This window comes from Ursus maritimus, unplaced genomic scaffold (assembly GCF_017311325.1).
Source record: "Ursus maritimus isolate PB19 unplaced genomic scaffold, ASM1731132v1 scaffold_12, whole genome shotgun sequence".
Classification (NCBI taxonomy): domain Eukaryota; kingdom Metazoa; phylum Chordata; class Mammalia; order Carnivora; family Ursidae; genus Ursus; species Ursus maritimus.
Window position 1 is genome coordinate 61,801,373 of NW_024423564.1, and position 144,179 is coordinate 61,945,551.

Here is a 144,179-nt window from a genome sequence, read left to right on the forward strand (position 1 = left end):
CCCAAGCAGCTCACGCAGCCCTCACGCCGCTCCGTCCGGGCCCCAGGAGTTTTGAAACGCCCGGCGTGGCGACGCGCACGCGCCCGCCGCAGCCTCGCCCCCTCCCGCGGAGGCCGGACCGCCGCAGACCCCGCCCCTAGGATGGGCTCTCCCCCTGCCTATTCTCCCCTCCCCCCTCCAGCCGACCACTACCCCACCCTATCAGAGGCCAACCGTCCTCGTTCCGGCGGCTCATACCTGCTGTGCCACTCGCTCAACTCCTACTCACCCCTCTGAGTCCATCTTCCCTCAAACCCACACCTCAGAGATTGACACCGCATTCCTCTCGCCCCTGTAGAGCCTGCCCACAGACCACTTCGATGAAGTTGGGAAATAGAATATTTATATATTTTGTTTTAGTAATCTCTGTACGCATCGTGGGGCTCGAACTCACGACCCAAGATCAAGCGTCGCTTGCTGTACCCACTGAGCCAGCCAGACACCTGTAGAATATATATATATATACATATATATAATTAATATATAATACATATTTTTAATACTTAAAAATATATGTATTTTAAAGACCTTTCTCCTAAAACTCCGGCACAGGCACCTCTATTTTATCAGCCTTCTCTGTTTCAACTTCTACTGACATTGGTTGAATCAAATACCGAAGCCACTTCTGACCTAGTAAGTCCACAAAATGAATAGTCTGCTTTCTTCTAACCTACAACGTATCAAGAAGAGCCTTATAACCGGCTCCAAGAAAGAAACCCTCAAAGAGCAGTAAATTCATACATTTTAGCTAATTTAAGAAAAAATATGTCTTGAAAATGGTAGTTCTAAACGAGTATGAGCCTTGGATTTGAATCCTGGATTGAAATGCCTGCTCAGCCCTATCTACTAAATTGTAAACCTTGGGCAAGATTCTTAATTTCTCTGAAACTCAACATCCCCAAGGGTAAAGTAGGATAAGAATGTGTTAGCATACAGGGTTGATATAAAGGTTAAACAAGATAATTTACATGAAAAACATAATAATGCTTGATACATAGCAAGTCCTTGATAAGTACATTCAAAAGTTAAAGTTATTTTTCAAGTACAAATACTTTGCAAAATGCCTTCCCTTCACATTTATTCTTTTATTTAATCCTCATACTAAAAAAAAAAAATTCTTGTCAGTAGGTATCTCCATTTTACCCACAGAGAAACTGAACACCTGAGAGGTTGAATAGACAAATTAAATTGTACCCACCTGATGAGTGGAAAACCTGACCGTCAAAATCCAGTTTTCTAACTCCCAGTCCAATGTTTTGGGGTTTTTCCCAGTGGACTATTTCATAACTTCTCTTCTATGCTCAAACTTCCAACACCTCCTCCCCCAACCATATTCTTAGCTGCCTGTTTTACTGAAAAAAGAAAAGCAATTAAAGGAAAAAAAAAAAAAAAAAAAAAGAACGTCCCAAGTTCCAGCCATCACATCTACTCACCTATCTGTATTGGCTCTCTGTCTTTGCCTTACCATCTATCACTATCAACTATTTTTTTTTTAAAGATTTTATTTATTTATTCGACAGAGATAGAGACAGCCAGCGAGAGAGGGAACACAAGCAGGGGGAGTGGGAGAGGAAGAAGCAGGCTCATAGCAGAGGAGCCCGATGTGGGGCTCGATCCCACAGCGCCGGGATCACGCCCTGAGCCGAAGGCAGACGCTTAACCGCTGTGCCACCCAGGCGCCCCCACTATCAACTATTTTGCTCTTACCTAAAGCCAACTCCTGCACTTGGACTTGTCCACTAGATCTCATCCCCTCTTGCTTACTCAAAGATATCATCCAGCAACGTCCTTTCCTTCTCCTGCATTATCATTTCTTCCCTCTTTTATGGCTCATTGCCACTAGCGTACAAACAAGCTGAGGGGTGCCTGGCTGGCTCTTGATCTTGGTTGCAAGTGCCAGTCCCACGTTGAGTGCAGAGACTGCTTTAAAATAAAATTAAAAAAAAAAAAAAAATTGGGGGGGCGCCTGGGTGGCTCAGTCGTTAAGCATCTGCCTTTGGCTCAGGGCGTGATCTGGGATCGAGCCCCACATCAGGCTCCCTGCTCTGGTGGGAGCCTGCTTCTTCCTCTCCCACTCCCCCTGCTTGTGTCCCCTCTCTTGCTGGTTGTCTCTCTAATAAATAAATAAAAATCTTAAAAAAAAAAATACCCAAAAATTTTTTAAAAATTGGGGCTCCTGGGTTGCTCAGTCAGTGAAAGCATTTGCCTTGGGCTCAGGTCATGATCCCAGGTTCCTGGGATGGAGCCCGCGTTGGGCTTCCTGCTCAGTGGGGAGTCTGCTTCTCCCTCTGCCCCTCTCCCCACCCCTTCTTGTGCTCACTCCCTCTTTCTCTCTCAAATACATAAATATCTTTCAAAAATAAATAATAAGTCAAACTGATACTTTTCCTATAATTAAAACCAAAAAACACTTCTTTTGACCTAATTTCTCTATTCAGGTTGTTAAAATCAAAAACAAATGGAGACCAGCCTTGAAAATTCCCTGAACAGAAAAAAAAAGTTTAATTTAGCTTATTTTGCAAAGCTAACTTAACCTGGGTCATTTCTTGTCTATACCTCTGAAAATCATAAGCAAAACTTAAAGTTGGGGCTCCTGGGTGGCTCAGTTGGTTAAGCATCTGTCTTCACCTCAGGTCGTGATCTCAGGGTCCTGGAATCGAGCCCTACATCGGGCTCCTTGCTCAGCAGGGAGTCTGCTTCTCCCTCTCCCTCTGCCACTCCCCCTGCTTGTGATCTCTCTCTCTCAGTCAAATAAATAAATAAAATCTTAGAAAGAAAAAAAAAAAAACCGTTTCCCAAGTTTCCTATGTGGTAACCACTGACCCATTCCCTATCATTTAAGAAAACTCTAATATTGTAACCAACCACTGTGAAGAGTATATTAATCACTGCTTTCTCACTATATAAGCCACTTTATAACCCTTGAGACTCTATCCATATTTTGGTTTTGAGTGCTCTTGATTTGCAAAGTTTTGGTGTGCACAGTAAAATTTTACTAATCACTACTTTGGTGATTCATTAGTTTTACTTCTATTATGTCTGAACTTTGACAACGTATTACCCCCATATCTCTTCTATGCTTTACAGCAAAGCTTCTCCAAAGTATGGTCTTTATTCACTGTCTCCTACCATTTTCTTTCACCCTGGCCACTTCATTAAACAGTTCTTGTCAATTTCCAAGTTGCTAAATTCAGGGTCACTTTTCATTCTTTGTCTTGACTGTTCAGCAGCATTTGACCCAAGTGATTTCTTCTCCTTTAAAATTCTTGAATTTGGCTTCCAGAACACATCTCTTCCTCCTCCCCCACCCCTACCTCTTTCTTCTTTCTTTCTCTCTTCCTCCTACCTCATTGGCTGCTCCTTCTCATCCTCTTGATTCCAGAGTTCTACATCTTTATGTATGCCAGGACTTGGTACTTGTATTCCTCTCCTCTATCCATTCTCTTTCACTCTTGGGGATTTTATCTAGTTTCATAATTTTAAAAGCAATCTATATGCTGATGTATCCCTATTTTAGTATGTCTACCCTATGCCCACTTTTAAACTTCAGACTCATATTCAGCTATCTATTCAACATATCCACCTGGTTATGTAAACAGCCTTAATGTGTCCAAAAGTAAACTCTTGATATCCTTCCCTAACTTGCTTTTCTTGTCAGTCTTCCCTACTTCAGTAAAAGGCAACTTCTTCATTTCAGTTCCTTATAAAAACTTGGAAATCATTTTTAACCCCTCTTTCATTCTTTTTTTTCCTAATTTTTAAAAAGATTTTATTTATTTGTTTGAGAGAGAGACCACGAGCAGTGGGAAGGGGCAGAGAGGGAGGGAGAAGCAGACGCCGTGCTGAGCAGGAAGCCTGATGTGGGACTCAATCCCAGGACCCTGGGATCATGACCTGAGCTGAAAGCAGACACTTAACCAACTGAGCCACCCAGGTGCCCCCCCTTTTTTTTAAGTAGGTGCTACGCCCAACATGGGGCTTGAGCTCACAACCTCAAGATCAAGGGTCCCATGCTCTCCCAACTGAGCCAGCCGGGTACCCTGTCCTCTTTGATTCTTATATCCCCTATCCTATCTGTTAAGAAACTCTGTTGGTTCTACCTTCAAAATGTATCTAGAGACTGTCTATGTCTTCTCACCTCTTCCCTGGGCCAAATGCCTGTCATTGCCTACTTGGATTTTTACAATATCCTCCTATCTGGTTTCCCAGCTTCCACCGTTGTTCCATTGAAATCTACTCTCAGGGCGCCTGGGTGGCTCAGTTGACTGAGCAACTGTCTTTGGCTCAGGTCATGATCCCAGGGGCCTGGGGTTGAGCCCGGCATTGGGCTCCCTGCTTGGCGGGGAGCTTGCTTCTCCCTCTCCCTCTCCCACTCCCCCTTCTTGTGCTCTCCTGCTCTCTGTCAAATAAATAAAATCTAAAAAAAAAAGAAAGAAATCTATTCTCAACATAGCGGCAGGAGTGATTATTTATTTTTGAAAGGGAACGAGAGAGCACGTGTGTGCATGCATAAGGGAACGTGGGGCAGAGGCAAAGGGAGAGACAGAATCTCAAGCAGACTCTGAGCTGAGCTCAGAGCCCAACTGGCGCTCAGTCTCAAGATCCTGAGATCACGACCTGAGCCGAAACCAAGAGTCAGATTCTTAACCGACTGAGCCACCCAGGCGCTCCTAGAGTGATCATTTTAAATGGTCATGTCACCCTTCTGCACAAAACTCTCTAGTAACTTCTTATATCAGGAAGAATAAAAAAATTATTAGGGATGGTGTTCTATAAGATTCTACATAGTTTTGTTCTTTTCATACCCTTCTCTCCCTTCACCTTCCCACCATGCTCCCCTGTGCTTATTCCACCCCAGGACTGTTGGACGTCTTGCTGTTCTCATGGACGGCTCTCTTACCTCCAAGTTTTTGCTCAAATACTGCCTTATCAGTAAGGGCTTCCCTTGCTGCGATACATTAAATAGCAATCCTCACAACAATCACCACGCCATCCCCATACTGCTTATCCCTTTTGCTCTGCTTTCATACTTAACATTATTTGTTGGGGCACCTGGGTGTCTCAGATGGTTGCGTGTCTGCTTTCGGCTCAGGTCATGATCTCCAGGTCCTGAGATTGAGTCCCATGTCGGGCTCCCCGCTCAGCGGGGAGTCTGCTTCTCCCTCTCCTCTCTGCCTCTCCTCCATTTGTGCTCTCTCTCAGATGAATAAATAAAATCTTTAAAAAAAGATCTCCACTATTTGTCATGCTATTTATTTTATTTCTTATAATTTTCTGACTGCTCCTCTCTAAGGACCAGTCTAAAAATGTAAGCTACTTGAGGACAAAGACTTTGTTTTGTTGTATCCCCAGGCCTAAAACGGTGCCCAACTTTTAGAAGGTGGTCAGTAATGTTTGTTGAAAAAATACATGGCTTACACCTGGAAAAAATGAATTGTAGCTCTAGAGGAAATTTTCCCTCTGAGATCAGAGACAAGTTTGCATCTATTTAAGGAGGGATAAGTTTTGTGATAACCTGTTCCTCTATCCCTTCCTCCCCTAATCTCCTCTATGCCTATCCCCCACCTATTTGTCAGTTGTCAGTTTTTCAATTCAGTTTAACCCGTTTTCCAAGATTTAGTCCATGGTCCTAATTGATCTGTTACCAGACTCAGCCCTTCTAATTCTTCACCCACTTTCAGTGAGTGCTCTACCTAAAACATAAACCGATCACCTTTCTTCCCAGTTTAAAACACTTCCATGTCCCCTTTGTCCTCAGAATGAAGCCTTAACTTCTTAGGATAGTTTTCAATGGCCCTTCATGATCGGGCTCCTGGTTACCTCTCTGGTTTAAACCATGAGTACTCTCATTATAATCTTTCCTTTGGCCATTGTGTACTGAAATTTTTTCACTTCCAGAAATGTGCTTTTGCACACGCGTTGTTGTCCGCTCTACCTCCCCTACTAATTCCTATTGATCCTTTAGGTCTCACTTAGATGTCACTTCCTCTAGAAAGTCTTCACGGACACACCCCACCCTCTTCCTACCAACTCTGAAGGAAAGGTAGGGAAAGGATAGTGAAGATGCAGACAAACTGAGCAGTTTAAAGAAATTAAACTTCTGAAATGAAATTAGAAAATCCTAGTCAAGATCTCTTTAAATTATGGTCGAATTTCTTTAAGAACTTTATAAAATCTCTTGCTTTGTTGCCCTGAAGCATAGGGAAAAGATCACGAGCTTTGATGTCAAAAAAGCCTGAATTCAAATTCCACTTCACTTCTCCTTTGGGCAGTTACTTAACTTATGAACTCCGGTTTCCTTTTCTGGAAAATGAGATTAATAATAATACCAAACTTGCAGAATTTAAAAAACTGATAGAACGTCTACCCTATGCGTTATTTTTGGCTTCTCAAATAGAAAGGATGCTTTCTAAGGGCAAGGGTCATGCGATGCTCTGTAACTTTGAGCAAGTCTTTGTGTCTTTCTGGGCATCAAAGAAACACACAAAAATGAGCTTTGGTTTATTTCTCCCATTGTAGTAATCAGCAATAAAACCTTTATTATGGAAAAAGCATGCCTAGGAAATAAAGGAACGGGAACCACAGAGGAGTACAAAGTGTCAGCAGCCCTGAACAGGAAAGGTTTAAATTGGATTTGAGATTGGCTTTAAGGGTTAAATTAGATTTTCCCTCTTCATAGCACAGTGATTAAGAGCATAGATTTCAGAGCCTGACAGACCTGAGTCTTACCTGTGACTCTGACACCTAATAGCTTGTGACTTCAGCAAAATTATTTAATACCTCACAACTTCTGTATCTATAAAAGGGAAATAATTATCATCTTTACAAGGTTGTCCCAAGGCTTAGCTGAGAAAATAGACATTAAAAGCTTAGCATAATATTTACCTTGATATACTTTCTGGTCATATTGGAATTCCAGGTTAACCATTGGAATCTATCAAATAACTAATAGTATTTGAAATTATAGACCCCCTACAATAGTACTTGCCACATAGTGCTAATTGATTGACCCCCAAATCCTAAACTATGGTTGATTTATTCCCACAGATCTTTAAAGGGGAAAAGTCTTTAAATCCATTGCTAATATCCACAAACAATGTGATTTATTTCATGAACTGTTTCAGAGGGCTTTTGATTATAATTATACCTTTGCCTTCACATTGAAAGACATCAGTACTAATATTTTACAAAGTAGCCAAGGTTCTACCAATAATGGGGACACTAGTGTCAAAATGGTGTCTAGGTTTAATCTACAAGTTCCTCTACGTACTGTCTTATGATTTGAGGCAAGTCATCTGACCTCTTTAGGCTTCCCTTCATCTGTAAGATAGAGGATAATTATCTTCTCTTACATGATGTTTGAGGGTTAAACATAGTACTTGGCTCATTATTCATAATATCTGCAGTTTTGAAGTGTTTTGTTTAAGGCTGAATTGATGAGAGGGAGAATTCGGTAGAAAATGTGTTTGGTAACTCCTTAATTTCCATATTCAAATGTGACAATCACAATTTGTATGTAATTGAAAATGGTTCCTTTTATAATGTGTATTAATGGGAAGTGACAGGAGATCTAAGGTTTTTTTGTTTTAAATGATTTCTATGCCCAATGTAGGGCTCAAACTCTTTTATTATTTTTTTTAAAGATTTTTTTGTTTGTTTATTTGACAGAGAGAGATAGCCAGCGAGAGAGGGAACACAAGCAGGAGGAGTGGGAGAGGGAGAAGCAGTCTCCTAGCGGAGAAGCCTGATGTGGGGCTCGATCCCAGAATGCTGGAATCACGCCTTGAGCCGAAGGCAGACGCTTAACGACTGCGCCACCCAGGAGCCCCAAGTAGGGCTCAAACTCTTTTTTTTTTTTTTTAAGATTTTATTTATTTATTTATTTGACAGAGAGACAGCCAGCGAGAGAGGGAACACAAGCAGGGGGAGTGGGAGAGGAAGAAGCAGGCTCCCAGCGGAGGAGCCTGATGTGGGACTCGATCCCAGAACACCGGGATCACGCCCTGAGCCCAAGGCAGACACTTAACGACTGCGCTACCCAGGCGCCCCAGGGCTCAAACTCTTGATCAAGAGTCGCTTGCTCCGCTGTCTGAGCCAGCCAGGTGCCTGAGCAAAGGTTTTTTTCATTTTTGGCTCTTAGATTCACATCCCTGTCTAGGAGGGATATTCACTAGAGATGGTCTTTGAGTCAATACAAGATGATTTTAAACAGCTGTCCTACTGAATGCATGGGAATAAGCCATTCATTTGCAGCATCTGGCTACTACTGCCATTCCCCCAAACCCGTTCCAAAGGCTTACTTCTGAAAGCTAAGAGCTCACTGTGGGTACTCCTACCCTAGGATTTGCTCTTTCATAGGCTGGAGCCTGTGTAACGGCTGAATTTTGAGACTGCATTAGAATCTAAAGTTATGAGACAAAAATGATTAATGTAAATGCTCACAGTTTCTACCATTCACCCCCTCCTCTCAATTTGAGGAGTTAGGCAGTTAGATCAGTTCACTAGACTCCTAAAATACAGATTAAGAATGGAGAATGGGAGATGGAAGGGTAATGGGGAGGAAAGGAAGAATTTAGTCAAGAAAGATTGGGTCTATCTACATAATAAAAACTGTGACAAAGGGTGAGGGAGGAGGAAGAGTGGAGGACTTTTAAATTTTTCCTTTTTGGAGTGTTGGCTATACATCACAGCTCATCCACTTATTTGGTTAAATATTAGCCAAAAGTATTTCTTTTCCTCAATATGTATGGCCCATAGTGATACCATCTACTAATGAGTGAATTACTGGACAGATAACAAGTTGAAACTAGTAATTATTATAAAAATTATAGTAACACTTAAAAACAAACAAACCCTGTCACCCTGACACAGCTAACCTCATGTTTGTGTATTAGTGAAGCAATACTGTTTGTAGTGACCATTCATTAACAATTCTATAGCATTTAAACACTAATACTGCCTTAGAACACCTCAGGGGCAATCTCCACTTCTCTGACCATTTGGTGCACATTGTTTTCTGTACCATTCCTTTGATGCTTAATCACATAATGCCTAAGATCTAAGAAATCTCATGCTATTATGTAACAATACGGTAGGGAAGAGAGGCCCACAAGATTGGAAGTTGGAAATAAAAACTATAGGGCAGAGTCTGTCACTGACCTCCTGTGCGACAGACAAGATCATTTTATCTAAGACTACATTTCTTCAACTACAAAATGAGTTTCTGAAACTAAAATAACTAAGGATTCTTCCTGGCTATGTGGTTCTTATACTTTGTTGTTTGGTAAACTCCCTCATTAAATGTACTTAATATACATAATATCAGTTAATTATCTCAATAGTTGTGTGAATGGATGTCAACCCAGATATTATGCTCTCTAGGAAGCTCTCTAGGAAGGTTGTGTAATGGGTGCCCACTCTGGATTAAGTGTGATCTCCCTGCCTCTATAACAAGCACTTTGGACTGGTCTGTGATAAAATGTTAAATAATATTTATATGCTTAATATTTCTTCTCCAAAAAAACTATAAGTTCCCTGAGGGACTTATAAATTACATAAGTTCCAACACTTTAACAGTACCCACAATAGGTATTCAATAAAATGAATGAATGGAGTTCCAATCCTAGAAACTCCTGCAGTAAAACCACTGGTAAACAATTGTTACAAGTGAATAACCAAGGAATCTAAATCTTGCATTAAATTTAAGGCAAATGACTAGAAATAAAGTAGACAAGGCACACTTTACATAAAATTTATAACATTTATTTAGGCAAAAAAAAAAAAAATCCCAAAACAAAACTCTGTACACACACAACATTAATACCTAAGTGATGTCCTGATTTAAAATATAGCATGATTCATGTACAGAACACTCCCATTCATCTGGCCACAGTGAGAACAGTGCCTTCATTCCAGATAACTGAGAGCCTTTGAAATGAACACATTACACTTCCCAATGAATTTTTCATATCCTTTGAAAGGAGCTAAACTCTTCCAACAGAATTCAAGCAAAAGATAGCTTTTCTCTTACAAGTCCCCGGGAATCTGACAGTGGGAATTCTACAAAAGTCAAGGATTTAAAAATTTTATTCTTGCAGATTATCTGAGTATAAATCTTGACATTAACATCATCCCATTTTTAAAGAAAAAAATGCTCTCAAGAATTTCTTGCTTTTATGAAAGTGTATCTCAGCTTTCATTAGCTAAGTAGCTTGCTTCTAAACTAATTAAAATAATCTTAAAAGAACCCATCTGAACAGTTTTTCCAAAAGTAAGTTCAAAATTAAGCATATACTATTAATGAACTAGATTTATGATTTCCCAGAATAATTTTGATCAATGTGGATTTTCTAAATATTCTTAATAGCCATTCTATCTGGCTCTAAAGGTTGGTTGTGCCGTCCAAACAAACTTTGCTTCATCCAGAGAAATGAGAAACAGCATTGATTTTCCCATAATTTCCCCCCAAAAATTGGGTGATGGGAGAAACAGGCAGAGAAAGCTCTTTCTCAGACTACCAATCAGTTAACATAGAATGTCTTAGGTTAAGATTTGGAAACTAAAGAATGCGTAATGAGGACTGTACCGTGTCATGCAAAGTCTGTGAGATACTAAAAAAGATGAAGCAATTACTCATTTAAAGCACATTCAGCAAATTCCTATCCTACTGCTATTCTCATCACTGGATGAAGGCCGGATTTGCATTATTACTCAAATAGTGCATGAGTTAACACCAAAAATGAAAAACGTGTCAATACAAAGCACGACATCCACACAATCATTTGAAACTGCTACAATGGATTTGAGAGGGAAGCCAACTGCTCTGTAAACTGTCTTGGTACACTACTCTGAAGCCCTGTCCATATCAAGTTCCCAAACGAGTAACATACAGATAAAACTGCCCACACCAGCTGATATTATGATACTGCCTTTAACGTAGACTTTCAGTTTAATAATACTGTTTACTCCATAATAAAAGTTGCACAATGACCAAATAGTGTAAACATACCAGTAGAGGGCAGGAGAGGGGTGGGTTTCAACATAAACAAAACTAAGTTTGTTCCCCCCCCACCCCGACCTCTTTTCAACCTTGGGTAATGCTGCCGCACGTTGTTCTATGGGTGGTCATGCATTTTAAAACACTAAGCCAAAATCATCATTCATTAATCTAATCTATCATAACTTACCACATGAAATATGTTTTCATAAAGATGTGCTCCAAAGAGCTAGAAGATGGCCCAATGCTCTCTTGACACATAGCATAATTAAAACATACAGCTAAATAAAAGTGATGAGGGAGAAAAAGGGCCAACTCAAAAGGTCTCAATAGTAAGAACAACTTTCTAGGCTGGATAGACTGATGTTTTTAAACATGAATCTTTGATTCTTTGGAAGTTTGCAAACAAAAGCGATCATGAAATTAAAGCCCCGTAGCACCCTTCCATGGTGACTCACCTCCACTTTGGGTAATTAAGTTGACTATTGCTACCAAATGGCATTTCCGTCCAGGGCTAAAGAGCAGCAATATTTAAGGTCAATACCTGGAACTGTGGGTCTGATAATTTTAAAAAGCCTCAACTAAGATCAGTAGCCACTGAGTCCTTGGCCAGAGGGTAAATTAACCCCTTATTATTACTTGATTTATGTTTCTTTTCAACTGCCAACGGGAAAATGATTTTTTAGAATATAGAGACCACAAGCAAAACTTACTTGATGAAAAGAATGAGATATCTTATTTTTGCTTTAATTTCAGACCATTCTTGTTTTACTCAATGATACCAACATGCATCATTATACTCTAAAAAAGTCTAATTCCATTTCCTTTGGTAGACCTAAACCTTGCTGCTGCTTGTGGACTGTTGGGAGTGACATTTTGCAATATCTGAGTGCACCAATGATTTAAGCAATGAGTGGTTCAACCCTAGTCTAAATTGTGCTTGAAACAGCACCTCTAAGCCACTGAAGAGGTAACCCTTGAAGGCACCAAGTACTGTTACATTCCAGTATACACGTGTAAAAGGGAAGCCTACCAGATTCTAACTGTAGACACAGGCCAGTTATGCCTCATAATTTCAATATATACATCTACTATATTTTAGCCAGATTCAAGACCTTACAGACACTTCTGTGCCTTAGATACACAATTTTAAGAACCATCCCAACCACAAAGGCACTACAATTTTTATATATGGGATGTGATCAATTATTTTGCTTTTAAGACTCAGAAATATCCCACCATTACCAATGCTCAAAGTAGTGAGTTTAGAATTAATTTTAAATATTTTTGAGTCTTCATCTATCAAGTTATTCTGAATAATGAAGGGAGTTATTGTTTTCTGTACATTTTTAGCTATTTCTGAAAACAATTTATAAAGATAAAAACCTAAGATTAGTCTATAAGGAACATGCACTTTTGTCTTGAACAAGACATAAGAGAAACTTGAAGCCAAACTTCTCAAACAGGCTTTCCCTTAACTATGCAAGTTAAGAGACCTGGAGATAGTCAACATAGATAGCAACTTTCAAGCCAGTGTAGGCCATCCTATTTTCTACATTTTGCCTTAGACATTAAAATCTGGGAAAAAGGGGGAAAGTTAAAAGAATTTTCCACTTCCTCTGAAATAGACAATCTGTGAAAATTTTTCTTGAGCCTATAAAAATTCCTTAAACCAATTAAGTCAGAAGTAACCCAGAATATAATATGGTTCTTAATAGTTCTAAATACCTATTTTCTTTTATTTTAAGTTTTCATCCCTGCGAAGGAGTCACAAAATAATTCAAGTATGATTTTTGTGATAGTGGTTTGAAATACATATGTCAAAAATGTTATCAGCATACTAATAAGCCAGCTCCTTTCTAAATAAAAATGCTTCTAAATAAATCACCATAATTTAAACATACCATTTAAATCTCTACTGAAAACATTTTGGCCATCTACAAAAACACAGTGACCTGAAATTGTCATTAACCTTATTCACAAACTAAAATTTAAAATGGAAATTAAGTTTCTTGGTGACTTGCTGCCTCCCAACTTTCATTACTGACATAATGATAACTGATTCTTTACTATGCTGTAACAGTATCATAACGGAAAGGTAATTGTCTACAAAATAAACCATCAAAAATATTTCCTTTTATGCACCACAACTAGAATCACTACATTTAATAATAGCCTAGTGCTTCTCATTCATTTTTGGCAGTGAGATGTGGACATCTTTCTCCAACATGAAAACATTAAGATACACGTATTTTGAAACAAAAGAAAATTTAACTTATTGTGACAAAATTTACTGTTGCTAACTGTATTTTAACTGAGCAGGTAATACCATGTGTAGTCTCTATTTCACTGAACAAGATGACTTTGAAATAGAGGGAAAAGAATGGTCAGTTTTAACAAGAGACAATTTTATAAAAATTCACATTTTCACAACAGTATGACATATAGAGATTCAGAGAGTTAATGTTTAACACAGAATGCTGTAATGTATTTCAATGTGATGCCTGGGGAAATATTTCTAGAGAGTAACCAGCAGTCTGCGTAGGGAGCAGCAGCCCATGCTCCCAGGAATAAATATGAACAACAAGCTACTGCTCACTGCCTCAGGAGAGGTGGGTTCCAGAAGGATAGCTTGTTCCAGTTTAAAAACCATACTATAAGAGTAGACCTTTCTCCAGTTCCTAATCTCTTTTCTCCTTTACTAGTTTGCTAATATGTTTTTTCTGCCAACCACCCAGGCTCCAGTCAGTGAGTAGCTTTCCAAGAGGACTCGGATTTCCGTTCTTTCACACTAAGAAGGACATCTTATAAAAGGTACACAGACAGAGAATAAAGGCATTTTATACAGAAGCAGTATAAAACTTACAACTGAAGCAGTGCCAGAAATCAGGTTAACAGCTTATCTGAAGCTGCAAATTGATTGGGAGGGACTTTAAGATCAGAAAAGTCTGGCCTAAGGGTTCGTGCAAACTTTTCATAAAACTGTAGAATTTCAAGCACAGGTAAGTTCAAACACAGAAATATGTGGAAAATTTCCTAAAAGGCAATGATGAAGGAAGAGACCCTTCTTGCCTCAGAAGTTAAAAATCACAAGACAAATTAGAGACTGTTCACATGGGCAGTACTGTACACCATCAATCCGAAACTGATCTTATGACTCTCATCATAGAAACCCCTAAAACATCACAGAGGATAAGATATTCCAAATGAACCTATCACAAAAAGGATTCCTGTGATTCAATTATCCAATTACCTATGGCTATCAATTCAGTCTAGCCTGCGGCTGCTTTTTACAGGGAGGTGGTCTGCCATGGCGCACAATGTGTTTTTCTAAGCTGTCCAAAATGGCCACCGCGATCTGTTGGACATGGGGATCAGTCTGTTCATGTTCTTTGATGTTGTATAAATGCTGCAATCCTCCTTCCTCAATCAGCATGCTGCAATACCTTGAGGCTGAAAAAGAAGAGAGAGAGCTTTTCTTACAACACTTAAAAATTATCCCACACACAAAAAAATTCTTTTTTTCACTTAAATCTTAGCTATTTTGTTATTGACCACTAACATATGCTACACCTTGATAAATACCACCTTAATGATGTTATGTTTACACTGCAAGGCCCCACAAATAATAATGATTCTCTCATTCTCATATATATATGGTTCCCTTATATATGATCCACCCTCTATTTGGAAAGAAGGGACAGGAGAAAACTGCTTAGAGGGATGTTTTAACCAATCCTCTTCCTCCCTGTCCTCGTACAATAACTGGGATGGAAGAACAATGGAGGTATGTAGAAATTTTAAAAGTTATATGGAAAAGCATAGACAATTACTTTAGACATGGTAAAAGAAACATCTGTATGTTCTTAAACTCAAGGTTTGATAAAAGTACCCTTCCATGGGGCAGGTTGTATGCGCTTTATCAGACATGTGATTTGCAAATATTTTGATCCAGTATGTGTATTGGCTTTTTATTCTCTTTAACAGTGCCTTTCAAAGAACAGAAGTCCTTAAGTTTGATCAAGTGCAATTTAGCAATTTTTTCTTTTGTAGGTCATGCTTTTGTGCATATTTAAGAAATTTGTGGGGCACCTGGCTGGTTCAGTTGGTAGAGCATGCAACTCTTGAAATCAGGGTTGTAATTTGAGCCCCACGTTGGATGTAAAGATTACTTAAAAAATAAAATTTTAGGGAAACCTGGGTGGCTCAGTCGGTTAATTGTCCGCCTTCAGCTCAGGTCATGGTCCTGGGATCGAGTCCCACGTTGGGCTCCCTGCTCAGTGGGGAGCGTGCTTCTCCCTCTCCCTCTGCCCCACCCAGCCATCCCCCTGCTCATGCTCTCTCTCTCAAAACAATAAAATCTTTAAAAAGATTTAAAATTTAAAATCTTTAAAAAGAAATAAACATCTTTAAAAATTTTTGCCTAACGCAAGGTCTCAAAGATTTTCTCCTGTTTTCTTCTAGAATTTCTATTTATTTATTTATTTATTTATTTATTTATTTATTTATTTATATTAGACAGAGACAGACACAGCGAGAGAGGGAACACAAGCAGGGGGAGTGGGAGAGGGAGAAGCAGGCTTCCCGCTGAGCAGGGAGCCCCATGCGGGCTCGATCCCAGAACCCTGGGATCATGACCTAAGCCGAAGCCAGACACTTAACGACTGAGCCACCCAGGCGCCCCATCTTCTAGAATTTTTAAATCGTTTTTTGTTTTATATGTATGACCAATTAAGAGTTAATTTTTGGGGGTGCTTGGCTGGCTCCATTGGAAGAACATGCAACTCTTGATCTCAGAGTCATGAGTTCAAGTCCCATGTTGGATGTAGAGATCACAATCAGCCAATCAATCAATAAGTAAATAAGAGTTAATTTTTGTATGTTGTCCAAGGTCTGAAAAAGGTCACTTTTTTAAAGTAGGTTTTTCTTTTAATTTTTTTAGTAAGCTCTATACTCAATGTGGGACTTGGACTCATGACTCCAAGAACAAGAGTTGGTCTTCCGACTGAGCCAGCCAGGCACCCTGCGCTTTTTAGCATACAGAGATCCAGTTGCTGTGGCACCATTTGTTGAAAAGATTATCATTTCTTTATTGCATTTGCTTTGAACTTATGTCAAAAATTAATCAGCCACATATGTATAGGTCTATTTTTGTATTTTCTACCCTGGTCCATTGAACCATCTTTGTCTATTTCTATGCCTGGACTTGCAATTGATGTCTAAAGTGATGGCAGTCACTTTTTAAGGGACTGGCCCTTAACCTACGGGATCTGACACTCTCCAGGTAAATAATGTCAGAATTGAATTCAATTTGTAGAACACCCAGTCAGCGTCTGCCAAGAACTGGGGTGTGGAAAAAACACACATTAGAACCAGTGTCAGAAGTGGAATTTGTTATAATGGCCCTGGCTCATAAAAACATGTAGTTTGGGAAGAGAAAAGATGAAAGATGGGATGAAAAACCTCTGATTCCTGGGTGGCCAGGTATTCATCACAGTATAGAATAACAGCTGTGTGTTGCAATCAGTTACTAAAGGTGTAAGTTGCCAAGAGAATTTAGAAACGGATCTAAACCTGACCAGCAACTGCTTGTGGCAGTGGTTAGGCCAAATAATCAAGATAAAGATTCACAAAAGGGCCAGGGTTCTTTGGCATGATTCCTCACTGGGGACTCAAGTCTTGCAGGTAAGGCTGGGTAAATTGGCCAGGGAATGCAGAAGTTACCAAAACCAACTGTCGAAGCCCCGATACGGGCTATAATTAGACTGAGAGAAAATAAAAATGTAAGGGTTGATGGAATTATGAAAGTTGGAATGTTTAAACAGGCTTTACATAAAAAAAGTTGTGTTTCCTTTACCTGAATGTTTTATGGGAATGAGTCTGGCTAGGGAACAATTCACCTACCTAGTAATATAAAATCAAAATATGTGGATGAAGTCCTAATGGAGGCCACAGGTAAGAACAAAAGCATTAAAAAAGGGGGGACGGTTAAGCATTGATGGAATTAAACTACAAGTTTGTAGGAGAACTGGTATGGTTAAACAGGCTTTATGTAAAGTGGCTGCATTTCTTTTACCTGACTGTATTATAAGGCCGGACAGTTTATTTGAACAGGGAATGTTTCTCCTACCTAACACTGTACAACAGAAAGCATGCAAATCCACCATTTAAGCAATGTTAATCAGACATGCTTAATAGGTACCAGAAGATTGAGAAAAGCCTGTACAGTGTAGAATACAGGCTAAAGTGCTGGGAGGGACAATTTCTCTATGCCCTACATGAAGGACAGACTGGGACTTCTGGCAAAATCCTGTAAGTGCCTCCCAGAGATGACTACTGGGACTTTGGACTATAGAACTTCCATCTAAGGGGCATTTACTACCTTGCTATTATTAATTGAAACTACCCTTATGACTGAAGAACAAAAAATGATCTTAAAACCTGAAATATGCCTGGTGTTCTGGGTGATGTCAGAGAAACACTCTAATGGGGACGGCAGTGCTAGGAGAGTGCTATAGTGAAATGGAAATGTTTACATAGGATCATGCTACCTGGGGAATGTAAGGAGGATATTATCACGAGCCAGGAGCCTCTTTCTCCCTAGGACCAACTTTGAAACCGCACAAGGAGCTTCTGGATTCTATCATCATTTGGATAGTGCCCTATAGACATTTTCCACTAGCCAACAAAGAGCTGCTCAGTTTGTGGACAGTAGTTCCAAGGTGAACAGATAACATCTTGCCTGAAAGGCCAGCACTCTGACTGAAAAAGGGAAAAAACAAATCAGCGCTGTGGGCTGAATTGCATGCCGTTTCCCCAGCAGTGATTAAAAAATTGGAAAAGTGATAAAAAGGCTGTCTGGGTTTTTACTGACTCAAGGTCAGTGGCCAGGGGCCTGGACATACAGTTGGACACAAGGGCAACAGAAACGGGACTATTAAAGGGACGCTCATATGGGACATGGCCCTATGAGAATCACTGTGGGGATCTGAGAAGTATATTAAAATAGGACATTTCTATCCCCATCAGAAGAACTCCCTTCCAGGTTCAGAAGACAGTTGGAATAGACAAGCAGATATCCCTGCGAACTTGCTCGGGGTAGCCATGTGGGTCCATGAAATAAATGGATATGGAGATACGACAACAATGCAGATATGGGCTGAATTTAGAAATACTCCCCTTGCAATCTCTGAGGCACATATTGCCAGTAAGAACTATTCTATCTGCCAGCAAAAGAGACAGAGACTGCAGTTGGCTATGTGGTAAATTCCCGGCGGTGGAGTGGCAGCCGGGGGGGTGGGGGGGCTGATCATAGCTGGCAAGTCAGACCAATGCTGGTAGCCCGGGGGGGGGGGCAGGGAGCTATAAATGGGTCTTGACAGAAATAAATGTTGACTCTGGACTGGGCTTCGCTCAGCCAGTGATAGATGTTAACACTCAGAATGCTATAAAGGAACCAAAACATAAGATACTGCACCAATTTGGACAGCCAACTGTCATTTCTTCAGATCAAGGAACATGCTTTACAGTGTTTACTATTGATGACATTCAGGACACACTGCTCCAAAATATGGGCCCTTGGCATATTGACTATCTTAAGCTAAAACAGTTTGAGAAAACAGCAGAAGCAGGAGGGTCACTCTGACTTCCCTCCATCACCCTTCTTCCCTGAAACAGGTCATAAAACTACCACGTGCCTCCCTGGTGCCTGGGTGGTGTACTCGGCTGAGCGTCTAACTCTTCGTTTCAGCTCACGTTGTGATCTCAGGGTCGTGGGATCGAGCCCTGAGTCGGACTCTGAGCTCAGCGTGGAGTTTGCTTGAGATTCTCTCTCCCTCTCCCTCTGCCCCCCCCCCCGCTTGTGCTCTCCCTAAAATAAATAAATAAATCTTAAAAAAAAAAAAGAAAGAAAGAAAAGAAAAAGAAAAAGTACGCTTCCTGTACTAGAAAGAAGGAAGATATTCTTACCACCAGAGACCTTGAATTCAGGGGCTGAGGAATCTGTACAAACAAACCTTGTTTAACTAACCCTTCTTTAAGTCACTCTTCACCATTCACTACTCCTAGCCCAAACATCTGTCTTGTCATTTTTTCACAAATTCGTCTCTTTATCTAAAGGGTAAAAATCTTCCTGTTCTAGTCACTTCAGGGCTTCATTCTTTTTTGAAGATTCCCACATACATTTAAAGTTTTAATAAAATTGGGGCACCTGGGTGGCTCAGTCGGTTAAGCATCTCCCTTTGGCTGAGGTTGTGATCCCAGGGTCCTGAGATCGAGCCCTGAGTAGGACTCCCTGCTCAGCAGGGAGTCTGCTTCTCCCTCTGCCCTTCCCCCTACTTGTGCTCTCTTTCTCTCTCTCAAATAAATAAATAAAATCCTAAAAAAATAATAAAGTTTTAATAAAATGTGTATGCTAGGGGTGCCTGGGTGGCTCAGTCGGTTGAGCGTCCAACCCTTGATTTCAACTCAGGTCATGCTCTCAGGATCCTGGGATCCAGCCCCACCTGGGCTCCATGCTCAGTGGGGAGTCTGCTTGAGATTCTCTCTCCCTCTGCCCCTCCTCCTGCTCACATACTCTCTAAAATAAATAATCTTAAAAAAATTTTTTTTAATGTGTATGCTTTTCTTTGTAAATTTGTCTTTGTCAGCTTAATTTTCTTTCTTTCTTTTTTTTTAAGTGGGCCTTATTTGTTTATTTATTTATTTATTTATTTATTTATTTGACAGAGTGAGAGAGACAGTGAGAGAGGGAACACAAGCAGGGGGAGCTGGAGAGGGAGAAGCAGGCTCCCCATGAGGGGCTCAATCCCAGGATCCTGGGATCATGACCTGAGCCAAAGGCAGATGCTTAATGATTGAGCCACCCAGGTGTTCCTGTCAGTTTAATTTTCAGACCCATGTGCTTCCTTGAGGTAGACACCTGGGTCCATGAAATGAGTGGATCTGGGGTACTGCAGCAATGCAGAGATAGGCTGAATCTAGACATATTCTTCTTGTAACCTCTGAGCCACAAATTGCCAGAGAGTTGAATAAAACTTTTCCCACCTTCCAATGTCCAACAATGGGCAGAGAGAGATCTTCCTCAGGGTAACAGTTTCAAAGGACTGGAATGGGCAATTCATTATTGGTTGTTTTAAAAAGCAAGTGGGGGTAGAGGTGGGATATAGGCCTGAAGAGCTGGATTTCATGCCTTTGTGAGAGTATGCTCATGCTCAGTATGAGTAGGGCTAAAGGAGTGTCCCCACTAGATATTAGATATTTTTCTGTTTTTCTCAGAGATCTAGAGAAGAGGCAGTGGAAAGGATGCCGTAATGACTATGTAATTCTTGTTAAGGGAGGATACTGGTAAAATGACTATATAAAATAAATAAACAAACAAACAAACAAACAAATAAATATTTATATATATTCCCCTTCTTCTTCTTCTTCTTCCCATACCACTTAAACTTTTAAAAAATTCCCAACCTGATGCAGTGGTCATAGGACCAGGGCTGCAACTACAAATGGTGGAAGCAGGAATGATTTCTAAGCAAGAAACTGTAACTATGTTTTAAAATATTTTTGTCAGAATTCCCCAGGGTGTAGTGGGGATGGATGAGTTGTGCCTTCACTCCATCTGACAGAACTGGGATTAACAGTGAACGCAATTATACTGTCTGGAGGTAAAACCACCCACGAGTTCTGTACTTACATAACCTTACCTTCTCTGAATGAGAGCTGACTCAGTGGGAGACACGTGCTAGACTAGTATTACTGCCTGCAATCTAGCACAGTAGCCAAAACTTATGTCCCTTCCAAAGGTGGAAAAGTTTGGGTATAAATGAAGAGAAAGAGAAATAGTAGCTAAGGGCTGAAATGAACAAATGGGTCATGTCATGAGAAAAACCCAATATAACACTAACACTTTGAAAGAAGCTCAGAGCCAAGAGATATCTTAGCTCAATTTTAGCAGCTGCCTGATAACAATATATGGCTTCACCTTAAGACCGCTTCTGCCTTTGGAAACTAAAAGATCCAATGGAAGCCTGCAAACCTGACTGGCCTTGCCCTGGCAAAAATTTTCATATGATTTGAGTATTAATGACTGAATGGGACTCTCATAATGTACTAGTATCTGTTAACTGTTATGATCCTTTTGTTATAAAGGATCTGTGGTCAAAGATTGGGGTGGCCTGTGGTAGAATAAGAAATGTATTTGGTCTTTGTCTCAGGTTCGTGGCAGACCCCTCAAACCCTTGGAATTTCCCAATAGGAATATCTTGTCATTACCAGGAGTCCCTTTTGAGTACCTGCTAATAAGTGACAGAGTAGAGTCCCTAGACAGCCTCAGAACAGAACTGGTCACCAGAAAGACCAAATGATTAGAGGGTTGGACCTTTCAGCCCCACCCTTGGACCCTAGTAAGGGTAAGTGGGAAGGGCACAGGTTAAGCTCTATAAAAACTCTTGAACAAGAAGATATGATGAACTCTCATGTTGGTGAATACATCCACATGCCTGGAGGATGGTGCACCCCAGTTCTGCAGAGACAGAAGCTCCTGTGCTCAGGACACTCCTGGACCCCGCCCTATGTACTTTTTTTTTTTTTTAAAGATTTTATTTATGTGACAGAGAGACAGCCAGCGAGAGAGGGAACACAGCAGGGGAGTGGGAGAGGAAGAAGCGGGCTCCCAGCGGAGCAGCCCGATGTGGGACTCCATCCCGGAACGCCAGGATCATGCCCTGAGCCAAAGGCAGACGCTTAACGACTGCGCTACCCAGGTGCCCCTGCCCTATGTACTTAACCTGGCTGTTCATCTATATTCTTTATAATATCCTTTATAATAAACTGGTAAGTATAAGTATAAACTGGTAAGTATAAGTAAATGCTTCTCTGAGTTGTGAAATGTTCTAGCAAATTAATAAAACAGAAGAGGGGGTTGTGGGAACCTCCAATTTTTATAACCAGTCAGTCAGAAGCACAGATAAAAACCTACACTTGGTCTTGGCATCTTAAGTGGGGACAGCAGCCTTGTGGGACTGTGAGATCTGATGCCATCTCCAGGTAAATATTGTCCGAAATAAATTAAATTTGTAAGTCACCTAGTCAGTATTGCTGAGAATTGGAGAACTGCTTGGTAAGGTGCCATCCTGGGGCCATAAAACACTGTCTTGATTACTGTAGGTTACAGTATGCCTTGAAGTCAGGCAGTCTGAGTCCTCTAATTTTGTTCATTTTTCTAAGTTTGTTTATTTTATTTATTTATTTTTTTTTTTGAGAGAGCAAGCAAGTGAGTAGGGGAGGGGCAGAGGGAGAGGGAGAGAAAAAGAGAGAATCCTTTTTTTTTTTTTTTTTTTACAGATAAAGGAGGCTAAATTTCATTTCCAGTTTGCATGAAAGAGAAGTTGCATACATAAGTTGCAGTACAAAGGATTTGGTTTCAATTTAATGAAGGTCAGTTTCTTTTTTTTGACATATAGGAATAATACTGGTTTAATGAAGATGAGAAAACACCTCGTTTTCATGAGAGAGACAGAATCTTAAGCAGGCTCCATGCTCACCACAGCACCCGACATGTGGCTCGATCTCACAACACTGAGATCATGACCTGAGCTGAAATCAAGAGTTTGGTGGGGTGCCTGGGTGGCTCAGTCGTTAAGCATCCACCTTCGGCTCAGGTCATGATCCCAGGGTTCTGGGATCGAGCCCCATGTTGGACTCCCTGCTCAGCGGGAAGCCTGCTTCTCCCTCTCCCACTCCCCCTGCTTGTGTTCCCTCTCTCGCTGTGTCTCTCTCTGTCAAATAAATAAAATCTTAAAAAAAAAAGAAAAGAAAAAAGAAAAGAAATCAAGAGTTGGATGCTTAACAAACTGAGCCGCCCAGGTACCCCTAAGTTGTTTCAATAGTCTTTGCACTTCTGTATGAATTTTAGAATCAGTCTGTCAATTTCTCTTCAAAAACCTGCTGAGATTTTGACTTGGGCTGTATAAATCTATAATAAATTCAGGGAGAATTGACATTTTAACAATATTAACTCTTCCAATTCATGAATATGGTAGATCTCTCCTTTAGGTAGGCCTTTTTCAATGTCTCTCAGCAGTGCTTTGTTTTTCTGTGTACAGGTCTACACATTTTTGTCAGATATATTCCTAAATATTTCATAGTTTTTGATATAAATGTCATTTTTCCATTTTTTAAACAAATTTTATTTATTTTAAGTAATCTCTCCATGCAACATTGGGCTCAAATTCACAACCCCAAGATCGAGAACTGCATGTTTCTCAACTGAGCCAGCCAGGCACCCCACATTTTTGCATTTATTTTGGTGGTTGTTGTTGGTAAAAGAAATGCAAATGATTTGTATATATTGTGTATCCTGGAACCTTACTAAACTCAATTAGACCTAGTTGCCCTTTTGAAGATTTTATGGGATTTTTCCAATCTGGATGTCTTTTTGTTTCTTTCCTGATCACACTGGACAGAACCTCCATTACAGTATTCAATACGGTGATACTGGACACTCTTGCTTTGTTCCTGATCTTGGCAGGGAAACATTCACATTTAATACCTCACTATTTTTTTTTTTTTTAGATTTACCTATTTATCTGAGAGAGAGAGGGAGAAAAAGAGAAAGAGAGAAGTGGGGAGCGGCAGAGAGAAACCTTAGCAGACTCCATGCTGAGTGGAGAGCCTGATGCAGGGCTAGATACCACGACCTTGAGATCACGACCTGAGCTGAAACTAAGAGTTGATGCTTAACTGACTGTGCCACCCAGGCGCCCCAATATTTCACTATTAATCTTGATGTTAGCTATAAGATTTCTTTAGATGTTCTTTATCGGGACTGTGTGTTGGATTTTGTCAAATGCTTTTCCTACATCTATGGAAATGATCAGATTGCTTTTCTTTCCTCTTCTGATAATAGGATGGAACATACCGATTTTCAAATGTTAACCCAACCCTTGCATTCCTGGAATAACCTCCCTGGTCCTTTTAATACACTGTTAGGTTCCATTTGTTAGAAAATTGTTAAGAATTTCCTCATCTCTGTTCATGAGAGATATTCAGTAATTTTCTTTTCTTATAATGTCTTTGCCTGGTATTGATATCAGGGTAATTATGACATTCTTTTCCCCCTAACTTTATTTCTCTCTAAGCTTCAGTTTGGATAGTCTCTATTGTTATGTACTCAATTTCATTGACCTTTTCTTCCATTATCTACTGTTAAGCTCATCCAGACATTTTTCATGTCAAATATTAGAGTTTTAGCTCTAGTATCTCTATTTTATTTTTGTTTCATTTTTTCTTCTGTTATTAACAGAAGAATATATTCATGTTTTCTTTAAAATCTTCTTTTTTTAAAAGATTTTATTTATTTATTTGACACAGAGAGATAGCGAGAGAGGGACCACAAGTACAGGGGAGCTAGAGAGGGAGAAGAAGACTTCCCGCTGAGCCGAGAGCCTGATGCGGGGCTCAATCTCAGGACACCTGGATCATGACCTGAGCCAAAGGCAGATGCCTAATGACTGAGCCACACAGGTGCCCCTAAAAACTAGGATTGTATCTGTAAAAAAAAATTTTGAGGTTACTTTTCTTTCTTCCTCCCTCTCTTTCTTCCTTTCTTTCTTTCCTTTTCTTTTTCTTTCTTTTCTTTTTTCTTTCTTTCTTTTCTTTCTTTCTTTCTTTCTTTTCTTTTCTTTTCTTTTCTTTTCTTTTCTTTTCTTTTCTTTTTTCTTTTCTTTCTTTCCATACCACTTTATTCCAACCTGAGCACCTCAATACAAAACTAAACGGTAAACTGTTTTCCTTATTAATTCTGAAATACTGTAAATGTGCAAGTTCTACTAGCAGTTCAACACTCAAATAGATTAAATCATCTCTGACACATGACAGATTTCATATAATGAAAATACCTAAAGCAATTAGTGCAATATACTGAAATGATCAAAATAAACTGAACTTTGGAAAACAAGGGTGCAAGATTGTTATTTATACATTGTTTATTCTGGTTGTAGCCATGAAAAATATGGAACACTTCACAAATTTATGTGTCATCCTTGTGCATGGGCCATGCTTATCTCTTTATCTTCCCAATTTTAGTATATGTGCTGCCAAAGTGAGCCCTTCAGTTTCTTTCTAGTAATTCCATTATCACCATCACTTATGGGTCTGATTTTTCTCCTCGTTATGGGTCATATTTTCCTACTTCTTCCCTCATCTAGCAATTTTTTAAAAAAGGTTTTCTTCATTTAGCTGAGAGAGAGAGCATGTGCACATGAGCAGGGGGAAGGGCAGAGGGAGAGGGAGAGAGAATCCAAGCAGACTCCCCACTGAGCGTGGAGCCCAATGTGGGACTTGATCTCATGACCTTGAGATCATGACCTGAGCTGAAATCAAGAACCAGACACTCAACCGACTGAGCCACCCAGGTGCCCCCTCATCTAGCAGTTTTTATCAAATACCAAACATGTTGTTGAGTGTCTAAATTTTGTTGTCTTTTTTAAAGAGTGCTTAGTTTTCCTCTGGCAGAAAGTTAGTTCCCCACAACTATATGATCAATTAATCTTTGACAAAGCAGGAAGAATAGCCAATGGGAAAAAGTCTCTTCAACAAATGGTGTTGGGAAAACTGGACTCCTTTTTTACACCATACACAAAAATAAATTCAAAATGGATGAAAGACCTAAATGTGAGACAGGACACTATCAGAATCTTGGAGGGAACCCAGGCAGCAACCCAGGCTGTAGCAACTTCTCATTAGACGTGTCACTGGAGGCAAGGGAAACAAAAGCAAAAATGAACTACATCAAGATAAAAGCTTCCACACAACAAAGGAAACAGTCGACAAAACTAAAAGGCAGCCTACGGAATGGGAGAAGATATTTGCAAATGGTTATATTTGATAAAGGGTTAGTATACAAAATCTGTAAAGAACTTATCAAACTCAACACCCCAAAACCAAATAATCCAGTTAAGCAATGGACAGAAGACATGACTAGAAATCAGGGAAATACAAATCAAACCATGATGAGATAATACCTCACATCTGTCAGAATGGCTAAAATTAACAACACAGGAAGTAAGAGATGTTGGCGAGAATGAAGAGAAAGAGAAGCCCTCTTACGCTATTGGTGAGAATGTAAACTGGTGCAGCCACTCTAGAAAACAGTATCGAGGTTCCTCAAAAGGTTAAAAATAGAACTACCCTACTATGGAGCAATTGCACTGCTAGATATGTACCTGAGGGATACAAAAATACATTTTAAAGGGGTACATACACCCCAATGTTTACAGCAGCATTATTAACAATAGCCGAACTATGAAAAGAGCCCAAGCGTCCATCAACTCATGAATGGATAAAGAAGATGCGATATATACGTACAATGGAATATTACTCAGCCATCGACAGAATGAAATCTTGCCATTTGCAACGACGTGGATGGAGCTACAGTGTATTATACTAGGCAAACTAAGTAAGTCAGAGAAAGACAAATACTATAGGATTTCACTCATATGTGGAATTTAGAAAACAAAACAGATGAATGTATGGGAAGGGAAAAAAAAGAGAGGGAAGCAAACCATAAGAGACTCTTAATGATAGAGAACATATTGAGAGTTGATGGAAGGAGGTAGGTGGGGGTTGGGTTATACGGGTAATGGGTATTAAGGAGCGCACTTGTGATGAGCACGGGGTGTTATATGTAAGTGATGAATCACTAAATTCTACTCCTGAAACCAATAATACACTATATGTTAACTAATTAGAATTTAAATAAAAATTTGGGGAAAAATATGTTAATTTATTTTCAGAGCAACTTAACTATTTCAAGACTTGTTTTTAAGCTTTTTTAAAGATTGCCCCAGAGAAGTTTTTATTTCAAGGTTCATTTAATCTTTTCTAGCACCTGTATTGAATGCCCTGGGTATTAAGTTCTTTCTGCTCTTTAGAACTCTAGTTCCTGCGTGAGATCCAAGTGTTATTGGGTTAGCAGCAACTTGGTATTTGTTCTATCTCAGGCCCCAAGGAGTCCCTAGGCATTTACCACTTACTAATCAGCCAAAGGAATCCTTAGGAAGATTTCTGGAGTACTTTCTAGATGTAGCTGTCATCTCTGCATTACTCTGCCTCATAAATTCCATAAATTTTGTCCCATACCTCAATCTCTCTTTTTTTTAAAGATTTTATTTATTTATTTGACACAGAAAGAGAGAGAGCACAAGCAGGGGGAGCGGCAGGCAGAGGGATAGGGAGAAGCAGGCTCCCCACTGAGCAGCGAGCCTGGCGTGGGGTTCAATCCCAGGACCCTAGGATCATGACCTGAGCAGCCGCTTAACCAACTTAGCCACCCAGGTGCCCCTCCCATACCTCAATCTTACCAAAGTCTTGATTTCTGTCTCCTCGGTTCAATAAAATTGCTGTGCTGTACTTGGTTCTCTTTCAGGTATGGGAATCTTTGCTGCCTTCTGCTTAATGTCTAGAAAGACTTGTTTCAAATCTTCCCCACTCCACATTTTCTGTTATTAACAGCTAGAGGGCTAGTCTGTTATAAGTTATTATGTCATGGCCCCAGATTATAAGTTTCTACTTATATATATATAATTTTCTATCATGTCTTCACTTATAATAACATGCAAATATACCATCAGGGTATTTCAACATTTAACATTTGTTTATTGCTGGACCTCTAGGTTAGAGTTATTTGCTATTTTAAATAACGGTGTGATGAATATCTCTCACTTAAATAAGTGTTTGGATGTAATTTTAAAATTAAAACTTCTTAAATGTTCATCAATAGGGAAGTGGCTATATAAATTACTGCTAAGTTCATTTATTATTAAGTATAGAGGCATATGTTAAGGGTTGAACTATGTCCCCCAAAAAGACAGGTTAAAGCCCTAATCTCCAGTACTTCAGGATGTGACCCTTGCTCCTAATGTAGTTAAGATGAAGTTATTAGGGTGGACCTTCATCCAATATTACTGGTGTTCTTTGATGAAAAGTGGAGATTTAGACATAGAAATAGATACACACAGAAAACAATATGAAAACACCCAAGGAGAAGATGGTCATCTGACAGGAGTGATGCAACTACAAGCCAAGGAATGTCAAGGACTGGCAGCACATACCAGAAACTAGAAGCAAGGAAAAATTCTCCCCTAGAGCTGTCAGAGAAAAGATGGCCCTAATGACACCTTGATTTTAGATTTCTAGCCTCCAGAACTGAGAGACAAACATTCCTATTTTTTTTACGATTTTATTTATTTTATTTGAGAGAGAGAGAGAGCATGCACAAGCAGGGAGAGTGGGAGAGGGAGAAGCAGACTTCCTGTTGAGCAGGAAGCCCAATGTGGGGCTCAATCCCAAGACCCTGGGGTCATGACCTTACCCAAAGGCAGATGCTTAACCGACTGAGTCACCCAGGCACTCCAAACATTCCTGTTGTTTTAAGTCACCCACACGTGGAACTTTGTTATGAGTACTAGGAAACTAATATGCCATACAATAAAGATTATGTGATGATTAAAAATCATGTTGTTAAACTTTCTAAAATATGGGGAAATGCTCATTATAATGTGTGAAATATTATTCCCATTTAACAAATGTGGAAATTAAGATCCCAGGCTTAATAATTTGCTCAAGCTGGCATACACAGTAAGTGTGGAACATGATTTGAATCCAGGTAGATTCCTGTGTGCCCTTAATTACTACACCATACTATCTCTTAATTATTAAAAGCTGTAAGCAACATTAGAACTTTTATTGCAAACTGTGAAGTTAACTCCATTTAAACATAAACAAAATAAGCCTGGGAAGTAAGAATGCAGAAACCTGAACTACTGGAGTTGGAGATAAAATACCTAACATTCCCCAATTACAGTGCATTTTATTTATTGTCTTTTTTTTTTTTTTTTGAAGTAATCCGTATACCCATTGGGGGGCTCAAACTCACAATCCCCAGATCAAGAGTCTCATGCTTTACTGACTGAGCCAGCTAGGTGCCCCTATAGTGCATTTTATTTTTCATTTCATTTCAGATTTTATTTTTAAGTAATCTCCATACCCATTGTGGGGCTTGAACTTCAAACCCCAAGATCAAAAGTTGCATCCTCTACCAACTAAGACAGCAAGGCACCCTGCCCCCCCACCTACAGTGCATTTTCGAATAAATTTTTCAGGGTGGTCACTCCACAGAGTAAACTTAAAAGAACACCTACACCTAAAAGTAGTCATTAAAAAAAAAACACACTTACATGAAAATACACTATTCTTTGTTACGCTTTCTCTTATAAAACCATGAAAAGCCCATTCCTTGAGTAATGAGGAAAGAAGCCTAGAGATTAGAGGTTGGGTATAACATAGGATAGGCTGTTAAGAAACTATTATTGTAGGGGCGCCTGGGTGGCACAGTGGTTAAGCGTCTGCCTTCGGCTCAGGGCATGATCCTGGCCTTATGGGATCGAGCCCCACATCAGGCTTCTCCGCTAGGAGCCTGCTTCTTCCTCTCCCACTCCCCCTGCTGTGTTCCCTCTCTCGCTGGCTGTCTCTCTCTGTTAAATAAATAAATAAAATCTTTAAAAAAAAAAAAAAGAAACTATTATTGTAGGGACAATAAAAAGAGGAAATTTTTGGATCGGAGGCAGCTTATGGTTATGAATAAACTGGGAATTTAGTAGGAAGGGTCTGAAAAGTTTCCAGGTAGAAATTTAGTTGGGTACAAGTTTTGTCTGTCACATCCCATTCCTTAAACCCTCCTCCCCTGTCTATCTGACATAAAAGAGTTTTTGCCTTTTTGCAGTATGCACTGAGTTTTCATCAAAGAATAAGAAAGTACCTAATAAAATGTTACTGCTATCTCCTATAAGACTATTGTTAAAAACAACACTCACGTTTCCTATATGAGGCCAATTATAATATCACCCCTATCGAGGTCCTATAAAAGAAATTTAATTTGTAGTTAATTGCTCAGAAAAGCTTTCCCAATGAGGATATGGAACAGTTTTTCCTCCTTATACAGAAAAAGAATCATGTAGCTGATTATTTGCAGCCCAGTCACAAAAAGAACATGAATCACCATGTATAGTCTTTTATTTTCCCTATAGTCTTTAATTTCTTTTCAAATCATTTTTCCTTGATCCTGATTTCTAATTTCAAATATTCTCATTTATACTTAAAGTGTTTCTACTATTAAAGTGTTTCTTGTGTAATTTTTCAAATCATTTACAAAATGAGTTTTTATTAATAAATGAACAACAAAGAGTTATATCACAACCCTCAAAAAAGAGTAATACAGAATCTGATCTAAAGTCTTTGCTTCTCCTCCGGGGCGCCTGGGTGGCTCAGTCGTTAGGCGTCTGCCTTCGGCTCAGGGCGTGATCCCGGAGTCCTGGGATCGAGCCCCACATCAGGCTCTCTGCTGGGAGCCTGTTTCTTCCTCTCCCACTCCCCCTGCTGTGTTCCCTCTCTCGCTGGCTGTCTCTCTCTGTTAAATAAATAAATAAAATCTTTAAAAAAAAAAAAAAGAAACTATTATTGTAGGGACAATAAAAAGAGGAAATTTTTGGATCGGAGGCAGCTTATGGTTATGAATAAACTGGGAATTTAGTAGGAAGGGTCTGAAAAGTTTCCAGGTAGAAATTTAGTTGGGTACAAGTTTTGTCTGTCACATCCCATTCCTTAAACCCTCCTCCCCTGTCTATCTGACATAAAAGAGTTTTTGCCTTTTTGCAGTATGCACTGAGTTTTCATCAAAGAATAAGAAAGTACCTAATAAAATGTTACTGCTATCTCCTATAAGACTATTGTTAAAAACAACACTCACGTTTCCTATATGAGGCCAATTATAATATCACCCCTATCGAGGTCCTATAAAAGAAATTTAATTTGTAGTTAATTGCTCAGAAAAGCTTTCCCAATGAGGATATGGAACAGTTTTTCCTCCTTATACAGAAAAAGAATCATGTAGCTGATTATTTGCAGCCCAGTCACAAAAAGAACATGAATCACCATGTATAGTCTTTTATTTTCCCTATAGTCTTTAATTTCTTTTCAAATCATTTTTCCTTGATCCTGATTTCTAATTTCAAATATTCTCATTTATACTTAAAGTGTTTCTACTATTAAAGTGTTTCTTGTGTAATTTTTCAAATCATTTACAAAATGAGTTTTTATTAATAAATGAACAACAAAGAGTTATATCACAACCCTCAAAAAAGAGTAATACAGAATCTGATCTAAAGTCTTTGCTTCTCCTCCGGGGCGCCTGGGTGGCTCAGTCGTTAGGCGTCTGCCTTCGGCTCAGGGCGTGATCCCGGAGTCCTGGGATCGAGCCCCACATCAGGCTCTCTGCTGGGAGCCTGTTTCTTCCTCTCCCACTCCCCCTGCTGTGTTCCCTCTCTCGCTGGCTGTCTCTCTCTCCATCAAATAAATAAATAAATAAATAAATAAATAAATAAATAAAAATAAAAAAATAAAGTCTTGCTTCTCCAGAGACATGGGTGCTGAGAGCAACTTCTTATTAAACAATGGAATTTTGCGTGGATGAGGATTGGGCACTGGAATGAACCATAAACACTGGATTGCCTTAAAACTTTTGCTTTTTGCATATGGACTCACTGTAGGCTCCTAATCTTCATATTCCATGAGGTCAGAACTGTGCCTCCTTCACCACTATCATTCAGTATCTAGTATTAATATCATTAATACTAGTATTAATGTCATTAATATTTAGTATTACTAAGCTAATTCTGAAAGAATAAATTTGGTTTATAACCTAAGATTCTCTGTCACTCTCTCTCTCTCGTTTTTTTAACGATTTTATTTATTTGATAGAGATTGGGAGGGGCAGAGGGAGAGGGAGAAGCAGACTCCCCGCTAAGCGGGGAGCCTGATGCGGGCCTCAATCCCAGGACCCTGGGATCATAACCTGAGAGAAAGGCAGATGCTTAATGTACTGAGCCACCCAGGAGTCCCTCTCTCTCTCTTTTTTTAAGTAATCTCTCTGTCCAGCGTGGGGCTTGAACTCATGATCCCGAGATCAAGAGTCATATGCTTTACCAACTGAGCCAGCCAGGCACGCCTAAAGATTCTCTTATACTGTATCTTTTAAAATCTGTGTCCTTAAAAAAATCACTTCAATGTACCATGTAGAAATGGGTTTCCTATCTAAGGAGAATTTCACTGAAAAAAGAAAAACACAGTTCTTTTTGGTACGTACGATTCTTGCTGCAGACATGTTGCATGGCCCAGACTGCCCAGAGCTGGACTCCTGGTGTTGTAAAACAGCCAAGTAATGGGAAAAATGGATTAAAGGACCTAAAATTTCAAAAGAAAAGAGTAAAAGTTATATCCTATACTCAGTGTCACTTTCTAAAGCAATAGTTACTGAGCTTTTCATTCTAGAAATTTCATCTACTATTTTCAAACTAATCTAAGTGAACTATAGAACATCTTTTCTTTGTCTTAGCCATTTGAGAAAGGATTGTATTCAGATAAAAGTTTTGGTACAAAAGATAGAAGGTGACCAGAATGAGGTACTAACAGAGAGAAATATTTTTTTCAAAAGTACTCTTCTGGTGTTGAAGATAAACATTTGAAGAATAGCAGATTTTGGTTTGGAAACCTAGAAAAGGGGGAGTCAGTTGATAACTAACTGGTAGAACACCATGAAGGTCTAAAATTAGCCTTTCTATTTCTATTGGTCTTCTGCCCCAAAATAGGTAGAACATAAATTGGAGGAAATCAAAAATGTTGGCAGTATCAGCATTTATGAAGTAGAGAACAAAAGATGCGATATTATTATTTATGCAGCAATATGGAGTACTTCAGGTAATTAGTAAATTAGCTATCAAGTCACCTAATTGTCATAAACAGTTAGGCATCCAACATGCATTTAAGAAATTATTACAAACTGTTTCCCCGAACTAACCTGGTGCTACTTCTAGTTCTCCCAACGTGTCATCTTGTCTTGGATCTCTTTGCGTTAATACATTACTTCTTCTTCCTAAAATCTTCTGCCCCTACTTAGTTATCTCTCAAAATTCAGCTCATAATCTACTTCCTCTGGAAGCTTTTTACCACTTTCTAGTGCATTTAAGTACTGTCATCTTTAATTTCATAGTGCTCTATTCATATAACTAGCTAAACAGTGAATTATATCTGATTCACATTTTGTTGTCCCTCACTAGGTTGGTTGTAAGGTTTCTTTTTTTTTCTTCTTTTTTTTAAGGATTTATTTATTTTAGAGACAGAGAGAGAGCATGAATGGGAGGGGCAGAGGTAGAGTGAGGGAGAACCTCAAGCAGACTCCATGCTGGCTCCACATGGCTCAGACTCACAATCCCGAGATCACAACCTGAGCCAAAACCAAGAGTTGGACACCCAACTGACTGTGCCCTCCAGGAACCCCAGCTTTAAGGTTCTTGTGTGTAGGCAACATGTCTTACTCATCTTTGAATTTCAAGAGCACAGAACAAGTCCTTGGCATGTGTCTTCAATAAATGTGGAATGAAGGAAGAATTGATAAATGACAGGTAGCAGAAAAAAGTAAAAATAGTTTGATCCTTTTAAAAGCCAGTGAAAAGACAGATGCCTGAGGGAAAATACATTATACATCTAGTAGGAATAATCTCTAAGCAAGCAAAATGACTAGGTTAGTAGCTTAATATTAATTATCTTGCTAATTACCTGTATGCTACCATCTCACACTCTGGAGTTGGCCATTTCAAAATAGCTGAATGCTGCAAGACACAAGACACACAAGAAAGAACACAGTATTTATTTAGCACTGCATTATTGTATTACAAGACTCTGATAGTTTAACTACTATAAATGTTGTTTGTATGCTTCTAGAAAATACCAAATGACCCTACCAGATCATCCAGAAGAGAATTCCTCTGGCTACGGCTCAATGTCCAAGCTTGTTCACCTCTAGATATTAAATGGGCAATAATTCCAGCTGCGAAGTAACTGACTTCCACTTCAACACTATGTAGGAGGCTACTGATGTGGTCTATAAAATCCTTCCACATTAATTCAGAATGCAGTTCTTGTACTTCAGCTATATTATTCTGGAAAAAAAAAGATATAAAAATTAAAGTCTTATGAATAGTAAATGGCTAAATGACCCTTTGCATTCTAAGAAGTAACCTACTGTGCATAATAACAACAGGCTTCACCTTTTGTGCATATGCTAATACATGTTTAAATCATTGCAATCTCTGTTCCTTCTTAGAATGGCTTCCCTAGGCAGTACAAAAGAAGACCTCTGTTCACATGGGAAACGACTGAGGGGTTTCCAATTTAGACTGTGGTTGATCTTCCAAAGGATCTAAGATCCAACTTACTACTCCAAAGATTAATCCTCATTCTTAAAACTTCATTTGATCTATTATATAATAGTAATTCTCCCTAACATGTTGATTCAATTTCTTAGGAACCAAGACCCTGAACTTTTGATTGTTAAGAGACTATTCACTCCCTAACTTAAGTCATTCTATAATAAATGAAAGTGAAAGGCATCATGTCTAAACGTATACTTTGTAAGGACTAACAAGTTTTCTTCTTCAATATGAAAAAGAGCGAGGGTAGAAGAGACAAGTTTAACTATACACTTTAGAATGTGCATAATCTATTTTCCACCGGCATCAATGATTAATCATCACCCCTCTCTAATCTCACACATTTAAATAAGAAAAGGGATTTCAGGGGCACCCGGGTGGCTCAGTCAGTTAAGTGTCTGCCTTCAGGTCAGGTCATGATCCTGGGGTCCTGAGATCAGGCCCTTCATTGGGCTCCCTGCTCGGCAGGGAGTCGGTTTTTCCCTCTCCCTCTGCCCCTCACCACTGCTCATGCTTTCTCTGTCTCAAATGAATAAATAAAATCTTTAAAAAAGAAAAGAAAAGGCATTTCACATTCATTTTTCATATTCTTCCCTATTTATATTTTTTACATAGCATTTTTATAGTGACAAAAACAAGAAAAGAAAAGAAAGTAAAGAAACAATGACCCTCTGAGAAGGACAGACAGTATGCCAAAACAAAGTCCAAGACTCTTTAAAGAAAAACAATAAAATCCAGCAAAAATCAATATGAATTCCACAATTACCGGTAGCCAGCCAAAAATGACCAGGCATACAAAGAGTCAGGAAAATATGATGCAAAACTAAGAGAAAAATCAATCACTAAAGATGGGCTCAGAAATGACAGGGATAATAGAATTAGCATACAAAGACTTAAAACAGTTACTATAAATGTTAAAAATATGACTCAGGATGAAAGGAAAACATAAACCTGAGGACAGAAAATGAAGCTATAAAAAGATTTAAACATAACTTCTAGAAATAAAAAGTGTGTCTGTGTGTGTATGTGTGTATCTGAAATGAAAAATACACCAGATGAAATTAGCAGCAGGTGAGATGTTGCAGGAAAAAACCCCTAGCGAACTAAAAAAACACAGCAATAGGAAACATTCAAGTGAAAGCACAGAAAGAAAGAAAAAAACAAAAACAAAAACAACAAACCTTGGGAGAAAAGCCAATAGATTACTCTGTGACCTATAAGATAATAGTAAGCAATCTCACATATACTTATAGCTGGAGTCCCAGAAAGAGAGATGAGAGAGGGTACCAAAATATATAATAGTAATAATAATAATAATAATAATAATAATAATAATAATAATACACATATATATTTGAAGATATAATGGCCAAAATTTTTCCAAATTTGATGAAAATTATAAACCCAAAATCCAACAGAAAGAAAAAACTATCCATTTAAACTCAACACCCAGCAGAAATGTATCCTTTTTTGTTAGAAATGTATCTTTTGAAAGTAAAAGCAAGATTCTTTTTCATACAAACAAAACCTGAGTGAAAATTCATTGCCAGGATATCTACACTAAAAGATATGTAAAGAGTAGTATGAGAAATACGTGGGTAAATATAAAAGACACATTTCTCATTTTTAATTCTATTTGATGGAAGATTGATGAGGACACCTACTTCTGGCCAAGATGAAGCAAAAAGGGGCCAGAGTTACTCTCCTATCTGAAACAAATGAAACCATTTGAGGGTGGGAAATGATAAAAAATGATTAGAGAAAAGTTCCATAGCATTCACACAGGACCAGGAATAGTGCTTGTTTTCATCACCCAGTCTGGAAAAACTTCATTTTCAAGGCACTGGATAGAGTACTCAGGATGGTCTTCTCTCAGTAGTACAGAATAATTAGCCCTAACCCTAGCATTGCTCTGGACCTTCCTAATAAATCATAAAAGAAAGACCCAAAATAGTCAAATTGTTTAAAAGTAAGTTTATATCCCAGAACACAGTTCAAGAATATTTTATAGGAAAACAAAAAATATCCAGCACACAAGGTAAAAATCATAACGCCTGGCATTCAATCAAAAACTACCAGGCAGGCAAAGTAGCAGGAAAACACAACTCAAAATGAGGAGAATAATCAATCATTTGAAATTGACCCAGAAGTGACACATGTTATAATTAGCAGAGAAGGATAGTAAAAGAGTTATTACAAATATGTTTCATATGTTCAAAAGCTAAGTAGAAACATGGAAGATATAATAAAGACCAAAACTTCTAGAGAAGAAAACGATGATGTCTAAGATAAAAAATGCACTGGATGGGATTAACAGCAGATTAGACACTGCAGAAGAAATGATTACTGAATTCAAAGGCATAGCAATGGAAACTATCCAAATTGGAACATACATAGAAAAATGAACAAAGAAAATTAAAAGAGCACCAATGAGCTGTGGGACAATTTCAGGCAGTTTAATATATGAGAAACTGTAGTCTCCAAAGTCTCCAGTGGGTTGGGGGCAAGAAGAGCAGTACAAAAAAAAATTTTTTGAAGAAATAATGGCCAAAACTTTTTTAAACTTGATGAAAACTTTAAGCCTATAGATCAAGAAGCTCAATGAGTCCCAAATACAGGAACTATGATGTAAATTACATCAAGATACATCATCATCATACCACTCAAAATCATTGCTAATCTCTTAAAAGTAGCCAGAGGAAAAATCATGTACATAGAGAAGAATAAAGATAATGATGACATAACATTTTTCATTGGAAAATGCAAGGAAGAAAAAAGTTAGTCAACATCTTTAAAGTACTGTTAACCTAGAATCCTATATCTGGCAAAAACATCTTTCAAAAACAAAGGTTAAGTAAAGATATTTGCAAACATATAAAAGCTGGAGAATTAATCAACAGTAGATGTGCACTACAAGAAATGTTAAAGGATGTCTCTCAGGCAGAAGGAAAATGATACCAGATAGAAATCTGGACCTACACAAAGGAAAGAAGAGTATCAGAAATAGTAACTATTTGGGTAAACACATAAGTTTAATTATTTAAATATCCTTAAAAGATTGGGGCGCCTGGGTAGCGCAGCGGTTAAGCGTCTGCCTTCGGCTCAGGGCGTGATCCCGGCGTTATGGGATCGAGCCCCACATCAGGCTCCTCTGCTATGAGCCTGCTTCTTCCTCTCCCACTCCCCCTGCTTGTGTTCCCTCTCTCGCTGGCTGTCTCTCTCTGTCAAATAAATCAATAAATTCTTAAAAAAAAAAAAAAAAAGCTAGGTATATATATATATATCCTTAAAAGATAACTGACATTTTAAACAAAAATAACGTGTGTGGTTTATAACATATGTAAAAGTAAAATGCATGATAACAGCATCAAAGAAAGAAGAGTAAAAATGGAAGCCTACTATTATAAGATTCTTATAATATACATGAAATTGTATAAAATCACTTAAAGGAAGACTGTGATTAAGGATGTATACTACAAACCCAATGCAATCATTAAAGTAACAAAGAGTAATCACTAATAAATCAAGAGAAGAGATCAAATGGAATCATAAAAAATACTTAAACCAAAAGAAGGCAGAAAAAGAAGGGGAAAAAAAGAACGGATGGGACAAACAGAAAACAAATACCAAATTAATGAACTCAAATCTAACCATGTTAATAATCACATTAAATGTAAATGATCCAAATAGCCCAAATAAAAAGCAGATTTTCAGACTGGATAAAAAAGCAAGATGCAAAGTACATAGCTGTCTACAAGAAACACACCTCATTTCTTTTTTTGAGAGAGAAAGAGAGTGTGTGCACAGGTGCATGCCAAGTGGGGGATGAGATGTGGGAAGGGGCAGAGGGAGAGAGAGAAGAGAGAATTTACTTTGAAGTAGGGTCCAAGCCCAGCACAGAGCCCAACAATATGGGACTCAATCTCACAACCCTGAGATCATGACCTGAGCTGAAATCAAAAGTTGGACGCTTAACTCTGAGCTACCCAGGTGCCCCAAGAAATACACTTTAAAGACATATACATGTTAACAGTAAAAGGATGGAAAAAGGTAAACCACGTTAATATTAGTCAAAAGAAAGCTGGGATGACTATATTAAATGAGACAAAGGAGATTTCATAAATGAGACAAAGGAGATTTCAAAGTAAAGAATATTGCAGAGATACAGAAGGTCATTTTATAATGGTAAGGGGTCACTTAATCAGGAGGGCATAACAATTTTAATAGCTTATGAACCTAATAACAGAGCTTCAAAATACATGAAGCAAAAACTAATATAACTGTAAGAAGAAATAGATAAATCAACAATTATAGTTGAAGATTTCAAAACTCCTATCAATAATTGCTAGTACTAGTAGGCAGAAAATCAGTAAGGATACTTGAACAATAACAACCAATTAGACTGACTGACATTTATAGGACATTATACCAAGGACAGCAAAATACACATTCTTCTCAAATGCACATGGAACATTTACCAAGATAGATCATACACAGGTCTCAATAAATTCCAAGAACTCAAATCAAAGTATGTTCTCTGCCCACAAAACAACTGTTAGAATCAATATTTCAAAATAAATTACTGAAAAAAATTCAATCACAAAGTAATGGAGAAAGATATGGAAGTGTTGTATTAATATTAATATTGTGTTGTATTAATATTAATTACTTCATGGAAATCAAAATGATTGAAGGCTGGGGACAAAGTCTTAAGCTTTTTAAATACACTTTTGTATTGTTTGGTTAGTTATAATAAACGTGTTCTTTTTGAAATTAAAAAAAAAGCATTTTTAAAGCTCTACAAAAGCTCTCTAAATATGTAAAATAAGTTCCACTTTTCCTCTTATGGTGATGTGAACCAACTTCTATAGATAATAATCCTATGAACCCTGAATAAAACAATCAAATACTATGATCTGTTTAATACTTCCCTATTTCTGGGCATTTGGTCTTTTTAACCAACTGAGCCACCCAGGTGCCCCTGCATTCAGGTCTTTATACATTTTCCACTTTATATATAACTAAAGCTATAGTGAATAGATAGGTCTTTAAATGCTAGCCTTTAGCCTTCCCCAAAATCCATCTCTCATTGTTTAGTATCTCATACTCTTGCATCTGTAAAACAAACACTAATCTATATCTTTTTTTACTCACTCATCTATGTCTCCTATTATCTAACTTCTCAAGAGCAGAGGTCTGCTCTAAAATAGCTTTCACCACATAGGCACTTTTCCTGTTGTAGTGATTAAACATAATAAATATCTGCTCCTGGGGCGCCTGGGTGGCTCAGTCTTTAAGCATCTGCCTTCGGCTCAGAGCGTGATCCTGGAGTTCTGGGATCGAGCCCCACGTCGGGCTCTTCTGCTGGGAGCCTGCTTCTTCCTCTCCCACTCCCCCTGCTTGTGTTCCCTCTCTCGCTGGCTGTCTCTCTCTCTGTCAAATGAATAAATAAAATCTTTAAAGTAAATAAATAAATAAATAAATAGATAAATATCTGCTGCCTTACAAGCTTTGCTTCAAAATCCTAGAATGCTCACTTTAATCTATATCCAATATATTTATGGAATGTCTAATTTGTTAAGCAGTCTTTTAAGTACTGATTATTAATTACCAAACATAGCATGTAAGAACACTTACAGGCTAGTGACATTTTTTTGAAGATTTATTTACTTAACTTATTTATTTATTTATTTATTTATTTATTTAGAGAACAGGGTAAGGGCCAGAGGGAGAGGGAGAGAGAGAATCCTAAGCAGACTCCTTGCCAACTGTGGAGCCAGACACAGGACTCAATCCCAAGACCCTGAAATCATGACCTGAACCAAAATCAAGAGTCCAATGCCTAACGAACTGAGCCACTCAGGTGCCCCAGTTAGTGCAATTTTTTCACGAGATTTTTTTTCTGATTATAAAAGTAAACTTACAGTGAAGCTTTGTACTATACCAAACAATATATAATAAAGTATGTAATTTATGTTTTTCCTTTTAATGTAGTGAAAATCTTAATACGTATACATTGTTTATAGCCGGCTTTTCTCACTTATTATACTGCATATAAATTTTCTAATGTCACCGGTGTTTACAAATAGAGAAGCAACTTTTTTCCTTTTTTTTTTTTTTTTAAGATTTATTTATTTGAGAGAGAGGGAGAGTATGCTTAGGGGAGGGCCCATGAGGGGCAAAGGAAGAGGGAGAGAGAAATCCAAGCAGACTCTGTGCTGAGCATGGAGCCCCAGGTGAGGTTCAATCTCACAACCCTGAAATCCCAATCTGAGCTGAAACCATGAAACTAAGAGTCAGTCACTAACCAACTGCGTCACCCAGGCACCCTGAGAAGCAACTTTCAACATATTACCTCAGAAGGAAAATAATTAATTACAGCTTGGAATTTAGCAGGAAATGTTCATATCTTACCAAAAGTCCTAGGACTTTCTGTTGAATGGATGACTCAGTTGGGAAAGACTGTAAAAAGAAACAGAAACCTATAACTACCCGAAGAACCAAATATAATAAATGAATACATAAAAATCAATCAATGTCAAAACTATAGGCTAAATTCCCATTCTAACCTCTAGAACCCGCATGAAGAGTTCTAACCCTTGGTTTTCAATAAAATGTCTGCAAGTGGTTGGAGATTCATCTGTGAGGTTCCAAAGTGCACTCAGAGTAAACTTCAAAGTAGTGTCCACTGAATTTTGATTGGTTTTTTGCTTCACTATTTGAAGAAGTTGCTGAAAGAAGAAAAACAGAATGAATTTCTCATCACAAAATTGTTATTATAATTAGTGATGATAATCACAAGTCATAAAGGTTGGTCTCATGGCTTAAAACATTTCTTGTGAAGGTTTTTATAAGTACAACAAATATCTTCTTGGATCAGATTTTTCCTTCAACAAGAAAAAAAGTATAGGATCTTCAGAAATACTTTATTATTCTGAGGATACTAATACCCTGTAAATAAAATAAAAAGCAAAATGATTAAAGCTTAGGAAAACTACCGTGCCCAATCAGTCACAACATATATTCATTTCAGATCCTGGGTTTAAAAAAGTGGAGGGGGTAGGGGCGCCTGGGTGGCACAGCGGTTAAGCGCCTGCCTTCGGCTCAGGGCGTGATCCCAGCGTTATGGGATCGAGCCCCACATCAGGCTCCTCTGCTGGGAGCCTGCTTCTTCCTCTCCCACTCCCCCTGCTTGTGTTCCCTCTCTCGCTGGCTGTCTCTATCTCTGTCAAATAAATAAATAAAATCTTTAAAAAAAAAAAAAAGTGGAGGGGGAAAGGGGACAGGAAGCTAACATTTATTAAGTATCAACAAATTATATCCTATATTATAGTATTGTTATGTCCATTTTTCAGGAGAGGAAATTGAATCTGAGAAATATTAAGTAATTTGATCATAGTCAACTTAGTAAGAGAAAATAAGAATTGGAAGACCTAATTTCAAGTTTTCCTTAAGAAAAAAAGAATAAATTACATTCAATAGTAAAAGACTTAGAGTCTATATTGGATTTGAATAAGATAATGGCTTTGAAATTCCATTTGTAAATTATTTCTATCATAGCCTTAACCTAAGAAATTTAAGTCTGAAAGATAAATGTTTTGAGACCTAGATAAGGCACCCGTAATTCCAGTTTTAGATTATAATTATGGGGGAAATAGGCAGCTCTGCTCAAACAGATACAAGAAAACATTAATGAACGCTATTACGTAAAGTTACACACAATTCAGGAAAAAAAAATTTTAGGAATAAAAACATCTCAGTGCAATTATGTAACTTAATAGCATAGTGGCTAAGAGTGTGGCATTAGAATCTGGATCTGTGTAACCTTGTTTGCCGATTTAATCCTTTGTTTCCTCATCTGTAAATTGTGGGTGATAATCAAGAGATTAAAAAAAAGCTAGTGATCATCATCACTACTACTACTACTACTACTACTGCTACTAATTCCTGCTTAAACTAAGCTTAATTTCCCCCCAAAGCATATAAGTAGATTACTTCCTTAAAATCTTTGAATATATTTCCAACCAAAACTACTGGAACACATATATAACAATGAAAAGTCGTATTTAAAACTAAAATGTCATCCCTGAAAATAGTAAAAAATAAATAAAATCAGCATCCTTTTCTACTTATCTAACATATATTGTTTTGTGCTAAGCACTTAGCATATATTACTTCAAATAATTTTTTTTTAAGTAAGCTCTATGCCTAATGTGGGGCTTGAACTCACGACCCAGAGATCAAGAGTCGCATGCTCTACCGACTGAGCCAGCCACGTGCCTCCCCTTCAATTAATCTTATTTTCCTTTTCATTTAGTCTTCATAACAACTGTACAAAGTAGTTTATCACCCCTAAGTAAATCTATGTGCCTGCCCAAGCTAGTAACTCATAGAATTGGGAATAAACCCAGATAGGTCAACTCCAGAATTCCTACTCTTTGCATTATACCACCACAGCTTTCTCCTCTCTTTACATTACTCTTTTCATTCGTATTGCTATTATTATACGTACCAGACTGTATTACAACCATGTCTACATAGCTATCTTCTCTAGTACTTTTTACGGACAGAAATTATAGACATAATTCAATGTGAATCCCTAACATCAGGTAAGGTGCTAGGTACCTGATAAATACTCTACAGATATTTATCAAAGGAATGACTTTCTCATTACATACATAATATGTAAATCATAGAAAAAGAGAGTCTTTTGGGGTACCTGTCTGGCTCAATCGGTGGAGTGTGCAACTTTCGATCTCGGGGTTGTGGGTTCAAGCCCCGTGTTGGGTGTAGAGATTACTTAAAAATAAAATCTTAAAAAGAGAAAAAGAGGGAGAGTCTTTCATTTGACTTTTCCATCTATCATTATTGTTTAAACACCACATGTCAGGATTATAACAAGAAACTCTGAAGTGGACTTTTTCCTTTAGTCCTCCCTAGGACATTGTTTGTATTTATAAAAGCTCTTGAAAGCTTTTTAACTTTTCACTGTTCATTGTATCACCTCCTTAACTGAGTGTAAGCAAGCAAAATCATCTGTCAGTTATTTAAATTATCTTTTTCTCCAAAGCATCTAGCACAATTTTATGCCTACAACAGTCTCTACATTTTCTTCACAAATAACAAAATAACAGAATTTTAGGTCTAGATGGGATCTTAAGGCTTATTTAGGCTCCAATCATTCACATAATTTGCCTAAATTCACAAACTGAGTTTACAGTTAGATCCTAGGTCATCTGACTCCATCTGTTAAGGAATAAAGCTGCCTCTATGAAAATTAATGAATACATCCAAGTTAGAAGTAATGAAAATTACATTTTGAAATATAAAATGTCAGAAGATACACAACACTGCCTGAAAACGATGAAAATGAAAACTGTCTAGTGGTCTGCACAGAGGAGATAATAGACTTACCCTGACAATGAAGAGCTCAGCACCAAGCTGCGCAGTTTGCTCTGTAGAAAGCTGCAAGCAAGCAGAAGACAAAGTAAACGTCCAAGAACTCACTAGTGTGAGTTTAATATCATTCACTGCCAACAGACTCCAAACGTCAGACTAAAATCTCTGATCAACATGGAATTCTGCAATATTGAATGTAGCTTGAATAAACAGGCTGGCAAAGAGACTCACTAACTTTTCTGGCACAAAGATTTTGGGGAAAACAGTAACTGTAATGGGAAACAGCCAACTACAGAAAATTGTTCAATAATAGGAGTTCAGATACCTTGGCAGCCAGGATGGAAATGATAGCAACTGCCATCCTTTGCATGTTTTGATCCTCATGGTTGCAGAGCCACTGCATGACAAGCTTGGCTGCTTCAAACCTGAAAACACACAAAGGGTTTCCATGAATGAATCCTGGAGTCAGCAGGCAGTTTCAGAGCTCTAGCTTGGAACTGATGCTACAGTTTAGGTAGGTGAGAAAGAACAGGAAAATTCCTCTTAACTGATAACAGAATAACAATTACACTTGAGTGTTTTGGAGATAGTGTCTTGTTAATTCTGACAACACTTTGTAAAGAAACAAGAGTTTAGGAAATATGATCAAAACTATCTGGCATTTATCTTCTAGAATTATAACATATTTCTATCCTGTAGTAATTTCTATATTGTATTAGAGTATTTTCTGGGTCCTTATAGTACCTAGCACAACAGAAATATTCATTTATTCATTCACAAACATTTATTGAGCCCCTGATTTGTGCCAGATACTGTTCCTGGTGTTGGAGACAGAGTAGTGAACAAAATAGAAAAATCTCTCTACTCTCACAGAGCTTACACTGTAGTGTGGAAGACAGATAACAAATCAAAGAAGTAAGTAAAATATGTGGTATGTGCTATAGAGAAAAAAATTGAGCAGGTAAAGAGAGGATATGAAATGTTGAATTTTTAGGTAAGGTTACTAGGAAAGGCCTCACAGAAACTTTTGAGGAAAAAAGAGAGCTTGCTGTGTGGATATCTAGGGGAAAAGCATTCTAGGCAGAGGGTGGGAGACAGAACAACCCTGAATTGGGAGTATGCCAGGAGGTTTTGAGAAATAACATGGAAGCCAGTGAGACCCAGAGCAGAGAGAACAAGAGTAGCACTAAGAAATGAGGTCAGAGGAAACAGGGGAGCCAGATCCTAGGGTCTTTGTTAAAAATTAGCTTTTACTCGGAGATGTAAAGTCATAGAAAAATTCTGAGCAGAGATATAACATGAACTGACTTATATTTTTAATAGGGTTATTCTGTTAGCTGTGTTTAAAATAAACTTCAAGAAGGCAAAGAAAGAAACAAAGAGAGCAGTTCGAGGCTGCCACAATAATTCAGGAGAGAAATCACTTTTAGTCTAGTGCAAGTGGTAGAAATGGAAGTGAAGAGAAATGGTTGAATTCATGGTATATTTGGAAGATAGCTGGATTTGTCAAAGGACTGAATGTGGGGTGTGAGAAAAGAAGAGAAATCAGGACGACACCAAGGAATATATCCATAATTTCATCTTTTCAAGACTTGGCTCAAATATCACTTCCTCTGAGCTTTCCTTGACAAGTTCATCACTGCTTTCCCACTGCTCCTTAGCATTTGTTTGTAACTCTATCAGAGTGATTATCTGTAGCCACACCATTGGCCCTTGAGTTCTTGAGGTAAAGGACCGGATCCTATTCAGCCCTTTATACCAAGAACCCAATACAGAGCTTTACACATGGATAGTGTTTAATACATGTTGGCTGAACTACAGAGATATAAATTACTCTTCTGCAAATTCCCTCAAATTTACTGTTACCTCTATTCCCAAGGCCATCTCAGATTCTTTTACAGTAGATTTCTAATGAGCCATTGTGCCTCCATTGTTTTTCCTTCAATTTGTGTCTACACATTGGTAGTACATAAATCTGTCGGAGAATTTAGGTATGATGTCATTCCTGTACTCACAGTATTTTCAGACTCTAACAATGGGCCTGTACTTTCAAATCTTTTTTCCTGCCTACCCTATGCTTACTGCAAAGTGGACTGCTCATTAGTCCCCAAGCATGCCCACAATTATGATTAAGATAGCCTTATAGTTAAGAGCACAGATTCTGAAGCTCCTTGTATTTTGGGGTTTAAATTCTAGTTCTACCTAATGCTGCTGATAATAATCATAAAATACATTATTTTATCACATGAAGCAATGCAGGAAAGTCATTAAAACATCACACATTCTGGAGTCAGCCCGGTTTCAAGTATCACTTCTACCACTTACTAACTTTGGGAACCTGGGGCAATTTCCTTAATCTCTCTGAACTTCAATTTTCTCATCTGTAAAATAATAAGATCTATTCAATAGGATTGTTGTGAGGATTAAATAATATTACACATAAAACTTAAGACTTAGTACAGAACTTAGCACATACCCAGCTTTTAATAAAGGTTATTTTTTTCTAGTATTATTATTAACTTCCTCTGTACCTGTATTTGTGCAGTTCCCACAACATAAAACAATCAATTCAACCAGCTCTCATCTTCAATGGAATACAGCATGGATGTAAAAAGAAGAGGTTCTGGAGTCATTCTGGATTTAAATCTAAATTCTGCTACTTGCTATCTTACCACCTTGAGAAAGTTACTAAACCTTTCTGTGCCTTTGTTTCGAACATCTACAAAATGAAAATTATAAGAATAACAATTCCACAGGACTCTTGTATGGACTGAATAAGCATATGTAAAACACTTAGCACAGTGCTTGGCGATAGGAAGTGCTTTATACAGGTTAGTTGTTATCTTTATTATCTCAAATGCCATCACTAACATGAAATCTTTAATGATCACCAATCAGATGAAATCTTTCCCTCCTCGTTTGGGGGCCCAATGCATTCTGTCATCCTCTTCTATGAAAAATTCTGTCTTCTGTCATACTCATTTTTCATTCATTCATCCATCAAACATCCACTTAAGCACTAGAGACAAAGAGATTAACCAATAACAGTCTCTGACCACAAAGAAGCTCAAGTCTAGCAGAGTGTATTGGCTAGATCAGAGGTAAGTAAACTATAGCCTACATACAGTGATTTTATAGCTGTGGGTCCAGCTGCCTGTTTCCTAAAGTTTTACTGGAACGTAGTAAAACCATTTGTTTATATACCATCTTCAACTGCTTTGGAGGTACAATGGCAGAGTTAAGTAGTTGCAACAGAGACCCTGTGGCTAGTAAGCCCCAAATATTATTAGCTAGCCCTTTAAAAGAAGTTTGTCAACCCCTGGGTGTTGACAATTTTCTTTAGGAAAGTGACTATGTCTTTCCTACATATGACTTCATGTAATCAGTACAGATGCTCAGTATTTACAAAATAAAATGAGTAATCTACATGAGATATATGTACTTATATTTTTATCCAAACTGTTTATTTGAAATAGTAAATGGAACATCTCGTTCCTCAGCTATGCCAGATAACAGTGTACTGTTACCCAAATAAATCACAGTAAAACTGCTGCTTAAGAAATATACTTTTCATTAAATCGTAAGTATATTTTCTTTTTCAATACCATCATTAAAAAATATATTTAAAATAGTAAGATGACAAAAAATCCTTTTTAGCTCTCAAATCACATCTTAGAAAACAAGGGAAGAACACTTTATAGTTACTTGAATCCAGCTACATAACCTCCCTTAACCTCTATTTAAAAAGTTTCTTCCATAATTCAGTATTAAATAACAATAATAAGAGGTATGATACAGAGAAAAGAACACTGGACCTAGAACTAGAAGACTTGAGACTTTCTAATTTTGCAGTTACTAGACACAAAACCATGAGCAAGACACTGAATCTATATGCCTCAGTTTCTTCGGCCTACAATATCGTATGGATATTCTAAAAACCATAATATAAATTTTTAAAAAGATTTTATTTATTTATTTGACACAGAGAGAGTACAAGCAGGGGGAGCTGCAGAGAGAGGGAGAAGCAGGCTCCCACCAAGCAGACAGCTCAACGTGAGGCTCGATCCCAGAACCCTGGAATCATGACCTGAGCCAAACGCTCAACCCACTGAGCCACCCAGGCATCCCCATAATATAAATTTTTAAGCAAAGGGCTATGAAAACAGGGGCCAATCTGTTAACACGAATGTCAAAGCACTAAATTAAAGAAAGTAGAGTTAGCATTCTATAAGGTAGTGCAGAATCCCATCCGCTAGATTAACTATACTCCAAGGATATGCCAACCGGTAAGAAATGGCCCAAGACAGAATTCTAAAATTCCATTTTGGCCCATTTTAAGTTCTAGGACTAACACTTGCCTGTTGAATGGAACATCTTGAAGTATCCGGTCACTGCAAAGTGAAAGGAGGCAATTCTTCTGTAACTAAAGAACCAAAGGGAGAAAAAAATTCCTGAATAAAATATTGCTTTGTTAAACTAGGTGTAGCCTCTATAAAAAAAGGAAGATCTCTGATGAAACACCAATGATTTCTTACAACTTTTGTTCTACCTCCCTATTGTTGAAAGACTGACTTCCACTGGACCCATGTGAGTTTACTTGTGCATATTCTTTGTCTTTTCCGTTAGATAAGATAGGATAATAAATACAATTAATATCAGCTAATCGCCCTCCCTTCTGGGTGGGTTCGGCTTTGTTCTCTATCCACCTGGCTTCCAGAGGCCATAAAAACCAAAGCCTAGGGGCCCGTAGGTGGCTCAGCAGGTTAAGTGGCCAGCTCTTGATTTCAGCTCAGGTCAAGATCTCAGGGTCCTGGGATTGAGCCCCGCAACAGGCTCTACTCTCGGCGGTTGTCTGCTTGAGGATTCTCTCCCTCTCCCCACACTTGTATGCACACATGCTCGCTCTCTCTTTCTAAAACAAATAAATCTTAAAAAAACAAACAAACACAAAAAAACAAAGGTCAAAGCTCATCCAATTTGGCAGCTACCCTTAATGAGGGAAGCTTGCTTTAATGTTCCAATCACCGATCTGGATTGCCATTTTTTTAAAAGATTTTATTTATTTGAGAGAGAGAGAGAGAGAGAGAGACAGCAAGCACCAACAGGGGGAGGGGTAGAGGGAGAGTGAGAAGTAGACTCCCCGCCAAGCAGAGAGCCCGACGTGGGGCTCCATCCCTGGACTCCGGGATCATGACCTGAGCCAAAGGCAGATTCTTAACCGACTGAGCCATCCAGGCACCCCTGTATTGCCATTTTTACTTGGTTTTTGGCTTTTGAGTATTTTTTATTAGCTTGCCAACTGGCTGCTAAGTTTTAAGAATTAAAAATATAATTTTTATATTTTCAGTTTTCATCCTGAGGATAGGACAGGTTATGTAGCCTACCATATGGCTAGAAGTAGAAAACCCACGTCTTATTCATTTCTGTACGCCAGTACTTGATAGTGCCTGGCCCAGAACAGATGTGCTATGGCTATTTGCTGAAATCATCACAAAGTCAAGACTGAGGTGGAAAATGAGTTTTTTATGGTTTGCACGATTTCCCTCAACATTTGGATTTAAATACTTTTATGCAGGGAATGTACTCTTTAGTTTTCTACTTCTCTGTTTTCCTACACTCAATCATACCATAAATTTATTACTTTACAGCCTGCAAAGGCATTTGAATTTCCAGCCTTGGTCTACTAAACTGAACTCTATGGAGGTAAGAGATGGATAGGGGACACTAAAAGGGCTATTTGAATAGGAATTCCCGCATGCTTACCTGCTGGTGATTAGGAAAATGTTCCATGGCTTTGAGCAGCAAATGGGTCACATCGGCCAGGAGTCGGACAGGCATTCCTGCAGCAAGATCCTGTTTAGTTAAGTTAAACACACAGGCGCTTGCAGCAAGTTGTACTGGCAAATTCATAGGGTGGTTTCTCATCCCAGTAACCACAAGCTGGAAAAAAATTAATTCTCTTTACTCACATTATTAATACAAGTCCTCTTAACATAGCAACATTACTTTGTTGATCTATAACAACTTCCAAGATGTCTTAGGTTTCTTTTTTATCCTCATGTGCAAAGAGCTTAGGGCATAGCAGTCACTTATCAACACGTAGTTCCTGCCCACCTGGCCCAAGAAGGTATCAAGTTGTTCATGTCCAGGGATTTTTCTACAGGGCTAATGAATCTTTTCTATTCAGATAACTCATCTTTGTATTTCCCAGACCTAGTACAGTGCCTGTTACATGCTAAGCACTAAATAAACTCTTACTGACTTTAGAGTAAACCAGTGGCAAACTTTTCACTTTCAAATACCAACATTCAGTTTCTTGAGAACACTACTAAGGTTATAGTACAATGAAATCCATTTGCTTCCCTCTGGCCTAGATAACTATTTCTCATTTTTTCCTCTCACCTCAAATCCCAACAAATCCTCCCAATCCTCACTATCAGCTAAAGAACCTTGCTTCTAATTACATGAGAAAATTGAAACATTCAGAAAAGAACTTAAGATTCGCACTACCACATGTATCCCCCTTACCAGTACATAAACATGCATATGCTGCTTTCCTATTACCATAAATGATCTTTTTGGGTTCCTCTCGGAAGGTAATCCCTCCACTTACATGCTACATCTTTTGCTTCTTGTCTACTCAAGGACATTGCTTCAGCTGTTCTTCTATATCAACTTTTTATTCTACACTGGATCATTCATATCAGCATACAAAAAAGCTATTTTTTCCTCTCATCTTAAAAAAGAAAAAAAAAAAACACCCAGTTCCTCAGCCAACTACCATCTTTTTCCTTTGTTCTCCTTTGCAACTAAATCCCTCAAAAGAATTTTCTATATACTTTCATGTTTCTCTGTACCATTCTCTGAATGAATAAATGAGTAAATATTTCAGATCAGGACTAGAGGTCCTTTGTTGCTCAGGTTCATAGTAACCAAACCCAAAACAAGATAATTCATATACCAAGTGCCAATATCCTCTGGTATATATGGAGGGGTGACTGGTATTGGGGATAACATCAGAGTGATTGAAATGTTATTGGTTCCTATCAAAGCACCGCATCCTCAAAATTTAAGATAACAGGGTGGTTAAGTCATTTCTGGCTCTGCCACTAACTTATTGCTACTTAACCTCACAGACCTTGAGTTACACAATCTGTAAAATAAAAGATAAAACTTATTTATTGGGATTGCTGTGCCCACTAAATGAGGCATCAAATATAATATAGTCCTACACTCATTGGTTTCAAATGTGTATTAGGATTATCTTGGGGGATTATTAAAATGCAGATTCTTGTACCTCATCCAGCCCTACTGAATCTAAATTTCCTAGAGCGGGGTTCACAAATGTGCTTTAAAAATAAATAATATTCCAGACTTCTGGTGGACAAAGGACCACAATCTGATAAATACGGCCCTAAGCAATCAACAAAAATTAAGAATCTTCCTTTCTTGCCCTTCAAAAGCTGTCTTGGTTAAAAGATTTTAATTGGGAAATACCATAAATTAATTATGAAAGCATAGATGGTTTAAAAGTGGCACAGGAAGGTGCCTTATGGAATTCCAATATTATATTTCTTTAAAAAGTGTATATGGAAGCAATACAATGCAGCGTTGTGACTCCAGTCACATACTTTCATTTTCTACTGTAGATGGTGAAAAAAATATCACTCTGGTCACTGGTTTTAGGTAGTTAAATATGAAGTGGGAGGCATTTATACTGCTTACTGAGACCACTAGAAAACTTCAATAACACTATGCAACTATCTTCTCTCTTTTTCATTTATGGCTAACAACTGAAATCGTACATCATCAATCCCATTACCACCGGCACCAACAACAAAAATCAAAGACTAAATGCAAATTTTTACCAATTTTCTTCACAAAGCCATCAGCTGTATCCAGGGAGATAATTTGAAAATTTCCATATCCAGTTTCTTATTCTTACCTTTAAAATTTCTGGCTTTGTTTTTTCCATCACATGAGTCAGGCTAAAAAGGTGAAATAGAGCTTCCCGGACAAAGAATGCCCGTTCACTGTACCGCTTCAATGCTTCTGCAATCTGAGTTTCATTGGCTTCTCCGGACACCTTTGAACATAGCCATAAGATTAGCTTTTAGGATTTCTTCAACCCTCTAGCTTTCTCTAGCCAAAGATCACTTGTAGAGATGGCATCTAGGATATCCATGTCAGTTTTGAAACAAATGCGAATGATTGCTTTCCAACCCCCCCAGAATAGTCATCCTATGAAGGTGTATATATGCTGAAGAGATGTATGTGGGATAGGCTTACCCTACTATAAGCCTATGGGTAACATTTTCTATACTGCACCTAAAGTAAATCTCAAGATATTTAACACTATTTATAAAGTCTTACCACGTGATTAGTCTCTTATCCGTCTTTTAAGGTAACTCCAAATTCCCTTTAATTCATGTTAAAGCTACTTTTTTCCCTGATCTTTCAATAAGCCAAGCTCTTTCCCAGCAAAAGGCCATTATATATAATATCCTCTCTGACTGAAATCTTGCTCTCTTTGACTAATTTTTACTCATCCTTCCCAATTCAAGTTAAATGACACTTCTTTGGAGAGGCCTTCCCTGACCCACTTATCTAAAACAGGTCCCTCTGAAACATCCCCTTCATAACCATTATCATAATCCTCCCACTCAACTGACCCATTCATCACTGTACCCCAATAATTAGCATTATGTGTGGCTCAGAATAAGTGCTCAATATGGGGCGCCGGGGTGGCACAGCGGTTAAGCGTCTGCCTTCAGCTCAGGGCGTGATCCCAGCGTTCTGGGATCAAGTCCCACATCAGGCTCCTCCGTTATGAGCCTGCTTCTTCCTCTCCCACTCCCCCTGCTTGTGTTCCCTCTCTCGCTGGCTGTCTCTCTCTCTGTCAAATAAATAAATAAAATCTTAAAAAAAAAAAAAAAAGAATAAGTGCTCAATAAGTATTCATCAAATAACTGTGTTAATTAATTCTCCCAGATTTATCTAGCTCCCATTCAGCATCAAGAAATTCTGTTCAGGGGCGCCTGGCTGGCTCAGTTGGTTATGAGTTTAAGCCCCACATTGGGTGTAGTGTTTACTTTTTTTTTTTTAATTTTATTTATTTATTTGAGAGAGAGAGCATGCACATGAGGGGGGTGGAGAGGTAGAGGGCGGGGGAGAAGCAGATTCCCTGTTGAGCCCGAAGCCCCATGCGAGGCTTAATCCCAGGACTCTGGGACAAGGCAGACGCTTAACAATTGATCCACCCAGGCGCCCCTGGGTGTAGTATTTACTTAAAAACTAACTAACTAACTAACTAAATAAATAAATAAATAAAGAGATTCTACTCAAAATTAGGTCTAAGGAATGTCCCATTTATATAGATTCACACATTTATCTTTAACTGTGGTTCACACAGTATTGAGTAACCAAATGTTTATAATGGGAAGTGACTTTTTATAAAAGTAATCCAACTAAAAAAGTGAAAAATAAATTATTAGAATATTACTACTGATCCCCAGTGAATTAATGAAACGAGTGTCAACAACCACTAACATCACAGAAAAAAACAACCATATATTATGCACTTCCTTAGTGAAAGAGCACAATACCCAAGAGTCCTGCCAAAGGGATCAAACATGAGTCTGATTAATCCTCCACATCTAGCTACTAATTTGCAGAGAATACAGACACAGATATATGCACAATGAAATACAATCAGGAATATCCAGGGGCCCCTGGCTGGCTCAGTTGGTAGAGCATGTGACTCTTGATCTTGGGGTTGTAAGTTCAAGCTCCACAATGGGTGTAGAGATTTCTTAAAAAAATAAAGAAGAATAATAAAAAAGAATATCCAGACTGAGACAAAGTCTACAAGTCAAAGAGGCTGGATCCTTTACTGGACAAATTTTAAGGAAAAGAAAGGAACGAAGAGGGAATCTGTAAAAAGACATATAATTTTTTTTTTGTTTTTTTAATTTTTTTTTTTAAGATTTTATTTGTCAGGGTGGGAGAGAGAGAGGGAGGAAGGGAGAGAGAGGGAAAGAGCGAGCACAAGCAGGGGGAGTGGCAGGCAGAGGGAGAAGCAGGCTCCCTGCTGAGCAAGGAGCCTAATGCGGGACTTGATCCCAGGACCCTGGGATCACGATCTGAGCTGAAGGCAGACGCTTAACCGACTAAGCCACCCAGGCATTCCTCAAAAGACACACAATTTTGAAAAATGAGCAAGATTAACTAAATGCCTAGAGATAAAGAGATGGGTCATAAAACTATTTAAAAAATAAGGACATTATTATTATTAAAGACAGAACAGAGGTTACTTTTGTGGAGAAGGAGAGAGCAGTGATCTAGATGGGGCACATGGAAGAATTTCGGGGTAGCTGAAAGTTCCGTCTACTAACCTGAGCAATGGCCTCAAGTGTGTTTGCTTTATTTGCATTTCTTTTTTCAAGGGGTGGGGGAACAGAGGGAGAGGAAGAGACAGTCTTAAGCAGGCTCCACACCCGCACAGAGCGTGACAAGGGACTCATCTCACAACCCTGAGATCATAACCTGAGCAGAAATCAAGTCAGGTATTTAACCAACTAGGCCATCCAGGCACTCCCTTATCTCCCTATTTGCACTTCTTTTTTTCTTTCTTCCTTTCTCTTTCTTTCTTTCTTTCTTTCTTTCTTTCTTTCTTTCTTTCTCTATCTATCTATCTATCTATCTATCTATCTATCTATCTATCTACAGGGGAGAGAGAGAGAATGCATGAGTCTATCTATCTATCTATCTATCTATCTATCTATCTATCTACAGGGGAGAGAGAGAGAATGCATGAGCCCAAGCAGGGGCAGCAGCAGAGAGAGAGGGAGAAGCAGGCTCCTTGCTGAGCAGGGAGACTGATCCAGGGGTCGATCCTAGGACCCTGGGACCACGACCCGAGCGAAAGGAAGAAGCCCAACTGACTGAGCCACCCAGGTACCCCTGAATTTCTTAAGCTACACATTTGTTGTTTATGATCTTGGCATCTATCTTATTTATAAGAAGGTTAAAAAAAAAAAAAAAGCCAAAAAAAAACCCCAACCTGACATTCAGAGAGATATAGTCTCTTTAAATAGCCTCTTTAAATCGGAAGACTCAGACTCAGTACAGATGTGTGCCAACAGACACAAGAGCACGTATTAAGTAAGCATTTGTAAGACTGTAGAAATAACAATGGAAGTTTCTTTTTTAAAAATAAATATGTATTTTTAAACAACCTGTGACCATTCTTGTGTTTCTCCTCACTCAAACAGCAAACACACGCCACACTTGTAACAGCTCCAGGAGCTGAGTGGGGCAAAGGTAGTGCTGGCTGTATGGCTGTCCAAGGACCAGGTCTGTCCATCTACTATGAAGACAACTCTGTGCTCAGGGAAGCCAACCCTGAAATGCTGTGCCCTCAGGCAGACACCCCACAACCGAGACTAGATGACAGTTACTCTTATGTTCACACATCACATTAAGTGGGTGCTGCCTGTTGTGAGAAAAACAATAGCTGTCACTTGGACTGCAAAGCACCTTTTCTCCCTGAGGGCAGAACAATGGAAGTTTATTTACAAATGCTTTTTAAACTATGTGAAGTAGGGGTGCCTGGGTGGCTCAGTCAGTCAAGCATCTGACTCTTGGTTTCAGCTCAGGTCATGATCTCAGGGTTGTGAGACTGAGTCCCATGGGGGGCTCCTTGCTCAGCACAGAGTCTTGAGAGTCTTTCCCCTTCCCTCCCCCTCTGCTCCTCCACCTGCTCTCACTCTAATACAAATAAATAAAATCTTAAAAAAAAAACTACATGAAATATACATACATACATATTGGTCTTGATTATGTATTCACATATATAAGTGGTTATTGAATAATAAAAATTTTCCAAGTGTTCAGTTCTTTTTTAATTATCCTGAACTTTTTCTTAGATTTTCTTACATTTGTAAAGACATTGAAATACTATGTGAAGTAAGAAAGATTGTAAGAGGGAAAATGTTTAACAATGATCTCAGTTAAGGGGCGCCTGGGTGGCTCAGTCGTTAAGCATCTGCCTTCGGCTCAGGGCGTGATCCCGGTGCTATGGGATCGAGCCCCACATCAGGCTCCTCCGGTAGGAGCCTGCTTCTTCCTCTCCCACTCCCCCTGCTTGTGTTCCCTCTCTCGCTGGCTGTCTCTATCTCTGTCAAATAAATAAATAAAATCTTAAAAACAAAACAAAACAAAACAAAACCCAATGATCTCAGTTAAGACTTCATTTACCCATATTTGGTTGATTCAACTGTTTTATAATATCTATATGAAATATAGCCTCATGTTATCTTTGAATGTAAAATTAAAGAACTTTTGTTACTAGAATGTTAAATATTCTTAACGAATTTCATTGCATGTATGTTTTATTCAGTGATCAATAGCCAGTGATAAATCCTCGAGTCAAGTAGTCTGACTCCTCAAGCTACTGGCATCTTCAATTCAACCAATTTCATACGCTAGATGATAAAGAAAACAAGTACCTGTATGTACCAGTTTCTGCAAACAATTTAAAACAGAGATGGGGCGCCTGGGTGGCCCAGTCAGTTAAGAGTCCAACTCATGGTTTCTGTTTACGTCATGATCTCAGGGTCATGAGATCAAGCCCTGTGTCAGGCTTCATGTTGAGTGCGGAGTCTGCTTAAGACTCTCTCTCCCTCTCCTTCTGTCCCTTCCCCCTATTCTTTCTCTCTTTCTCTCAAATAAATAAAATCTTTAAAAAATTAAAAAAATAAAACAGAGGGGCACCTGGGTAGCTCAGTCAGTTAAGTGTCTACCTTCAGCTCAGGTCATGATCCCAGGGTCCTGGGATGCAGCCCTGCATCGGGCTCCCTGCTTAGTGGGGAGCCTGCTTCTCCCTCTTCCTCTGCCTGCTGCTCTGCCTGCTCGTGCCTGCGCTCTCTCTCTGCCAAATAAATAAATAAAATCTTCTAAAAAATAAATAAAACAGAAAATGTCCATAACCACTAAATTAAGCCTTGTTAATATTTAATACACTGAATAAAACTAAAATTTATATTCTAAGGAAAAATTTTCTTATAGCATTCTGTATATAACTCTATTAAAGCACCTCTCACACTACATTAAATCGATTTTTATTTTTTTATTTTTTTTTAAAGATTTTATTTATTTATTTGACAGAGATAGAGACAGCCAGCGAGAGAGGGAACACAAGCAGGGGGAGTGGGAGAGGAAGAAGCAGGCTCATAGCGGAGGAGCCTGATGTGGGACTCGATCCCGTAATGTCGGGAACACGCCCTGAGCCGAAGGCAGACGCTTAACCGCTGTGCCACCCAGGCGCCCCTAAATCAATTTTTAAATTTATCTGTCTCCTCTCTACTAGACCAGAATTCCTTGAGAGCAGGGGCACTAACTCAGATGTCTTTAAAAAGTACTTAGTAAATGTTTTTTGAAATGGATCAACTCTTCTGCCTAAAATCTTACATGGATCTTCACTGGGTATTGATTACTGCAGTTCAGTATAGGAGTCTTAGTTCAAGGGAGAAGTCTAGCATATAGATCTAAGGACCAAGAAATGGAAACCTCCAATATTTAGAGACCTGGGAAATGAGGAAGAACCAATAAAGGAAATTAAGCATGGCAGTCAGAAAAGTTTGAAAAAAAGACAAGGGTGATAGCTAGGAAGCTAAGTAAAAATGAGAACTAATATTTCTAGCACATTTCTAGTGATTCTAGGAACTGGGAACCACAGCTTAGTAGATAACCCCCCAGTCTGGGAATGAGATAGCCAACGAACCCTAGTTGTGGGAAAATGGAAGGTTCAGAAAATTGATGGTGACAGAAGAGCAAATTGGATGGGGAAACAATGACAGAAATTCTATGGTAAGAAAACCTTCTGAAATTAAGGGGAAAGTAAAGAACTAAGTAAAGAACTAAGATTCTCAAACAAAGACAATGAGATGTAGTGGAAAGGACACATGCTTTGGAATCAAATAGTCCACGATACAAAGGCAGACTCCAATATCGGCTGGTTGTCACCCTTAAAGTCATTCCCTCTCACTGAGGACAATAATACCTCTCTCATAGAGTCAAGAGATTGAACTAAGTAATACACATGAAAGTGCAAAAAACAAACCGCTTGTCCTTATAACCACCCATTCAGAGTATCATATTATGCCTTATAAGGAATACTGAGTGGGTAGTCACAGTGTCTCTACTTCTTGCATTCCTTTGTGTGGCTTAAAAAAACCAAGGCATGTAAAGCCAAAAAGCCAACCTCAACTAATTTATTGTTTTTAAAGAGTTATTTATTTATTTATTTGGATTTTGGGGTGGGGTGCACAGAGGGAGAGGGAAAGAGAAACCTAAGCAGCCTCTGTACTGACCGCAGAACCCGACATGGAGGTTGGGGGGGGCGGTGATCTCACAACCCTGAGATCACGACCTGAGCCAAAACCAAGAGTCAGATGCTTAACTGTGCCACCCATGTGCCCCCTCAACTAACTCAAAGCATCACAATACGAAGACAATCATTTCAGACAAGTTTTTCAACAACTGTGCTAAACTGGACAATTTTTAAAAAGGAGATGTGGCAATCTCAGCTCTCCTCCCTTAACATGACTTATTATTTTTCAGTTCTCAAATCAGTGGTTAAATAATTTAAAAGGAACATCAATTTTTGTATATAGCTGAACAAAGGGGAAAGTTCCAATGATCTCTTTTTAAGTTTGTGTTTTGAGTAATCTCTATACCTTACATGGGGCTTGACCTCACACCCCAAGATCAAGAGTAGCATGGTCTTCCAACTGAGCCAGTAAGGTACCCCACAATGATCTCTTTTTTTAAAAAAAAAATTACTTTAAAACAATGATTCTCAACTTTGGCTGAATATTGCAATCAGTGCTAAGGAGCTTTATAAAATACTTATGTCTGCCTGAGTCCTACCTCCCTGTGGTTCTGATTTAATTGTTCAAGCTCCACAAGTGGTTTCTTTTAATTAAAAAAAATTTTTACGGGGGTGTGTGGCTGGCTCAGTTGGTAGAGCATGTGACTCTTTTTTGGGGGGGAGGGACAGAAGGGGGGAGGGGTAGAGAGAGAATCCCAAGCAGGCTTCACGCCCAGTGGAGAGCCCCACGTAAGGCTCGATCCCACAATCCAGAGATCATGACCTGAGCTGAAATCAAGAGTCGGAGGCTTAACCTACTAAGCCACCCAGGTGCCCCTAGAGCATGTGACTCTTGATCTTGGGGTCATGAGTTTGAGCCCCACGTTGAATATATAGATTACCTAAAAATAAAATATTTTAAAAATAAATAAATAGTTCCCCCAGCTTTATCAAGATATAATTGACATATGTCATTGTGTAAGTTAAAGGTGTACACATGATGATCTGAAACATGTATATATTGGGAAAAGATTACCATGATAAAGTTGGTTAACATATCCATCATTTCACATAACTACACTCCAGGTGATTTTAATTGAAGTTCAGGTTGAGAATCACTACTTTAATGTTTACAGAGTAGGAAACTAGAAAATGATACCAAGTAAAGTAGGTGTTTCATATGGTCAAGATTTCAAAGTAATAACGGCTCCATTTGTGAAATCAAACTTATTTCACAGAGGTACTGTGGAATACAGATGTCCTACTAGCCTCAATTTTATAACTTAGGCTAATTCACTGGAGGGTCTGTTGGTTATAAGAAGAAATCAGCAAAAACTGTACTGCTCTGGGATCATACCTATTATAGTATCTTTGCCTTGAGAATATTATTTGGCTTAATACACCAGGGACACATTCCTTTCATCCTTTAGGATGAAGGTCTAGCTCACCTCTTCTGGGAAATTCTCCCTCAACTCCCAGCACCCAGGGATTTCTTCCCCTTTTAATTTTTAGAACTCTTTACTATCAGACCAATTTGTTAGGCAGTTAAGTAACATTACAATAGTAATTTACATTTTTATATTTCCTTCATCAACAAGCCCTGTGCTAAAAATCTGTCTTGTTCCATAACAAGTTGTTAAGTAAGATCCTCACATTTCTTGTTGCTCTGCACCCGGCTTATGTGACCTTTCCAAGTCTGGCCCTGGTGCCTACTTTTCCAGCCTCATCTCATTGCTCTGTGACTTTCTACTGTTGAGCTCTAGCCACAGTGGCCTTTCTTTCAGTTCCTTGGATGTACCACACTCCTTCTTTCCACACATATTTTGCATATATTTTTCTCTCTGCCTGCAATGTTCTCTACCAAGCTACTCACCCTTAAGATCTCCACTCATTCATTAATTCTTTAGAGAAGATTTAAATTAAGTCAAGTCTCTCTGTGAGGGGTGCCTGGGTGGCTCAGTCTGCCTTCGGGTCAGGTCATGATGCCAGGGTCCTGGGATCAAGCCCCACACTGGACTCCCTGCTCAGCGGGAAGCCTGCTTCTCCCTCTCCCACTCCCCTTGCTTGTGTTCCCTCTCTTACTGTCTCTGTCAAATAAATAAAATCTTAAAAAAAAAAAAAGTCTCTCTGTTAAACATTCTCATATATAATATTGCATATCTTCTAGATTTTAGCACAATATAGTTTAAAACATGTATACCAGTATGTCTATATAATATACATAAATATATATGTATGTGATATATATATTTAAATGTATGTGTGTGTGTATATTTAAAGTACACACACACTGTTGACATACAGTATTTGATTGCTTGACTCCCTCACTAAATTACAAGCTCCATGAGGGCACAATCATGCCTGTTTGGCCTCACCATCAAATCCCCATGCCCAGCATAGTGCCCAGTGCATACATGCACTTGATAAAATACTGAATGAATAAAAAAGAGTAACTGAAAATCACTTTCTACATTCTATTTTTTAAGGTCTAAATTTACAAATAACCTAAGAATTGAGATGTTTTTAAGATACTTACAACTAACCTTTTCTTCTCCTTTTTCAAGTCTGTCATGATTACTCAAAAAAGATACCTTGCCTTTTGGGTAACAATATCCACTTCCAAGCCATTCCTGACTCTGCTCCAGGTAGGATCAAAGGGTGCTTCTGCTTAAGTAGTGTAGGTAGTAGGGGGAAAAAATGGGGCTCTGGAATTAGATGTAAATCCAAATGTTGGTTCTAACTAACTGTAAATCATATAATTTCTGAGTCTATGTTTCTCATCTTTAAAATGGGGTTAATACTTATCAATATAAGGCATCTAGAGGATACAGTGTATATTAGGAAAATATTGGTTTTCCTTAAACTTGTCACAATTCTATTCTTCAAGGTCTGACTCAGAGACCATCTTTTCTACCAAGCCCCAAATTCTCCAGCTGGGAGAAATTTCTTCTACTCTCCTATAGTGATGACACTGATCTTTGGCTTTATCGTTATTTATGATTGTATCATCACCAAGACTAAGCTCCTTGGAGACAGATCTGATATCTTTTTCATCTTTGAATCCCAAGTACCAAGCAGATTAATTTAAACCATTAGGCATGAAAAACCTTAAGAAAAGCAAAATTACACCATTTCTACAGTAAACATCTCCTTGGAGAACTTGACTTCCCAATGGATATCAATTCAACAAGGAGTATCCTCAGTTTTTTAAAATGACCAATTAGAAATGGTATGTTACAGTGGTTCAAAATATCTAAATATTACCATCATGAGAACTATCATTTATCCAAGGCCCACTATGTGACTTGCACTTTACATATACAATTATTAACTTTAGAAGAACTCTGTTAGAGAGAATATCTGTTTTATAAATAAAGAAGTGGAAACCCAAAGAGTTACATCATATCTTGGGTCTGAAGCATGCAAGCTAGGATTTTAATTGGGACTCTGACTCTAAAGCAAGGCCTTTCCGTTATACAATGCCGTCTTTCACAGACATGTTCCATATATTGTTAGACATTCATCTTAATGGAGCCTTACACAGCTAAGACAAAATAATACATGATAATTGTCAGCCTGACAAAATAATACATTTTTAAAGTCTAACCTTCAAATGTCCTTCACCGGTGAGGAATTCAGAGTAACCTGCATCAGTGGCCAGCAAACCTACAAACTGCATGCTGGGCCGTTGCTGTATAAAGGCTTCAACAGCTTTATCTGTCACATGCTTTCTCCCAGAAACATCTAGGGAGACAAGGTTGGGTAGAATGTCCTTTTGTTCTAGTAAGCGAAGAGCTATGTCTGATGTAAACTGTTTATCATCTGAAATATCAAGATGATTCAGATATTTTAGTTCCCGAACAACATCCAGTATCTGCGTAGTTGTCATTTTTAAACATTTTAAGTGGTGCATGGTTAGAGACTTGAGTCGGTCTTTGCAGGCCAGCAAAGCTGTGATGTCTGTGATTGAGGTGTTAGAAATATCCAGGCTCTCTAATCTTGGCAATGAAGCAACTTCAGCCAGGTCTTCATTGTAAAAGAGAACATTGGTGATGCTTAATGCTCGAAGGCCGGAAAGCCGGCTGAAGCACCGCTCATAAGGATCTTCGAGGGAGAGAGTTAATGAGTTCAGCACTAAGCACTGGAGATTCTGCTGGATCCATTTGTTACTGCCAAGCCCACTGATGATGTCTGTAATCGTGATGTCTGCATTCACACCTGTAGCATCAAGTTCCACTAACTTGTGATGGCAGAAGGCTTTCCGGAAAGCAACAGCAGAGATCTTGGCTTTGCGAATGCAAGCACGCTTTAAGCGCATCTGGTTGCCCCTGAAGATACCTACAGTTCCATCATTCAGTAGACCTGGAAAAAAACAAGCAGCACTTTAATTTCAAAAAATAATTAAAGAATAGCTAAAATTTCCAGCATACTTTACATTTCCAAAGCACACCCATGTAACAATATTTCATTTAATATACGTAACAATTCCATGAGGTAAGAATATTATTATTACAACTTATAGATGAGTAAACTAGGGCTGAGAAAAGTCGCTTTCCAAGATCACAGAGCTAGCAAGTGACTGTGGTAGATATTACAGATATTCACTAACATCTGGTTCTACTTGCCTTCCTGGACATGCAGACAGCTGCATTTCCCAACCCATCCTTGGAGTTAGATGGGGCCATGTGCTTAGTTCTAACCAATGGCCTATAGACTGAAGCACCTGAGAGCCAGTGTATGATTTCCTATGCTATCTTTTCCTGTTATGACAAATGAGGAGTCTTCCAAGTTCCAGACAGTATGGATTTCCGAGAGTGGAGCCTCTATCAGCTTGGATCCAAGAGTGACCATGGAACAGAAACCTCCATGGACTTGCAGCATTTATGTAGCATGAGTGAGGTATAAACAAACTTTATGTTAAGCTATTGAATCTGGGGAATTAATTTGTTTCCAATACATTACTAGTCTATCCTTTAATTTCACTATATACGTTATTATACACACAAACACATATATACACACATATATTTAGCACATGCTTATCTACAATTCATTAAACCACTGGCTAGATCTGAAATCTTATTAAAAGGATCTAAATGTTATAGTCCCTTTCTGTCAGATAAATCCAAATAAAGTAGATACAGTAACCTCTTAAAGTCCCTTAGAGATCTACCTGACTAGCAATTAATAGTGCCAGAAGTATATGATGCTTTGGAACCACATCAATCTCAACCATATCACCTATCAATTAAACATTTCCTGTGAAAGTAACAGCCATGCCAATAAAAGATAGCTAAGAACAGTCTAGGGTGAGTCGACAGTTGGGACCAGGTAAATAAATAACCTGGAGTCAAGGGGAGAACTCTAAGTGGCACTCAGTAGACTCATACTAAAGATACAGCCTGGGCTGCCAGCCGGTCACCCTAATATTACAACTAAAGTTTTTTTTTTGTTTGTTTTTTTTAAGGGAACACCGCTTTCTAGTGGATTTTGCAGACTTACTCATGGGTAAAGAGTCAAAATCAAGAAAAACTGTCACAGTGGACAAAAATGAGTATATATTAAGAGCTCCATTATTCTGGAGCTATACGGTCCAAGCCAGTAGCCACTAGCCCACACAGCTATTGAGCACTCGAAATGCAGATAGTCCAAACTGAGGTATGCTGTAAGTATAAAATATACATCAGATTTTGAAGATTTAGTACAAAAAAAATGTAAAATATCTCATTAATAACTTTCATATTGACTACACGTTAAAATGGTATTTTGGATATATTGGGTTGAATAAAATTATGAATTAGTTTCACCTGTTTCTACTTTTATTTATTTTTAATTTTTTTATTTTTTTTTAAGATTTTACTTATTTATTTGACAGACAGAGAGATAGCCAATGAGAGAGGGAACACAAGCAGGGGGAGTGGGAGAGGAAGAAGCAGGCTCCTAGAGGAGGAGCCCTACTTGGGGCTCGATCCCAGAACGCTGGGATCACGCCCTGAGCTGAAGGCAGACGCTTAACGACTGAGCCACCCAGGCGCCCCTCACCTGTTCCTACTTTTAAACTGTGGCCACTAGTAAGTTAAAAATTATATATGTGGGGGTGCCTGGGTGGCTCAGTCAGTTAAGCATCTGCCTTCAGCTCAGGTCATGATCCCAGGGTTCTGGGATCGAGCCCTACACCCAGCTCCCTGCTCAGTGTGGGGCCTGCTTCTCCCTCTCCTGCTCCCCCTGCTTGTGCTGTCTCTCTCCCTCTGTCAAATAAATAAATAAAATCTTTAAAAAATATAAAATAAAATTACATATGTGCCTCACATTTGTGGCTTATGTTATATTTCTATTGGGCAGTGCGGTTCTAGAGATAGTCCTTTAAACTACCTGAATTCTATTTCAGGGGAGTAAGTTTTGTGGTATGTTTCCAGCCACTGAACAGTTACTAAACAATTACTATATGTCAAACACTACCAAATGTGTATACAAAGAAAATTAAGATATGCTCCCATACTCAAAGAATTCAAACTTCCATGGAGTAAAAGTCTCAACAATGTACCAAAATGAGAACTATGGTATAGCAGAGTTAAGTACAAAGTACCATGGAAACAAAGAAAAAGAAGCAACCCATCATTCCTGAAGGTCTAGAAAGACTCAACAAAAGAGGTGATCTTTAAGTAAGTCCTTCAAAGATGAAGGAAAAATTCAAGGATGGAGAAAGGTGAGGGGTATTAAAGCAAGAATAAATAGCATAAACAAAGCCTTAGCATACATACATCAAATCATGTACACCCTGAAACTAATATGTTATATGTCAATTTTATCTCAATTTAAAAATATCCCCCCTCCAAAAGGCCTCAGAGATATAAAAGCACAACACACGGTTAGAAAATGGCAAGTAGTTCTACATTGCTTGAACATAAGAACTCGTAGAGCTATAAGATGTTTCCCTGATAAAGAGGGGAAGAACATTATTAGTAAAGACCCAGATATGACTGAGAACATGGTGCTATCCCAGAGATTTAAGCATGCAAGTGGGGAGAGGCAAGAAATGAGGCGGGAAGTTAAGTTGGGGTTAGATAAAGCTGAAAGATAAAGAGAAGAAAAGCAGATCAGGTAGGGACCCAAAAAATGATGTGGTGAGGTTCCTGAGTTTTTTTTCTTGCTCCATATATCCCAGACTTAAAGTTAGAGAAGTTGGTAACCCAGAAATGCTGACAAGCAGAGACAAAAAAAAAAAAAAAGAAAAAAAAAGCTCCCCCAAAATATGCTCATTCTAGCTAAAGAACCAGGAAGAAAGCAGTTTAGCAAGACAGAAAACTTTGAGACAAGAACTACTTCACTTCAGCTGAACACCACAGAAAAGACTGTGGTCCCACCCTCCCCCGCACCAGTAAATCCCAAGAAGGGAGCCTGGACTTTTACCCCTGCTAGCAAAGTAGTTGCTCCAATCTCCCACAGGGAGGTATTAGAGAAGGCTGAGTAGGGAGTCAGGACTTTCATCCCCATTGGGTGGTAAGAACCACTGTTTCCCCTGTGATGGCAATGGATACCATGTGGGGAGCCTGGACTTCACATTCATCTGGCAGTAATGAGGTGCTCCTCCTCCTCACTACGGTGGTCTCGAACAAAGCCCAATGAAGAGTCAAGACTTTCACTACAGCCCAAGAGTAATGAGGCCACCTCACCCCAACATGATGTCAGTAGAGACCAACTGGGGAAAAAAATGAGATACTCACACCCTTCTCAGCTAGGGAAATATCAGTAGAATCCTAGTGGGGAACCAGAATGCCATCCCCTGCATAACAGTAATGAGAAACCCCATGTCTTGGGTGTCATCAGAAGTCAAGTGGAAACCAGAACATTTACCCCAATCTGGCAATAACAAGGCAGTGCCTCTACCTTCCCCCTGCTGGAGTGGTGTCAGAGACACAAACTAAAACAGGAAAGTTTCGTAATACCCTAAATGTCCAGATTTCAATAAAAAATTATTTGTCGTGGGGCGCCTGGGTAGCGCAGTCGTTAGGCGGCTGCCTTTGGCTCAGGGCGTGATCCTGGCGTTCCCGGATCGAGTCCCACATCGGGCTCCTCCGCTGGGAGCCTGCTTCTTCCTCTCCCACTCCCCCTGCTTGTGTTCCCTCTCTCACTGGCTGACTCTCTCTGTCAAAATAAATAAATAAAATCTTTAAAAAAAAAAAATTATTTGTCGTACCAAGGACCAGTAAGATCTCAAAATGAAAAAAAGACAATCTATAGATGTCAACACTGAGATAACAGAAATGTTAAAATGATCTGACAGATTTTAAAGAAGCCATCATAAAAAATGCATGTGAGCAATTACAAACATGCTCAAAAGAAATGAAAAATAGAAAGCCTCGGCAAAGAAATAGAAAATATAAAGAACCGAATGGGGCTTCTGGGTGGCTCAGTCGGTTAAGTGTATGCTTTCAGTTCAGGTCATGGTCTTGGGGTCCTGGGATTGAGCCCTGCATCGGGCTCCCTGCTCAGCAGTAAGTCTGCCTGTCCCATTCCCTCTGCCCCTTCCCCACCCCCACTCATGCTCTCTCTCTCTCTCAAGTAAATAAATAAAATTAAAAAAAAAAAAAAAAAAGAACCAAATGGAAATCTTAGAACTGAAAAACAAAATAATGGTTGGGCTCAACAACAGAATGGAAGGAACAACAGAATCAGTGAACTAAAAGATAAAACAAAAGAAATTACCCAAATCTACATAACAGGAAAGAAAAATAGACCCAAAAAACCCAAAAAACAAAACAAACCCCCCCCCCACAAAACCTGAACAGAGCTATTTGTGTCACTGAAGTCCCAGAAGAAGAGAAAGAGGGCAAGACTGAAAAAATACTTGAAGAAATAATAGCTACCTATCAGAATGACTCAAAAAACAGTAATAACAGCAAATGCTGGCAAGTTTGTGGAGAAACTGGATCAGTCATATACTGCTGATAGAGATATAAAATGGGACTGTGACTGTGGAAAACAGTTTGGCAATTTCTTAAAACCTAAACATGCAACTACCATACAACCCTGCAATAGCATTCCTGGGAATTTATCCCAGAGAAACGAAGACATATGTTCACACAAAACCTGCAAATGTGTGATTACAGCAATATAATATTCATAATATATTACATTCATAATAGCTAAAAACTGGAAATGCAGATGTCCTTCAGTGGATGAATGTTTATATAAACTGATGTACTCTGAAACATGGACTACGCAGCAATAAAAAAGACTGGACTGATAAACACAACAATCTGGATGAATCTCCTCAGAATTATATGGAGTCAAAAAGGCCAATCTCAAAAGGTTACATACTGAATGATTCCATTTATGTAATATTCTTCAAATGGCAAAATTACAAAAATGTTTACCAGGGATTATGGAGGGGGAAGGGGCAGGAGAGAAGTGAATGTGGCTATAAAAAGACAACACAAAGGATCTTTGTGGAGATGGAAATCTTGACCATATCAATGTCAACATCCTGGCTGTACTGTGGTTTTTGTTTTTTTTTTAAGATTTTATTTATATATTTGACGGAGAGAGAGATAGCCAGTGAGATAGGGAACACAAGCAGGGGGAGTGGGAGAGGAAGAAGCAGGCCTCCCAGCGGAGCCAGGAGCCTGATGCGGGGCTCGATCCCAGAACGCCGGGCATGCCCTGAGCCAAAGGCAGACACTTAACAACTGAGCCACCCAGGCTCCCCTGTACTGTGGTTTTATAAGACACTATCACTGGAGAAAGAGGACCTCACCTAAATTATTTATTACAACTCCATGTGAATCAACAATTATCTAAAAATACAAAGTTTAGTAGGACACCTGCCTGACTCAGTTGGTAGGCATGTGACTTCTGATCATGAGGTCATGAGTTTGAGCCCCATGTTGGGCACAGAGATTACTTGAAACAAACAAAAAACCTTTGGAGGCACCTGGCGACTCTTCATCTCGGGGTTGTAAGTTCCAGTCCCACGCTGGGTATGGAGATTACTTAAAATTAAAATCTTGGGGTGCATGGCTGGTTCAGAGAGTGGAGCATGCAGCTCTTGATCTCTGGTTCATGAGTTCAGGCCCCAGGTTGGGTTTGGAGATTGCTTAAAAAAAAAGATCTTGGGGCGCCTGGGTGGCTCAGTTGGTTAAGGGTCTGCCTTCAGCTCAGGTCATGATCCCAGGGTCCTGGGATGCAGCCCTGTGTCAGGCTCCCTGCTCATTGGGAAGCCTGCTTCTCCCTCTTCTCCCCACTCTTGCTCTCTCTATCTCTCTCTCTCTCTCTCACACATGGATGGATAAAATCTTAACCAGTGGCTCACTGGTTAAGAGTCCAACTCTGATCTCAGCTCGGGTCTTGATCTCAGGGTCGTGAGTTCAAGCCCCGCACTGGGCTTCATGCTGGGCATGGAGCCTACTTTAAAAAAAAAAAAAAAAAACCTTTAAAAACAAACGAACAGATACATAAAACCAAGTTTAATTTAAAAAAAAAAAAAGATCACTCTGAGGAAAACTGAAGGCGTGCTGACATGGAGTTAAGGGAATTCCATCTGATGACTTCAATTTTCTTGCTTAGAGTAAATGGTAGAAAGTATGAGAAGAGCAAAGAACATCTGAAACAATTGTTGAGCACTGAGTAGCTGATCAGGAAAATACCCAACTTCTGGGCAGTGCTGAGAGGCCCCATTTTTCATACTGACTTGCCTCTTCACAATGCAGATCTCAGCCTAGTTACTGCCTCCCCAGAGAAGCTGTCTCTGACCATGCGATCTAAACTAGATGCCTTCTCTTTCTATTCTCCATGAGAGAACTGTGTTCTTTTTCCCTCAGAGAACTGATCACGTTATAATTCTATATATGTTTGTTTGCTCCTTAACTACAGTTAAGAAAGTCCCACTGAATTATATGATCCATGAGAGCAAGATTTCTGTGTTCAATATTGTACACTCAGTACCTAACATAGTGCCTGACACACAACAGGTGTTTAATAATTTTCTTCTCTGGATCTTCCTTCCCACACATTTTACTTCTATTGAGCCTCTTCTGAACCCAGTAGTAACGCCTTTCACACATACATTAAGGATCTTCTGCTAAGGACCCTTATACAAACCAAAAATGGAAACAGATCCTGAGTTAGGATCAATGTTTTCCTGTTTACACCACAAAATATATTTACGAATTTTTTAAAAAGATTTTATTTATTTATTTGACAAAGAGAGAGAGAGAGAGCGCACAAGCAGGGGGAGCAGCAGGGAGAGGGAGAAGCAGACTCACTGCTGAACAGGGAGCCTGACGTGGGACTGGATCCCAGGACCCTGGGATCATGACCTGAGCCAAAGGCAGACACCCCGTCACCCTTATTTACACATATTTTTTAATGTTAGTTTTGTCTTTTACAGATGAAACTTTAGACTCTTCAGTTAATTAAGACTGATTTTAACCTTATAGTGACTATCATAGTGCATTACAAAATTTGCTCTCAAATTTTGATATCATACAAATACATGTAGTAAAATAGGTCACTCCTGGCCTCTCTGGGTCAATCTACATTAAGTAAAATTTTCTAGTAACTAAGTTTAAGTTTCTACATTTAAGAGTGATAGAATTAAAAGGGCAAAGAATTTTAAAAGGAGCATGAGATCTAGAAATCAGTCCTATGTTTAAATCCTGGTTCCAACATTTTTTTGCTATTTGACACTATACAAATTATTACACAAGTCTAAGATTCCTTATCTGTAAAAGGAAGGCTCCTTATCTGTAAAAGATAAGATTCTTTATCTGTTGTGTGACAGGCACTATGTTAGGTAGTGAATAATTACATTTCCCTCACAGGGACTTCTGTAAAGATTAAATAAGGCAATATATATAAAAATCATTTTGCAAACTAAAAGCACTACACAAATGTCATTACTATATCTGAAGGAAATCTTTCTAGATTATCTTCCCCTTCTTTCAAAAATAAACATACTGAGGAATCACCTATCTTTTTTCCATGACCAGTAATTGTCCTTGCTACAATGTATTTAAGCTAAATCTTCCTTTACTGTCATACTATCCACTTGGGTTGTTAGTCAGCAGCCTGTCCCCTTCAGATTATTAATTCTTAATTTGTTATGGTTAAAGAACCAAGGTAATTAGAAGCATGTACATTTAAGAATATGCTGTAGGTTATCTACACTGATGTGGGTGTTATCTAGATGTATCTGTGGGACAAGGTGAGCTTAGGATCCTCCTACCCTGTCTCAGTACTCCCATTTAAGAATATGCTCTAAATGAGGGTTCCTCAAGGGCTGCTGCAGCTTCTTTTTTTTAATTAACTTGAGAGAGAGAGAGCAAGACAGAGATAAAGCATGAGCAGGGAGCATAGGGAGAGGGAGAAGCAGACTCCCTGCTGAGCAGGGAGCCAGATGTGGGGATTGATCCCAGGACCCCGAGATCATGACCTGAGCCGAAGGCAGACCCTTAACCGACTGAGTCACCCCGGCACCCCAAAGGGCTTCTTTCAAGGACTGAAGTATAGAAGTCTAAATGCAAGGATTTTGTCCCAAAGCATTTTTTGTTTCTTTCTGGTTTAGGCTACAGACAGCTGAGATTACCAGCAATGTGACCTCCAGAGAAGCGGGGTACTACTCAGAGAATATAAGCTCTCAGTCACCTAGAAAGTCTAGCTGACTGTTCAAGGATGCAATCCACAATGTTTCAAAAGGTATTACTTTTTTTTTTCCCCAAAAGGCATTACTCTTTTCAATTTAATCCCAAAACAGAAGGCTGAACATGTCAAGGTATATCAATTTAGATAAGGTACACAATATAACACAGAGGCATTATCATTAGATGGCAAAAATCTTATTCTGATTCCTAGCTCTTTTTTTTTTTCTTTTTAAGATTTTATTTATTTATTTGACAGAGAGACAGCCAGCGAGAGAGGGAACACAAGCAGGGGGAGTGGGAGAGGAAGAAGCAGGCTCCCAGCAGAGGAGCCTGATGTGGGGCTCGATCCCACAACACCGGGATCATGCCCTGAGCCAAAGGCAGACGCCTAATGACTGAGCCACCCAGGCACCCCCACAGATTGCTTTTTTAATTTTCATTTTTACTACTGAAGTATAGCTGACATACAATGTTATATTAGTTTCAGGTAAGTACTATCTATTCTTGTCTCTTTTGCAAAGAGATTAATTCAGAACACTTTTTGGTGAATGAGGCAGGAAGAGTGGGGTAATACAAATGGGGACAGCAAGTTACTTCTCTGACTCTCAGTTTCTTCATCTGAAGGCAGCTTGAAAAGAAGAGGTAGAAAACACATTCTGATGACACTACTCTGGAGGATAATTATTTAGTTACACTTACTTAAAAACTACTTCCATTATTTTACCCATATAAACCATTTGCCACAATGCTTGTATATAATAACAAGTATTCAATAAATGTCAGCTGCTGTTATTAGCTATCAGTAGTTACATTTCAAAAAGAATCTGGCAAAGTTAAGACTTTAGTTAACATTTATTCTTTTGGTTTACAAGATTAGTTATAGGTATATATATTTAAATTGAATATGTTAAGCATAATCATTAGATTGAGACCAGAAAGAAATGAAAGCACGAGCATAATCTCTTAAATTGTTGTGCAGCTTTGGAAGGGACCTTTAACTTTATCATATATAGTACCTATTGATATAACCCAGTTCTTTTGGCAGGCTGAATTCAAAGAGGCTACAGACTTGAGCAACTTAGTGAAAACCAAGGCGTACGAATGTCTTCTTTCCAAAATTATTCTAAAATCCCTCAATTATATCCTTATATCTTCCACCCTTCCTTGGAATGCATTATCTGGATTCATACTTTATATATATATATGTATAAAGGCACAGCAAAAGTGTACAGCATGATCCGGCATCTAGGAACAGGGATATCTCTAATGTGGATGCGGGAAGATTGTGTGGCAGTGAAAACAGCACAGATTTGAAATCAGACATTCATTTGAATTAGGAGTCTACCATTTACTAGCATTATGACCTTGTGACAAGTTACTTCTCTGAATCAGTTTCCTTATCTGTATATATACAGATGGGATAATAATGGTTATTTTATAGGGTTTTTGAGAAAATTCAAGGAAAACATAAAATGCCTGGCACATAACAGACAATCAGTAAATGATAGTTACTATTATTGCCACATTTTCATTCTATTTTATAGTTGTGGACAAATTATATTTCCTACTTCAAAGAGTTTATAAACCAGAAATAAAAAAGGCATTATCTATTTCAACTTAAAACTTAAGCAGAAAAATAAAAAATCCTCTACATAAACAGAATTTGTTTTTGAAAACAGAAGTACTAAATTAGCTGTGCTTTCCCAATTCAAAGGTCAAAAACAAAAACTTGCTTTTCCATAATAATATTTATTTATTTTTCCCACTGCCAAATGACGATGTAAGGTATATTATTCCAGCAAACTTCTAAATGGGTATTTTGAAAGATAAGTTATTTTTGCCATGAGAAAAGAAAAAAAAAAAAAAGAAGAAGAAGAAAAAGAAAGAAAAAAAGCAATTTTCCTAAATTAGAAAAGAAAAATGCTTATTCCAAATTACATAGTAAGTAGCAGGATAGGCAAAAATTAATGAATTCCTTTTCCTGGAATCAGACTCATCTGGCCTTTTCTAAGAAAATAATTAAATGGCCACAGCAGCATTTCAAAATCCAATGCCAATTAACAGCACATAATTCTTATTTCCTCTGCTTATTTTTTTTTACCATGAAAAGCCATGGTCTGAAGCAGTCGATCAGCCACCTCCTGTGGGAATACTCCAGGTTCCTGCAGACACAATGTTCCATCTTGTCTTGCTGAACAGAACTTCTCAAGGTGAGTAGTCAGGAAATTCAAGCAGATATCAAGTAAGGAATAGGGAGATGCTTCCTCCTTGGAGCCCAGGAAAAAACATAAAAGGAACACAAAAGCCAACAAGTTAGTTTCCAGAAAAGCAGAAAACAAAGTATTCAACAAGTATTTTTACTCAGTGTCTACCATATGTTAGATACTGTGTTAGGCAATGGGAATACAATAGGTGACCCATGTTCTCAAGAAGAGAAATGTTCAAACAAGTATTTACATAAAGTACATTACATACTATATTAGAGGACATACTGGGTAGTACGTAAGTATAACAGGGTGCCCTAATCAGTCAGGGAAGACCTCAGAGGTATAGCAGATTAATTTTCCTAAATTACTACCCATGACCCTCCCCTGCTCAAACCTTCCATGGACTTTCATGGACCTGAAGACAAAAAATAAAATTCTTAGATTGTTAGACTGATCCCTGACTCCTCCCAAAATCTAAACCAAATTTACTCTCAAATTTGATCTTCCACAAAATCCCCATCCCAATCTGATAATTTCAATATGATGAATTTATCTGGGTAAAAGATTTTGCTATAAGCATTAACATCCTCAAAATAGAAAAAGGTTAACCCAGTTATTCCAGTCTGAGGAATAAAGAACTAATCAAATAAGCACAAAGATTTAAGTGTAAGGGTTTTAACTATAGAAATTAACACTGTAAATGTCCCCAATAATAATAATATAATTAAAATATAATTATAGTAGCTATCAACCATTAGGTGCTTTCTTTATGACTGTGCTGAGTATCTTACATGAATTATCCATTATTTTATTTATTCCTTCGCCCCTATTTTTAAAAAGTGGTCAAGCATTATCTTCATGTTTAAATGTTTTTTTTTTTTTTAAGATTTTACTTATTTATTTGACAGAGAAAGAGCACAAGCAGGGGAACTGGGAGAGGGAGAAGCAGGCTTGCCACCAAGAAGGGAGCCCAATGCGGGGCTTGATCCCAGGACTCTGGGACCATGACCTGAGCTGAAGGCAGACAGCCAACCAATTGTGCCACCCAGGCACTCCCATTTTTAAAGTTTTAATTGAAAACTGGCTCAGAAAAGTAACATCTTTCTCAACATTCTGCACATAGTCAGTGATAAAGTGCAGCTTCAAATTAAAAACTGACTCAGGAGCACAACTCTTAACCACATTATATTATACATGTGACATTTTTAATGGCAGCCATTAAAAATTATATTTCAAAGATATAGGAGTGCCTGGGTGGCTCAGTCGGTTTAGCATGTGACTTCAGCTCAGGTCCTGCGATGGAGCCCCAGATCGTATTCCCTGCTCAGTGGGGAGCCTGCTTCTCCCTCTCCCTCTGCCCCACCACTCCTGCAATCTCTCTCACTCACACTCCTTCACTCTCTCTCAAAAAAAATCTTAAAAAAAAAAAGAAAGAAAGAAAATGCCAAGGAACTGACAAAAAAAAACCCTATCAGAACTAAAAAACAAAAAAAAAGTTCAGCAAGGTTGTAGGATATAAGATCTACTTTATTTATAATATACAATATCAATTATATCTATACACTTATACTGAACAATCTAAAAGTGAAATTAAGAAAACAATTCCATTTACAATAGCATCAAAGAGAATAAAAAATTTAGAAATAAATTTAACAAAAGAAGAGTAAAATTAAAAAATTAAAGAAAACTTTTATAGAAAGACATCCATTTTCATAGATCAGAAGACTTAATATTGTTAATTGATCTACAGTTTCTTTCTTTTTTTTTAAAAGATTTTATTTATTTATTTGACAGAGATAGAGACAGCCAGCGAGAGAGGGAACACAAGCAGGGGGAGTGGGAGAGGAAGAAGCAGGCTCATAGCGGAAGAGCCTGATGTGGGGCTCGATCCCACAACGCCGGGATCACGCCCTGAGCCGAAGGCAGACGCTTAACCGCTGTGCCACCCAGGCGCCCCCTGTGCCACCCAGGCGCCCCTGATCTACAGTTTCAATACAGGGAGTCGGCTTCTCCCTCTGCCCCTCCCCCAGCTGAAGCGTTGCAGGCGCGCTCTCTCTCTCTAATAAAATCTTTAAAAAAGGGAAACTTTTGTACTTCAAAGATCATCATCAAGACAATGAAAAGAAAGTCCACAGAATGGGAGAAACTATTTGCAAATCATGTATCTACTAAGAGATTTGAATCTAGAATATATAAATAACTCTGGGTGGGGAATGGGCTAATTGGGTGATGTGATGAGCACTGGATGTTATACGCAACTGATAATTTATTGAACACTACAACTGAAACTAACAATGTACTATATGTTGGCTAATTGAATTTAAATTAAAAAAGAAAACTTGTATTTAAAAAAAACAAAAAAATAGAATATATAAATAACTCTTATGACTCAATAAAAAGCCAACTGAATTAAAAACAGGCAAAGGTCTGAATGGACATTTCTCCAAAGAAGTATAAATGACCAATAATCAAATGAAAAAGAAAAAAAAAAAGGAAAAAAATCAAATAAAAAATGCTCAAAATCATTAATGATCAGGGAAATGCAAATCAAAATCATAACTAACACCTCATACCCATTAGGGTGGTTAAAATCAGGGAGTCAGATAATAAGTGTTGGTAAAGATGTAGAGAAACTGGAACTCTCATACATTGCTGGTAGGAATATAAAATGATGCAGACACTTCGGAAAACAGTCTACCAATTACCATATGACCTAGTAATTCTACCCCTGGGTATCTACCTAAGAGAAATGAAAAACTTGTACATGAATGTTTATAGAAGCATTATTCATAATAGCTAAAAAGTAGAAACACCACAAATAACCATCAACTGATGAATGGATAAACAAAATATAGCTTATCTACAAAATGGAATACTAGTTAGCAAAAAAAGGAATCCTGATATACCACACAACATGGATGGACCTTGAAAATAGTATGCTAAGTGGGGCACCTGGCTGGCTCAGTTGGAGGAGCATGCTACTCTTAATCAAGGGTCGTGAGTTCAAGCCCCATGTTGGGTACAGAGACTACTTAAAATAAATAAATAAATAACTTTTAATAAAAAGATTTTATTTATTTATTTTGAGAGAGAGAGAGAAAGCGAGAGCAAGTGAGCAGGAGCGAGGGGGAGGAGCAGAGGCAGAAGGAGAAGCAGGCGGGAGGCCGATAAGGAGCTCCATCCCAGGACCCTGGGATTATGACCCCAGCCAAAGGCTCAACCAACTGAGCCACTCAGGTGCCCCAATAAATAAATAACTTAAAAAAAATAGTATGCTAAGTGAAAAAAGCCAGTCACAAAAGATCACATATTGTATGATTCTATTTATATAAAATGTCCAAAATAGGCAAATCTATAGAGACAGAAAGTAGATTACTGGATGCTAGGACTGGGTGGAGGAGGAGTTGAAAGAAAATGGGAATAGAATGCTAATGGCTACAGGGCTTCTTCTTGGGATGATGAAAATGTTCTAAAATTCATTGTGGTTATAGCTGTACAACTCTATGAACATATTAAAACCCACTAAATTGGGATACACTTTAAATGGGTGAACTGCATGGTATGTGAATTACATCTCAAAAAAGTTATCGAAAAAAATATTTATAGGGGCGCCTGACCAGCTCAGTCAGTAGAGCATGTGACTCTTGATCTCAGGGTTGTGAGTCCAAGTCACATGTTGGGCATGGAGCTTACTTTTAAAAAAAGCAATTTATAAAACTGTAAGTAAATATAAGACTAGAAATAAATACATCAAAATGTTAACCAGCAGTTAACCAGTAGTTAACTTTTGGTGATATGCTATCAGTTCCTTCTCCGAAAAAAAAAAAAAATCAAACTTTCTATATAGAATAGATTTCTATAATCAAAAAACATTAAAATATTTATATACTATTTTACAGTTTACAGAGTGCTTTCACATTCACAAATTTGATACTGTAATAACTGAGTAAAGTGGGTAACAAAGACATTATTTTACAAATGAAGAAACAGACTTCATAAAAGCTAAATGGTTGGCCCAGTGTGATATAGACTATGGCTGCCCAACCCTATTATCTGTTCTCTTTTTCTCTTTTTTTTAAAGATTTTATTTATTTATTTAACAGAGAGAGAGACAGCCAGCGAGAGAGGGAACACAAGCAGGGGGAGTGGGAGAGGAAGAAGCAGGCTCCCAGCGGAGGAGCCTGATGTGGGGCTCAATCCCAGAACACTGGGATCACGCCCTGAGCCGAACGCAGATGCTTAAGGACTGCGCTACCCAGGCGCCCCTGTTCTTTTTCCACATTAATAAAATATTTTATTTTTATCTGAACACACAACCATCTGTAATAAAGACTACATATCTCAGGTTCCTCTGCAGCTACATGTGTAAGGAGACATTAGAAAAATTTCAAAGGAAATAATTAATCAAATTCAACTTCTGCCACACATAACTTCGCTTATTCTATCTTATTTCCTGAGTTGTAACAATGAATTCTTCCTGCTTTTTCTATTCTTTATTGTACCATCTTCCTAAATGCTTAAAATTCATCAGCCAGATGAAACAAGCTACACTTTCACCTCATTTGGTAAATTTCAACATAATCTATTTATTTTGCAGAAGAGAAAAGAAATGAAAGTTGTGTAATTGTCAGAGGGAAGATATAGAAACCTTTTGAGAATATACTTTTTGCAAGACACTTAGCAGAACAAACCCAGGAAGTAATATATGAACACTTAAGATACTTAAGTACTCATTCTTTTTTTTTAGATTTTTATTTATTTATTTCACACACACACACACACACACACACACACAGCACACAAACAGGGGGAGCAGCAGAGGGAGAGAGAGAAGCTCTGCAGGGAGCCCGATGTGGGACTCGATCCCAGGACCCTGGGATCATGACCTGAGCCAAAGGCAGATGCTCAACCAACTGAGCCACCCAGGGGTCCCTAAGTAATCATTCTTTACCAATTAGTAAAATATGTTCAACAAGGAGGTTTTGGACCCCACACATTTTCCGTTTTCAAGGAAACTCCATTTTATCTTAATTCCTATTGATAAGCCAAAGAATTTTCTATCTGCTCTTCTGTTGGGAAGTGCATCTGCCTAACAGTAAACAGTTAATAAGCCGGGCTTTGGAGCTAGAGTGCACATTCCAACTTTTCACTTGCTAACTGTGGCATTATACACAATACCTAACCTTTTGTTCCTCAAATTTCTTTTTTTTTTTTTTAAGATTTTATTTATTTATTTGACAGAGATAGAGACAGCCAGCGAGAGAGGGAACACAAGCAGGGGGAGTGGGAGAGGAAGAAGCAGGCTCCCAGCAGAGGAGCCTGATGTGGGGCTCGATCCCAGAACGCCGGGATCACGCCCTGAGCCGAAGGCAGACGCTTAACGACTGAGCCACCCAGGCGCCCGTTCCTCAAATTTCTCACTTATAACAGGGATAAGCATAATATCTATATCGCATGAAGTTGTTGTGAGGATCAGATGAGATAAAGCAGGAACCAGAGAACTTAGAATAATGGCAGTGTGTCTGGAAACACACAGCGTGTAAGGAGCAGAGCCAGAATTGAAACCCAGGAAATGTGGCTCCAGAGACTTTGCCCTTATCTACCGCAATATTCTACCTTTTCAACTTTACATACCAGTTTTGAATATAGTATCTCACCTGATACTCAAAGCAGGCCTGTGATGTGAACAAGGATAATCACCCCCATTTAAAAAGGAAGAACAGAAAGGTTATGTATCAAGCCAGTGACATAATTAGAACTGTACTTAGGTTATCTAAGATCTACTCCAAAACCTAAACTGCCATGATTCCCCAAATCCTAGTAATTTAAGCTAACACAAAAGTATTGAGAGATCCGTGCTCCTACTTTATTTTTAAACAAATAGCAGCAGCACAGGAAGACTAAAAAAAGAAACGATTAAGCAGAAGCTGGAACTCAGTGTCTAAACAATTCATCTCTTGGAAATTCCTGCTCAGAGAGATTTTCCCCTTTACCAATTAGGCACACTGTAGTCAGAGTATGAACACAGCTCCCACTAAAATAGCAGGAGAGAGAGGAAGGAGGTCAAGTCTGACTTCATTTGGATCATAAAGTAATCTACACAGTTCAAAGATTAAACAATTTCTAGGAAGAACAAACAGGGAAGTTCTTTTTAATTAACTGAAATGGATATTACTCAATCTGGCCTAACCAAGGTCTTCAATACACAGCTCTTACTGGTACACTAAACTGTGTTACTTAATGCAACCTACTACTTAACACGGTTCCTTAAACAATGTAACAGGCACTTTGACACCTCTGAGCCTTTTTTTAGATTAGTACTTCTATGTGGCAAAATCTCACACGTCCTTCAAAATTCAGTCAAACATCACTAGTTCTGTGATGCCTTTGTTAATTTCCAAGGCAGAATTTTACTCTTAGCGCCTGACAAATTAAATTGCACATAACAACAGCTATTAGGTATCGAATGACAGCTATGTGGTACTAGGCACTAATCTAGCTTCTTTATATATGCTTGCAATCTTCAAAAGTTTGTTTGAACAAGGGCGCCTGGGTGGCTCAGTCAGTTAAGCGACTGCCTTCAGCTCGGGTCATCATCCCAGGGTCCTGGGATGGAGCCCCACATTGGGATTCCTGCTCATCGGGGAGCCTGCTTCTGCTTCTCCCTCTCCCTCCGCCACTCACACTGCTTGTGCTCGTTCGCTCTGTCAAATAAATAAATAAAATCTGGTGTACCTGGGTGGCTCAGTTGGTTGAGCATCTGCTTTCGGCTCAGGTCATGATCTGGGGTCCTGGGATCAAGCCCCACATGGGGCTCCCTGCTTGGGGGGGGGGGGGTGCATCTCCCTCTCCCTCTGCCAGCTGTGCTCTCTCCCTCTCCCAGCTGTGCTCTCTCTTTCTTTCAAATAAATAAATAAAATCTTTTAAAAAATAAATAAACAAAATCTTAAAAACAAAACAAAACTGAGGCTCAGAAAAATTAATTTACATGTCAAAGATAAAACAGCCAGCAGATGGCAGAGCAAGAATAAAAATTAAAACAGCTACTTTTCATGAAACACTAATCCTCAGGTCCTGGTTCAGAGTTCTTTAGATATAGGAGTTCTTTCAATTTCTACCTCTTATGAATCAAGCACCATTACAATACGCATTTTTAAAATGAGGAAACTGAGGTTTACGTTAAATATCTTCCTTATATTTACATGGCCAACATGTTGCTAAACTGGGACTCCCAAAACAAGAATGAGGCCACAGCCTGTATTTTTAAGCTTTAAACCACTACGCTATCATAATATTATAACCATAATTGATGAGCTCATACTACTTGTTAATATATGCTATATGCTATAAACTATGTTAAACACTTTACATACATAATTTCATTTACTTCTCATAAAAATTCTATAAATTAAACTCTTTCAGTATCCCCATTCTACAAAGATGAGGATACTGAGGTTTTGGGGGGTTAAGTAATTTACCTATGATGATACAGCTAAGAAGTGGCAGAGCCAAAATTAGACCCCCAGGCAATCTGACTGTAGAGTTCAGTTTGTGCTTTAATAAATCACTACTACATAAGCTGCCACTGATATCTGCCTCCAAATCTATGTTTCTTTTACAATCCCATGTTAACCACAGTTTACGACTGTATGTCTCCCCAACTAGACCATGATGTTCTTCAAGTTCAAGGAACCAATTAACATTTCCTTTATATCCTAGTACCCAGCACAGTCCCTGACATTTGCCAGTTAAAAAAAAAAAAAGGAGTTCAAATTAGAAGACAGTAGGACTTGCTCTATGTGTCACAATATTTCTAAGAAGTGGGGCCAAGGGGCGCCTGGGTGGCTCAGTCAGTTAAGCGTCTGCCTTCAGCTCATGGCGTGATCTTGAGGTACTAGGATCGAGCCACGCGTCAGGCTTCCTGCTCACCAGGGAGTCTGCTTCTCCCTCCCCCCCATCCCTGCTCGTGTTCTCTCTCTAATAAATAAAATCTTTAAAATTTTTTTTTAGGATTTTACTTATTTATTTGACAGAGAGAGAGCACAAGCAGGGGGAGCAGCATGCAGAGGGAGAAGCAGGCTCCCCACTGAACAGGGACCCTGATGTAGGACTCCATCCCAGGGTCCTAAGATCATGACCTGAGCCAAAGGCAGATGCTTAACCGACTGAACAACCCAGGTGTCCCAATAAATAAAATCTTAAAAGAAAAAAAAAAAGTGGGGCCGAGACACAACCCAGATCTGTTGATAATGAAGTCCATACCTTTTCCACTATACCATACCATCTCTCACAACAATTATCAGTTAGATACTGATATAAATTCCAAAAAACAATTTGGGGACCAGTTGGTTGTTACAATGGCTCAGACATGAGGTGATGATGCTATGGATTAGAGTAGAGGCAAGGAAAATGGAAAAAAAAATCAAAAGTAAAAAATAATTTGAGGGAAGAATTAACAACATGAAGTAAGCATTTCTGAATCCCCAGTACCTAGCACAATGCCTGCCACTCTACTAAACAGGCAAATGTTATTTGAAGGGTTAACCAACATTCATACAGCATGCTTTTGACATATATTATCTCACTTAGCCCTCACAACAGTCTTGTGGAGCTGGTACGGTAGACACCATTTTGTATAGGAGAATACCGGAGCTCAGAAAGAATAACAGACCCAAATTCATCCAGTTAGAATGCGGCAGAATTGAGCCAAGGTATCAAGGTACTTAATTCCAAACATCACACCCTTTTCCTCATTCCATATAGTACCCTCTGGTGAGAGAGAAAGGGAGATGGAGGAAGGGAAGCTGAGATTAAAAAATAAATAAATAAATAACTTCAAGATTTAAAGTAGGAGTTAACCAGGGTAACCAGGGAGGGAAAAAAAAGTGTGTGTGTGTGTGTGTGTGTGTGTGTGTGTGTGTGTGTAGCAAGAGAGGAGCATGATAAAGCACATGGGATAAAATGCTAAACGTTTAGGCAATTTTGGTGACCGCTATGTGAGAATTCTTTGTACTATTTTTGCAACTTTTTATAAGTCTGAAATTGTCAAAATAAAAAGTTAGAAAATAAAAATAAAAAACAAAATAGTGGATATGGAATACTTCCATAATCTCACTGACAAAACTGATAAGAAAACTAGGCAGGGCACCTGGGTGGCTCAGTCAGTTAAGCGTCTGCCTTTGGCTCAGGTCATGATTTTGGTGTCCTAGGATTGAGCCCCACATCCTGCTCCCTGCTCAGTGGGGAGTCTGCTCCTCCCTCTCCCTCTGCTGCTTGTGCTTTCTCACTCTCTCTCTGTCAAATAAATGCATTTAAAAAAAGAAGACGACTAGGCAAAGGATTATTTCTTCAGAGAAATTTGTTGTAGTCATGGACTCGGTCTGCTCAGGCAAGGACAGAAAAGGAACTAAGGCTCTGGTAAAGAACTGAGCTGAATATGCAGATTTAAATAGCATCCCCTCGTGGTGAGAGCTGAATGGTAAGAATAGATAAATTCTCAGAGGAAGTAATCAGGAGAGATAACTAAGCCCTGTAATTAACTATCACGAGTACAGCGGGTAGAATGACGTGGTCCCTGAACAATGGCTGAAAAAAATACCCTGCGGCAAATAGGAAAAACAACAACTCCAGTAGAAAGAACAGTGCAGCTCTTTTTAAATTGTTTTTAGTTAATGTGGTATTTTCTGGAACAGGATATAATCCTGACATAGTGAATTATTCAAATAAAGTTTGCCCAGATTGGTCCTCTCAAAATACTAATGGTCAGAGTGTAAAGTGGCACAATTTTTCTGGATATGAAAAATTTAATAATAATAAAAACACCCACACTCTTGACCCAGTACCTCTTCATTTGGTAGAATTTACCTAAAAAATGGTAAATAATCAGAGATACTAACGAAGGTATTAACATAAAGGGACTGATCACAGTTTTTCTGACAAAAAAACATCCACACATACAAATGTCTAAAATAGGAGGGAATGGTAAGCAAATCACGGTATATCAATTCTATATAATATTACACAACAATATTTATGTTTCTGAATAACTTTTAATGGCAAAATGCTAAGTAAAAGATTATTAAGCTAAATAAAAACTGTATGTACCAGGATTTCAATTGAACATCCATACAGCCATAGGAAATTATTTCAGAAGATTAGAAAGCTACCTCTAAACTAAATATGTTGTGGTGTATCTATAGAGAAGAACAAGGAAAAGAGATGAAATAAAAAAGGATAGAGGGTGATATATACTATCAAGGGTAGGGGGATGTGCCATAGAGGAACACACAGGGGAAAAAATGGCAGTGGTCATGTTCTATTTCTTAAGTTGGGATGTCAGGTTTTCAGGTATTTGTTTATTGTTTCATGACTTACATAAATGTTTCATATGGCTTTCTGAATATATCAAATTATTAAAAATGGAAAAAAGACAAAAATGCAAATTAGTGGAAATGAAAAAAAGCTGTTTCTGCCTTTTTTTTTTAAAGATTTTATTTATGTATTTATTTGATATGAGGGGGAGGAGCAAGCACAAGCAGAGGGAGCAGCAGGCAGAGGGAGAAGCAGGCCACCCGCTGAGCAAGGAGTCTGATGTGGGGCTTGATCTCAGGACCCTGGGATCATGACCAGAGCCAAAGGCAGCCAGCCGCTTAACCGACTGAGCCACCCATGTGCCCATTTCTGCTTTTCAAATATTATAAGATAACCAAGAAACTGTCATTTTATCAAAGATGATATTTTTCAATATGTATATTCAAACTAAAATAGACATTTTTATTAGACTGAGTAACATTTTAATTTTGAATGAAAACATTTACATATATACACACACATACATATGCACACTTATTATTCCTAAATTGGCCATAATGTAACTTTTCACCACTGCTCTCACCCTTCCCCTACATAGTCTTACATTCCCCAGAGGTTTTAGCATCTGATAATGATGGACTGGGTTGCAAAGGAGTCTTGGGAGGATTTTCTGAGGAAAGGCAGAGGAGCAGCTATGATGTATAAGGGAAGCAGACAAGAAATAAAAAGATACTTTTGAGAAGCATATCTGTGAACTCTGTTCTACTTTACAATGTTCCAAAATTTGCAAATAGAGACTTAAAAGAGTTATTTCGAAATGACTTTTTGGCTGCGGAGGATTATGTTCCATGGATTATGACACTGCTGAGACTAGATATATAGGTCACAACTTAAACAGTTATATATATATAAGCAATTAAAGAATTTCTCCTACTAGTAAAGGTAGGTGTATACACATCTCTTCTCTTCTGCTCCTGCCTTTAGATATCACAGAGCAAGGCCTTGAAGGAACAAAACAGAGGAAAAGGATGACTAAAATGAAAGGTCAGAAGAGGTCTTGATATGACATTACCTAGGGGAGACACAGAAGGCTCCCAGATGTTGAAAAAAAGAAAGAGAGAGAGAAAATAGTAGGAATTTTCATCAATATACATCTGTCTGGCACTTCAGTTTATAAAGCCTTTTCAAAACAATCATGACGACTCTGTGAGTTATGGAGAATAGAAATTATTTCTGTTAGGAACCTGAGGTTTAGAGAAATGTTTACCAGTGGTACCCATGCTCCCTTTCTTTATATATGCCGTTCCCTCTTCCTAGGATGCCCTTCTGCATTTGTCCATGTATCAAATTCCTATTCATACTACAAGAGCCAGTATCTATGTCCACTCCTCTATGATGTCCCTCATAAACCAAAACACAGGCAGATATAATCACACTACACTTTGTATAGAGTTCTATTACAGTTAATCTACTTTTGCTTACATGGCTGACTCCCCCTCTAGATATGAGTCAAGAAAAGTAGTTCTCAAAATTTTTTTTTTCCTGTGGCCCACTTAGGTGAGGCAAAAAACTTCATAGCCTACCCATCCCTCTGGTTCCCAAGTTCCAGCTGGAAAGAGTGTTAACAATGAAGTATCATTACAAAGAAATTTTATAAATATCTGGTTTAACAACAAGAAAATGAATATTTCCTATTTCATTAACAACACTGTCAAAGTCTATATTTGGAAAGATTTTTGTCAAAAATATTACTAATGCAAATATACATCATCACCATACACTAGATTAACAAAATAAAACAAATGATATCAATAATAAAGCTAAATTAATGACAATTCATAATTAAGATACAAAACTAGCAACCATAAAAAAAAACTACCAACTCAAGACAACACTGCTGATGCACTGATTACAAAGCTCTCTTCCAAGAAATTACAGGAATTCCAAAAAGCTACATTTGTACACATGTAGTAGGAGCTTTGTAATACGTTCAAATGTCAGACTTCTTCATAAAAGACTAGAGCCTTCAATAAACTCGTAATCTGCTAACTTTAGCTTTCTGATTACTAAATTGTAGTAATTCTTAGTAACTAAGTAGTTCTCTAGTATGGAGCCTTTAGTTTACAAAAATTAACGCCTGGGGAACTACATCATTTACCAGCCCCTAGGAGTTAGGAAAGGAGTTTTAGAACAGTTCATCATCTATCAGAAGGAATTCAATGTCTCAAATACTGAAAATGACTGGGGTTGAGACCCACGCCCTATCCATTTTTGTGTCCCCTACTCTGGTACAGAGCAAATGAGTGGTGTCTACTGAGTATGTGACTACATGAACTACCTATAAGCAGATTCCCTGCTTTTACACTCGGAACTGAAGCCCCATAAAATGTACCCAATAAATTATTTCTTGAATGAGTTAGTAAATTACTAGATTGTAACTTGTCTCAAAATTCATTTTATTTCTCCTATTGACACTACTTCAGGAAATAGCTGATATAAAAAGTATTAAAATTGCTTTAATTCCTCAAGACAGACCTTGTGGGTTTCAGGATCACTGAATACTGAGGTCTCTCTTTTGGTTAATTATAAGGAAAAATATACTTCATGGATGATGCTGGTAACAATGTCTTACAGTAAACAAAGCAAGCTCATATCCTTTATTTCATTTGATACAATAATCTTATGAAATGAAAGGAGAAATATTACAAATTTCATTTTACAGATAAGGAAGCTGAGCCACAAAAATAAAGTGCTTTTCCCAGAGGCACTGTGGTTAATAGGAAGAATACTGGACCTAGATTTGAATTCTAGGTGTTACTACACTACAAAGTATCTAGCTTTTCTGACCTTTAGTTCTGTCCTCAGTAGAATAGGGATAATACTGCTACTTACTTCATGATGCTATTGTCAGGATGAAGTGAGAAAGTATGTTTAAAACCTGATCAGCACAATGCCTGATAGGGTAATTACTCAGTAAATATTCCCTTCCTACTAGCAATGACCTCACACAAGTAATATAAACTTAAGTTTCAGACACATAAGACAGCAGGTTCATGGTTGTAAATTCTCAAGGGAGACTATTCCCATCCAGAGTCCATATCAGGACAATTAAGCTTGTCTCCCTACACCTCCAGGGTGTAGGCATTTTAGGATCCTGGCTTTTTGTAATTGGCTCAGTTCTAACTCATGTGAATCAGGCTCAAAATCTCATTTCCTACCTGAAATATTCCTAAACCTGACAAACCCTCCAAAAGAAGACAAATGGCTCTGATAGTGCCCCCCCCCCCTTTTTTTGGTATACCCGGATGATTTTTTTTCTTAAGACTGGGCCAGAAACCAGTGACTACAAAGATTACAAACTTGATAATTTTATGATTAAAAATAGTTTATTGACATCTCTCTGGAGGATTGTGTAATACTGTTCTGAAAAGTGGTGGTTTGGGAGGCACCTGGGTGGCTCAGTCGTTAAGCGTCTGCCTTCAGCTCAGGTCATGATCCCAGCGTCCTGGGATCGAGCCTGTGGGGAAACTGCTTCTCCCTCTCACACTCCCCCTGCTTGTGTTCCCTCTCTTGCTGTCTCTCTCTGTCCAATAAATAAATAAAATGTTAAAAAAAAAAAAAAGAAGAAGAAGAAAAGTGGTGGTTTGGGAGTCAGCCTGCCTAAAGTGCCAGCTCTACGACTTACAAAATGATATAATCTTAGGCAGAGTACCTAATCTCCCTGCACCTCAGTTTTATGATCTATAAAATGCAGACAATAACAGTATTTACATCATAAGATTATTGTCAGAATTAAATAAATTCTAAGTGTAAACCACTTAGAACAGTGACTGATGTAACAGCCCAGTAGATACTACCTCTTATTATAGAATATAAACTCTACAGAACAAAACTGTGTTTTGTTCACTGATATATTCCCAGAGCCTAAAATAATACGTACTACATAGTGGGCACTAAATGTTTATTGAACGAACAGAAGAACATTCAAGCACAAATTTATTGTTAGGTGTATTTAAAATACTTTTGCGCCTAGATAAAAAGACTATCTATCCATAAAGAAATATCAAGTCCTAAGGCTAGCCCTGAAATTAAAGCGTGGAAATGAAAGGCAGACAAGTATCATGAGTTCATGAGTATAAGAAACTTCAGATATTGGACAATCTTTGACTCCTCATTTTAGTAGTACTCCATGGGAAACCTCTTCTAAGTTCATTAGTTTTGGGTTTTTTGGTTTTTGTATTTTCTACTACTGATTCAACCAAGTCAGATTTCTAGCAATAAACATCTAAGATAACCTTAGATATGATCTAAACCCTTCATCTTCTCCTTCCCCAAACATTATCATTTTACAAATGAAGAAGAAGGTCAAGAAGGTAATACCAAGGGCACAGATATACTGTGTTCGAGGGTACAGATATATCAAACTATTTGGAATGGACTAGGGGGACTTACTTTTCTTTTTTAAAAACCATCAACTACTCCTTAAAGATCCCTAGATGCCAGATAAAAACGCAGATAAGGCAAGCTTCTTGCATGTATCACTGCAAGGCCTGGCCAGTGTGGCAAACAGCTATATGCTAAAGGGCAAGGAGCCAGAGTTCTATCTAAAAAAGATCAAGGTAAATAAATCCCCTTCTTTCCACCTTAACTCATGTAATAAAACAACCTAAGAAACAAAACAAAAACTCAGGTCAGTAATCACTGTACATATGATCATAGGAATCGTGAACTCAAAGAGATACTTCAGCATTATTTTTCTCTTAACTGCTAGCATGAGTTTTGAAATATAATATGGTAAACAGAGAAGCCAGGTTAATAATGGAAAGAACACTGGGCTTGCAGTCAGTGCTGGCTCTACTACTTACTAGCTGTGTGATCTTAGGAAAATAAATTAACTTCTCAGTTTTCTTATCTGTAAAATTGTTGCTAAACTTCTATGTTGACTACTTTACAAAATGGTGATGAAGAATAAATGAGATGTGTATATGAAAATGCCTTTAAAATACTAAAGTACTATGCAAGTATTACCATAACCAAAATTTTTTGGTGTGAAAAGCTGGGTAATATATTCACGGACGTAATAGTTCATGTGCCCTGATCCCACAGTACCATAGCTAATAGAATATATCTACTATAATAATTTACCTTTAACTTCCTAGAATCTTAAGAGGTGGAAGGGATCACAGAGAAGATTCAATACAACATTTTCATTTTAGGGATTTTTAAACGGAGGCATAGAGAGGTAAAACGATTTGCCAAAGGTTACAAGTTCTACAAAAAGAAAAAAACTGATATTATATAACCAAGAACATTCAAACTTTAAAAATGTCCTTAGAAAAGGAGAATATGACATTGCACAGGCATTAAGATGCTGGAGAGCTAAGAAAAATGTTTGTACAAGGGAGAACTAGAGATAGGAAAAAAGAAAAAACAGAAGATCTTTATACAGAGCTAACAAAATGTTTAAATAATTAACCACTCCTGGGGCGCCTGGGTGGCACAGCGGTTAAGCGTCTGCCTTCGGCTCAGGGCGTGATCCTGGCGTTCTGGGATCGAGTCCCACATCAGGCTCCTCCACTATGAGCCTGCTTCTTCCTCTCCCACTCCCCCTGCTTGTGTTCCCTCTCTCGCTGGCTGTCTCTATCTCTGTCAAATAAATAAATAAAATCTTTAAAAAAAAAAAAATTAACCACTCCTCTAGATTTACAAGTAACTCATTCTTTACTATCTGTGTTTAAATATTCTATTCTCTGGAAGGACATCTCCACAAATTATAGACAAATAATTTGAAAGTGTTTATACAAAAAGACATTGCTTAGCAATCCATCGTGAAATCATTTGGCTTCCTCCCCAATTCTTNTGCTGAACTGTTCTAGACAAAAACATACATATATTCCAGGTCAAAAGTATCACTTGGGCTAGTAAGAGAAAAACTATCTGATCCAACACTTCTTGCCCACCAAACCTCTTTTTCCCCTCAGGGCACCTACACAGAGTATTCATCTTTTTTCCCATCTTTCATAACTCACATCTCAGTTAACACTACCTTATCATGTTCTCTACAAAGTGCACAGACTCTTTTACTGAACAAATATTTATCTACTTACTATGTCTCACGCATTATGCTAAGTGCTCAAAACATGAAGTTGAAAAAACACAGTACTGTCCTTGTCCTCAGAGAGCTCGCAATATGGAGAGACAGCCACCTTCCTTAACCAACAATGTCAAGTACAGGAGAGAGAGAAAAGAGTAAGCCAAGGCTGCCTGGAGGTAAGTGAAGGCTTCACAAAGGAAATAGGCCTTAAGGGGATGCTGAAGGCTTAAAAGTCAAGAAGGACAGCATTCTAGACAAAAGGATCAGTGTAAGCAAAACTTAGAGCCACAAAAAACTCATAATGTGTGCTCAGTATTACTGAGCATAAAATGCAAAGACTTTTCTCATAAAATAATCAGATCATTGGATTAAAAAGGTCCTAGTATACTATGCAAAACACATTCATTTAGCAACTATTTGCTGAGCCCCTACTATGTGCTAGACACTGCCAACTACATACGATATAGATCTTTGTAGACCCATTGTTGTCCACATATATGGTTACCACCTCAGTTGTGCAGTACAACCTGTGTGGCCCTAGCAACCCTATAAGACCGCTATAAACTAGTGGGACCCTAACTGCAGATTCCTTAAGTACGGTAGAGTCCACAAATTCACACAAGTATGCTCTGTATACAATAAAATTTTGAAATATACACTATTTTCAATGCTGTTAAAATTAAAAGTGCAGTATCATTTTAAAAGTTAAAAATAGAACTACCCTGTGATCCGGCTATCACACTACTGAGTATTTACCCAAAGAACACAAAAACACTAATTCAAAGGGATACATGCACCCCACACTTATAGCAGCATTATTTACAATAGCCAAGACATGGAAGCAGCCCAAGTGTCCATCAATTGATGAATGGATAAGGTAAGATGTGATATGTATACATGCACGCATGCGTGCGCACACACACGCGCATACACACACCAGAATACTACTCATCCATAAAAAAGGAACAAAATCTCACCATTTACAACGACATGGAGAGAGCTAGAGAGTATAATGCTAAGTGAAATAAGTGAGACAGAGAAAGATGAGTATCAAATGATTTCACTCATGTGAAATTTAAGAAGCAAAACAAAAAAGCAAAGGAAAAAAACAAGAGAAAGAGAGAGTCAAAGCAAGAAACAGACTTTTAATTACAGAGAACAATCTGATGATTACCAGAGGGGAGGGGATGGGAGTATGGGTTAAATAGGTGATGGAAATTAAGGAGTGCACTTGGTGTGATGAGCATCAGGTGATACACGGGAATTGTTGAATTACTATATTGTACACCTAAAATTAACCTAACACTGTCTATTAACTAACTGGAATTAAAATGAAAACCTAAAAACAAAACAAAAAAACTACAAAGAAATGCAGTGATAGTTATATCCAATTTGACTTTTCATTTATTGGAAATGAACTATTTATACTTCCAGTATTTTATTTGTGGAGACAGGCTTACAAGTAGCAGCATGCAATCATTCCTTTTGTCACTTAAAAATAAAACAGAACAATTAAAAAACTTTTTGATTTTTCAGGTACAAAAATGCAAGAGTTCCAAATTTAAGGTTAAAAAGTCAGTTCTTACCTATTTTGATGCCGTAAACATGATTTCAATCTACGCTGTAATATATACTCATTTGAAAATATGACAAATAATGCTTTATCTTATGTTAATGTGTCATTTGTTAAACAGGAAAAGGCTGAAATTTGTTTTAATATATTTTGTTCAATATATTATTAAGTAATTTAAAAATAAAGTACATTTTACTTAAAATTATTCCCTAGGGGCGTCTGGGTGGCACAGCGGTTAAGCGTCTGCCTTCGGCTCAGGGCGTGATCCCAGTGTTCTGGGATCGAGCCCCACATCAGGCTCCTCCGCTATGAGCCTGCTTCTTCCTCTCCCACTCCCCCTGCTTGTGTTCCCTCTCTCGCTGGCTGTCTCTATCTCTGTCAAATAAATAAATAAAATCTTTAAAAAAATAATAATAATAAAATAAAATAAAATTATTCCCTATACCACACAAAATTATTTTAAAAAAATGAGATTGGGAAGTGCTGATTCTTTTTACATGACCTAATATATGGCCTTTGGGAGACCTACTATTTGTAAATAAAGGACTTTGGTACGTAAATTTACTTTTATATTCTCACAAATCCCTAACAGCAACATATATGAAAACTGAGTCCCAGTGAGCAAAATTGCAAAGCTATTAGTGATTCTGTGCTTCTTTTACAACTCCATAGTAATGCCTCTATAGAAAATTCACTTAGCCAAAAAGTGGTGTACTCTGGCACCACTCTAACTTTGTATTTTATTTCCTTATATTCTCCTTCCTCCAGTTTAAATCACCACCACCATAACAAGCTTAGGGTGAAAATTCACACACTTATTTTCACCTAGACTAGTGCAATAGCTCTTTCCACACCAAAACATGTTTCATACTGATTTAGAGTGATAATCTTCAAAATCTCTTAATTATGATATTCCTTCACACAAGAAAACCTTTCAAGGTACTCTGGGTCTTTACAGTGAGGCCAAAACTCCTAAGCGTATAACTCAAGGTCCTCCACAATCTGACCCTAGGCTCACCTAGTCTCATCCTCTCCTGCATCCTCAATACTAGAGCCACCCATTTCCCAGAATACATCATGCCTGCTTAGGTCCCACTTTTTATGCTCAAGCTGGTCCCTTTGCCAAGAATGGCCTTCCTTCCCAAACTCTTATCCAATAAAACCCCACTTGTTAAAACCCCCAATTCAAATGTCCCTTTTTCAACAATGCCTCCCTGAATTTCTGAGCATCCCCAAAGTCATTTATTCATTTAACAAATATTTATTGAGCACTTACAATGCACCAGGAGGCTGTATGTAGTGTTAAAGATACAACGGTGAGCCAAACAAACGTGGTTTCTACCTTCACAGAGCTAGTATATTTCTCATTGCGTTGCTATGAGGATTAAATGAGATAAAATATATAAAGCACTTAAAACGGCACTTAAAATTCACAGTCATGTTCAATAAATATTAGCCTAACATACTATTTAAAATAGTTGCCACACAGTCATATACCTTTGACTCTTAAACAACACAGGTCTGAATTGTGTGGGTCTAATTATACACAGATTTTTACAGTATGGTACTGTAAATGTATTTTCTCTTCCTTATGATTTTCTTAGCAACATTTCTTCTCTATCTTATTATATGAATACAGTTCATAACGCATACAACATACAAAGTATGCATTAATTATTTATGTTTTTGGTAAGGCTTCAGGTCAACCGTAGGCTATTAGTAGTTAAGTTTTTGGGGAGATAAGTTATACTGGGATTTTTTTTTTTTTTTTTAGATTTTTTTTTATTTATTTGACGGAGAGAGAGACAGGCAGCGAGAGAGGGAACACAGGCAGGGGGAGCGGGAGAGGAAGAAGCACGCTCCCAGCGGAGAAGCGCGATGTGGGGCTCGATCCTAGGACTCCGCGATCACACCCCGAGACGAAGGCAGACGCTCAACGACTGAGCCACCCTGGCGCCCCTATACTGGGATTTTTGACTGCACAGAGGTTGATGCCCTTAACCCTGGCAATGTTCAAGGGTTAATTATACAATGTCACTTTATACTTTACTTGATTTCTTTCTTTTTAGCATTTATAACTGCTTCTCATTATAATTACAATTGATATGTATTCTATGAAAGAGGGTTACATAATAGAGGGGGTGTGACTTAGGGGTTTTTTTAAGGGGTAAGCAAGGCAGATGAGGTTTCCCTGAGTTCCTTTAGCTGAGACCTTCAGGATATGCAGTGTTAAGCAGGCAAGAGAGAAGTACCACCATGGGTCATTCACTGTGCCAGTCTTCCTATCTGGTTTTCCACAATACAATTCCTATAATTTAATCTTTCAGTTTTCTTCCTAAAAGTAAAATTCTGAGAAGCCAGCCCTGACTATCCCATACCATGATCCCACAACTTTTCCTTTCTTAGCACGCTTTGCATTTAAAATTACTCTTTTTGCTGGATGTCTAGATTGTCCACACACACAATATACAAAAAGTCAGGGACCATTATCTGTATTATTTGTAATATCCCCAGTGCCAACACAGTCAGTGGCACTCAAAAAAAATTAAGAATAAAAAGTAAGAACTAGGGGCGCCTGGGTGGCTCAGTCGGTTGAGCATCAGACTCGCTTTAGGCTCAGGTCATGATGTCGTGGTCGTGGGATTGAGCTCCGCGTAGGGCTCTGAGCTCAGCGTGGAGCCTGCTACAGTTTCTCCCTCTCTCTCTCTCTCTCCTTCCCGTTCACTCTCTCTCTCTCTCAAATAAATAAATAAAATTTTTAAAAAAGTAAAAATTACATCTTAAACCTGTGGTTCTCAAAGTACTGGTCATAGAACAGGAAGATAAGAATGACATGAGTACTTGTTAGAAATGCAAACTATGAGGCCCTACTCCAACGTAATAAACTCAGGAAGTGGTGGCACAAATCCTCCAGCTGATTCTGATTTATGGTAAAGTCTGAGAACCCTTGTTTTAGACATCTTAACTATTCACAACACAACAATGAAAATTTTGAAAAATATAAAATACAAAGCTTTATAATAATGTTTAACTCTATTTGCTGAGTGCCTACTACATATATTGTACGAGGAAATAGACTAGCCTCTACCGGTAATTCTTAGCTCATAATAAGTAATATTTTGCATTCTCTTCACTTCTCGCAGACATACACTCTTACTCTGCATGTATGTGTTTTACCAAGTAAAGAAAATCAAGTTAGCTGCAGGCAAAGTCAAAATTATACTCATGCCTAATATATCTTTCTAGTCACATTTCTTACTATACATTCTCATTTCCTCATCTCTCCATGCTAAATAAAGGTAATCTACCTACAATACATCCTAATTACTTTCTACTCACATTCACAACAAAGCATTCTTTGCCTTCCCAAAATGATCTATATAAATCATATTCATCTTTCAGTACCAGCTCAAATGACACCTTTAGGTCCTAAATGCTCAGAAAGAGCTTAAATCTTCTCCCTTTGTACTCATAATTTCATTCTCAGTGAGAGGGCCAATGCTTCCAAAAACCTAGAAATCTGGTGTCTTAGGCAGGACAACTTACTTTATTCTAAAGAGATCATTGCATCTTACTAAATTTATTTTTTGCACCAAAAAAAAAAAATTCTCCTGAACTCACTCTTTCTATGTAGTCCTCTAGTTGTCTCAAATCTCAGTTTAAGATCATACTTGTCTGATAGGAAAATGAGACCACAAAGTGAATCATTCAAGCACGCATATGGCCTGGCACTGGGAATAATAGGAATAAGTAGGCACAGCTTCTGCTGCCTAGAACACATTTCAGGGGGAGAAACAGGTTACCACACAAAGGTGGTGTGATGGTTTGGGTATGTGAAGGGTTGTTGTCGAGGTAGACACAGAAGAACCACCGAAAGATGCAGTGAGTTAGGGAAAGTTCACAAATTAAATGATTTTATAATAAGCCACTTTCCTAAAAAATGAATGGGGTAAAAACAAAAACTGACTAACCTCCTAGAGCATGATTACCAGGACTTAGTATTGACTAGAGTATTTTATTCCCCCCAGAGACCAAAATTTAGATTGCTGATATGATCAGCAATGTGTTTATTAAATGTACTGCAAACCATGTGTAACCCAACTCAATGAAAAACCAACTGAAGCCTCAACTTATTTTGAAACAGGAAGGAGAAAATTTGCAAATATTAAGGGTCTCTCAACTAAAGGCAGAGAGGACAAAACAAACGATGGTATTAGAAGGTACTAAAGAGACTGGCATAATCTGATGGCCAACCCTATTTTCAGTCTTCAGATGCCCTGGTCTCTGCCTCCAAACAAAAACAAGTCGTTTGTTCTGAGTAATAGTTAAGCCTGCAAACAAATATTTTTAAATTTCCCAAGCTATATGTACCTCCACATTAAAAGACACTCAAAATAAAAATACGTTTCAAAACATGTGTAATTATTTGTAAAAGGCTAGGTATCTCAAAAGGTCATAGGACGGATGCGGGCTGTTACCCCATGCTTCACTCCAAAACACACTATCACCCAGGTTTTGCAATAACACTAGGCAATAAGGCGTCCAGGCTCTCGCCAATACTCCCCATCTCCCCCTTCCCCTCTACAAAATAGAAAAAGAAGAAAGCCTACAAATCCCTATCTGCCCGCCCCACTATTCCTGGGAAGCAATCGCCCTCAAATTGTTCCTGCATAGACCCCTGAAGCCTTAGAAGGAAATGGGGACAGCTGTGAGAGCGGGGGAGAAAGGACATCCGATTAAGGGGGAGAGGAAATGTGACTGGTAGAGGACGAAGGGGAGAAAGGATACGGAGAGGAAGGGGCAGTGGAGATAAAATGATGAAAGGGTGTAAGAAGCGAGAGCAAAGAGCAGGAGCGAAAAATAGGGAGGAAGAAGCGAGGAACAAAAATCCCCAAAGAGAAAAAAGCAAAATGGTAGAAGAGAAAAGGAAGGTCGGGTTAAAGGACGAGGAGGGGGCGGCAAAGGGGAACGCGAAAGAAGCTGTCACTGGGGGTGATAAAAAAGGGTGTCACCGGGAAGGAGAGCTGGGGGGGAGGGATGTCACACCAGCAGGTGGACGGGGAACGGGGAAAAGGAGAAGCCAGGCGTCGAGAGGGAGTAACAAGGGGGTGAGATAAAGGCAGGGGGCAGAGGGGGCACCGAGCTAGGGAGGGGCAGGCCGCGGGGGCTAGGGTGGCGGGTGGCTGCGGCTGAGGCAGGCCTCGTTCCCTCACCATGGCTGCGCCGGCCTGGTCCTCGGGCATGCAGCCTCTGTCCTGGGTTCGGCGGCGGGCCGGGCCTGAGCCCGCCCCCAGGCTGAGCCGGCGCGGGGGCTCCAGGAGGCTCCGGGAAGCGGCGGCTCCGGGCTTGGCCCAGGCCTCGGCCTCCTTCCCTCAGAAGCTGGAAGTGCAGCAGCCGCAGCCGCAGCCGCAGCCCGATCCGGAGCGCAGACTCCGCCCCCGCGAGGCCCCGCCCCTCACTGGCGAGCGGCGTTTGGACCCGCCTCCGCCCTCACTGCGCAGACTCAGTCGAGGTGTTGCGACCGCGCGCCTGACCTCTGGGTTCTGCCCCTTGCCAGGCCCTTAAAGGAGCCACACCCCCTCAAATCCTAGTTTCCCTCTAAAAATAAAAGCTTTGGATATTACATCATAACAAGAGATTGGAGCACTCACTCCTTTCAGTAATTTATAGGCCCTTGCGTTTCCGGTTCATTGTCATTCCGTTACCATTGTCATAATTCTTGGTGATTTCCATTCTCTTAATTTCTTTCAATGCCCTCAAATCTCAGGTTCCTCTCCACTAGGGATCACCCTTGCCTCAGCCTCTCATTTCCATGCTCTTATCTTAGATCGCATTACCAGTAATTGTAACCCCTGTATAATCTCAATTTTAATCATCCAACTCTCCTATCACAACCCCTTTCATTTCTAGCTGTCTTTCTCTAATACCCTAATTCAAAACTTCTTCAACTCCTCCAAGACTCAAAATCCACTGATCCTACTAACTTTTCACTGTTTCTTACATGGCCTTTATATCCTCACCTCCGAACGTGACTGTCCTTGAGTTTAGATTCTGTTGTCCATCATGAAAACCATTCCTAGGTATTAGCTTTCATTTCTCCAATCCTGCTCTCCTTTCCTTGTGCTCACTTGATGAAACTAATCCTAAACCTGCAGCAAAACCGAGGAGAGTGGAGAAAAATCCAGAATCATACTGATGGGCTCTCTTTAAATCTGATAATCTATTATCCTCAAATAGGCCCCTAATGCTTACCTACATTTCTCCAGTTCCACACCACTGTACCACTGTACTAAATGACTATTTCATATTTTTCCTTTTTTTTATATATCTTTTCAAACTTTCCTCCCTTGTCCTCACTTTACTGATGATTTTGCCACTAATGCACTGAGAAAATGAAGCCAAAAAAAAAAGAGAGAGAAAGAGAGAGAACATTCACAAGTTCCTCACCAGCCACGATGACTTCCAGCCTGCCTCTAACTGCTCTGCCTGTAATTCTGCTCCTATACTCTGCCTTCCTTTTCTTAGTAGACATGAACCATTTGGTTTTTTCTTTTTTTAAGGATTTTATTTATTTGAGAGAGAGAGACAGGGAGAGGGAGGGGGGGAAGCAGGCTCCTCGCTTAGCAGCAAGCCCGATGTGGGGCTTGATCCCAGGACCCTGGGATCGTGACCTGAGCTGAAGGCAGATGCTTGACCAACTGAGCCATCCAGGCGCCCTGAACTATTTGACTTTTAACTGAGGTCAAACTCTCCTTAGTTCTTCTCAAACTACCTGTGCTAAAAGACTTCTTTTTTTCTCTGATCTCAAACCTAATTTTTGTAAAATGCAATAAAAATTAATTACTAAAACAAATTAAATTTTAAAACAAACAAACAAAATGCAAGCCCAGGTCATTTTTTACCATCTTCACCATTTTTAAGTATGCAGTTCAATTACATTAAGTACGTTCACATTGTTGTGCTACCACCAACCACCATTCAGCTCCTGAACTATTTCCTCGCAAAACTGGAACTCTGTACCCATTAAACAATCACCCCTTATTCTCTCCTCCTCCAGCCCCTCACACCACCATTCTACTTTCTGTATCTATGAATTTGACAACTCTAGGTCAGACTTTTTGTTATTAAATTCCACAGACAAAATTTTTCTGTTAAATTGCTATAAAAACTTCTAGGGGGGCACCTGGGTGGCACAGTGGTTAAGCGTCTGCCTTCGTCTCAGGGCGTGATCCCAGCGTTCTGGGATGGAGCCCCACATCAGGCTCCTCTGCTATGAGCCTGCTTCTTCCTCTCCCACTCCCCCTGCTTGTGTTCCTTCTCTCGCTGGCTGTCTCTATCTCTGTCAAATAAATAAATAAAATCTTTAAAAAAAAAAAAGAAAGAATGGAGCCATAGTTGATCTGTAATCATTGACACAGAATAGAAAGTCTGAAAATATATCCAAATATTCATGGGAATTTAGTGTGATAAAGGTAAAATTTTAGGCCAGTAAAAAATAAATAAAAAATTTAGGCCAGTAAAAAATAAATAATATATTAGTATTTTTCGTGTTAGAATAACTGCATAGCCATCTAGGAAAAATTGACTTGGATCTACACCTCACACTACTTACCAAGATAAATTTCAAATACATCAAAGATTTAAATGTAAAAAAATGAAACTAAAAAATACTTGATGGGGCACCTGGGTGGCTCAGTCAGTAAAGCGTCTGCCTTAGCTCAGGTGATGATCCCAAGGTCCTGGGATCAAGTGCCACATCAGGCTCCCTACTCAGCGGAGAATCTGCTTCTCCCTCTCCTTCTGCCTCTGCCTTCCCCTCCCCCCCACCACCACCACCCGTGTTCTTTCTCTCTCTCTCTCAAAATAAATAAATAAAATCTTTTTAAAAAAATACATGCTGGAACCATTGGAAAAATTTTTATAATCTTGAAATAAGGAAGGTCTTTTAAAATAAAATACAAATTAGGGGCGCCTGGGTAGCGCAGCGGTTAAGCGTCTGCCTTCGGCTCAGGGTGTGATCCCAGCGTTCTGGGTTCGAGCCCCACATCAGGCTTCTCCACTGGGGGCCTGCTTCTTCCTCTCCCACTCCCCCTGCTTGTGTTCCCTCTTTCTCTGGCTGTCTCTCTCTGTCAAATAAATAAATAAAATCTTTTTAAAAAAATAAAATAAAATACAAATTAAGGGATGCCTGGGTGGCTCAGCTTGTTAAGTGGCTGCCTTGGGTTCCGGTCATGATCCCAGTGTTGTGGGATCAAGTCCCACCTTGGGCTCCTGGCTTATTGGGGAGTCTGCTTTTCCCTCTGTCTGCAGCTCCCCCTGCTTGTGCTCTCTCTCTCTGACAAATAAATAAATAAATAAAATATTTTTAAAAATATATAAAAATTAAATAGAGGGGCACCTGGGTAGCGCAGTGGTTAAGCATCGGCCTTCGGCTCAGGGCGTGATCCCAGCGTTCTGGGTTCGAGCCCCACATCAGGCTCCTCCGCTAAGAGCCTGCTTCTTCCTCTCCCACTCCCCCTCCTTGTGTTCCCCCTCTCTCGCTGGCTGTCTCTCTCTGTCAAATAAATAAATAAAATCTTTAAAAAAAAAATTAAATAGAATATTTTTTAAAAATGTGGTTGTTATAAAAGATCAACAAATTTAACTATGCAGAAATAAAAAAATGTTTGTAGGGCAAAAGCCACCTTAAGAAGAGTAAGATGACAAATGACTATAAGCATGTTTGCATTTCATATCATAGGAAATCAATAATTTTCATATTTATATACAGAGTGGAAATCATGAGGTGGAAATCAGAGTAAAAATACAAGGGAAGGCAGGTGGAGGATGGGCTAAATGGGTGATAGGTATCACTTGTTGTGATGAGCACTGGGTGTTGTATGTAAGTGATGAACCACTGAATTCTACTCCAGAAACCAATATTGCACTAAATGTTAACTAACAAAATAAAAAAAAAAAAAATCCAAGGGGAAAAATATGCAAAAGACATACTGATAGTTCATAGAAAAAGAAATAGAAATGGCTCTTAGATGCTTACTGTTATTTGTAATAAGAGAAATGTAAATTAGAATTTGTTTGAAATGCTAGTTTTCGTCTATCAGATTGACCAATATCTACAAGACTGACAAGATGCAGGGGTGGCGGGGGCAGTTTGACATGTACTCTTCTCTTTTGTTTGTGGGAGTTTAAATTGGAATGACTATGGAAGACACTTTGAGGGTGGTATTTATCAAATTTTTATTTTATTTTTTTAAGATTTATTTGAGAGAGAAAGAGCAAGAGAGTGTGTGCTGGAGTGGGGGGAGGGGCAGAGAGAAACTTCAAGCTGATTCCCTACTGAGCCCTACAAAAGGCTCCAACCCAAGACCCTGAGATAGTGATCCCAGCTGAAACCAAGAGTCAGGTGCTCAACCAACTGAGCCACCTAGGTGCCCCTGTCAAATTTTTATTTTATTTTATTATTATTTTTAAAGATTTTTTAAATTTATTTGTCAGAGAGAGAGAGAAAGAGAGAGCACAAGCAGGGGGAGCAACTGGCAGAGCAGTAGAAAAAGAAGCAGGTTCCCCGCTGAGCATGGGGGGGGTGGGACTTGTTTCCAGGATCCTAGGATCCTGACCTGAGCTGAAGGCTGATGCTTAACTGACTGAGCCACCCAGGCGTCCTCCCATCAAATTTGACTCAGAAATTCCACTTCTAACAAGTTTTGTTTATATTAACAAAAAATTGGGAAAAACCTTAATTGTTTATTAATAAACTGGTTAAATAACAGTGTATTCCTACAATACATACTCTGCCATCACAAAGCAAGCTCTTTATGTAGTGATATAGAGCGATTTTCAAGATCTATTAAGTGAAAAAGTAAGGTCAAGATCTTAATGTATATTGCACACTGTCATTCCTGTAAGAAGTGATAGTAGTAATATTTTTACATCATTGCTTATACATGCAGAAAATATCCTTGGAAGAATTTAAAAGAAACTGATAGTATCAACCGTCCTATAGCGGCTGGAAAGGACAACTGGATGGCAGGAGACAGGTAGGAAGGAGACTTTTCATAATATAACCTATTGTATGTTTTGATTTTTTTTAGGCTTTTTTTTTTTGAAGATTTTATTTATTTATTTGACAGAGAGAGAGACAGCCAGCGAGAGAGGGAGCACAAGCAGGGGGAGTGGGAGAGGAAGAAGCAGGCTACCAGCAGAGCAGGGAGCCTGATGCGGGCGATCCCAGGATGCTGGGATCATGCCCTGAGCTGAAGGCAGACACTTAATGACTGAACCACCCAGGTGCCCCTCAGCTTTTTTTTTTTTTAAGTTTATTTATTTGTTTGTTTGTTTGTTTATGTAGTCTGTACACCCAACATGGGACTCGAACTCACAACCCTGAGACCAAGAGTAGCACACTCTGCCAACTGAGCCAGCCAGGTACCCCCTGTATCTTTTGATGTTTTTAATCATGAGGCTGTATTATTTATTCTAAAAGTAAATAAAATTTGAAAGATAATCATTTGGAGACACTTATTTATTTTGTAAGTAAAAATAATTTTTTTACAGTAAGGAATGACTTTATTGATGTTCCCAATTTTAAGAGCCCGACTGTCTTTTATTCTTGTTAAGTTAATGAGAACTAGATCAGTAGTTACTCATCATAAGTTTGGTGAATATCATAAGTTTGGTGAATCAACCTCCTTTGGCAAACAGCGTATAACTTTAAATGAACAAATACCATTTTCTACAACAAACATTCTAACAAACGTAGTTTCCTATAGCAATTCATAATCTCAAGGTCACAAATTGAGATTCTTTGAAACTATTAAAGTAAACCTTTTGATATTATTGGGAAGCTCTGTTCCTTTTGATAAACAAGGAAACTCAACTTTATGAGGAAAGATTAAATATAGCTTTAACTTAAATTCAAAGACAAATGGTACATAATTGTACACTATTCTTTCGTCTTATCTGTGTAAACAGAAGTTAATGGTTAATTCACTGTTTTACCCCTCAAAAACACTTGTACCCTTTCAAAATTCCTGCTTTGAGCTCGTGGCCTTTGGTCTTAATCTAAGTATAATCAAGGCCTTGTGGTTATTTCTTTATCCAGAAAGTAATTGTTTACAGAATAGGGACGATTCCTTCATATTCTTGAATGATAGCTACTCTTATTGTTACAAAGAGAATATCAATTTGTTCCATTTTGCTTTAGAAGATAGAGCTAGAGGCAAAGGGGATGGGAAGCTATAGGAAGGTAGATTTCAGTTCAACAATGGGAAGAACATTCTAAGATCGAGAACTGTCCCTCATGGAATGGGCCACTTGTGAGGTAATAAACTCCTAGTCACCAGAGATGTGAAAAAGAGGGCCGACTGACAGAATGTTCGGGATGGATAGACAGGAGTTCCATGGTTAGTTTAAAAATGAACTTGATGATTGTTCAGATTCCTTCTAATTCTAAAAGTGATTCAAAAAGTTAAATGGGAAAAGGCAAAAGCAAAGGATTCGTAATTTCAATACAACTCACTGATTTCAGAGGCAAGATTTCTTGTCACTTTTAATAGTCAGTGCCCTCAATCTTTAAGGGAGGGGACCATTCTAAAGGTCTTCTGTCTTTTGTGTTACCCTGTTGGATAATGAAAAAGACTCCCTGTTAAAAATAAACAAGTTTCTCCTTAATAAGGGAGAAAATAAACACTGAATATGATGAAATTTCAATGGGCTACTTCTGAGTATGAGGTGCTGAACTGCATTCCAACCACTCCGAACCCAAGATTCAGGGCAGAAGTTCCCAATAAGCATCATCTGTTAGGAAAAGTCCACCCTGGTTGGTGGATGGCTACTCTCTGTGTAGAATTAGGCAGTATCAAAGAGATGTTTTCAGGGCTGAACGTCGCAATCCAGATACTGATTCTAGCAATCCCTCACAAAGTCATAGCGGACAGTTTTTAGAAAGCAGTTTATCAGCCAGCCTCACATTTAATCCTCATAACAATCCCCTGGAGCTGATAGAAAAGGTTCATAACCTCATTTAATAGATGGGAAAACACAGGCTCAGAGATAGGAAACCCCACGAGTCAGCCATGAAAGAGCTAAATCTGAGCCCAGAACTCATTCCACCACCTCACAGCCCTTGGAGAGGATTGGAATTTCACTCTAGGATAGAAAGGACCATGGGAACAAGAGGTCTTTCTAGTGAGGAATTAATTTGTTGCTATAAGGTTTCTTAAACTTTAGTGTCTATTATAATCATCTACAGCACTTGTTAAAGCAGTTTGCTAGGTCCCTCCCCCAGAGTTTTTGATCCATAATGTCTGGGTTGGGGCTCAAGATTTTGCATTACTAGCACATTCCCAGGGGATGCCGATGACGCTGGTCCAGGGAGACACTGAGAGAACCACTCTTACTCTATCCTTCCTTTCTACTGTCTTCTGTCAAACGCCAGAAGGCAAATGAGGAAGATTTGAGCAGAAAAACAGAAGGGTTTTATACCTCTCCTGGCTGCCGCTAAGAGACAAGTGTGCTATCTCAGGATGAGACTGAGGAGCTGCCAGGAGTCAGAAGAGTTGAATGCTAGGCCCTGGCTAGGCCCTGACATTGGGGAGGTGGGATTTAATACCTTTAAGACCACTTGGATGGGGCACCTTGGTGGCTCAGTTGGTTAAGTGTCCGACTCTTGGTTTAGGCTTAGGTCTTGTTCTCACGGTTGTGGGATCAGGCCCTGCATTGGGCCCTGTACTCAGTGTGGAGTCTGCTTCAGATTCTCTCTCCCTCTCCCTCTCTCTCTCCCTCTCTCACAAATATATAAGTAAAATTTTAAAAAATTTAAACAAAGACCGCTTGGAACCCTGGGATGCTGAGGCCTTGGGCAAATCTTTCTTCTCTCTTGGGAGTCAGTTGATCTTCTGTAATATGCCCTATGGGGATGAGTGGTCAGGAGGGGTAACCTCCAAGGTCTCTGCCAGTTCGAAAATTCTGGTCTAGCTAGAATCTTGATTTCTCTAGGTGCCTATGCCTCCAGGGTGGACAGAGAGTAGCTAATATTTAACATAGGCCACAGGAACTCTGAGAAATCCGAGTGTGCATGGGAAATCCTCTTCATATGATGGCTCTGAGACCTCATGGGGGAGCTGGTGAGAACTCTGGACTACGAAATCAGAAATTCTGTCTCCAGAGAAGAGGACTGTGGGTTAAAAATCAATTAATTAAATATCTTCTTGTTCTGTCTTAATTAAAAAGGAACAATGAACAGAGGGTTTTGTACAGAAAGGAAACAAACTCCTCAGACCTATAAGTATAGTGATGTAAAACGAGCCTTCCCATATAACTAATCAGGCTAAGGCAGAGGTCTCCAGTAAGATTACATTTTACCATGCTCTCACTTTTAATGTAAGTTACAAGTCTTTCCTGTATTTTCCTGACCTTTTTTTTTTTCTAAAGATTTATTTATTTATTTGAGATAGAGAGCGGGGGGGGGGTGGCGGGCAGAAGGAGGGGGGTTTATTTGACAGAGATAGAGACAGCCAGCGAGAGAGGGAACACAAGCAGGGGGAGTGGGAGAGGAAGAAGCAGGCTCATAGCAGAGGAGCCTGATGTGGGGCTCGATCCCATAACGCCAGGATCATGCCCTGAGCCGAAGGCAGACGCCTAACCGCTATGCCACCCAGGCGCCCCAGGGAGAGAAATTCTTAAGCAGATTCCACACCGAGCACAGAGCCCCATCTGGGGCACAATGTCAGGACCCTGAGAGCAGGACCTGAGCAGAAGCCAAGAGTCTGACACTTAACCAACTGCACCGCCCAGGCGCCCCTGTATTTTCCTGACTTTTAATGTAAATAGGTAAGGTTAACTCCTAAAGCTTGTAAAATATAAAGGCATCAAACATGTTTATTGTGAGAAAGAGCATTAGTCTGAGAAATATGCTTACTATTCACTTAATCTATAAATGACCTCTCTAGTGGTTTCTTTTTCCTTTCCTTTTGTTCATTCCCCAACACATAGTGAAACCTCTAGGAACAGAAAGCAGTTTGGCAGTTCAGTCTTCTTTTCCCCCCACCAAAGTTGCTGGTTTTAGAATAAAGATTATCTTTAGCTATTTCTAATTCAGACATCAGGGTGAATTGTATTCCATAGAACAAGCAATCAAAGCCCTAGAATGCAGAGCTTAAGGAGGGGAGATGAAAGCTGCAAAAATTTCTGCTACAGAGGGTAGGGAGAAGTATGTGCCCAAGGTAGACAAAGAAGTGACCATCAGATGAAGTGTCCAAGTGCCAGGGCCACACTCCAAATCAACTGTTCAGAGTTGGTATCTCTCCTCCATTGTTCTCATCAGCTAAACACATTCACAGAAGAGCTTCGCATCTGATGCAGTCTTCACTCTATTGTAGTAATCGTCAAAGTGTAGTCACCAAACCACTAGTATCAGCATCACCCGGGGAACTTGATAGAAATGCAAATTCTCAGGCCACCAAGACCAACAAAATCAGAAACTCTGGGTGTGGGGCCCAGAAATATGAATTTTAACAATGGATTCTGATCCACACTAAAGTTTGAGAGCCCTGAGGCTATGCCAATCCTATAATAACGTGGGTGACTTCGATATTCAGCTCAATGACCATCCAGCTATCTGGCCTCTTGCTCCTTGACCTCCTCAATTCTAATGACTCTCCCTTCCACTTCAGCCACCCACTCCCATGGCTGCAACCTGGACCCTGTCAGACTCAAAATTCCTTCATGTCTGAAGTCTGAAAACATCCTACACACACATCACAATCCCTTTATCTTTGTACATTTCCTTGAATGGTAAAAAATTCCCTGATGGCTTCATGTAGACAGGAAGAGATCAGCCCTATATTCTTCTTCTCCTGGATCTTTCTCCCAAGCTTCAGACCTCCACACCCAATGCCCAATGCAGACTTCACCTGGATGTCCCACTGGTGTCTCATAGCAACAGGTCCAAAAATTAACTCTTCTCTCCCCTAAACTTGTCCCCCCTCTTATGCTCCCTATCTCAGGAGCAGATGCCCACAGATGAGTTTTGAAGGGTGACCCAGGAGTCATCCTTGACATCTTCCTCTCCTTCACCCCTTACAGCCAAAAAGTCACCCAAATCCCACCAATTTTACCTCTTGGGGGTCACAAGTTATTCATCTGTTCTTCAACAAATACTGAGGCTTGCAAAGCCCTTTCCAGACCAGAAATCCTATGGGTGATTTCCTCAAATCTGTTCTTCCCTTCTCCTCCATATCCCTAGCACCAGTGCCTATGCTTTAGTCGCAATATTCCTTCTCTGGCCAGTGGTTCTCAATCCTGACTTCACATTAGAATAACCTGATAAGCTTTCAAAACTATAAGGCCTTGGCCCAGTATCCAAATAATCTAATTTAATGGGACTGGGCTGGGCTCCAGAAACAGAATTTGTTTGTTTGTTTGCTTGCTTGCCTTAAGGGAAGTTTTAGATTTATAGCAAAATTGAGTGGGAAGTACAGAGATTTCTAGAATACTCCTTACCTCCACACATGCACAGCTTCCCCCGTTATCAAAATTGCACACCAGATGTACCAGAGTGGTACATCTGTCACAGCTGATGAACCTACATTGACACATTATAATCACCTAAAGTCCATAGTTTATGTTAGAGTTCTCTCTTGGTGTTATTCATTGTATGGGTTTGGACAAATTTATAATGACATGTATGCACCATTATATTATCATACAGAGTAGTTTCACTGCCCTAAAAATCCTCTGTGCTTCATCTATTCATCACTCCCTCCCCTGAAGCCCCTGACAAACACTGATCTTTTTACTGTCCCCATAGTTTTGCCTTTTCCAGAATGTTGTACAGTTGGAATTCTATAGTATGTAGCATTTTCAGGTTGGCTTCTTTCACTTGGTAGAAGTTTATATGCATTTAAGATTTCTCCATGTCTGGGGCACCTGGGTGGCTCGGTCGTTAAGCGTCTGCCTTCGGCTCGGGTCATGATTCCAGGGTCCTGGGATCGAGCCCCATGTTGGGCTTCCTGCTCAGTGGGGAGTCTGCTTCTCCCACTCCATCTGCCCCTGCTGTGTTCCCTCTCTCGCTGTGTCTCTCTCTGTCAAATAAATTAAATCTTAAAAAAAAAAAAGATTTCTCCATGTCTTTTCATGGTTTGACAGATCATTTCTTTTTAGTGCTGAATAATATTCCATTGTCTGGATTTATCACAAAACCTGGAGGGTTTTTTTTTTTTTTAAGATTTTATTTATTTATTTTAGACAGAGAGACAGAGAGAAAGTATGGGGAGGAGGGGCAGAGGGAGAAGAAAATCTCAAGTAGACTCCGCGCTGAGCACAGAGCCCAATGCAGGGCTTAATCCCAGGACCCTGAGATTACGACCTGAGCCAAAACCGAGAGTCCTACGCTTGACTGACTGAGGCACCGAGGCGCCCCCTTCTAGAAGATCTTTGAGAAACTATGGTTCTCTTTACACATTTTAAATTTGACATCTATATTTTTATTATCAGTTTAACAATTCCCTGCTGAACACTCTGGATTTGCTCTCCTGGGACTCTCCCTCAGAAGCCCTGAATATTCAAATCAATGAGTTTTTAAGGGTGACCTAGGAGTCATCCTTGACACCTTCCTCTTCTTCACCCCTTACAGCCAAGAAATCATCCAAATCACACCAATTTTACCTCTTAGGGGATCATAAGTTAGCCCTCTAGACATTTTTATCCCCAGGGCAATACTCTTATAGTAATATTCAGGATAGGTGAGAGGTGTATCTTCCCTTTAAAGTGAGAGAAACATTGTGAAAGAGAAGAAATAAAAGGCACATTATCAGGCGGATTAATTTTAGGGAAGAGTGCACACATAAAAGTTGGGGGATGTAGAAATTGCTCATGCTTTGTATCCCCTTGGAAAGTCTTCAAGACAGGAGTGTGGGTTCCCCCATTTGAAGGTTGCTGCTTAAAACATTTCAGTAGCCTTGGTGGTCACTCTTTCACCTGTCTTTTCTCTTTTCTTTTTTTTTTCTTTCTATTTTTGAATATATAATTCGCACACCACAAAACTCACCCTTTAACATGTACAATTCAGGGGCACCTGGCTGGCTTAGTCAGAAAAGCATGCAACTCTTGATCTCGGGGTCATGGCTTTGAGCCCTGTGTTGGGTGTAGAGATCACTAAAAACAATAAATAAATTTAAATAAATCAACAAAGTGTACAATTCAGTGGTTTTTTAATAAATTCACAAAATTGTGCAACCATCACCACTAATTCCAGAGACCTGTACTCATGGCAGTCATTCCCCATTTCTTCTTTCCCCCAGACCTCCAAAACCACTCATCTCTTTTCTATCTCTATGGATTTGGCTGTTCTGGGCATTTCATATAAATGGTGTCATACTATATGGCCTTCTGTATCTGGCTTCTTCCACTTAACATTATATCTCAAGGCTCATGTATGTTGTAGCATGTATCAAGAGCTCATTCCTTTTCATGGCTGAATAATATTCCATGCTATGGATGAAGCATAATTTGCTTTTCCATTCATGAGCTGATGGAAGCTTGAGTTATTTTCATTTTTTTTTTTTTTTTGGCTATAATGACTAATGATGCTATGAACATGCATGTAAATGATTTTATGTGAATGCATGTCCTCGTTTCCCTTGGGTATATACCTAGGAGTAGAGTTGCTGGCTCATATGGTACCTCTATGTATAACTTTGATGAACGGCCAAATTGTTTTCCAAAGCAGCTGCACCATTTTACATGCCCACCAGGAACATTTGAGAGTTCCAATTTCTCCACATTCTCACCAACACTTGTTAGTGTTCAGCTTTTTTATTATAGGCATCCTCGTAGGGGTGAAATAATATCTCATTGTGATATGAATTTGCATTTCCCTAATGATTAATGAGGTTGAACATCTTTTCATCCGCTTAAGGGCTGTCTTCAGTCTTAAATCTCTAATTCGACCCCCTTTTGCTACCAAATTATTTCTAAACCATATTGCTCCTGTTTGGAGCTTTTTAATGGGTCTGCATCTCCTACAGGGTGAGAGCGACACCTCTTAACTTGACAACTGAGGCACTTTCCTACCTGGCCTCTGTCCATGCCTTAGGCAACAACACTTCCATTCTGCATCTCCTAGCTCTGTTCTAGTCATATTGAACTGCTCATGATTCTTGGAATATATATAGTGCTATTTTTTCAAGCCCCTGTGCATTTACTCATAGCATTTGCTCTGCCAAGAAACCCTTCCCTGGGGCACCTGGGTGGCGCAGTCGTTAAGCGTCTGCCTTCGGCTCAGGGCGTGATCCCGGCGTTCTGGGTTCGAGCCCCACATCAGGCTCCTCCGGTAGGAGCCTGCTTCTTCCTCTCCCACTCCCCCTGCTTGTGTTCCCTCTCTCGCTGGCTGTCTCTCTATGTCGAATTAATAAATTTTAAAAAATCTTTAAAAAAAAAAAGAAACCCTTCCCTGGTTTCTTCAAATATGTCTCCCACTTGTTCTTTGATACTAGACTTACGTGTCTCTTCCTTTGGAAGGCCTTTCCTGATCAATCCCTCCATAATTAAGTTAGCTGTTCCTTATGGGTTTCCTTCTATAGCAGTACTATATCAGAGTTGTCTCCTTTGCTTGTATGCTCCACTGGGCTGTGAGCTCCTTGGGAGTGTTGACTGGATTCAATTTACCTCTGTTTTCAGGACCCAGAACATGGCATGATTGGAGGAATTAATCTCATGGGCTCCGCATGTCCCTCAAATGCCCTCTGGCTGGAGTGCTAAGAACTTGTTCCAGCTCCTCAGGGGAAGGCGAAGCCAGCTTACCTTTAGGGCAACTTAAAATAGCCCTGACGACTCAGACACAAAACCTTCTTCCAGTTGCAAGAGTATGTACTAGTTGAAAGATGAATAATATTTTTTTAAAGATTTTATTTATTTATTTGACAGAGAAAGAGAGAAGAGCAGGCAGAGGGAGAGGGAGAAGCAGACTCCATGCTGAACAAGGAGGCAAACGTGGGGCTTGATCACAGGACCCTGGGATCATCACCTGAGGTGAAGGCAGACGCTTAACTGACTGAGCCACCCATGTACCACTAAAATGAGTAATATTAATAATGGATTAATATTAATCTATTTGGGGTCATCTCATCAACTACAGATATTAGATTCTTTTTTGTATTGTCAATATTTGCCATACACTGCTAGGAGCCAGACACCTTCACGCTCACACAATTATCTTATTAAAGAGACAACATAGAACATAGAACTTGTTAAGAGCAGAGACTCTGGAGCAAGCCAGTCTGCCTGGGTTTCACTCTTAGCTCCATAATTGCTAGCTGTATGATCCTGGAAAAGTTGTGTGACATTTCTGTGTCTTTGTTTCTTTAACTATAAATTTGTACTTACCTGATAGAATTCTAGTGAGGATTAATTGAGTTACTCTCTCTCTCTAGTCCTGTCTTAGAACAGGATTTGGCAGGATATAAGTGTCATGTATGTAGTAACTATTGTTATAAAATCCTCCTGACAATCCTAAGAGCTAGATATTATTATCCCTATTTTACAGATGAGGAAATTGAAGTTTAGAGAGAGGTTATAGAATTAACTTGATTCCCAGGCCTGGTAACTGACCAAGATCTCATATTCTGTGTGTACATTTTCTTGTCTTTAACCCTTCTGCCACTCTCTCTCAGGGTGGTGGAGAAAGGAAGAAGTGGCAGCTAGTTTGGAACAATCACCCCAATCAGACTATTGGGGCCTTGTCTCCAGGGTACCTTTCTGTAAAGGGTCATTTGCCTATTTCCTCCAAATCATGCATACGCCATGGACTGGGCAGGGGGTGGTGTGTGTGTGTGTGTGTGTGTGTGTGTGTGAAATTCCACTTCCCTAGGCGTCCTTGCTTGTCATCTACTATTCAGTGCCCTAGCTCTTTTCTAGGAGGTCATATGCATGTAAATAATTTATTCTTCGATAAATATTAAATGAAGCTTTGCAAAGCCCTTCTTAAACCTGGAATTCTATGGATGGCAAATTCCCTGACTAATGATAATTCTTTTACTATACATTCTTTCCACTGGCTCATGTGCCCAATAAATAACCCCTCCTTTGTGTCATACCCTATGCTGGACACTGAGGACACAAAAATGAATAAGACTCAGTCCCTGCCGTCAAGGTGCTCAAGTCTTGTGGGGGAAAAGATAGACAACAGCAAAATATGATCAGCATTCAGAAAAGGAGGATGCCTCCCAGAGCATAGAGGAGGCATCCAGCCCAGTTGACCTGGGCTTTGAAAGGCAAATATGAATTACCTAAATTAAGAGGGGAAGAAAGGGAACCACGTGTGTGAAGGCACTGGAGGATGAAACCACAATGACGTGTTTAGGCTCTACAAATAGTTTTGGATGAGGCACAAAGAGTGTATATATGGCAAGGGAAGAGACAAAGCTGGAGAGGCAGGCTGGGGCAGATTAGTGCAGGACTTGTATGCAAAGGTAAGGAGCTTGTAATTCAACTTGAACGTTATGTGACATTTAGTTACGGCCCTCTTCCTGCACAACTGCTTTTTTTTCTGGCGGTCAGCATTCAGTTAATTTAGAAGCCCAGATTAATTTACCCATTTATTCATTTATTTGATCATCAACATGTACTGAGGGCCTGTCAATTTTTATATAGGGACAGAAAGCCTCAGGAATAGACTTTTGGGATCACAGCTTGAAATCTTGTGAGCTTTTATAGAAGACACTAAATCTCAGCTCAGGCTTGAGATGATTTACCCTGAAACCCTATCCCTTCCCTGCTCTTGGTGTTGGGTCGTTTGGACTTTTCTGAGCATGCTGCGGTGAACCAGGTCCGGGACACATTATGGGAACGGCTACAGTCACAACAGCTGAACCAGTCAGTCTGGGGGGTGAATCGGTGCCTGCTGTACTCAGGCATAGGGCACCTCATAAGTGAGACGGAGAAAGAAGAGAATATCAAGTCCTTGCTCTCTGGGAATTCATAGTATCAATATGAAAAAAGTTAGACCCAGAAGACACATTACAAATCATTAGTCACAGGGGATAAACAGGCTCTTACAAAGTGCCTGACGCTGTGTGGGGACCCGAGACCCAGTTCCTATCCTTAAGGACCTCACAGTCTGGTAAAACAGGTAATGTAAAAACAGGTTATGACCATAGTGCTTCAGGAGGTGGAGGAGATAACTGGCTAACCACAGCCCATTGTCAACCAGTAAAGCTTAGGAAGGTGTCCTAAACAAAGATGGGGGTGGGTATATTTAGTCTGAGCTGTGGCTGGAAAGAAGTGGGAAGAGCGGCCCACAGAGAGAAAACAGCCTGAGGACAGAGAAGAGTAGTAGGTGAGAGTGATTGGCTTGTCTAGAATAGGTGGGGAAGTATCAAGTAGAGGGTGAGAAGGGGCCAGATGACAGGGCCTTGAATGCTGAGCTAGGCACATGGTGAGTCATTGGTTTCCAACATGGAGGTGACATGGTTGGATCTGCCTTTTAGAAAGACAAGTCCCTTTCATTGCTGGGCTCCAGGGTACTCATCTGTAAAATGAGGGAGTCAAAGAGATCTTCAAAATCTCTTCAGGGTATGTGCCTATGAGGCTGATTTAAAGCAGTGCTTCTCAAATTTTATTGTGTATACAAATGACCCGGGGATCTTGTTAAAATGCAGATTCTGGTTTAGCAGATCTAAGTGGGGTCCTGGACCCCAAGAGTCTGCATTTCTACCAAGATCTCAAATGCTGCCAATGCTTCAAATCACACATTCAGTAGGAAGGATTTGGAATCCAACCTATAAATTCTGTAAATTGTAAATTATATGATTAGACATCGTATCTTATTTAAATTTTACATTGTTTTAAGGTTTGCAAAGAGATGCACTTACATTATCTCCTTTTACTGCTTTCGGCAATTCTTCCTGAAAGGTAAGAGGATAAGGAGACAACACATTTGTGGTTGAAACTTCAGTAGTGCACCATCAAAAAAAAGAAAAAGAAAGAAAGAAATCTTGCCATTTGCAACTATGTGGATGGAACTAGAGGGTATTATGCTAAGTGAAATAAGTCAGAGAAAGACAATTATATGATATCACTCATATGTGGAATTTAAGAAACAAAACAGAGGATCTTAGGGAAAGGGAGGGAAAGATGAAACAAGATGAAATCAGAGAGGGAGACAAACTATAAGAGACTCTTAATCATAGGAAACAAACTGAGGGCTGCTGGAGGGGAGGGGGCTAAGGGGATGGGGTAACTGGGTGATGGGCATTAAGGAGGGCACTTGATATAATGAGCATTGGGTGTTATATACAACTGATGAATCACTGAACTAAAACTAATATACTATATGTTAGTTAATTAAATTTAAATTTAAAAAACCAGTGAGGTTTGGGGAAAAAAAACAACTTCAGAATTACAGTTGGTCTGTCTCCTCCCAGTGTCACTCTGGAGTCAGGATTGTGAGTCTCATTTTACGGATGAGGAGATGGAGGATCTGAAAAGAAAGCGGACTGAACCAAGGCCCAATGCTGTAGAAGTGGTAGTACAGGAATTAGAATGGAAGCCTCTAGATCCCTATTTCAGTGCATCCATTCCTTCACTCAGCACAAATTTATTACACACCGACTATATTTCAGACCCATCACAACATGTGAATGTGACTAGAAAGAGTGAAATATATAAATCTAGGGGGAGAAGGCTTAGTGGAGTGTGTGGCTTGTTGCTGAGCTGTCAGCTCTAAAGGTGGATTACATAGGAAAGCCATTCATTCAGGGAAGAGAGATATCAACATTACTCTCTGACTTTTGTATGTACATTCATCACATATTGACTAAGCCCTAATCTGCACCAGGCCTTACGTTCGATTCTAATGACAGAGACATGACTCAGACAAGTTTCAGAGAACTCACAGCCTCATCTAATATTGCATTTCACTGTTTACAAGCCCTTTCCCCATCATTACTAATAGTTGCCATTTGCTGAGTGCTTAATGTGTGCAGTGTTGTATTAAGCTTTAAACGCTGTTAGCATAGATAGCTTAATCCTCAAAAGTCTTGTTAGAATGTATACCCCATGAGGGCAGGGACTTTTGTCTATTTTGTCTCCTGATGTATCCTAGAACCTAGAAGAGTCATTGTCACATAATGCCACTCAAAAAAAATTGTGTTAAGTAAATGAATAAACAATCCTGTTATGTAAATATAACTATTAGTCCCACTTCACAGATGAGTAAACTAAGGAGCAGGTGGGGAAAATGCTTTGCTTAAGGCCTCCCAAATACTAAAAGGCAGAACTAAGACACTTTTAGAAGAACTCAGAATTGTCTGACCCAAAGTGGTTTTACCCACCGAATGAACACCAGTAGTTGTCAAACCGTGGCATGCATCAGATCACCTGTAGACTTTGTTAAAACACAGATCACCGGGCCTCCAAGTTTCTCACTCAGGAGATCTGGGGCGAGGTCAGAGAATATTCATTTCTCTTTTTTTTCTTTTAAGATTTTATTTATTTATTTGAAGGAGGGATAGTGAGAGAGAAGAGCATAAGCAGGGGGAGAGGGAGAAGCAGGCTCCCAGCTAAGCAGGGAGCTCGACTTGAGGCTTGATCACAGGACCCTGGGATCACTTGAGCTGAAGGCAGATGGTCTACTGACTGAGCCACCCAGGCCACCCCAGAGAGTATTCATTTTTAACAAATTCTCAGGTGATGCTGATGCTGCTGGTCCAGGGACCATATCTGGAAAACCACTGCTCTGTACTAAACCGCCTACCAATTCCTTATTTATTCTTATCAGTTAAATAGAGTAGAGGTTCATATCCAACAACAGATGAGGAAAACAAGGCCAGAAAAGTAACACAACTTGTCCATGTTCCCACAGCAAGTGTGGGATTCCAACGTAGTGTGATTCCAAAGTCCTTACCATTCTTGATAAACCTTGCTACCCAGATGATGAAACATAAGCAAGAAACAGAGAGGAACCCTGAGGCAGGGAGGAGAGAGGGTATTTTGTCAGGAGGAGAAGATAAAGTTGGAAAGGTTACCATCCAATTTGCTTCCCTGAAGAAAGAGTCCATGGCTCTGTTATTAACTTGCTCTGTGCCCCGGGCCAAGCCCCTTCCACTCTCTGGTCCCCAGTCCTCTTCTGTATAAAGCAGGAGCCTTTCCAGTTTGAGCCCCAGCTACTGCGCTTTAAAGACAAAGGGGCGCCTGGGTGGCTCCGTCGTTAAGTATCTGCCTTCCCGCTCAGAGTGTGATCCCAGGGTCCTGGGATTGAGCCCCTCATCAGGCTCCCTGCTCTGCTGGGAGCCTGCTTCTCCCTCTCCCACTCCCCCTGCCTGTGTTCCCTCTCTCACTGGCCATCTCTCTCTCCCTGTCAAATAAATAAATAAAATCTTAAAAAAAAAAAAAAAAGGCAGGGAAGTAGAGGTTGCATTGAATCCTATTTCTTTTCTTTTCTCTTCTTTTTTAAGATTTATTTATTTGAGAGAGACAGAGTGTGTGTGTTTGTGCACAAGGAGAGGGAGCAGCAGGCAGAGGGAGAGGGAGAAGCAGGCTCCCCGCTCAGCAGGGAGTCCGATGCAGGGCTCCTAGACCCCTGGGATCATGACCTGAGCTGAAGGCAGACACTTAACTGACTGAGCCACCCAGGCGCCCCTTGAATTCTATTTCTGATTGCATTGTGCTGGCTCGAGGCCATGCAGGTCAGGCGAGGACTAGGTGATATGCAATCACCACTGCTGAAACGGGAGTCTGAGCAGGGCTGGCACCTCTCACGGCTTCTTCCTGATTTCGGTGGGAGGGATGCAGGGAGGGAGTGCTGTGGGCTATGCGGGGCCAATCTTGAGGGATTGACTGGCCACAGCAGGAAGGGCAAGACCCCTGCACAGCTAACCCATCCAATGCTAAGGGTCCTCAGGGAACCTGTAGAGGACAGAGAACTGTGCCCCAGAGTAACCTGGGGAAAGCCTAATCGTCCCTAGTCCCTAGCTTCCTGCCACCCGCAGCCACACCTGCCCATGAAGAACAACTGGCTCAGCATGAACTAATGAGGACCTATCCCAGGCCTTGAAAGTGACCTCACAGCAAATGTGATTGGCCCGGTCTTTCTGCCCTGGGGGGATCCTGCCAGCTCATAGATGCCTCATCTTTGGGGAAGTCTTGGTGGGTTGTGTGACCTTGAAGAAATTGCTCTACTTCTCTGAACCTCGTTTATAACATGGATATATAGTACTTATCCCGAAATGACCTATAAGACTGTGAACATGTCTAGGGAACATCAAGTCTTTTAAAAATGTTTTTATTATTTTGTTTGCTTGCAAAAGTAATATATCATTATTATAAAAATAAAGATGGGATACAAACACTGGAAGTTCCCTGTAGGCTATTTCCTTCGTCCTTTCCAGCTCATAGTTAACTATTAAAGTTCAGGGTATTTTCCCTCAGGGTTTTTTTTCCCCTATGGACGTACAAAAGGTTATTTTTAAACAAACTGTTATACTATAGAATTTTTTGTTTTTTGCTTAACAATGCATTTGAACATCTTTCAATGTTCAAATGAATGAATAGACCTATTTCATTCTTTTTAATGTCTACATTGAATTCAAATCCCCTATTCTTGGATATTTGTTATTTCCATTGTAACAACAGCAACAGCAACAATAAAATCTGCAGCAAATATTTATCTGTTTGTGTAAGAATTTCTGTAGGATACAACCTTGGAAGTTGAATTTCTAGGTCAAAAATGTAAGCACAGGCAACAAAAACAAAAATAAGCGTCGGATTATATCAAACTAAAAATTGTCTGCATTGGGGTGCTTGGCTGGCTCTGTCCATAGAGCATGTGATTCTTGATCTCAGAGTTGTGAGTTCAAGCCCCACACTGGTCATAGAAATTACTTAAAATAAATCTAAAAAATAAAAAGTATCTGCACTGCAAAGAAAACAATCAACAGAATGAAAAAGTAACCTATGGAATGGGAGGGAATGTTTGCAAACCAGATATTTGATAAGAGATTAATCACTGGGATATATGGGAAACTCCTACAACTCAATAGCAAGAAACTAATAGCCCTGTTAAAAACTGAGCTAGGGATTCAAGTGGACATTTCTCCAAAGATGTACAAATGGCTGACAGGTATACGAAAAGATGCTCAAAGTACTAAACATCAGGAAAATGCAAATCAGAACCACAATGTGGTATTGCCTTACACCTGTCAGGATGACTGTTATCAAAAACGCAAGACAAGAAGTGTTGTTGAGGATATGGAGAAATTGGGACTCATAAAAAAAGAGAGAGAGAGAGGCAAACCAAGGAACAGACTCTTAGCTATAGAGAACAATGGTTCTAGGTGGTTGCTAGGGGGGAGGTGGGAGAGGAGATGGGTTAAATAGGGGATGGAGATTAAGGAGTTCACTTGTGATGAGCACCCTTCTCTAAGGGTGATGTAAGGAAGTGCTGAATCACTAAATTGTATACCTGAAACTAATATTACGATGTGTGTTAACAAACTGGGATTTAAATAAAAACTTAAAAAAAAAGAAATTGGAACCCTTGTACCCTGTTGATAGGAATGCAAAATGGTGCAGCCACTATGGAAAACAGTTTGGAGGTTCCTCAAAAAATTAAAAATAGAATTGCCATATGATCCAGCAATCCCACTTCTTGCTATTTATCCGAAAGAATTGAAATCAGCATCTTGAAGAGATATTAGCATCCTCATGCTCATTGCACCACTATTCACAGAAACCAAGATGTGGAACAACCTAAATGTCTTTGACAGGTGAACAGATAAACAAAATGTAGAAGATATGCGCACTGGGATACTATCCAGACTTTAAAAAGAAGGAAATTCTGCAAAATGCTATAACATGGATAAAACTTGAGGACAGGGGCTCCTGGGTAGCTCAGTTGGTTAAGCGTCCCTCTTGATCTCAGCTCAGGTCTGATCTCAGGGTCGTGAATTCAAGCCCCGTGTTTGGCTCCATGCTGGGCGTGGAGCCTACTTAAAAAAAACCAAACAACTTGAGGACATTATCCTAAGTGAAATGAGACAGTCACAGAAAGACAAGTACTGCATAATAAACAAGTACGTCTATGAGTTATCTAAAACAGTCAAATTCTTAGACTCAAATTGTGGGATGATGGTTGCCAGGGCTAGGGAGAAGGGGAAATGGGGAATCACTAATCAGGGGCATACAGTTTCAGTTGTATTACTATACATTGTACCTACAGTTGACAGTAATATATTGTACACTTAAAAATTTGTTAAGAGGGTAATCTCATGTTAAGTGTGCTTACAACAATAAAATAAAATGCAAGCAAGCAAACAAATAAAAATATGAAGTGGCTACAGCGTTTTGCATTCCAACCAGATATGTATAGAAGGGTTCCAGTTTTTTATTATTCTCATCAACACATGGTATTGTGTGTCTTGTTGATTATAGCCATTCTAGTAGTTGTGTAGTGATATCACAGTGTGGATTTTTATTTGCATTTCCGCATGCTGGGTGTCTTTTTGTGTGCTTGTCGCCCATCCATATGTCTTTGGTGAAACACCTACTCAAATATTTTGCCCATTTTTTAAAACATTGTCTTCTTATTGCTGAGTTGTAGGAATTCTCTATATGTTCAGGATACAAGTCCATTGTGGGATAGTTTTGCAAATTTTTCTCCCACCCCCCAAAATACATCAAAACACGTTTAAACGTTAATAAATATTACCAAATTGGTCTCCAAAGAGGAGGCATCAATTTACCTTCCTACCATTAATATATTGGAAAGCCAATTTCTCAGCATTCTTTTTTTTTTTTAAAGATTTTATTTATTTATTTATTTGACAGAGATAGAGACAGCCAGTGAGAGAGGGAACACAAGCAGGGGGAGTGGGAGAGGAAGAAGCAGGCTCATAGCAGAGGAGCCTGATGTGGGGCTCGATCCCATAACGCCGGGATCACGCCCTGAGCCGAAGGCAGATGCTTAACCGCTGTGCCACCCAGGCGCCCCTCTCAGCATTCTTTCAAACACGGGATGCCAATCTTTGTTGATCTACGAGATGAAAAATTATATTATACTGGTTCTAGTTTGCCTTCCTTTGATCATTAGGAGGAGCACCTCATCATATGTTTACTGACCAGTGCTTTTCCTCTTCCAAGAGTTGCATGTTCTTATTGAAATCTTGCATTTTTCAGTTTGGCATCCCTTAAGCTCTAGCCATTTTTAAGCATCCAGGGTATGTTTGTGGAATGAATGAAGAATAAATGAGATAATGAACCTAAAGTACTAAACTCATAATTAGTGATCAGTTAGTAATAGTTGAATCTAAGTCCGGAGCCAGGAGTTGAGTGCCACAATGCTCTTCAATTCTTCCCTCCAGGACCCAGTATGGTTATTGTGAACTCTAGGATTCCAAGAGGGCTGGTTTCTCCTCCTAGTCCTCTAACTATGTGTTTTAGAGTAAATCATTTAACTTCTCTGACCTTTGATTTCTCTGCAACAGTCTAAACAGTGTCTACAAGCCATATCATGCTTAACGAAAAGGAATATTAGGTGAAAAACATGAGATTAATTCACAATAAGCATGTATTCATGTATTACTTGAATAATTAAACAAGTTTAAAAAGTAAATGTGAAAATTTATAAGAATAAGGTGGAATAAATCTACAGAGATAAGGACAAGACTAAAAAAAGAAGCTGGCTGCCTTTTTGATGACATTAAATTTCCTTCTAAGTGTGTGACTTCATACTTGGCCCAGCCTGTCTTCCATCTTTTCCTTAACTCTCTATCACCCCCTACTGCTCAGGTGGGCTCATTTTAGTGTAGTTCAACTCAGTAAATATGATTATGGGGAAAGTATCATTCGCGGCCTGTCCCTGACCTTAGCTGTGTACATCACCCTCACCAAGCTTTGCTCTATTCGTGACCCTGTGACTGGCAAAAGGGACATAGAGTTCACAGTATCACGGAGGACACAGACTTTCATGCCATTATGGGCATGACAATAAACATTTCTGGAATAGGAATGATTCTGAGCCAGACCCTGCTAAGCACACTGCATACACGAACTTTTAGGCCTACCGACAGCCACAACGGATTTTCATTTATAGAAGAGGTATCAAGCTCATAAATGTAATTGGTTCAAGGTCACAATTTAGTAAACATGGGACATGGATTCTGATTAAGATCTGTCTGTCCACCAAAGCCAGTCCTTTCCTACTATATTATACTAGAATAAACCAAGTAGCGTGGAACACTGAAATGGAAGTGTTTAAAGGTTTATCTATTTGAGAGAGGGAGGGGGAGGGGCAGAGGAAGAGAGAGAATCTCAAGCACACTCCCCGCTGAGTGTGGAACACGACTCCCTGCTGCTCGATCTCACCACCCTGAGATCATGACCCGAGCCAAAATCAAGAGTCGGATGCTTAACTGACTGAGCCACCCAGGGAACCCTGAAGTGGGAACATTTAAATCCACTTTGGAGGGGTGTGGTTGTTGCACCTGGGAAGACTCTACAGAGGAGAGAATCTCTGATTTGGTCAGAGAAGGGGGGTTCAGGCTTTAAGAGCAGCAGTACATAGGGACATAAACCTGCGACCTATTCGGAGATCAGAAGATTGAGAGGGATATGGGGGAAGAGAAGCATGATATGAGGCTAGAATCAGATTATACAGGGCCTTGAAGGCCAGGCTAAGGCAGGTGGGCTCAAAATCAAAAGTCAGGGCTTCCCTTCCAGGGGTATGTGCCCTGAGGGGTCTCCCAAATGATCAGGGGTATGAGAAACCACATGAAAATGTGGCATATCACTTGAAATGTCATTTTACCAAAAGGCTTGGGGAGAAGGCAATCTTGTGTTTTCCTATGAAAGATATATTACTAGGGAATTGAATATGAAATCACATGAATTTTAAAAATAAAATTGGGACTTCAAAGACATTTTCCAGTTGCAGTACACTGCTCCCCAATAGGGAAGGTTTGGAAGTGGTGCACTCTCTGATGCCTTTAGTGGAGTCATTGGGGAAGCATTGCTGTAGGTGATGGAAAACCATGGACTGAATACCACTGAGGACTCTAGAATAGGGCTGGCTAGGACTCATCTTTGAGATGAGACAGGATCTGACTATCTTTGGAGAGCTTTCAGTCTAGGCTTTATGGAACTGATGATTCTGTGCAAGAGAACAAAGCAAAAACCGGGCAAACCTTCTCTCTTCCATCTCCTTCACGTGTTCCTCTTGTACTACATGCATACTTTCATTAAAAAAAAATACTTATTGCATAACTACTCTCTCACTTCCTGTGTGACCTTGGACAAGTTACTTAACTTCTCTGTAGCCCAGTTTCCTCATCTGAAGAATGGGGATAATAAGAATGCCTATCCTAGGGGCGCCTGGGTGGCACAGCGGTTAAGCGTCTGCCTTCGGCTCAGGGCGTGATCCCGACGTTATGGGATCGAGCCCCACATCAGGCTACTCTGCTGGGAGCCTGCCTCTTCCTCTCCCACTCCCCCTGCTTGTGTTCCCTCTCTCGCTGGCTGTCTCTATCTGTCAAAAAAAAAAAAAAAAAAAAAAAAGAATGCCTATCCTATAGTGTCACAATGAGGGTCATAGAATTAAATGAGACTTTGTATAAATCTCTTAGAATAGAATCTGGAACAAAGTTCAAACCTGTTTGAGCATTCGCTATTATAACAGAATTATTACTACAACCTCTGTAGCTCCTGTGTTCCAGTCATCATCTCCCACAGCCATTCATTTCTTAGGTCATTCAGGTTGGGGGCAGGGGGATGGGGGAATAAGTCCGGGAGGAACGTACAGATGAACTAGACTTCTCATCGCACTAGGACAGACTTATAAATATTGGTTTGTGCAGCTATACCTGACACATAGTAGATGCTCAGAATGCTTGCTGAATGAATAAACGAATGTCTTCCTACTAAACCGCAAGCTCTTTAAAGGCAGGTACCATATTTCCTAGCTGTTGTATTACTGGAACCAAGCACTTGGTGAGGCACGCTGTAGGCACTTCGAGATCACCGAACAAACGAATGAATGAAGAAATGAATAACTGCAGGCAGAAAATGATGAAGGGCACAAAGCTGGCACAGAAAAGTGCTGCAGAAAAACTGTCACCGGTTTAGGAAAGGAGTGAGCAAAGCAAAAGATGTGGCGGCCAAGGTTTTTCACAGCTTGAAGCTTCGACACCCCGACTATTTAGGTTCTCGGCGCTCCCCCTTCTAGAACACCGGGTGAGCGCGCAGCCCTCGGCAGCACGCCCCTCCCAGGCCCCGCCCCTCCTCTGACTCACGTGACCGCCGGGCGGGTGTCCTGAGCGGCGGGCTAACCTCGGCTGGGCGAGCAGGAGCCATGGCGGGCGTGGTGGATTTCCAGGACGAGGAGCAGGTGAAGTCCTTTCTGGAGAACATGGAGGTGGAGTGCAACTACCAGTGCTACCGCGAGAAGAACCCGGACGGTGAGCGCCGGCAGCGCAGCCAGGGGACACGTGGAGACGCATGGGGGAGGGGAAGGGGCCGCACGGGTCACGAGCGGCCGCTGAAGGGAGGTCTGGAAGGGGTCTCTGGCCGGGGACTCGTGGGGACGCGGTGGGACACTGACGACCTTGTGTGTGTTGGGGAGGGACGGGTTGGGTTCCCCGAGGACTTGCGGGCGTCGCAGCCGGGGTATCCTCGGCGGGACCGAGCCTGGAGGCCGGGGCAGGTACGAAGAGATGCGCTTGGGTGTTGGGGTAGAGGGGTGGGGATACGTCAGTGAACAGATAAAATTCCCTGTTCTGGAGTTTACATTCTAGTGGGGGGAGTTGGACAATAAACGTAAGGAAATAAATGACATCGTGTGTTAGAAAGTCAGTGCAATGGGAAAAAGGACTGACAGGTGTGGGGAGCTGAGGAGGGCAGTTTTAAATCAAGTGGTCAGAGGGAGTCATTGAGAAAGTGGCATTTGAGCAAAGCCTTGAAGAAGGTCAGGGAGATCTATGCTAGGCAGAGGTAAAAGCTAGTGAAAAGGCCCTGAGGCATGAATGTGCCCCTTGTGTTCTGGGAACGTTGAGTTGACTTGAGTGTGTCAGTGGATAGTGGTGTTCAAAAGAGGCCATCCAGAGCAGCCAGTACCTTTGGGTGGTTTTCTTCTTCCTGCTTTGCTTTATTTGTATAAAAAAAAAAAAAAAAAAAAAAGACACTCGCCCAGCCTTCTAATAGCTTGCAGTCTGGTTTCCAGAACATGATATAGCTATTTCTTGAAGCTAACCAAGTAACCAGAGTTGCTCTGCTGTATAATGGCTTAACAAGAACCCAGGATCGTTCTTTGAGGGCTCGCCCATGTCCTAAGAAGAGTTGGAGTCACTGAGGAGCAGGATAGTTGGGGAAGACTTCTGGGGGAGGTCAGGAGGAGCGGGCAAGTGTTGATTAAATGGAGGACAGTGTGGGAGAAGAGAATGCTGTCTTTTGGAAGATTGAGGCTGTAGTTAGAAATAAGATTGAAGAGGGTAGTCTGGGCCACAGTGTGTCAGGCCTTGAATGCCAGGGTAGGGCATTTAGACTTTATTCTGTAGGCAGTGGAGAGCCATACATGTTTTGGAGGAGAGAGTTAATGGTAATGTACGCTGGAGAGTATACCAGCAGTGGAGTGGGGGAGGGTGGGCGTAAAAGGATTGGCTGCAGCACTTCAGAAGGAGAGCCTGAGAGGAGGCTATGGTTACTATAGCTACTGTCCTTTGAAATCATCATGATCTCTCACCAGGATTACTGAAATAGCCGCCTAACCTGACTCTGTTTGCATGCTCACTCCCTTAAACTGATAATTAAATTTTCATCTTGTTCTATTAAATGCTATCTTATTAGATTTTTAAATAAAACAACACGTTTGTTGTTATCAGTGCTGGAGTGTACCCCCTCATGCATTTTGATCTCCCATATTCATCCGGGCATATACAAACATATACACTGAAGAAACCTTTTAAAAATGCAAATTGGGGGCGCCAGGGTGGCTCAGTTGGTTAAGTGTCTGTCTTCCCCTGAGATCATGATCCCAGGGTCCCCGTATTGAGCCCTGCATCCACTTCCCTGCTCAGCAGGGAGCCTGCTTCTCCCTCTCCCTCTCCCTCTGCCACTCCCCCGTGCTTTTGCTCTCTTGCTCTGTCAAATAAATAAATAAGATCTTAAAAATAAATAAATAAATAAATAAATAAATAAATGCAAATTGAGTCATCTCACCGCCCTTCTTAAAACCCTCCAGTGGTTTGCCGTTGACCTGGAATAAAATCCTAAATCCTTCCTGTGTTCCACAGTACCCTGCGATCTGGTCACTGCCTTTCTCTCCTCATTTCCTACCCCTTTCCTCCTCGATCCAGCTACATTATACCTTATTTGTTTCAAGCTTATTCCTTCTTTTGGGTGTTTTAATCTATTGTTTCTTGTACCTGGGACTTTCTGCCCCCTTCCATTTCACTGTCTTTAAATAGCTAGTTCATTCTTGTTATTCACATTTCAGCTTAGACCTCACAGTCCTTACTAGGCCCTCCCTGATTGCCCAGTTCATGATAACTAGTCCCCCAGCATGCAGAACAAAGTATCCTATCCTGTTTTATTTCAATCATATAACATTTATTATTGTTTAAATGCATCTTAAAAAAATAAGTGCATCTTGCTCACCTATTTGCTTATTTTTTTTTCCCCTCCTCCAGAACATAATTTTTAGGAGGGCAAGTGATTGTATTCCCAGCATCTAGAACAGTGTTTGGTACATGGTTGCACATAGATGCTCAAGTATTTGTTGAATGAAGATGAATGAGATGAGTGTCATTTGGGATGGAGAAGAAGGGACAGAGACAGAGGGGAGAGATGTTAAGAAGAGGCTCACTGGGACCAGAGAATGCCAAAGAGAGAGTCTATTTCCAACGCCTTTAGTAGCTACTATTTCTACTCTGTCTTTGGGCTTCTCATTCCCAGCCTGGCTGAGGTGTACAGTCATGGAAGCACCCCTTTCTTGCTACTACAAAGACTAGCCCATGGACCCATTTGGTTTCCAGTGTTTTATTGCTAAACTTCCTGGGAAGTTCCAAAGGTAGCAAAGTTTCAATCATGGAAGTCAGTAAGTCTTTGGCCCTGGGTGACAGGGAGCAGAAAGGCTCCATCAAAATGGCTGGGGAGTGGTGGAGCCAGTACAGCCGCCGTGGTCTCTCCAGCCTGTATATTGCTCAGTCCCTGGCTGTGGGCACCCGATGCCATTTGTAGGAATGGCTGAACACCACCTGTATTCTTTGTGGTGAGGTCACCTTGCCACACCTCAGGAGGACAGAAGCTGGTCCTAAATAAAAGACACGTTGTGGCCTGCCACACCTCAGCCCTCCCCACTGCTGTGCAGCAGCCCCAAACATGAACAGCTCTTGCCTTTTCCTCACAGGGTGCTATCGGCTGGTGGACTATTTGGAAGGGATCCAGAAGAATTTTGAGGAGGCCGCGAAGGTGTTGAAGTTCAACTGTGAAGAGAACAAACACAGCGATAGCTGCTATAAACTGGGGGCTTATTATGTGACTGGGAAAGGTAAGGGGATGCCTGCTGTCTTTGGTCATTGTTATTGATAGTAATGCTGGCCTCACATCCTGAGCCTCATGCTGTGCCCTCTTCCCAGAAGGGGCCTCACAGGCCTTGGGGAAAGCACACTGTAGGAAGATTCAGAGGGATGGGGGAAGAACACAGCCTTTCAAGCTAGGCAGACCTTGGGGAATGCTATTGGCAAGTAGTGGGACCTTGAGCCAGTCACTTTAACTCTGCCTCAGTTATATCACCTGTAAAATGGAGAAAAATAGTACTTGCTTCATAGGGTTGGTGTGAGGATTAAATATGATAATGCAGGTAAAGGCATCAGCATGTGCCTGGCACAGAGCAAGGGACCAATAATTAGTTCTCTACCATCTTACCTTTTCGCCTCATGCCCTAATTGCAGTTTTCACTGGAGTAGTGAGTAGTGTTTATCTGTCGCTAAGTAAGAAATTATTCTAACAAACTTATCATATCACATAGTTGCTATAGGTCAGGAATTTGGGATTGGCTTAGCTGTATGCCTCAGGGTCTCTAATGAGGTTGCAGTTAAGACATTAACCAGGGAGCTAGGGTTATGGTCATTTGAAGGCTTGACTGGTGCTGGAGTTTTCCAATTCTAAGATTGTTGGCTTGTTGGGAAAGGCCTCCAGCCATTATCAGGAGACCTCAGTTCCTTGTGACAGGGATCTCTCCATGGGCTGCTTGTATGTCCTTATGGCATGGCATCTGGTTTCCTCCATAATGAGTTATCCAAAAAAGAGAGCATGAGGGAATCCACAGTGTCCTTTATGACCTACCCTTGGAAGTCACCTGTTTTTCATTTCCATCATATTCTGTTCATTAGAAGTGAGTCAGTAAGTCCAGCCCACACTAATAGAGAACTAACATCCTACTTCTTGAAGGAAGGAATATCAAAGAATTTTTGGGCATATTTTATTTTATTTTATTTTATTTTATTTTATTTTATTTTATTATTATTTTTTTAATGGGCATATTTTAAAAACACCACAAAGGGGCGTCTGGGTTGCTCAGTCAGTTAAGCCTCTGCCTTCAGCTCAAGTCACAATCCTAGGGTCCTGGCATCGCCCTCTGTTGGGCTCCCTGCTCAGCAGGGAGTCTGCTCCTCCTCTGCCTCTGCCCCCCACCCTCATGCACGCTCTCTCTCTCTCAAATAAATAAATAAAATCTTTAAAAAAAAAACAACCTTAATGTGAAAAGATACCCGGGTATTATTTATCTAGCAAAATTTTATTTTCATTAACTTACAATTTACAAGTAATACATAACTGCGTTATATTAATGATTAAAAAAACCCCAAAACCTGTGCACCAACAGTAGCAGCTTAGTTAAATAATGTTACCTCCATTGTATGGAATGTTATTTAGCCCATGGAAAAATAATGTTTCTAGAGAATTTTGTTGATGTGGTGAAAAGCTTATGAAATATGATATATATATTTCTTCAGTGAAGAAAGCCAAATACAAATTTGTATATGGTGTGAACTCACCTATATGATACAGCATGCAAAACCAAAAATGTTCCTAGCTATTTAGTCTCTGGATTTGTGTCTTGGTAAAGTTTTAGGTTCTTTTTGTTTTTATACCTTTTTTAAAGTAATCTTCACATCCAGTTTGGGGCTCAAACTCACGACCCTGAGATTAAGTCGCATGCTCTACTAACTGAGCCAGCCAGGCCCCCCCCCTTTTAAAGTAATGTTTATATCATATTTTACTATAGTTTTCACAAGAACTTTGAGTTCCTTATTGAAGTAGGGAAAACAAAAGTGGCTCTGAAATTATTTTCTCTTATTAGATAAATCTATGTGATTAATGATTGTACATTGAGACTTTTTTTTCCCTCTTAAATGTTCCTTTATTGAGCACACTTTTACAGTCTTCAGTGAAACAATGAATTAGATATGGACCAGTAGGGGGAAAGAAGGACACTAATACCTGTTACACCTGAGAGAGCTTGGTAAGCATCTTCAGAGAGACATATAAAATACTGTGGGGGTTCAGTGCTGGGAGTGTGTGTTCAATGCTGATGCAGAGGGTGCTGTCACAGAGGAGGCAGCATTGAAACTGGGACTTGAAGGACAGAGTGGAGTTTGTTTGGTAAAGGTGGAATAGAGTTGTCTCAGGCAGAGAGAAGGTACATGAGGGTGAAAGAACACAGAGTGTTTAGAGATCAATACTTAATCCTGTTAAACTGACATTCTTAAATAAATTTCTCTGGGTGTTCAAACCAAAGTAGTTAGAGAAGATTCTGTTAGCTGATCATTGCTTCTTAAGCCCTTTTGGATTCCTGTTTAGCAGACCTTGGGCCCTGCCATGTCTAAAAGCCAAAATTGGGGCACCTGGGTGGCTTAGTTGTTAAGCGTCTGCCTTCGGCCCAGGGCGTGATCCCAGGGTCCTGGGATCGAGGCCCAGGTCGGGCTCCCTGCTCCACTGGGAAGCCTGCTTCTTCCTCTCCCACTCCCCCTGCTTGTGTTCCCTCTCTCACTGGCTGTCTCTCTCTGTCAAATAAATAAATAAAATCTTTAAAAATAAAATAAAATAAAAGCCAAAATTGTGGGGGCACCTGGGTGGCTCAGTTGGTTAAGCCTCTGACTCCTGATTTTGGCTCAGGTCATGAGATAGAGCCCCATATCAGGCACCATGCTCAGTGGGGAGTCTGCTTGAGATTCTCTGTCCTTGTCCCTCTGCCCCTGGCCCCCACTCGCCTGTGTGTTTCTCTCAAATAAATAAAAACATCTTTAAAAAAATAAGGGGCACCTGGGTGGTATAGCTGGTTAAGCTCTTAGTTTCCTCTTGGGTCGTGATCTCCTGGGTCATAGGATCAAGCCCCATGTCGGGCTCCATGCTCAGCGTGGAGTCTGCTTAGGTTTCTCTTTCCCACCTGGTGGCTCAGTCGGTTAGGTGTCCAACTCTTGGTTTTGGCTTAGATCATGATCTCAGGGTTTTAGGATTTATAAATCTTTTATAAATAAGTAAGTAAATAAATAAATGCCAAAACTATTGACTTCCCTTGTCTAGTTCTGAGCCAAAGAATTTTCCAGTCTTTTGCTTTTGCCCTCTTTTCCTAAAAAAAACCACCCAGTGTCCTTTAACTCTCCTTTTACCAAGGATCGCTTGGGGCAGGGGAAAGGGCAGGAGGCCAAAGAACCCACTTTTAGACAGTGCAGCATCAAGCAAGACATTTTACTTCCCTGAGCCACAAATTCTTTGTTGACAAAATTAGAGTAATAATATGGTCCGCTCATACTTTCTTCATACGATTTTTCTGAACATCAAATGAGAACAGATATGACTGCTTTCTTAAATTGTAAAACGTTCTGGGGCACCTGGGTGACTCAGCTGGTTAAACATCTCGGAGTTGGGCTCTGTGCTCAAAAAAGTGTTTGCTTCTTCCTCTCCCTCCTCCTCTGCTCCTCCATGCTTGTGTTCTCTCCCTCCCTCTCTCTCAAAAAAATAAATAAATAAAATCTTTTAAAAAATTGTAAAACATTCTATCAGTATGAACAGGTTTGACTGTATTGGTTGCTGCAGAACCCACATTGAATTATATACTTAGAGTGTGCAAACCCAAGGAATGCTTTGGCCAAATGTTTTCATATATGAATTCAGCTTTGAACTATTTTTGTGAAGCAATCTAAATGTCCTATGAAAAGAAGTAGAAGTTAACTCTGACACCCATCTCTTGGAGGAAATATTATGTAGCCAGTAAAACAGATATTAAGCAGGGTTTCTGATGGGGGAGTGAAGAAGGCTCATGACTACAACATGTGAAAACAAGACCAAATTGGGGTGCCTGGCTGGCTCAGTCAGTAGAACATGGGATGCTTGATCTTGGGGTCGTGAGTTTGAGCCCCCTGTTGGGTGTAGAGATTACTTGAAACGAAAAAGAAAGACCGAACTACATAGTGCAAAGAGGAAATACACCAAAAATGAAGTAGTGATGGTCTCTAGGTGGTGGTAACAATGGATGATTTTTGTTTCCCTTCTGTTTAAGAGTCCTCAATTTGGGGGCATCTGGTGGCTCAGTTGGTTGGGTATCTGAATTTTGGTTTCAGCTCAGGTCATGATCTTGGGGTTGTGGGATCAAGCCCCATGTCAGGCTCCATGCTGGGCAGGGAGCCTGCTTGGGATTCTCTCTCTCTCCCTCTGCGCACATGCTCTTTCTTGCTCTCAAAGGAGAAAAAAAAGGAGTCCTCAATTTGCTCTTCTAAAAAGTGGAATTACTTTAGAGGAAGAGTTGAAGGCTCAGATAAGTTGATGATAATGCAAACAAATCTTTAATCTAGACCATTCTTGTATGCTTCAGACCACATGTAGCTCATGGTTTATTAGACATTCCTACTTGGAGTTCTCGTAGGCATCTCAAACTTAACAAATCAGATATGGAATTCTTAATTGTTTTCTTCTCCCCCCCAATTTATTATGCCTCTGTTATCTTCCAAGGTATACCCTTAGCAAGTGTTATCCCTCTCTACCTAGTAGCTCATGGCCAGTTTATTTCCAAAATATGTCTCAAATCTGTCCTGTCTCTCTCCCTCTCCTCCTACCATTCTTTTCCAAGCCACCCTCCTCTCCTGCTTGGATTACAGTTTGGAGATTAATGCAAGTCCCTAAACCTCTTTCCATAAGGCAACTAAAATGAACTTTTAAGAATGTAAACCATGGACACTGTCTTGGGGCTGAGCTGTGGTGGATGTATTTGAGGGCAGCTGACACACGGCCCATACTTTCTGTGGAAGCCTGAGTTGGCCTTTCTCTCTTTGTGTAATAAGCAAGTCTGCCAACAGCAGTGCAGTTCCTCCACTGCCAACCTTAACAGATTCAAGAACAAGGGAAAGACAGTATAAAAATGAGGTGGTGCCGAGTTGAAGTTAATGTGGACCTGAGGAAAGCTAAGAAGGAAGACTAGATGCTGAAAAGGAGAAATGTAAGCTCATTTCTTGATAATGCTACTTCTCCCCTGCGGGAAAACCACAACAACCAGGGGAGTGTACGTTGGTCTGTTGATAACATTGTCAAAGGCATAAGTAGCAATAATTTGGGAAGCCAGCTCCAGGCTACTCAAGCTGCTAAGAAACTGCTTTCTGTGGAAAAGCAGCCTATGTAGACAACATAATCTGGGCTGGTTTGATTCCAGCATTTGTGTCCTTTTTGGACAGAAATGTTTGTAGTCCCATTCAATTGAATCTGTTTGAGCACTCACTAACATTGCTTCCAGGATATCAGAACAGACCGAGGCTGTGGTAGATAGAGATGCTATCCCAGCATTCATTTCTCCATTGACATCTTCCCATGCTCACATCAGTGAACAAGTTGTATGAGCTCTAGGAAACATTACACAAAATAGTTCAGTATTCTGAGACTTGGTTATCAAATATAGTGCATTTGACCCACTGTTGGTCCTTCTTGCAGTTCCTGATATGTCATCTTTAGCATGTGGTTACTTAGATAATCTTACCTGGACACTTTCAAATTTTTGTTCCAACAAGGATCATACACTTACGTAGGTGCTATTGAGCAAATTCTTCCCACTTTAGTTCATCTGCATTGCAGTGATCCAGAAGTATTAGGAGATACCTGCTGGATCATTTCTTACCATACTGTTGCTCCAAATGAACAGATTGAAATGCTTGTGAAAAGAGGAGTTGTGCCCCAATTTGTGAAGCTTCGGAGAGCTCCTGAATTGCTAATTGTGACTTCTGTGCTAAGAGCCATAGGAAGTATTGTCACTGGGACAGACAAACAGACTCAAGTTGTAATAGATGTGGGAGCACTTGCCATCTTTCCCAGCCTGTAATGACCCCCAAAACTAATACTCAGAAGGAAGCAACGTGGAAATGTAAAACATGACATCTGCCTGCCAGGACCAGACAGTAAGTCGTGAATCAAGAATTAGTCCCATTTCTCATTGGCATTCTAAGGAAGACTTTAAGACACAAAAGGAAGGGGCACCCAGGTGGCTCAGTCAGTTGAGCATCTGACTCTTGGTTTCAGCTCAGGTCATGAGATCAGGGTCATGAGACCAAGCCCCGTGTGGGGCTCCACGCTAAGGCTGGAGTCTGCTTGGGATTCTCTCCCTCTCCCCACCCCCACTCACTGGCGTGCGCTCTCTCTCTCTCTCTCTCTAAAATAAAATAAATAAATAAAATCTTAAAAAAAAAAAAGACACAAAAGGAAGCTGTATGGGCTATGACCAACTATACAACTGGTGGACCAGTTGAATAGATTGTAAACCTTGTTCACTGTGGCATAATATAACCATTGATAAACCTCTTAACTGTGGAAGATACTGTGGTTATTCTGAACACCATTTCAGATATCTTTCAGGCTTCTAAGAAACTAGGTGAAACTGAGAAACTTAGGGGGGCCTGGGTGGCTCAGTCGGTTAAGCGTCTGCCTTCAGCTCAGGTCATGATTCCAGGGTCCTGGGATTGAGCCCCTGAGCAGGGAGCCTATTTCTCCCTCTCCATCTGCCTTACCCCCACCCAGCTTATGCTCACTCCCTGTCTCTCTCTCTCTCTCAAATAAAAAAAATCTTAAGAAAGGAAGGAAGGAAGGAAGGAAGGAAGGAAGGAAGGAAGGAAAGAAAGAAAGAAAGAAAGAAAGAAAGAAAGAAAGAAAGAAAGAAAGAAAGAAAGAGAAAGAAAGAAAGAAAGAAAAAAGCTACACAGAGAAGGTGCTCTAGAAATCCATATATATAGGGGTGCTCTTAGGTTTTTGGCCTAATCTTAAGCTGCACATGCATAGAGGGAGACTGAGAGACCTTGTAGTGGAAAGCTACTGGGGAGCTGTGAACTGAGAAGAGATTCCATATGTTTCACAGTGATGGGAGTGGTTTGAATTCGAACCAGCCAGAGTGGAGAGACATCGAACATCACAGACATTCAACTAAGACTCCAAAAAGGCCCATGCCTTAGTAGTAAGATTATTCTAGATCTGCTCTAACAAAACTTAAAAACAAGTCTCAAAGACATTTTGGCTTGGTTCACCAGTAAGTTAGCTACCTACCAGAACAAAACTCAACAATCTTCAAAGGAAAACAACAAAATCCAGACTGAACAAAGTATCATCTACAGTGTTTTACATAAAATAAGAAATTGCTAAACAGAAAAAAAAAGCAGTCCATAGACCTAGATATGACAGAGATGTTGGGATTAACAGTTCAGTATTTTAAAACGGGTATAATAAAGGGCACCTGGGTGGCTCAGTCGGTTGAGCCAACTCTTGGTTTTGGCTCAGGTCGTGATCTCGGGGTCATGGGATTGAGCCCTGAGTCGGGCTCCACACTCAGTGTGGAGTCTGTTTGTCTCTCTCTTTCTGCTCCTCACCCTGTGTGCATGTACACACATGCACCTGCTCTCCCTCTCTCTCTCTCAAATAAATAAATCTAAAAAAAACCCTGTTAAAACAGGTATAATAAATATTTTTCAGGGTTTAAATAAAAGATGGGCATAATAAGTGAACAGATGAGAAATCACATTAGAGAAATTGATGCTTAAAAAGAACCAAATGAAATGCTGTAATTGAGGGGCACCCGGGTGGCTCAGTCAGTTAAGCCTCTGCCTTTGGCTCAGGTCATGATCCCAGGGTGCTGGGATCGAGCCCCATGTCAGGCTTCCAGCTCCGTGGGGAGTCTGCTGCGTCTCCCTCTGCCACTCCCCCTGCTTGTGCGTGCACGCACATGCTCTCTCTCTCTCTCTCTCTCTGGCAAATAAATCTTTTTTAAAAAATCCTGTAATTGAAAAACATAATATTTGAAATTGAAAATTACTGGGCAGGCTTAACAGCAAAATAGACACTTCAGAAAGTAAATTTGGGGGCACCTGGGTGGCTCAGTCCTTGAGTGTCTGCCTTCGGCCCAGGGCGTGATCCCAGAGTCCTGGGATCGAGTCCCACATCAGGCTCCTCCGCTGGGAGCCTGCTTCTTCCTCTCCCACTCCCCCTGCTTGTATTCCTTCTCTCGCTGGCTGCCTCTCTCTCTGTCAAATAAATAAATAAAATCTTTAAAAAAAAAAAAAGTAAATTTGAAAGATTGGTGAACTTGGAGATAGGATTATAGATATTCTCTAAAATAAAGTGCTGAGGAAAAAAAGAACAGAGCCTCAACCTGTGGGGTTCATTATTCATCATTCTAACATATGTGTATTGGAGAGATTGGGGGAAAGAGAAGAGATTGGGGGAAAATATTTGAAGAAATAACAGCAGAAAAATTTCTAAATTTGATGAAGGAAGGGAAAAATGAAGGGGGGGGAAACGGAAGGGGGGAGGAACCATGAGAGACTATGGACTCTGGGAAACAGTTGACTGAGGGTTTTAGAGGGGAGAGGATGGGGGGATGGGTTAGCCTGGTGAAGGGTATTAAGGAGGGCACCTATTGCATGGAGCGCTGGGTGTTAATATGCAAACAAGGAATCATGGAACACTACATCAAAAGATAATTATGTACTGTATGGTGACTAGTATGTCATAATAAAAAAATAAATTTTTTTTTAAATTTTTTTTTTAATGATTTTTTATTATGTTAGTCACCATACAGTATATCCCCGGTTTCCGATGTAAGGCTCAATGATTCATAAGTTGTGTATAACACCCAGTACACCATGCAATACGTGCCCTCCTTACTACCCATCACCAGCCTATCCCATTCCCCCACCCCCCTCCCCTCTGAAGCCCTCAGTTTGTTTCTCATAGTCCATAGTCTCTCATGTTTCATTCCCCCTTCTGATTACCCCCCCTTTCTTTATCCCTTTCTTCCCCTACCGATCATCCTAGTTCTTATGTTCCATAGATGAGAGAAATCATATGATAGTTGTCTTTCTCTGCTTGACTTATTTCACTTAGCATTATCTCCTCCAGTGCCGTCCATGTTGTAGCAAATGTTGAGAACTCGTTCTTTCTGATAGCTGAGTAATATTCCATTGTATATATGGACCACAACTTCTTAATCCAGTCATCTGTTGAAGGGCATCTCGGCTCCTTCCACAATTTAGCTATTGTGGACATTGCTGCTATGAACATTGGGGTGCATATGGCCCTTCTCTTCACTACGTCTGTATCTTTGGGGTAAACACCCAGTAGTGCAATGGCTGAATCATAGGGTAGCTCAATTTTTAACTTTTTAAGGGACCTCCACACTGTTTTCCAGAGTGGCTGTACCAACTTGCATTCCCACCAACGATGTAGGAGGGATCCCCTTTCTCCACATCCTCTCCAACAATTGTTGTTTCTTGCCTTGTCTATTTTTGCCATTCTAACTGGCGTAAGGTGGTATCTCAGTGTGGTTTTGATTTGAATTTCCTTGATGGCTAATGATTTTGAACATTTTTTCATGTGTCTGTTAGCCATTTGTATGTCTTCATTGGAAAAGTGTCTGTTCATATCTTCTGCCCATTTTTTGATTTGTTTATTTGTTTCTCGTGTATTGAGTTTGAGAAGTTCTTTGTAGATCTTGGATACCAGTCCTTTATCTGTAGTGCCATTTGCAAATATATTCTCCCATTCCGTGGGCTGCCTCTTAGTTTTTCTGACTGTTTCCTTGGCTGTGCAGAAACTTTTAATCTTGATGAAGTCCCATAAATTCATTTTATCTTTTGTTTCTCTTGCCTTTGGGGATGTGTCATGAAAAAGGTTGCTTTGGCCGATGTCGTAGAGGTTGCTGCCTATGTTCTCCTCTAGAATTTTGATGGATTCCTGTCTCACATCGAGGTCTTTCATCCATTTGGAGTTTATTTTTGTGTATGGTGTGAGAGAGTGGTCAAGTTTCATTCTTTTGCATGTAGCTGTCCAATTTTCCCAGCACCATTTATTGAAGAGACTGTCTTTTTCCCACCGGATGTTTTTTCCTGCTTTATCAAATATTAGTTGCCCAAAGAGCCGAGGGTCCATTTCTGGGCTCTCTATTCTGTTCCATTGGTCTATGTGTCTGTTTTTGTGCCAGTACCATGCTGTCTTTGTGATCACAGCTTTGTAGTACAGCTCGAAATCCGGCATTGTGATGCCCCCAGCTTTGTTTTTCCTTTTCAACAGTTCCTTGGAGATTCGGGGCCTTTTCTGTTTCCATACAAATTTAAGGACTATTTGTTCCAGTTCTTTGAAAAATGTCCTCGGTATTTTGATCGGGATAGCATTGAAAGTGTAGATTGCTCTGGGTAGCATGGACATTTTAACTATGTTAATTCTTCCAATCCATGAGCATGGAATATCTTTCCATCTTTTTATGTCTTCCTCAATGTCTTTCAAGAGTGATTTATAGTTTCTAGAATATAGGTCCTTTACGTCTCTGGTTAAGTTAATTCCAAGGTAACGTATGGTTTTTGGTGCTATTGTAAATGGGATGGATTCCCTAATTTCTCTTTCTTCGGTCTCGTTATTCGTGTATAGAAATGCAACTGATTTCTGAGCATTGATTTTGTATCCCGCCACGTTACTGAATTGCTCTATAACTTCTAATAGTTTGGGAGTGGCTTCTTTTGGGTTTTCCATATAGAGTATCATGTCATCTGCAAAGAGAGACATTTTGACTTCTTCTTTGCCAATTTGAATACCTTTGATCCCTTTTTGTCGTCTGATTGCTGTTGCAAGGACTTCTAGTACTATGTTGAATAATAGTGGCGAGAGTGGGCATCCTTGTCGAGTTCCTGATCTTAAGGGAAAGGCTTCCAGCTTTTCCCCATTGAGAATAATATTTGCAGTAGGCTTTTCATAGATGGCTTTTATGAGATTGAGAAATGTACCTTCTATTCCTACACTCTGAAGGGTTTTAATCAGGAAAGGATGCTGTATTTTGTCAAATGCTTTTTCGGCATCGATTGAGAGGATCATATGGTTCCTGAGTCTTTTCTTGTTGATATGATGTATCACGCTGATTGATTTGCGAATATTGAACCACGCTTGCATCCCAGGTATGAATCCCACTTGATCGTGATGGATAATCCTTTTAATGTACTGTTGGATTCTATTAGCAAGTATCTTGTTGAGGATTTTGGCGTCCATATTCATTAGGGAAATCGGTCTGTAATTCTCCTTTTTGAGGGGGTCTTTGCCTGGTTTGGGGATCAAGGTAATATTGGCCTCATAGAATGAGTTTGGTAGCTTTCCTTCTGTTTCTATTTTTTGAAATAGCTTTAGGAGAATAGGTATTATTTCTTCTTTGAATGTTTGGTAGAATTCCCCAGGAAAACCGTCCGGGCCTGGAGTTTTGTTATTTGGAAGGTTGTTTATCACTGACTCAATTTCTTCATAATTAATTGGCCTGTTTAAGGAATCAATTTCTTCCGGTTTCAATCTTGGTAGTTTATAGGTTTCCAGGAAGGATTCCATCTCTTCCAGATTGCTTAGTTTATTGGCATATAGCTGTTGATAAAAATTTCTAATAATCCTTCCAATTTCAATGGTGTTCGTCGTGACCTCTCCTTTTTCATTCATAATTTTAATAATCTGGGTCCTTTCTCTTTTCTTTTGGATAAGTCTTGCCAGTGGTCTGTCAATTTTATTGATTCTCTCAAAGAACCAGCTTCTAGTCCTGTTGATCTGCTCTACTGTACTTCTGGTTTCTGCTTGATTGATTTCAGCTCTAATTTTGGTCAACTGCTTCCTCGTGCGTGGATTAGGCCTGTCCCTCTGTTGCTGTTCCAGCTTCTTGAGGTGAGAATATAAAAACTGCATTTTAGATTTTTCTATTCTTTTGAGTGAGGCTTGGATGGCTATGTATTTCCCCCTTAGGACTGCCTTTGCAGTATCCCATAGGTTTTGGACTGTTGTATTTTCATTCTCATTGGTCTCCATAAATTGTTTAATTTGATTTTTGATTTCCTGGTTTATCGAGTCATTCCTGAGCAGGATGGTTCTTAGTCTCCAAGTGTTTGAGTTTCTTCCAAATTTTTCCTTGTGGTTGAGTTCCAATTTCAGAGCGTTGTGGTCTGAGAATATGCAGGGGATAATTTCAATCTTTTGGTATCGGTTGAGACCTGTTTTGTGTCCCAGAACATGGTCTATTCTTGAGAATGTTCCATGGGCATTAGAATAGAATGAGTATTCTTTGGTTCTGGGGTGTAGTGTTCTATATATATCTATGAGGTCCAACTCGTCGAGTATGGCATTCAAAGCCTTTGATTCTTTGCTTAGTTTTTGCCAGGGTGTTCTGTCTATTTCTGAGAGTGGAGTGTTGAGGTCCCCTACTATTAATGTATTTTTATTTATATGTCTCTTTATTCTGGTTAAGAGTTGGCTTGTGTATCTTGCTGCTCCCCTGTTGGGGGCATATATATTTATAATTGTCATATCCACTTGTTGAATACTTCCCTTAAGAATAATATAGTGCCCTTCTGCATCTCTAACTATAGTCTGTAGTTTAAAATCCAATTTATCTGATATGAGAATTGCTACCCCAGCTTTCTTTTGAGGTCCATTTGCGTGAAAGATGGTACTCCATCCCCTTACTCTCAGTCTGAATGCATCTTTGGGTTCGAAATGAGTCTCTTGTAGACAGCAAATGGATGGGTCATTTCTTTTTATCCAATCTGCAACCCTGTGGCGTTTTATGGGATGGTTCAAACCATTTACATTAAGACTGATTACTGAGAGATATGATTTTAATGTTGCCATGTTGCCAGTAAAGTCTTTGTTTGTATTGGCTGTGACTTTCTGTTCTGTATCACTCTTGGGGCCTTTTTACTTTTATAGAACCCCCCGTAATATCTCCTGTAGGGCTGGTTTCGTGGTTACAAAATTGGTTAGTGACTGGCGATTCTGAAATGTCTTTATTTCTCCATCAATTCTGAATGACAGCCTTGCTGGATAAAGGATCCTTGGCTGCATGTTTTTCTCTGAAAGAGCTTTAAATATGCTCCCCCAACCCTTTCTCTCATTCCAGGTCTGTGTAGACAGGTCTGACGTAATTCTGATGCTTTTGCCTTGGTACGTGAGAAATTTCTTTGCCCTGGCCGCTTTCAATACTGTATCCTTGCATCTAATATTTGCGAATTGCACTATGACGTGACGTGGCGTAGGTTTGTCGTGGTTGAGCTTGGGAGGGGTCCTCTCTGCCTCTTGGACACGAATGTTTGTTTCCCTTGCTAGATTAGGGAAGTTTTCAGCTACAATTTGTTCAAATATCTCTTCTAGACCTCTGTTTTTCTCCACCCCCTCGGGGATGCCGATGATTCTAACATTGGATCGTTTCATTGAGTCAGTAATCTCCCGTAACCTACATTCGTGGGCGTGGATTTTTTTAAGACCATCTTCTATTTTCATTTTTTCCTCTATTAACCCATCCTCCAATTCACTAACCCGTTCCTCTGCTTCTGCGACCCTGGCCGTCAGAGCCTCTAGTTTTGCCTGCATTTGGCTCATAGAATTTTTAATTTCTGTCAGATTCGCTCTCATTTCTGTCCTTAGGGATTCTATATTCTCAGTAACCTTTTCGTTAATAGTTTTTTCAATTCTACTCATCATTTTGACCATCGTTACTCTGAATTCCATTTCTGATAATTTGGTTACATCCATATCCATTATTTCTGTGGCAGAGGCCACAGAATCACTGTCTTTTCTTTGCTGGGGGGGGCTTCTCCTTCTTGTCATTCTGATGAAGAGAGGTTGCGGGGTTTCCAGAGCCCAAATTATTGACTGGGTCCCAGGCCGTGCCCCTTGTTTTATAGGGATCTTAGGGATGTGGGCTTCTTCTTTAAAGATTTTATTTATTTATTTATGTGGCAGCCAACCAGCGAGAGAGGGAACAGAAGCAGGGGAGTGGGAGAGGAAGAAGCAGGCTCCCAGCGGAGGAGCCCGATGAGGGACTCCTTTCCGGAACGCCGGGATCACGCCCTAAGCCGAAGGCAGGCGCTCAATGACTGCGCCACCCAGGCGCCCGGGTTGTGGGCTTCTTGATTTTTCAGCCTGCCTTCTGTGTTCTGGGGGAGGGGCCTGCCGCGCCAATACTCAGGCAACCCTGTTTGGGTAGAGTCTCCGTGTCCCCTGCGAGGGGGGATGGGGATGGGCACTCTCTGAGCCGGTACTTCCAGGCTTTTGTTCTCTGGCGGCTTTCCCTGGCGGTCTGCTGTGCCTCTTCTGAGAGTCAGAGCAGCAGCGGCCAAATTTCAGCCTCTGTCACGGAACAGAAGGATTGCGGCCCGTTCTCTACTAATGTTCTGGCCACTTTAACTCTGTTTCTGTTGGTGCTGCTCAACCCTGCAGCGTCCCGGGATGTGCGCCCCACACCCGGCGTCCCTGCTCTCACTTCCAGGACCGGGCGTGTCTCTGTCCTTGTGTTTAACGCTAGCCGCCTCACAAGGCCTCCGGAAGCTCCCGGTCTCAGTCTGGATCCAGTGAGCGCACCGGGATTCCGGTGTTCCGCGAGATGCCTGGTGGCGCGCGCACCCGGCTCACGGTCTCAGTCTGCTGTTTTGCGGGTGCCGACCGTGGACATCTTAACTATGTTAATTCTTCCGATCCATGAGCATGGAATATCTTTCCATCTTTTTATGTCTTCCTCAATGTCTTTCAAGAGTGATTTATAGTTTCTTGAATATAGGTCCTTTACGCCTCTGGTTGCTAATTCCAAGGTAACGTATGGTTTTTGGTGCTATTATAAATGGGATGTATCTCTAATTTCTCTTTTCTTCGGTCTCGTTATTCGTATAGAAATGCAACTGATTTCTGAGCATTGATTTTGTATCCCGCCATGTTACTGAATTGCTCTATAACTTCTAATAGTTTGGGAGTGGCTTCTTTTGGGTTTTCCATATAGAATATCAAGTGTCATCTGCAAAGAGAGTACATTTTGACTTCTTTCTTTGTCGATTTGAATAATTTTCTTTTGATCCCTTTTGTCGTCTGATTGCTGTTGTAAGACTTCTAGTACTATGTTGAATAATAGTGGCGAGAGTGGGCATCCTTGTCAAGTTCCCTGATCTTAAGGAAAGGCTTCCCCAGCTTTTCCCCATTGAGAATAATATTTGCAGGCTTTCATAGATGGCTTCTTATGAGATTGAGAAATGTATCTTCTATTCCTACCACTCTCTGAAGGGTTTTAATCAGAAAGGATGCTGCATTTTGTCAAATGCTTTTTCGCATCGATTGAGAGGATCATATGGTTCCTGAGTCTTTTCTTGTTGATATGATGTATCACGCCACTGATTTGCGAATATTGAACCGCGCTTGCATCCCAGGTATGAATCCCACTTGATCGTGATGGAATCCTTTAATGTACTGTTGGATTCATTAGCAAGTATCTTGTTGAGGATTTTAAGGCCCTTATTCATTAGAGATTTGCCCATAATTCTCCTTTCTTTGAAATTCTTGCCTGGTTTGGGGATCAAGGTACATTGGCCTCAGGAATGAGTTTGGTAGCTTTCCTTCTGTTTCTATTTTTGAAATAGCTTTAGGAGAATAGGTATTATTTCTTCTTTGAATGTTTGGTAGAATTCCCCAGGAAACCGTCCGTCTGGAGTTTTGTTATTTGAAGGTTGTTTATCACTAATTTACATAATTAATTGGCCTGTTTAAGAAAATCAATTTCTTCCTGTTTCAATCTTGGTAGTTTATAGGTCTCCAGGAAGGATTCCATCTCTTCCAGATTGCTTAGTTTATTGGCATATAGCTGTTGATAAAAATTTCTAATAATCCCTTCAATTTCAATGTGCGTCAGACTCCTCTCCTTTTTCATTCATAATTTTAATAATCTGGGTCCTTTCTCTTTCTTTTTTCGGATAAGTGTTGCCAGTGGTCTGTCAATTTTATTGATTCTCTTAAAGAACCAGCTTCTAGTCCTGTTGATCTGCTCTACTGTACTTCTGGTTTCTGCTTGGATTGATTTCTTGAAGCTCTAATTTTGGTCAACTGCTTCCCGTACGTGGATGAGGCTCAAGTCCCTCTGCTGCTGTTCCAGCTTCTTGAGGTGAGAATATAAAAACTGCATTTTAGATTTTTCTATTCTTTGAGTGAGGCTTGGATGACTATGTATTTCCCTTTAGACTGCCTTCCTTGCAGTATCCTTATAGGTTTTGACTGTTGTATTTTCATTCTCATTATCTCCATAAATTGTTTAATTTGATTTTTGATTTCTGGTTTATCGAAATAATTCCTGAGCAGGATGGTTCTTAGTCTCCAAGTGTTTGAGTTTCTTCCAAATTCTTCTCGGTGGTTGAGTTCCAATTTCAGAGCCGCCAGGTCTGAGAATATGCAGGGATAATTTCAGTCTTTTGGTATCGAAGTTGAGACCTGTTTTGTGTCCCAGAACATGGTCTATTCTTGAGAATGTTCCATGCATTAGAATAGAATGAGTATTCTTGGTTCTGGGGTGTAGTGTTCCTATATATATCTATGAGTTCAACTCATTTCGAGCATGGCATTCAAAGCCTTTGATTCTTTTGCTTAGTTTTTGCCAGGGTGTTCTGGTTCATTTCTGATAGTGGAGTGTTGAGGTCCCCTTACTATTAACGTATTTTTATTTATATGTCTCTTTATTCTGGTTAAGAGTTGGCTTGTGTATCTTGCTGCTCCCCTCTGTTAGCATATATATTTATAATTGTCATATCCACTTGTTGAATACTTCCTTTAAGAATAATATAGTGCCCTCTGCATCTCTAACTATAGTCTGTAGTTTAAAATCCAATTTATCTGATATGAGAATTGCTACCCCAGCTTTTTGAGGTCCATTTGCGTGAAAGATGGTATACTCCATCCCCTTACTCTCAGTCTGAATGCATCTTTGGGTTCGAAATGAGTCTCTTGTAGACAGCAAATGGATGGGTCATTTCTTTTATCCAATCTGCAACCCTCGTGGCGTTTATGGGAGCATTTGTCATTAACATTAAGACTGAGTACTGAGAGACACGCATTTTAATGATGCCATGTTGCCAGTAAAGTCTTTGTTTGTATTGGCTGTGACTTTCTGTTCTGTATCACTCTTGGGGCCTTTTACTTTTATAGAACTCCCCGCACATCTCCTGTAGGGCTGGTTTCGTGGTTACGAAATTGGTTAGTGATCATGATTCTGAAATGTCTTTATTTCTCCATCAATTCTGAATGACAGCCTTGCTAGATAAAGGATCCTTGGCTGCATGTTTTTCTCTCTGAAAGAGCTTTGGGCCTTCAACCCTTTCTCTCATTCCGTCTGTGTAGACAGGTCTGACGAATTCTGATGCCTTTGCCTTGGTACGTGAGAAATATCTTGCCCTGGCCGCATCACTGCATCCTTGGGACCTAATATTTTGCGAATTGCACTATGACGTGATGTGGCGTAGGTTTGTCGTGGTTGAGCTTGGGAGGGGTCCTCTCTGCCTCTTGACACGAATGTTTGTTTCTCATAGATTAGGGAAGTTTTCAGCTACAATTTGTTCAAATATCTCTTTCTAGACTTTCTGTTTTTTCCCACTCCTCGGGATGCCGAAGGGATTCTAACATTGATCGCTTCATTGAGTCAGTAACCTCCCGTAACCTACATTCCTCAGGCGGATTTTTTAAGAGCAGCTTCTATTTTGGTTTTTTCCTTCTATTAACCCATCCTCCAATTCACTAACCCTTCCTCTGCTTCGTGACCCCACTGGCCAGAGCTCTAGTTTTGCCTGCATTTGGCTCATAGAATTTTAATTTCTGTCAGATTCGCTCTCATTTCTGTCCTTAGGGATTCTATATTCTCAGTAACCTTTTCAAGTAATAGTTTTTTCAATTCTTACTTCATCATTTTGACCATCGTTACTCTGAATTCTAATTTCTGATACTTTGGTTACATCCATATCCATTATTTCTGTGGCAGAGGCCACCGACTCACCAAGGTCTTTCTTTTGCTGGGTGGGGGGGCTTCTCCTTCTTGTCATTCTGATGAGGAGGTTGCGGGGTTGTCCAGAGCCTAAATTATTGATCAGTCCCAGGCTGTGCCCCTTGTTTTATAGGGATCTTAGGATGTGGGCTTCTTCTTTAAAGATTTTATTTATTTATTTATTTATTTATTTATTTATTTATTTATTTATTTATTTATGTGGCAGCCAACCAGCGAGAGAGTGGAACAGAAGCAGAGCGGGGAGAGGGAAGAAGCAGGCCTCCCAGCGGAGGAGCCCGATGAGGACTCCTTTCCCGAATGCCGATCATCACGCCTGCCGAAGACAGGCGTCACGACTGCGCCACCCAGGCGCCTGGGTTGTGGGCTTGATTTTTTCAGCCTGCCTTCTGTAGCTCTGGGGGAGGGGCTCTGCCGCCGATACTCAAGCAACCCTGTTTGCAGAGTCTCCGTGTCCCCTGCGAGGGGTATGGGATGGGCACCTCTGAGCCGGTATTTGCAGGCTTTTGTTCTCTGGCAGCTTTCCCTGGCGGGGTTTGCTGAGGGTCAGAGCAGCAGAGCGCCGAATTTCAGCCTCTGTCACAGAACAGAGGGATCGCGGCCCGTTCTCTACTAATGTTCTGGCCACTTTAACTTGTCTCTGTTGGTGCTGCTCAACCCTGCAGCGGCCCCGGGAAGTGCGCCGTTTTACACCGGCGTCCCTGCTCTCACTTCCAGGACCGGGCGTGTCTCTGTCCTTGTGTTTAACGCTAGCCGCCTCACAAGGCCTCCGGAAGCTCCGTCTCAGCCTGATTCAGTGAGCGCACCGATTCCGTGTACCCGCGAGATGCCTGCGGCGCGCGCACCCGGCTCATGGTCTCAGTCTGCTGTTTTGCGGGTGCCGTCCGGGCGAGCCCCGCCCGCTCCCTC

At 39.9% G+C, this 144,179-nt stretch overlaps 2 protein-coding genes, 1 non-coding gene and 1 pseudogene across 3 annotated transcripts in view; 2 read left to right on the top strand and 2 right to left on the bottom strand.

Moving 5' to 3' along the window:
- Positions 1 to 9,785: 9,785 nt before the first annotated feature.
- ZYG11B (zyg-11 family member B, cell cycle regulator) lies at positions 9,786 to 96,374 on the bottom strand. The gene is made up of 14 exons (XM_040627295.1): positions 96,163 to 96,374; positions 72,866 to 73,031; positions 61,731 to 62,485; positions 51,698 to 51,838; positions 49,516 to 49,692; positions 48,111 to 48,175; positions 44,078 to 44,177; positions 43,768 to 43,818; positions 40,923 to 41,084; positions 40,768 to 40,815; positions 33,886 to 34,083; positions 33,701 to 33,753; positions 32,232 to 32,329; positions 9,786 to 14,488 (listed from the first exon to the last, which is right to left on the bottom strand). Exons 1-14 carry the CDS (start codon positions 96,190 to 96,192, stop codon positions 14,298 to 14,300), a joined length of 2,235 nt encoding a protein of 744 aa, XP_040483229.1. The 5' UTR covers positions 96,193 to 96,374; the 3' UTR covers positions 9,786 to 14,297.
- Positions 25,038 to 25,141, bottom strand: LOC121102168. The gene has a single exon (XR_005834256.1). It is a non-coding gene; the product is annotated as a U6 spliceosomal RNA (small nuclear RNA).
- Positions 96,375 to 122,217: 25,843 nt separating the features above from the next.
- LOC103670708 (cytochrome c oxidase assembly factor 7) overlaps positions 122,218 to 144,179 on the top strand; it is a 27,920-nt gene continuing 5,958 nt past the window's right edge. Inside the window, exons 1-2 of the mRNA XM_008699190.2 lie at positions 122,218 to 122,394; positions 125,340 to 125,480. Coding sequence (XP_008697412.2) covers positions 122,289 to 122,394; positions 125,340 to 125,480 — 247 coding nt within the window. The 5' untranslated portion in view covers positions 122,218 to 122,288. The remainder of the gene's footprint in view (positions 122,395 to 125,339; positions 125,481 to 144,179) is intronic.
- On the top strand, positions 125,787 to 132,052 carry LOC103670852 (annotated as a pseudogene).

Excerpts from the sequence above, each read along its gene's own strand:
- ZYG11B (XM_040627295.1), bottom strand. The coding sequence starts at position 96,192 with ATGCCCGAGGACCAGGCCGGCGCAGCCATG. Across the intron at positions 73,032-96,162 it reads ACCAGGCCGGCGCAGCCATG|GAGGAAGCATCTCCCTATTC; the intron begins GTGAGGGAACGA and ends CTGGGCTCCAAG. Across the intron at positions 43,819-44,077 it reads TTTCCATCCTGGCTGCCAAG|CTTTCTACAGAGCAAACTGC; the intron begins GTATCTGAACTC and ends GCTTGCTTGCAG.